Consider the following 110,988-nt stretch of genomic DNA (forward strand, 5'->3'; position numbering starts at 1 on the left):
GTAGCATATGTTCTCAAAAGTAGTAACAAGTAAAAATAAAGTTGGAACCTTAACAAATTCACACATGCCCAATGTTTCCTTTTAAAGGTTCTCAAATTTATATAGACATAAATATAAATTACAATTAAAATTTATATTATATAAATTATATTTTAAATTTATAATACATAATTTATGTTGTGATATAAAATTATTCTTATTTATTGATGATTTCTTTTTAAAGTATTAAAATTTAATTTAAAAATAAAAATAAAATAACTAATTAAAAGATATAAGAAATTAAATTAAATTTAACACTTTCGTTAAAAAAATAGTTTAAAATATTTTTATTGAAAAATAGACTTAAAAAAATTAATTTAAAATAATTCATTAATTTATATTATACAGAAAATGAAGGATGTATATTAGGGATGAACAAGACTCAACTAATTCACGTATTTAATTTAGTCTATGGTTGATGAGCGGTTAAAGTTTTAAAATAAAATTTGATTTAACTTATAGCATGGATTCAAATTATGTTTGACTCGCCTTAATTTGTACAATATTATTTTTAAAAATATATGTTTTTGAAATTATATCACAATTTTTTATATAATATATTCAATTTTAAAACGAAAGCATCTTTTATATGATATTGTTTATCAGGGTTCAAAATTTAAAAGTTAAACTATATTAAATTAAAATTATATTTAAATAAATATAATATTTGAAAAAAATAAAAATTAAAAACAATATTTGATATTAAAAAAAATCACGTGACTTAATGAAAAAGATGTTAGTTTTTAAAAAAATCTCTAATGCAAAAGTAAAGAGCCAAAATTATAATAAAAAGGTTGGAGGAGTAGATTGATAAATAATTTAGTCTTTTAATATATAATCATGTGAATGAATTTTTTTTAAAAGATATACAATCTATCCTGGTCACATTTTAAAAACAAATTAAATTTTTAATTGCTGGTTGGAAAATAACACCTTCTGTGTTGGTTGTGAAATACTTTAGCACAAAAGAATTACACCATGTGTGTGTGAGATATAACTTCATTGTAATTTTCGTTAAAAAAAATTTACATATGAATACTTTAAAAGTGTGTCTAGAACTAGAAGTTGAAATTAAGAAATATTTGTTTCAAAAAATGATATTATATATGTTCTCAAGAATTATATTTCATTATTTCTACATTTCTTGTGGTGGCGCAGTCAAACATATATTATGACAGTTGATAGGTCATTTTGTTCAGACCTGCACGAAATGTACATAATTACGTCATTCTGAAGTTTCCTTTATTTTTTATTTTTTATTTTTTATTTCTCTTTGATTGAAAAGTTTAGTTAATTATAAACTAATAGTAGTAATTAGGTTTTAGTTCATATAATTGGATATGAAGGTATGGATGGGGCCAAATTTTTAACTGCAACAAGGAAAACTTGTGAATCTCATAAAAATAGTTTTAATGTTAAGCATGGGACAGAAGTTGAGTAATAAATGATTTTAGTATTTAATTATTTGATTATATATAATGCACGAGACTGACTCGTGGTCAATCCTTGAAACAAACTTCTTTGGGCCAATATAGTACTCTTCTTAACTTTCTAATCTTATCTCATCACTATGTCAATAGTTTACAATTTTTTTTTCTTCTTTTAAACGATTGATTCAAATTCATCTATCTATATTTTTTTATGATGTGAAATTTATATACATAGAACATAATTATTAGATAAAATAAATTTATAAAAATTTATTTTTATAGTAAATAGATTTCTCTTCATATATATATATATATATAATGTATCTAATAAAAATATAATTTATTATGAGAGATAAGAAGATTAAATAATAGTCATTTAACTATTTTTATTTATAATTTAACAATTATTATTTAATCTTTTTATTTCTCAAAATAAAACATGTTCTAACATAATCTTTTGATACTAAATGTCAAAGTTAAAGAAATTATACATTTGATGAAAATTTTTGTAAAATAGAAAGTTGAATGATCAAATTTTTAAATCATGTAATATTATACTTATTATTTTTTTATATAATACTCATGATTATGTGTATCAAAATTTTCACAAATTTATACTTATATATATATATATAACACTTTTGATTTCTCTTTAATTTTTACTCTATAATTTTAGTTTTTTATTTTTAATTATACAATTTTAATTTCTCAATTTCTAAAACATCCACAATATTGATTCAACTTGCAAATTTACTTACATTAAATGTTTAAATTCAAAGAGGTTGCTTACTAGAAAGTGAGAACTAAGTGAGATATGCATGACATAACAATTATTATAAAAAAATATATATATACTAATGAATTTCATGTGTGTAATTTTGATGGTTGAATAAAAAATATAATTTTTTTTAAAATTGGATGACTAAAATTTCATTATTAAAGTTAGGAGGCAAAATTATATATTAAAAATTAAATAAGATTGCAATTTAACGAATAAAATAATTTACAATTTCGTCCGCTATGAACGTGACATTTCTAAGCAATCGAAGCCATAATATTTGGTTTCTTAATTAATTGATTACCATTTACCAGACAGAAATTGACCCAAATTAGGTTGTAAAGTACAATGTATAAAGTTATAGTTGATCCTCACCTTAACGCACGAAAAATCTGGCATGCTTTTAGGTCTTAATTACAGTTTCTGCTATATTACAGCAAATATTCAACTTATTCCTCCTAAGGCAGTGCCAAATTCTCTAATGGATATTCATTTGATCATGCCTGCATGCCTACCTCCGTGACTTTTTCATGAGATTATACATTTAAGACAAATCACTTTTTCACTTTCATGCTTTAACAAAATTTCATTTGCAACATATCCTAATTCTTTTCATAAATCTTATACAAATTAATTTCTTTTAATTTATATAATAATATAACATTATGTGTCTTTTCCATTAAAATAAATTAGTGTAATTTCATTAATCTTACATGTCTGAGGGTAAAGAATGCTAAACCTCAAACATGTTAATATATGGGATACATGTCACTCGTTTGACTGTAGTAGAATGATAAAATAAAAAAATAAGTGAAATGTGAGTTGGTATGTCCATATATGATATATAGTATAGTAGCTAGAGTTCCACTTTTTTTTTACTTTTGGGATAGGGTTTAACTCTTAGTGGGTAATTAAGAAACATTATCCCGTGAATATTGCCTCTTCCCTTTAAAACAAGTACACAAAAGTAACATCAATTGCATATTGTGATTAATATAATAGACTCAAACGAGTAAAGCAAAGTATTTGACTGAAATTTCATACACAATATGTACTAAGTGAAGGATCAAACAAGTAATAAAAAGCCAGTGCTTCTTTCTTTGCTTCTATTAAGCAACATTGTAACAATACTAAACGTTGCACCAAATTCAAAAATGTGTAAATGTAATTCATATAGATGTGTTTGTACATGGAAAACATACAGGTAACTGTTCATATAGGTAAAAACATTCAAGCACTCTCAGAAAGATAAATATATAAATATTAGACAAAATAGAAAACAACATAAATCGATGAAATAAAAATGAAAAATACAGGCACTGCAGGATCTGTGCAAAACCGCCTCAGATAGCAATCAAATTGTAAAAGTTAATTGAAGCACCACTAAGAATGAAACGGCCCCAGTTTGTTTCATACTGTTGGAGAACTTCTCAAGACCAACAGGGTTGTGACCAGTAAGTAAAGGTTTAGGAGCTATACTTTTATAGACTTTCTCGACAATCTCTTCAATCGAGTTTATTTCATACCTGTTGGAGCACAACATATTATTTATGTAATATCATTATCAGGATTCATTTCATTATAGTAACAAGCACTGCAATAGTCACTAGTGATACAAAAACAAACTATCACGCAGGATGAATACACTGAAATTTCACTCAGAAAAGGAATTAATTGTTGGTACATACTACGTACCCTGTGCTAATATGGTGGCCAGGGAAGTTCCTGGCTTCAAACAATGTTGTCCTCCAAGACTGCACTTTCTTGGAGTCTTTGCCAAACTTAACTTGGTGCGCAATCATGGCTTCACCATAACTATTTTGCTGGTGTCGTATATCTGAGGGTTCTACATGGTATAAAATTGGAAAAAGAAGTTGTTTCTTGTCCTTGATCTTGGTACATTCTAGGATCTTAACGAGTTCATCAAGGCACCATGTGGAAGATGCATAGCTCTCAGAAAACACTACCATGAAAATCTTTGATTCTTCAATGGCCTTGGACAGGGCAGGTGAAATACTTTCCCCTATTCTTAGATTCTTGTCATCAAGAAAAGTGTTTATCCCCTTCCGGCACAACTCTTTGAGGAGATATCCTACGAACATCGTAGGTGAAACAAAGGGTACACTCTTCCTCGTGTTTTGCCATGGGAAAAACAACTGCATGGTCATGGAGAAATGTTTACCAAACAAAAGTGAAGTACAAGAAGAGAAGGGATAAGAAATTACTACGTCCAATGTAGTGTGTTGTGCATAAATAATAAATACAAACAAGTTTCTTGGAAGGTCCTCCGGGATTTATCATTTACTGCTTATCATAGACCAATATAATTATTTATATTTACTACATTGTTTATATTTAATATATAAGAATGGAGCAATTATATCATTGGATTCTATTGAATTGGTGAAAATCAATTGTTTATGTGAATGGATTACTCTCGCATAAGTGAATTAAGAACACATAAGATGGATCTTGGAAACATGGTTCTAAGACCAACTCAGATGTCATTATGACACTCTTTTTGCTTACACATGCTTGTTCATATGAAGAACAAGAAATATTGAGATTTTCAAAGACAAGATCCAAACACTTTGGTTAACTCTTAGTCAAATATGATTTGATTGACTCATGATGATGCTCTATGCTTTGCTTAATCAACAAGTAGTGCATCTTCTCGTAGATAAATCGCATGAATTCCTCTAAATGATGGTTTTGTTAAAATCAACGTTGACAGAAAATTATTTGAGTATCCCAGACATCTTTGATTTTAGAGACCTCATTCGTGACTCAAATGGTAATTGGTTATTGAAATTTTCTAATAAATTTGGATTCACTGCAATTATAAATGCTAAACTTCTGACTGTTTTGTATGACTTGCAAGTGACTTAGAATGTTATTGGTTATAAAAAATTAGTCTGTGAGACCAACTCTTTAATGACTTACAAATTAATTCTTGATGGTCTTTTTTTTTTTTTTTTTTTTGTGTTCTCATGCATCTATTATCATCAAGATAAGATAAAGGATTTTGCAGACAAACATTGGTTCCTATATAATTTATTAAGTCATTTCAGAACAGGGTAAACACAATACATGAGCAAAAAGCATGACCATTAGTAAAACCCAAATCAAACACAACTGAACATGAAAGGACAGAAGGTACAAATTCAACACATTCCATCAGTTTGAGCATATTCCTTGAAACACAACTGAACATGAAAGGACAGAAGGAACAAATTCAACACATTCCATCAGGTTGAACATATTCCTTGAAGCACATTTATTCTTCACTGAAATTATTCAAAGTTGATACTAGTAGCAGTTTCTCTGAAGTTCAAGTCATTCAGTAACTAGATTGGAGCTCTGTACGACTGGAGAACCTTCTTCCATGATGGTCTATTGCTTATGTCATCCCACCAAGCACTCACATTCTTCCTCTCCTTTACTAAATACCCTTTCCCCATATTGTTCACAATATAATCAAGAAATGGAATGTGGCTAATGTCAGCAAGGCTGAAGAAATCCCCAGCCAAATACTTACTCTTTGAGAGCCTCTCCTCATAGATGTTCAACACCTGCACCAGCTTTGCCTCACTCTCCTCAATCACCTTTGGATCTGAAGTCACACCAAACATTGGACCAAACAAAACATGAATACACAAGTCGTAGGCTGGTGGGTGGAAGTTGTGTGCTTCAACTTCTAGCCACTGTTCCACAAGACCCCTCTCTTCTATTGTATTCCCCAGCAACTCAACTCCTTGAGACCTGTATTTTTCTGCATAATACCTCATTATAGCACGAGATTCTGCAAAAACAGGTGAAAACACTAAGATTAGCAGATACCAGTAAGAGAAGAAAAAAAAACTATGGAAAACATGTTAATTGAATAGTGATAAGGTCTTAATAGAATAATAGAGTATATAAATGTGAAATAATCTTATAATGCAGGTTTAGACTTAACTCAATTCAAAAAAAATCAACATACAATAAGATTGTTCTACTTATATATTCTATTATGACCTGTTTAGCTAACTTCTTCATAAACACTCCAATAATTCATAATGTCTTAATTAATACTCCCTCCGTTTTTTTTTCATAGTCGTTTTGTCAAAGTTTGTTGTTTTTTTTTTTCATTGTCATATTACTAAAATCAATGAGTTATTAATTTTTTTCTTCTATTTTTACCCTTGATAATTAATACATGTTTCTTGAACAATGTGTGTATTTATTTTTAATGTCTACCTAATTTTTCTCCAACTACTCATATAAAGTTAAAGTGCTTTTATAAGAGCAATATGTTCCCAACAAAATATTATAAAAAAAATTAAAAAAGGGACAACTATTTAATAGAGTAGTTCAACAGTCTAAAAAATGCAAAAAAAAAATAAAGGGTAAAATAGGAAAGTAAGTAATAAATATTTTTTAAAACTAAAATATCAATGATTTCCTTAAGTCCCGTGCAAAATCTTAAACGACTATGAAAAAAAAAACGGAGGGAGTAAAATATAAGCTTGAAATAAAATATAGATTTAGATCCAACTCAGTTCTACATAATTAGTTTGTATATATAGTGACCATTATTCTACACTTTCATACTATATTAAGGCTTATTTGGATAAATTTTCCTATAAGAAGAAAAAAAATATTAAAAAAAAATCCTTTTCATAAACTAAAATTAGTAGTTTGTGGAAGCTCTCTCATATTAAATTCTCCAAAATTTTATTCTTAACTTATTTATCATAAATTAGTTTTAATATATGGAGTAGAAGTTCATACAAATCCGAAGACTTTATGACTAGTCAATTTGAAATCTATAACAAAATATTAATCTCATTAATGATGAAGCAAGAAAATGAGTTGAAAGTGTTACCATATAAGGTATAGTCTCCATCTTTAATGACAGGAACAACTCCAAAGGGCTGCAAATATTATGAATAAAAATGGCATGCATCAGGAGAAAAAGAATAAAAAAATCTTGAAGACTCTAATCTAATCATATTCAACAAAAATGAAAGGAAAATAGAAGAGGTGGACCTGTAACTTGAGGTACTCAGGATCCTTGTGTTCCCCTTTGCTTACATCAACAGGGACAACCTCAAACTCGATTTCCTTCTCAACCAGACAAACCAGCACCCGTTTAGTGGAAGCACAGTGAGGACCGTATACCTTCACTACCATGATTTGTTTCTCTTGAGAACTCCTTAAACAAGAGTGAGTGGAAGAGCAAATTATTATTCAGATTTGATCTGCACATTACTACTGCTTAGTTGCAGTTTTTATAGTGCCTCTCCATGTGAAGTACTCATTCAAAGCCCCAGCAAACAAACAAAACTGAGGTTGATCGGTTGGATATGGGAAAGGTTTAATAAATTTTATTAAATAAAAAATATCAAATTTTGTAATTTTTAATAAATTTTAACTAATAAAAAAAGAGTGCATGAAAAAAATGTGTTATAGAAAAGTGTGGATAGTGTTGCTCTTAATATTTAATATTTATTTACAGGCTGGGAAATTTTTTTTCATTTCATATAAAAAAGGACGCACTAAGTCTAAGTGGTGAAAGAAACTCCTAGGATGCTACGGTGGAGACTCCATTGGTCATTACCTTTTTTGGGTCATTAGATTAGGTGGCACAGTACATCGTAAACATAATTCTTTTCATGGGTCAATTTCTCAAGTGCCTTTGTTTTTTTTCAAAATGTTTGTATTTGTCCATTTCATTGGGGGAAGAATTCCTGCGTTTAAGTCTTTGCTAACTAAGATGTGATTGAAAATACGTTACTATATTTTTCACTCCGAAGTTTCCCTGCGTGTTAGTTTTTGCTTGCTTACCTGTATATGTCGTACCAAATAAAAATGGTAGTATTCCATACAATATGCATTCCAAATACGCAACTATTTTTAAAACCACCGAAAAGTGAAACGTCTCAAAAGAAAATAAAAATAAAAAACGAACAGAAATTCAGTTTGATAGTAACTTTTCATTTTCCCTTTTAATTCTTATTCATCTTATTTTAGGGTAGTAAATGTTTTGAAGTTATAATCTCCGACCATAGCATTATCTCTTACAGTTATATAACTACAGTTATCTATACTGTATATAAAGTGCCTGTACTCCCAAAATCAATTTTAATTATATTAAAATAATGTTTCTCGGTGAAAATTATTTTTTCGAGCAAATATTAGTTAGTTTTAGAATAATGTATAGGTCACATCTATTAACTAAAAAATAATAAAATGTTAACTAGAGAGAAATTTAAAAAATGGGAGAAAAAATATATATTATTACGATCTTTAATAAGAGTAAATAAAAAAATTAATATTCTCTAAAATTATAATATGTCCTATAAAAAGAATGAAGAATTTCTTTTAAATCATATCTTGCAATAATGAGATTATAAAATATTATATATACAATGAGTAAAGAGATTATAAAACACATTATCATCCATCATTAAAAATGATGTTAATGTCATCCTTACTACCGTATATATACAAGATAAAGTTTATTTTATTATATATATTAGATCTTACAATGTACAAGGCAAATGTAGTTGTAAATAATATATATATATATATATATATATATATATATATATATATATATTCTTTCTCTTCTTCTTTTTTGCCGTTTTGCAAACTGAGATTTAGTTCTTTTCAAAGTATTTTTTATAAATTGCATCATTCTTTTTCATTGCAGTGTCATATTTCCTTTCTGTGTATTATAATTTCTTTCGTGTCAATATGTAAAAATGATAATTTCATGGATTCCATTGTTGACTATACTTGTAGGTAATATTCATTATGAAATATCTCTCGATTTATTTGTTGTCTATGACAATTCTAACAAATATCCTCTTTGTTTAGCTTATAAGAAATGATTTTCTGAATTATTTCTTTTTTCTAAAGCATTGAAATATGATAAAATTGACTATATTCGTTAAAAACAACATATATTCTTCATTTCTTTTTTTATTTTGACACCTATATCGTTCATTTCTTAGAAAATGGAGTTCCGACAACTCACTTGAGAGTTTTGTTTACTTTACAAGGTTAATGTATATTATATTTGGTTTTTCAGTTATATTCTTTTTAATGAGACATACTTTAAAAGGTTATTGTAATTTCAAATTGGCTGATATAATTAAGTTTTTTAATCATTGAAATTAATAAATTTTTATTTATAAAGAAATTTCTTTATTTATACATACATTTATCCTGTACATCGTACGAGTCATCCCACGTAGAAATTATCCAACTGATAATGTCGCAAACGAAAATTTTGCGTTTATAAAGATAATTCATTTTATTTGAGTCACAATAGTTCAGCATGTTGAATTAACTCTTTTAACGGAATAGTATATATATAAATCATGACACCAGAAACTAATAATTTAACGAAAAGAAATGTTAAAAAAAACAAAAAAAAAAATGGAAATCAGAAAACACTCGGACCAATAAAAAAAGTTTGCTCAAGACTATTGACAAAATTATGAACTGAAATCATTCTCATATCTCAAAAACAGAACCAAAACTTTGATTAAAGAAAACCGGATGACTCTTGAATAAAATGTTAATATATAAATAAGGATATAGTAAAAATGATTATATCTTTTATATTTGAATTTTAGTTTAAAAAAAAAAAAAAAAAACTTGCAATTCAGTCTAATATTAGGAAAGGACTCTTGGACGACAATGATTTGTGAAAGAAATCTTGTCATTGTAAATGTACTAGGAAATAATGATGATCTTCTCTTTATGAAAATGAGAAACAATAAAAGGACCGCTCAGAGACTTGTCATTCAGTACTTATCCAAACCATTCAGTTCTGTCACTTTCCTCCTGTGAATGAAAGACGTCCTTACTGCTTACGCAGGGATGAAACTATACTATTGCCGACAACACCTTGATACTTCTATGGTACCGCAAAATTTGTATAATCAACTGCTGATACGAACCAATCGGCATACTCAATGATGTTTATTCGTACTTAGTTTCCAGAATTTTGAATTACCTCCTATATAAGACAGACTACAATGGGATAGGATGGACATATACAGACATCAAAATGACACCACAGACAGTGAATGAGTTTCAGACTAGCTGAGATACTGTAGTATCACTTTCTTCAATCTCATCAAATGTCACTGATTTTCCACAAACAAGCTTCCTGTAAATCAAATAACAAATTCGACGGACATTAATATAAACATTCATACATTAAGAATCAACTAGTTGGAAATAAAATAAAATAAAAAGCAGCCATTTCAAGAAGAAAAAAAATTCCTCAACAAAATGAAACAAATAATTGATGAAACACAGTGGACTGGTGACAACTAGACATGCCGAACAACTCGTTGTTGTTCAACAATTAGGAATAATGTTTTACCCATCAAATGTACTAAACTCGAGGGAAATTTCTACGGTCAACAAAAGTGAACCATTACTAACATTGTAATGTTTAAGGAAAGCATGACATACACCAACTAAAATAGTCACTTTAGTCATGGTTATCAGAATTTTTACAGCTAAAATAGCCAGTTTGATCATTTTTCACAGGTGAACAGATTACAATCAACTGTTAACTAGCGATACCTCTGAGATATAAAATTCTCCTCAGACAGTGCCTTATCCAGCCTCACTTCAAACGGAGTCGCGTGCCATTTTACTTTCTGGTCCTGGGAACAATGAGCACAAATCAGATGCAGTATATTAATTTAAAAACCTTGTAACGTAGCAAATAATGATTGCAAGGCATACCTCCTTGTACTTATTTGTTGAATTTGGGATGCCGTTGTCGCCCAACCACTTGAGAGAAATAGGGGAATGCTCTGCAATGACTGATTCAGGACTTAATCTAGACGACAAATTTGATTTCACCACAGCTTCATTTTCATTTGAAATTTTCTTTGACCCTTTTTCTGGAGCAGGAGTTCCATTTAGAGCATGCTCAGCCAAATCACTCAGGTCACTTGAATTTTCTTCAGGGTTAAAATCTTTCTCCTCAAGTATTTTGTACCGGAAGACATTCTCGCCTGGATTGCAAGTTGGATAGACAAACTGCGACCGAACTTGAGCCTTACCATTACGTAACTCTTCTATTGATGCAGGATACACAGTTCCTGGTGTTTGCATCTCATCAAATAACTTCAACGGGGTAGGATAAGGAGATTGTTTACATGCACTTTGGTTATTTGGTGACAAGCTTCTCTTCATATGCCAATCATCTGATGAGTTTCCATAGGATGCCAAGTCAGTATCACTTTCAAAACGAACAGACTTGTTCTTTCTCTGAGTATTTGTCTCTAGCAAAGGTGAAACTGAAGCTGCATTCCTTTCAGTCCTATCTGCGGTATGCAGGTTCCCTGCCCAACTATTTTCCATATAGTCAACAGAGTCATCTTGAGTGTCTTGTGCTGTGGAGATACAGCTGCAACAGAAATGAAATTAACATCTGATCAGGTTCTAGTCCTCCCTCCAATGTAATTTTCAATGGACAATGCTAAGTTCCAATCAACATTCCTACAATTATGTAATTATCTAAAATCCACATAGAAAAAGAAATGATGCAGAAACCATTTGAAGGGGCATCTTTTATAAAAGCAGAACAAGTTGTCTGATTCTTTATTCTTTATTATTTCAAAAAGCAGTTTCTCTTTTTCGGGAGTGAGAATGCACCTAAAGCTGACTATAAAAATTGAGAGTAAAAATGGAAGATTCACCTACCATGCAAATTGACTAAAATGTCACGTTCAAATTCATTATCATTCATTAAGCAAAAAAATCAATTCAAAGTCGTGAATAACCTGCTTGGTGTGTGCTCAAAAGAATCCATGTTATTTCCCCATTCTTGGCAAAGTTTTATGGGAGTTGGTGGATCAAATGGTTGGACATCCAGCTGCAATTTCTCCACAGACGTGTTAGGAAGCCAAGAGTGAAATCTTGAAGGGTCAGAATCTTTATCAGAAGAGGGTGATGCTTTCAATTTCTCAGATGCTTTGCGAATTTCACCAGGTGTTCCTGGTAAGGTCCCACAAGCTTTAAGAAACTTAGCCTGTAGAAAGATTTTATATGATGATGAGATAATGAAAATCCAATTGACAATAATAAACTGAACATAACCCATCTAAAACGTGATGGATGACTTTTAACAAGCCAAAATTGACAAAACAGAAAACTGAGGGTCCAAACTGTGGTCATTATTCGATCAATTTCAGCATCTCCTACCGAAAAGGTTTATAAATTCACTTTGTTGATCTCTATATATTGTTTTTATAGTACGTACTACATTCATGAAGGTTCGTAAAATTTACACTTCACAACTGTCCAAGAAGTCAAGAACAACTAAAAGCTATTTCAACTCAAAATCGATAAATATGTCAGTTTACAGATTCCGCATGTTTGCGATAAAGTTACTTGAACTCAAAATCGATTATATACCCAAAGTCAATCTCAATGTGGAATCAAATATGTGAATATTTACCTAAAATTCAATTAACTAATATTTCAAAATGATTTTGGATCATCCAATTGTGCCATCCATCTTAACATGAATTCACAAGATGAAAATTGAACGTTATTTTACTCAATGCCCTAACTAGTTAAAACAAAAACTACAAAAGGTAAAACACCTAAGAAAAATCATTAAAAAAACCATTTCTGCTGCAGTAATAGTGTTCCTAAACCCTAAACTCTAATAATACCAATTACTAATAGCACTATGAAAATACCTCGTCCTTAAGTCCCTCCAAATCTCCCTGAGACCACACGCCATCATTCCGCGCAGAATCATCTCTCTCTTCTGAAAGGTCAGAACACAAAATTAGCGCAAATAAATAAATAAAATGTAAAAGCAAAAATAAAGAAAAAGGAGTAACAAAGGAAAATACCTTGAAATAATAAAGAAGGCGATCGATTCCGAGATATGAGAACATCCTTGTTTACAGAAAGCGAAATTATAATTATAATCATTACAAGCAAAAAAGTAATTGGTGAGAAGAAGAAAGAGAAATGCGAGAAGTGAAATGTTACGGTGGAACGAGTGGAGGCGGAAATGGAGTGCGATGTGTGGATGCGGCGATTGTCTCTGATCCTTAAACAGGCGAAGAAGCAGCCCATGGCTTTGGTGAAGGATCGGAAGAAGAAGCGAAGCAAGAACCCTAACACGCGCCTCAGCATATCATGGAAGGGATTTTATTCTTCTTCTTTCGGTTTTTCTTTTCTTTGTTTTGTCCCTTCGAATTCAATTGAGAATCACCGTGAACTCTGTTTGCGCAGTGAGGGGTTGCCTCTCTGTCCCTGATGCGTCCAATTTGAATTTTGAAGTCGAGGGAAATTCAAATATTAAATTACTAATTAATTAATTAGATAAAATTTGCTAACTGCTAATGATGCAGTAACGTCTGATTACGCTAATATAACTTTTTTTACCGTGTCATAAAATTTAAATTACTGATAGATGGAAAGGTCTTGAATTTTTGGAGCTTAGGCAGAAAATTTTACAGTTATATTCTAATATATTTCGTAATTGTATTTTTATGCTCCCGTCAGTAGCGAGGACAGAATTTATGACTATGTGGATGAGTTTATGTCGTTTATTTTGCTGATGGATAAGGGTTAGGGTGTGTTTATATAAACGTTGGTCTAAAAATGCCTTGGCTCTGGCTCTGCTTTACTACTACCCTTTTGCCGGTGAAATGGTGACCAATTCCATGGGGGAGCCCGAGGTGTTTTGCAGTAACCGTGGTTTAGATTTTGCTGAAGCTATAGCTAACGTGGAGCTAGAGTGCCTCAACATGTACAACCCAGATGAGACCATTCAACATTCAAGGGAAGCTTGTGCCCAAAAAGCACCACGGCGTTCTCGCTATTCAGGTAACTAACCTCAAATGCGGGGGTTTAGTAGTGGCCTGCACTTGCACTTTCGACCATCGCATACCAGACTCCTACTCTGATACATAATAAATATTTAGCATGTGACTGATATACCAATAACTTCTAATCTTTTTTTCTAATTAACTATCTATTTCTTATTTTATTTTATTTTTGAAAATTAAGAGAGCTACCTCTTTTTCCTACGAGTAACATCTTCAATGTTATGTTTTATTATACTATTTTCAACACGAAATTTGCTAACTAATTTTGTAGATAATTTTAGAAAAAATGTTATATAAATTATATTTTTGGACTTTTTTTTTTTGTTAATTCACAATTTCAGTCTTTCTATTTTAAAATAAAGATATTTAGTCTTTTTTTTAACACAAAAAAATTATATCGTCAATTTAATATTAGTTAATTATTAACTTTTAATATTGTATGTGATTTGTCACTATTTAAGTGACATGATATATTTTTTTTTGATTAATTAATAACGGGGCTTAAAAGCCCAAAATACAAAAATTAATATCCAGGAGGGAAAAGAACTGCAGACTTATCAGCAAGTAAAAGAAAATGTGTTCAACTAGGGGGAGAACTAAAACTATGCACTCCTTCAGGGAGGGAGAATCCTAGCTTGGCAAACCCATCAGCAACTTGATTAGCCTCTCGAAAGACATGAGAACAATCAATCTTGTAGAAGTCACCTGACATTCTGACAATGTGATTTAGCAAGGAGTAGCACGAATGTGACCGAGGACACCCTTCATTTAAAAAGGAGACTGTTGTAGATGAATCAGATTCTATGATTATAGGAGAAGAGATGAATCTATCCTTAATAAGTCTTAAGCCATGATATATGGCCCAAAGTTCTGCATGCGCAACAGAACATCTACCAATTGATCCTGCATAAGCTAATATAAATGATCCATAGCTATCTCTCAAAATCCCTCCACACACGTCAGTCTGTTATTCATTACTGCCCCATCACAGTTGAGTTTTAGAGTACCCGGAAGGGGAGGATTCCAACGTAACATAAGTGGAGGTGAAGAGAGAGGACAAGGATTCAGGGAGCGACCAAAAGACATGTTCTGCACCTCGTTCAGGCGGCCTTTGATTTCACAAACAATCTGAATTGGGTTGATTTGTTTCTGATTGAATATAAAATTATTTCTCGCTTTCCAAATGTAATCCAAAGTTAAACCAAAAGTTTGAACCCATGTGACCTTTGTATATGAGACAAATTCAAACACATCCATTCTGTCAATGGACAGATAAAAAAAATTATGAATTGTGATAAGTGACATGATATTTAATAACATGATATATAAAGATAAAAATTAAAAAAATAACATATAAAAAAATTATTTTTATCTATTTTTATCAATGATTAATATTTATTTTATTAATAAAAAATTTATTTGCATATTTTTTAGTTTTTTTATTTCTAAATGTTGTATTACTAAATATCACATCTCCTAGGTATGACTAAATGTTAAAACTTAATGATTAGTAGATATATATTTTATGAGAAAATAAAATTTCCATATTTTTTCAATTAGAGGACTAAATGTCTCTAATTTAAAATAAAAAAATTAAAATTATAAATTAATAAAAATATATGGAATAAAAGTACAATTTAGCTAAACTATTATTAGGTTTTGTAATGCTTAAAATTTCAATGAATTTGAAATGCTTAAGATTTGTTTTTTTTTATAAAAAAAAAAATCATCATCTATGTATAAAAAAATCCATCGTTTTTTTTAAACATTTTGTTCGGAAAAAAGTAATTTCAATTTCTTAAATTTTAGATAATTAATTTAGATAGAGAGCAGTTTCGTCATTTGCAAAAAAACTTTCAGTTGTATGTTTAAAATTTTGATGTTTCTTATTAAACTTATCAAAATAAAATTCAGCATTAAATTTTGTACCATGGTGTTGATGAGAGTATCTTCTGATTTCTCTTAAGACCTTGGTTGTATTAAGGCTATTGTCTTTTTTTTATCAAATCAAAAATTGAATTTTAGAAAGAAAAATTATAAATTATTTATAACGTTATTGTTTTTTAAGTGACAAATCATATATATATATATATATATATCAAAATAAAATATTTAATATGATAACTAAATTTGTATTAAAAAAATAATTAAAATAATAAGATAAAAATTGGTGTTAAATATATTAAGTAACAAAATTTAAAAATGTTAAAAGTTGAACCAAACTAAATCTTATTGGTTTGTTTTGATTCATATTTCATAATTTATTCAGATCAAACCAAATTGAACCGTACTTAATGTCCTTATTTAGTTTAAATGATTTTTAAGATAAAGATCGAACCATATAACAAATATCTCTAAATATAAATACCCTACTAAATAGACCGTTATTATTTTTACTAAAATAATTATATAAGAATTAATGTTAAATATATTACATGACAAGAATACTTTAGAATTTGTACGTATATTTTTAGTCTTAGTTTTTACATAAGCAAATAATATAATATTATATATTTTTTATTAATTTTTAAATAATAAATTTTAAAGATCGCAAAAATTGAACTAAATCAAGCTATGAAAGATTGGTTTGATTTGATTTGAATTTCACAATTTATTTAAACCAAATCAAATTAAACCATATTTAATTTTTTTTTATTTAGTTGGGTGACTCTTATGATAAGGATCAAATTAAATCACATGACAAACATCTATAAACATAGATACCCTACTAAATACACCATTCCTACAACATGTGAGTATAAGGTAATCACAACGTCAAATTATCAGTTGATTTTGATTTTTTAATTGATTATCCAATATTTTTTTTAAAATGATCATTTAATATTCAAAATTTTTCATATCAATAAACTAAAATTTAAATACTTTTAAATTTATATTCATTTTATAATTTATATTTATTTGCAAATACTTATAAATATGTACAGTTGTATATTGTTAAGCACATTTTATTCATTTCGGCACTAAAAAAAATTAAAATAACAAATTAAATATGAGACTTATCAACTAATGACCATCCAATTTATTGATTAATTGTTAGTTACATTTAATTAAATTAAAGAATAGCAATTAATAGTCTTAATTGCGTAAAATTAAGTCACAATATTAATTTTAACTCGGGAAATTTACTGCAGACTACCTTTCTCTAATTTTTAACATATTTTAAATGAGTATTAAATAAAAAAGTATTAAAAATGTTTGCAAGAGTCCTAAATTTGAAATTGTTGTTGTGATTGTAATTTTTATAAATAAATAATAAATAATTTATTATTAGAGATCAATCAAAATGGTCAATTATATATTTTAATTGATTATTTGATAAAATATTTTTTATTTTATAGATTGTTTAATTAATATTCAAAATTTTATAATTTATTATCTATTATAATTGTAATAACCTTAAATTTGATATCTCAACAATTCCACTTTGTGACACGATGATGCACCATATACTTTTTTGTTGGTCAAAACTTTTCATTTATTAGAACTCTTCGTGAATGGTCCTCTTTGAGATGGATCAACGAATGATCACACAAATCATTACAAAACTTTTTCAAAGTGTTTCGTCTTCACTCACATTTTTTAAGAAACTTTTTAAAATATCTTTCATCCCAAAATTACTCAAAGCTAAACACGTTTAATTGTGAGATTCTTATATGATGAATTATCAAAAAGAATATGGATCTAGTTGTTATAGACAATATAAATTAATATTTAAAGTTATCATCAACTTTACGATATCATACTTATACAGATCTTATCCATTTCATTTTGATGTATTCAAGTTGTTATAATATTAATTATTTTTCGCCTAATTTTTATAGGGTTTATTTATTGGTATATTTAATTATATTGATAATGAAGATAATTATAAAAAATATATATTTAAATTTAGTTAATCTATTGTATCATTCAAGCAATATACACTATGGATGAGTACTTAAAAATGACATTTTTTATATGTGAGAATGGAAACTATCATTTTCAATCGTCAGATTAAAATAAAAAGCTATCATTAAAACACTTATTAAAATATATCTCGTAATATATCACATGTTAGATTAATTTTTCAAATTTTTCTTATTCACTCACTCTTCCATGCCATCATTGTCACTATTGACAACATTAGTGTTGTCATTGCCACTATCACCACCGCCATCCCTGCAAAACTTGAATTTTTACATTAATAAATATTAAATATACTATTATGTACACACTAATATATACTAAATAATTAATCCATAATTAAAACTATTTTTTTGGAATTTTGTAAATTAAATATTTTGAATGGAAATATCTCTTGTATGTTAATTTTAATTTTAATTTTAATAAACTAAAATTTTTAATTTTAAACTTTTTTTTATTTTTCATATTTTGAATGATGTAAAAATATATATTTTTATTAATATACTACTTCTTTTGTTCCTTTATATAAGAAATAAATGGTAAAAAATATATTTGTCCTAATTATAAAAAAAATATCTACTTTAAGATGTATTAATTATTATTTTTCTTTTATACTTTTATGTAAGTAGATGCGTTTATTGATGCATCAATGATACAAGTTACACTCATTGGTAAAAAAAAAAAAAAAAGGTTATCCTTTCAATTAGGTGTAGTGTTTAAGTTATATTACCACTATTTAAACCAACCATTTTAAAGATTATTTTTTGAAATGAGATTTAATTTTATGATATTATTAATGAAAAGTTACCATCTTAACTTTTTTTTTTTTTTTGGGTAAATAAGTTATTTAATAATATTTTAACTTATGTAGTGCACAAACATATTTATTATATAATTAAAATGTATAATGAATCACATATAAAAATAAAATATTATGGTTGAATATATAAATTATATTTAAAATTTGTATAAATAGATATTTTTAAGCATGTAAATTATTATTTTTTATATTTATGATAAATAATATATATTTTAGTATTTTTTATTTATTGATAATTTATTTTAAAATATTTATATTTAATTTATAAATAATTATGATAAATAAAAATTGAATCAAATAAGTAGTTAAAAAAGTCTCTATAAATCTTCTCGTTAAGAAAAAACCTTTAAAAATACTATTTGCAAGATAATATTCATGTTTAATATATAAAAATTGATTTCATATATAAAGGACCGAAAGAAGTATCTCCTTTCATAATTATAAAATATTCTTTTAATTAAATTACACATTTTAAGAAAATCGGTTAATTTACATTAAAACATTACATTTGCCAATAATTTAAATTACTTTTTTTAAATTATCCTTCTCTCTTTCTACTTTATCATTTATCACCTAATTAATTAGTGTTTGAATGAGAAAAATATTTGTGACAATTCTTTTTTCTCCAACCCTAAATAAAAAAGATATTTTTTTATCTGATTAATTCAAAGTATTTATTATATTTTATTTAAAAAAATTGTTAATTAAATAAAATTATTTTAGAAAAAGATATAATTAACGTAATTGATAATTAAAAGAATGTTTTGTAAAAAAATAAACCAAAAAGTGAAAACAAATTTATATATATAGAAGGATTGAAGGAGGTATTCAACACAAATTAATTTATTATTCAACACAATTTATTCATTTGTGTATTTTGAAAAATTGATTAGCAAATTAGATATGAAAGTTACAAATCAGTCACCATTCAATTACTCATAATGTGTCAATTAATTATACTTAATTATTTTAATTGTGTAAAAGTTAAATCATCACATCATACTCAATTTGGTCAATTTATTACACTACCTCTCTCGTTTTTTTTTTTTTTTAAACCAAACCTTTCTCTTATTTTTAATATTTTTCAGTTACATATTTACATCATAGAAGCAACAATAAACTAAAGATCATCATCTTATTTCTTTTTTTTTTTTTATAGAAAAAAGACAAAGACTTATTAGTACCAAATTGATGACAGATATATCACAAACAATAAGCTTCATCCAAACAACAAATACATCGGTTCATGATTACAGTAAACCGATATATAAAATTTAAATTTGGTATTAGAGAGCAAACAATACTATGGAATCTTGCATACATAACATAGGTTGAAGTTACTAATGGTAAAACATAAGATTTGTTTCTTTAATTTTAGAATTGATCCAGCTCCATATGTTGTAAAATTTGCATTCTCTACAATCTTTTATGCACAAGCTGCTTTATTATTCCTTTGCAGCCACACTGAATAAATAATAGTACACCATATAGTCATGTTCCATTTATGCAATTTTCTACCTTTCATGATTCCTACATATTGGAAGAAGTGGGAAGCACAAATAGTAGGTAAAGGTAGTTGCACACCTAAACAACATTAGCAATTTTGCCAAACATGATAAATGAAATAACACTCAAATAAAAGATAATGCTCAATAGAAAACATGATTTATGTGAAAAAAGCGAGACAAATTTAGCAATTTTGCCAAACATGATAAATGAAATAACACTCAAATAAAAGATAATGCTCAATTGATTCCACATGATTTATGTGAAAAAGGCGAGACAAATTTTCATTGAGTTGAATAATTTTCCTTTTAGCCAAGTGAACTTGCGTCTGAATCCGATTTAATATTACATTCCATACAAACACTAATACATGAAAATTATATAATATTTATATCTCCACAAAATGAAATATTATTTATTTTATCATTTGGAAATAAAGTATACTTAACTTAAAATGATATATTAATTATTAATTGAATATTCAGTCGAACATTTTTAATTATTCTAATCAATAATCAATTTTCTTAATTAACATTAAATATAGAAAAAGATTTCCACATCATAATCAATTGTTTAATCAATTATAATTACTTTTTACAACTTTAATACAAAAGTAAAAGTTTGTCTAAAGACTATGATGTTATAGGATTTAATAGAATAATTATTTATCCTATCACATTATTTTATTATTTTTCCGTCCCTTTTATTTTTACTTATTTATTATTTTTAATTTTCAAGACAACATTAATTACTATATTATCAATTATATCTTTATATCTTATCATTTTTCATTGTATTAACAAATCCCACAACTAATATATACTATTCACAATAAAAATCACTATCTAATATTGATCTTATTCCTTCGGATCCATGGTTGGCTATGGCTCTGGTTTAGTATTACCCTCTTGCATGGGTGAGTCTTGAGCGTGTGAGCTAATTTGCAATAAGCATGGTACGATGGTGTAGATTTTGTTCAAGTTGAAGCTAAGATGTGTGCCTTCTCACCCCACCACAACCACCTTCCATGCATTCACTCCGCCCATCTACCTCCACCGTCCCATCCTCATAATGTCATACATTCAATCATGTTCAATTATATATTTTCTATTTTAAAATGAAATATTATGATTTTTTTATATAATTAAAACTTTTTCTTTAAGTTGAAAAATTGGACTTTTAATTATTTAAAAAAAGTATTTTTTTTTATTTATAAAAAGGTGAGATAAAAATATTTATAAAAAAATAATATTTCTTTAGATTTTTTTTAAATAGACACCTAACATGAAAAATTAATATTTTCAACCTAAGATTTTCAGAAAACTTAAAACTTATCCCCTATTAAACAACTCCTAAATTCAAACATAAAAGCAAATTTTAAAAATATGGAAAAAAGAAGAATTAAAGAAAAATTTATTCTAATATATCTAAAATAATTCATAAAAGAATTTATTCAATATTATTTTTTCTATTTTTTTATCATATCATTTATGATACATGCTAAATAATTCATGCAACAATTTGTACGGTTCATACTCTTGTGTTGCATACAAAATATAACAAGAATACATGCACAACAATTCATATAAACTTTATATAACATTATTTTTATGTTTATTTTTCTTTATCATATCATTTATTATATTTTAAAGATTAAAATATTTTTTTAGTCCTTATATTTTTACTTACTTTATCTTTTAGTCTTTATAATTTAAAATAGATATTTTTAATCTTTATATTTATTCTTATTAATCCTTTCTGTTCCTATTGTTCAAGATATATCTTTTTAGTTTTTATATTTATTCTTTTAATCATTTTAGTTTCTAACATTAATTATTTTGTAACGTTATTTCTTCTGTGTTAACGTGATAAAAGTTTTCAATTTTTTTGAAAGTAAAAAACAAAAAAATGTCTAAATAATAAACATTATAAATGAGAGTAAAAAAGAGATATGAAGTGTTAAAAGACTTAATTTAGAGTAATTCCAATATAATAAGATCAATATTAGAAATATAAAGTCAAATATCTTTCATGTCAAGTTGTCAACACAAATGATACAATATAACGTTATAATTTAAAAAAAATTGTAAATATAAAGATTAAAAATATCTATATTAAAATATAGGAACTAAATAAAATAAAAAGAAAATATATCAACTAAAAATTTATTTTAAATTATAATATTAAAAAATAAAGTAGTAAAAAAAATTATTTTAACCCATCTTAAATTTTTGTGCTCTGAAATTTGTCTTCTATCTGGCCCACTCTCTTGATAGCATAGGCATATGACCCATGAGGTCCTACTCACAACAACTCAATCCACTTCTGTTCATCCTCTTTTGTCACTAATACATCTTTAATTGGGCCCAAAGGTCCAATTTGAGTCAAGCCTACAACTTTAATTTTAGGCCTATTTTTCACTGAATCATCTGGTTGGGCGAGTCACATGTTATGCGGGTCACGGTGATTCTGGTGGGTTCAAACGGCTTGTGTCATTCTTTTGATCTCAATAAGTTTGATTTATTTATTATTTTTTATCACTAATTAATCATTTTTTATTTTTCCAAATTTGGGGCTATATATTTTATCTGGCCTCCCAAATTTAAATATATTTTTTATTTTTTAAAATATCAAATTTTATTCTTTTAATATCTCAAATTCAAAATTTATCTCTTTAGTACCTATAACTTCAAAAAAAAAATTATTTATCACTAATAATATCATAATTGATAGTGATAAATTTAAAATATTTAAATAATAATATTTTTTTTAATATTTTAAAGACTAAAAATATAAGTTTTAAAATTGAGAGATTAAAATAATATTTTTTAAATTATAAGAATTAAAAATACAAATTTTAAATTTAAACAATAGTTTTAAATTTTAGGACGTGTCTACCATTTCTTTCTATGTTTTCTTTAAAAGTTGAAAATATATACCATATCTTTCTATGTTTTGTATCATATTTTTAATTCATGTATTAATTATTGGTTAAAAGTGAAGATAGAAAGAAATGTTAGAAGTAAAATATTAATTCAATTAATCCGAATATGTTCCTTGTATCATGCGCTAAACAAGCTTGTTTTCACTTTTCATCCCATTCAAATACTCCCTATCCCTGTGCTATCTTCCCCGTTGGATCTAAATGGGTTCCATCTGAACCATTCAGCATTTATTTATTTATTCTAATTTCACTGTTCTGAAACTTAAAAGTAACTGAGTACAATCGTTGTGGATAGACTAAGGAGTTGTTGAGTAGGTATTCGGATGACAATCATGATATAATTAAACTAAATGAATGCCTGCCAATTAATTTGATATCATAAATTCGTAATTAGCTATGAGAAATTGACACATATTATAATTAATAACGACATAGAAAGCGACTACGTACAACGTATTCTTAAATTTGAGTACAGACCAATTAGTTGCACAAGTAGCAATATCAACAAAATTAACAACCAAGTGCACGAACAACCATATTTCAAGACTGATTAGTTGATGCATGATGCATGATGCATGAAAGGTTATTACTATCTCATAACTCAGAAGAAAGATTCAAATGCACCGACACAGTTTTTTTTTCATAATTACCTCATGATCATCACGTTGACTTGCTAATCCATACACGTGGAGGTATTAAAATATCTGACGTAAATTTTCTCGTCTTTGTTAATTACTTGATCGAAATGAACTTGATTTAATGTTATTTTAAGGTAGGTGGAAGGACTATTAATTTGCTTTATGATTTATCTACTGCATGCCAGAGTCTTTATTTGCAGATGACACATGTACGATGCAATAATGATATCAAACTTGGTAACAACTTTCGGGAGCAATTGTTCAATGACATATATAGGGGAACTGTGCTATGCCCAATTGACAATTGCTGCAATTGTTTATAAAATGCATGGAAGTCTACGTCTAAGGTTGGTGAGCCACTAAATTTTAGTTATCAAAAATATTGTTGGACACCCTTAATGTACACGTAGTCAAAAAAAATATAGTAGGTGATATGATGTAATAGAAAAAAAATAGAAAATGTTGATGAGATATTTAAAAATAAAAAATATATAAAAAGATTATATGAATCTTGATTTGTGTACACCTTACGTTTTTTGCCCCTCTCCAATAACGAAAAAAGAAAAAAGAATCACGACGTTCTAACAATCAAACTCAAATGGAAACAAAAATCAAAAGGATTAATTAATAGCCAATAGTAAAAATAAACTAGTTTACTACTGAAATTAAAAATAATCATAGTGTATAACAAATATAATAACAAAGATATTATAGAGGACTTCGTGTCGTAATTGATCGGTCCACTATAAGATTATTTATTATGATCGGGTTTTGAAGCAAGCCTTGTTGTGTAGTCTTTTGTAGCATATTATTGACATTTGGAATTCTTCTATACCAGTGTGTTTCTTTTTGTCAACAATTCAGAGGTTTTTATGCCTGTTTGCTTGACGTTGTGTAAGTGCATTTACATGAAAAGAATCTCGTCAAAAGAACAAAATACGGAGAAACAACAAGTGCTAGCTGTCATAGGATGTGGATCCTACTAGACGCAATGAAATTATGAAATCAAATATCAAATATATACAAACATCAACGTGGTTAAAAGCTGTTAATTAACTTGCTGTTAGTCTTAAATTTATGATTTTTATGTTTTGGTAATGTATCAGATAGTATAGATATTTTTTTTTAGAAATTTTTATACACGATAAATTTATTAAATTTCACAATAATTACTTTAAAAGTTATATTTATCACAATTTTTATTGATTGAAAATTTACTTTTTTTTAGACTAATAATATGGGAAAATTATTAAACCCTTATTATATTTCATTTTATTAATTGATCCAAATTAATGAGTTTTAATTTACAATTAGAAATGAAGAAGAAATGCCCTACTCAACTACCCAATACTATAATATATATGATATAATTTATTGACGAATGCATGATGTAATATATATTACAGAATCACCTTTCTGCTTTCTTTCGTGGATATAAAATTACTTAATGTCTTAATGGTGAAACGCTGATCAATACTGAAACACTCTGGATTACCAATTTATTATATTATTATTCTTATGAGAAAAAAAAAACAATTACACATTTAAAAACATTTCGTTTGTTTTAATTTGGAAAGGAAAAAGTTAAAAGTAAAATATGAAGAAAATTACAGCATGAGTTCAATAACTATATATATATATATTTTAACAAATTTTTTATAAAACTTAACAAACTTAATTACCATTTTCAATACTTTATGATTGATGACAAAAATATAAAAACACGACACATACATATCGATCGTATTTTGCGGTTGAAGATATATAGGAAGAATATACTTTGAAACTATATATTTTAGAAAATGTGATTTGATAATGAAAATGATGTAAATTTTATTCAATATTGAGTCTCAACTAACATTGACATCGACTACAAATGATAAAATACCCCCACTAGGGACTAACAAGCCCTAGTCCGCGTACGATCATGCATGCATATCTCTCTAGGCCACTTCCTTTAAATTCATCATAAGACCACCCTTATACCTTGTGTGCCTCAATAAGCCAAACAAAACCCTTCATATTTTATTTCCAAAAAATGGTTTCGGGAGAAGGATTCATTGTGAGTGTGAGCAAGGTGGAGGTGGTGGCACCAGAGCTTCCAATGCAAGAGCACTGGCTCCCACTATCTAACCTTGATCTTCTCATTCCCCCACTCGACGTTAGTGTCTTCTTTTGCTACAAAAAACCTTCGTCAATGTCCTTTGCTTCCATGGTAGGGTCCCTCAAAAATGCCTTGGCTCAGGCTCTAGTTTACTACTACCCTCTTGCGGGTGAAGTGGTGACCAACTCCACGGGTGAGCCTGAACTGTTTTGCAGTAACCGCGGTGTAGATTTTGTCGAAGCTGTGGCTGACGTGGAACTACACCGTCTCAACATGTACAACCCAGATGACACCATTGAAGGGAAGCTTGTGCCCAAAAAGAAGCATGGTGTCCTCGCTGTTCAGGTGCTACAAATTAAGTAAATTAACATGCACGTACAAGTTACAACACAAGTTTTATTATATTAAATAATTAAAAATTCTTGTAACATAAAGGATGACACATTAATCACATATTTATATATTTGGAATTTTGCAGGCAACTGGTCTCAAGTGTGGGAGTTTAGTAGTGGCATGTGCTCTGGACCATCGCATAGGTGACGCCTATTCTGCGAACATGTTCCTCGTATCATGGGCCGAGATAGCCCAGCCCAACAAGCCCATAATCTCGGCCCATCCTTGTTTTCGACGGTCCCTTCTCTTCCCACGACGCCCACCTTCCATTGACCACCCTTCACTTCATGACATGTACGCTCCCATGGCTGCACTACCTCCTCCTAAGTTCGGAGTTCAATCTGAACCACTCATTAGTCGCATATACTACGTCACAAGCGACCACCTGAACCGCATGCAGGCGCTCGCTAGCTCAAACGGTGTGAAGCGCACAAGGCTCCAGTCTTTCTCCGCCTTCTTGTGGAAGACGGTTGCTGAAGCTGCTGATGCTGCTGCTGGTGTTGATGGTAAGAGAAAGGTTGTTGCAAAGATGGGTGTTGTGGTTGATGGAAGGAAGAGACTGAGCAATGGCGACAAGAACATGGGTTCGTATTTCGGTAACGTGCTTTCAATCCCCTACGGTGGGAAACAGGTGGAGGAGCTTGTGGAAAAGCCGTTGAGTTGGGTGGCGGAGAAAGTTCACGAGTTTTTGGAGATGGGTGTGACAGAGGAGCATTTTTTGGGACTTGTTGATTGGGTGGAGGCACACCGACCTGTCCCTGGGGTTGCTAGGATCTATTGTGGCCATGAAAATGAAGAGGGACCTCGTTTTGTGGTTTCTTCTGGACAAAGGTTCCCTGTGTCAAAGGTTGATTTTGGGTGGGGGAAGCCTTTGTTTGCATCGTACCATTTTCCATGGGGTGGAGATGCTGGTTACGTCATGCCAATGCCTTCTCCTATTGGGAATGGTGATTGGTTAGTTTATATGCACCTTTTTAAGGGTCTTTTGAGTTTCATGGAGTCTAAGGCTCCTCAGATTTTTAAACCATTCTCTTGGGATTACGTCCTTAGTCGTCATTGACTTCACGTACTTGTTTATATCTCATTCTTGCTTGGTTAATTATAATTATGCAACTTGTTGATTTGTTAAAGGGTGTGAATTCTATATACCCATGCTAAATGATGTGAGATGTTAATTAGCTTTTGTTTATTGTTCCTTGTATTCTTGCCCTTTTTCATGTATCTGTCAAACTTTTATCTCATGTGATGATTGATTGCAAATTTATGTGTGCTACTTTCATGCCAAACTACGTATCAAGTTTAGTAACATGAGTTGACTTACATAAGTTTAGTAAATAGTAACATACTTGTATTCTTAAGCAATAGTTAGTAATTTGTACTCATGAAAATGGGCATGTAAACTTGTTATAGTAAATTTTTTAATGTACCAAATTACATGAACATCTATTCAATATTAAGTGAATTATTCTCATAAGTACTTTTTAAAAGATAAATTAAACACACTTAATTTCATTTACATAGAGGTATTAAAACATGTGAAAGATTTTATTGTATTTATGTGTTACGGGATAAAAATTACCTTATTAATATGATCTTATGTTTAAGTAGGTGAGAGCTACAATATTGGTTGACTTTTTCTTATTATATTATTATTGTTTGATAGTAATAAGAGGCATTAAATGTTTCTGAATGGTCTTTCCTTGTTCACCTCTAACAACTTAGTTGAGGATATACATTAACCATAGAAATGGAGAGAAAATGACAAGTCTTTTAAGGATTAATGGTTCTGAATGGTCTTTCCTTGTTCACCTCTAGCAACTTAGTTGGCAATATGCATTAACCATAGAAATGGAGAGAAAATGACAAGTCTTTTCACGATTAATGATTCTAAATGTGACATTACAGTTCAAAATCTTATTTTCGCTAAATTGAAGAAAAGGTATGAAAGCATCTCCAGGATTAGTGTAAGGGCTCGACGACACCTAAATATACTTGAAGTGTGTTGACATGAGATTTGATTTCTTAATTAACAACATAAATTAAAATATGTGCTTAATTTTAATATCGTGATATCATTATTAATACTAATATAATTAATTATAAATATTTTATTAGTAAAAATATATGACTAATTCATGAAATTGGTGAGGATTTGAAGCAATCGATCGATGTGGATTCGAAATTATCTTTTATCTACTTACATTTTATAAAAACAAACTATATAATTATTAATGTTTATATTATTTAATGTATGAAATGACATTGATTTGTAAATAATTTATAATTTTATTTTTAACAAAAATATGAAATTGTTAATAATATAATTAATTTAATAAAATTCGTGCAGTGCTTTACACTAAGCAATGTAATTAATACAATTTTTATGAACTAAATATAATTATTAAATATGATTATAATTTTTTGCAGTAAGTAATGTAACTATTAAAATATACATATAATTAGGATAGTTTTAAATGTTTTTATTTTTAATTTATTGGTAATTAAAAGTAATTATTAAATATTGATAAAAACATGGTTACTTTAATTATATTAACTAAATTAATTACTATTCAACATTATAGTAACTTGTGTTTCTTTACTAGGTTGTTTAGAATTTAAATCTTAATCTTATAAATAGAATAAATTATGTTGAGAGGAAATTCATCTAATGTAATTTTATAGTCATCAACAAAGATTAATCATTATTTACAATATTGAATATTTCAGATCAATACTGTGGTCACCTAAAAAATTAACTTATATTTTTCCTAAGTAATAATTAATGATTTTAATATGTAGTTATTAAATATAAAATAATTAAAGTAATTATTGTATATACTGAACATATATAATTGAGATAGTTTTAAGTAATTTATATATATATATATATACTTTTTTAGGAACCAGATATAATTATTAAATATGATTATCAAAAGTTAAAGTAATTATATATATATATATATATATATATATATATAATTTAATATTTTTATTATTCATGAAAATTACAATAATGATAATAAAATTCAAATTTAAGACCCTTTGTATAATTAATCCTTACATATTAAATAAAAATATTTATCTTGTACAATAATATTTTTAGAAGTCCTTCTTCAATGAAATAATTTGTAGGAATCTTTTTAACTTCGTATCTAATTTGATTTATTATAATTATTTATTAATTAAATATTAATATTTTAAATTAAATTATCAATAAATAAAAATAATTTTTGTTCATAATAAAAAATTATTTATGATAAATCTAAAATATTATTTACACGTTTAAAAATATTTATGTATACTATATTTAAATATAACTTATATATTCTAATATTGTATTTATCTATTTATATATATGTATTATAATTTTTAATTATATATAATAAATATTTATAAAATACTAGTATATTACCTTGAATTGCTATATCATTAAATCAATTTTAATGATTTTTATATTATTAAATATGAATATATTATAACTTTTAAAGGAATTAAGGTAATAAGTATATATATATATATATATATATATATATATATATATATAACTTCAAGTGTTATTTATTTATTTTTATTTCTATAAAAAAGTTTTTTATTTATAATTTATACGTAATTAAATGTAATTATTAAATATTGATAAAAAATACTATTTTTCATAGTAAAATTATATAATTATATTAACTAAACGAATTACAATTAAACTTGATACATTCAATTAACTTATATTTTTTAATTTATGAAAAAATATATTTATAATTAATATTATTATATAATAATAACTTTAATTTTTATTGTAAAAATTGAAAAAATTGGCAATATATTTTTTGCACGTGATCACTACAACAAAATTCATTTTTACCGACAATTATTTACCGACAATAATTTAATTGCCTTTGTTTTATTATTTAATAAAAGTATTAGTGACTAATATATAATGGTCACTAAAAATATATTTATATCACACCAAAATTTACTATTAGCGACAATTATTTATTAAGAAAAACTTTAGTCCCACATCGACTAGAAATAAAATAATTAAAGAGTATATAAATGAATAATAACTCTCACCTTACAAGTTTGTTATGTAGGATTGAGTTAAACTTTATTATTCTAAATTAGTATGAGATTACTCACTATTATCAAACTCAATAATCCTTAAACTTAAGAGGGTCGACTATTGATAAGAAAATAATTATATATATATATATATATATATATATAATTAGAAGATAACATTCATCTTAAAGTCTCACATCAACTAGAAATAAGATAATTAAAAAGAATATATAAGTAGAAAGACAACTTTCATCTTACAAGTCCCACATCAACTAGAGATAAAGTAATTATTTATTTGTACTCATCTTACAAGTCTCACATCAACTAGAAAGTATCTTACAAGTCCCACATCGACTAGAAAGTAAAAAATGTCACAAAAAGATATACACTTTTTTCGACCATTATAAGGGTTTTTACCTGCATTTTGAATAATTGCCACTAAATGCTTTAGCGACACTGCATATAATGACTAATGTAAAAATGCCGGTAAAAGATCTTGTAACAATTTTTATTACCGCTAAAAATTATATTAAATGCCACTAAAAGTATATTTTGTTGTAGTGTGAAAAAAATATTTCTTTCACGATTCATGCACATCAATACTCTAACATATCTAAAAGGAAGGATAAAACTAATAATTAATAAGCATTAAATGATTTATTAATTGCTGAAAACAATAATTTTTTTTAATAATAATTGCCATCATTTATGTTAAATATTTTTACAAACTATTATCTTTAATTGATTAACAATGCCGACAATTCTTGATCATTAAAATTCAGTACTTGACTAGTCATCTTTTACATACACATACTAACCTTTAATTGGTTGTTTAAGCTATGTCCATTAATTAAAAAAATCAAATTATATTTTTTCTTTCTATTTTGTTAATATACAATTTTAATTCCTATATTTTAAAATAAGAATATTTAGTCCTTTAATTTTCAAAATACAGAATTTTAATTCTTCCATCAAATTAACATTTATTAATTGTTAAGTTTTAATATTTATTAATACATAAGAGATATGACATTAAGTTATATGACATTTGAAGATTAAAAATACTAAAGGAACATGCAAAGATTCATTAATAAAATTAATACTAATCATTCATTAAAATAGATATAAACAAAAAAAAATTTTTGTATGTTATCTTTTTATTTTTATTTTTATATATCATGTTATTAAATACCATGTCATTTAAGTAGTGACATATCACTAAACAATATCAAAATTTAATGATTAACAAAAATCAAATTGACAGGAGAACTAAAATTTTATATTTTTAAAAATTGGAGATTATATATCTGTATTTTAAAGTAGATAAAACAAAATTACGAATTAACAAAAATAAAAAGACATAAAGTATAATTTAGCAAAAAAAAAATTCTAACTTATTATCCTTACCCTTCTAATCCTTATTATAAGGTACAATTTAGAAAAAAATAATAGTCCTGTTTACAAGATATTTAACAATTCTTCTATATATATATATATATATATAAAGACATTTAACCATTTCTATATAAAGAATTAATTTTATTTTCATCTTTTGTTTTTATTAAATATTATGCGAATGTGTTTCTTATTATTGAATGATGAGAAAATAAATTAAAGAATAAATATTCTTTCTCACCTCTTGAACTCTTTGATTATCATTTATTAATTTTATTGATATTGATGCATAAGTTATGATATGAAACAACATTTTCACCTTTTATAACAATTTAATGACAAGTAAAATGATAAAATTTATACATCATAATTTTATTTTATAAAATAAAAAATTAAAATAACTACTTATATTAATATGCATATTTTTGTTATAAGTACCTTATAATAAGAATATGAGAGATTATAATTTTTAAAATTTAGTTAACTAAAAATATCATAGTGAATTAATGATTTTTTATTCTATGGACATAGTTTAAAAAGTGTTTCAACTAATGACTAATACCGCAACTAAATGATATTTCCTTTGGACCTATGAATAAATTTTTTTTATATACAAATTAAAGAAGATAATTAAATGTATTTAATTATTACAATTTTATATAAAATATATATTATATTTATTAAAATATCTTTAATCATAGTATCCCTATTATTATCTTTTGGATATTTTTAGATTAAAAATATTAAATAAAGTTAATTAGTTAAAATTTACTTATGTTTAAATTATTATTTTTTTACTTATACAAGTAGATATAAGGAATAATCGATGGCATTTAAAATATGTCTCAAAGTGTAAATTGAATACATATCTAGCAGTATCAACCTCTTATTACAGTATTAATCTGTATAAAAAGAATAACATTAAACTTTTTTAAAAAAATAGATCATCAAATTGGACATTTTAAGAATGGAATCATTAAATTGAGTAATTTAAATAAAAAGATATCAGAAAGTAATTTAACCAAGTTAAAAAGGATAAGTAAAACTTCTTAATGTATTATTGCAATGTTTTTCTTTTCTTTTCCTTTCTTGAAAACAATATATAGCAAGTAAAATCGAGTCTATCTACCAAGACATCATTTTTATGAATAAAAATTTCAATAGTACAATAAAATTGTGGATGCTACCCCAACTGACAAGGCATCATTTAAATGGAAGATGAAGAAATTTAATTTATATCATGATTCTGAATCTGGACATACATATGTACGTAACCTATGCAATTAATGCTTACAAAACAATTTGAAAGACATTAAAGCCACCCATCTCTCTACAATTGCGCAAGCAAAACAAAATATAGGATCACATAAATACACATACAAAGCTAGCCTTTTCTGGGCCACTATCAAAGAAAAGGAATGAAAATTTTGTCTGGATAAATGCCAAGAATATGCTCTCTTACACACATTTTTTTTTTCTTTCTATCGATTAAAATTTATTGAAATTCTCAAAATTTTGTTAATTTCACATCCTATTTAATATATCTTTTTCCTAGTTTTACAATTTTGAATAAATTTTTACGAATAAAACATAACAGTTAAGAGGATAAGTGTATTACAAAAAAATGTTACTAGCTGTGAAAATATATTGACTGAAATAGAAGAAAATCTTGCATTAAAAACAAAGAAGTGATCAAGTTCAGGATTACAAGGCAACTGTCCATATACATTGTCCACTTTCACTTGTGGCTCTGCACTCTGCAGTGGAAGAAATTGCCTTTTACTTAAGATGTCTGGTGGTCTAGTTTGGGCGAGTTGTGGACCCAAAGAGATCGCCAACTCCTTGGTGGGTTTAACATGCAACAAGAGAAATAGTAGTGGAAGATCCCAAAAGAGGTTTTCTGGAATCAGCTTTGAAAAAGGGGCTTCTTCTTTTTCCAGTGCAGTGGTGGCTGAGCCTCCAAGATCCTCAGAGGAGAGGGTCTATGAAGTGGTGCTGAAGCAAGCAGCTTTAATAAAAGAGAGAAAAAGGGTTACAAAGATATATCAGGATTTGGTCAAAGACGTTGATTACACCAATATTGGAGACCTATTGAATGCGGCTTATGATCGCTGTGGTGAAGTTTGTGCTGAGTATGCCAAGACATTTTACTTAGGTATCACTTTTGTTTTCATCAATAATGGATTTGAAATTTCAATTGTTAATAGCATATTTCGTTGCTGATTTGACTCATCTTCAAAACTGTATATTCTAGGCACAAAGTTGATGACTCCAGAGCGCAGGAAAGCCATTTGGGCCATTTATGGTATGAGTGATTAGATTACTACACTCAATGTTATTACTTGAGCTTCTCAAGTGAGTTGTTTGGAATTTGACAATTCTCTGTGCATTGCAGTGTGGTGCAGAAGAACTGATGAACTAGTGGATGGCCCAAATGCTTCACACATCACACCTACTGCCTTGGACAGGTGGGAGGAACGATTAACTGATGTTTTTGCAGGTCACCCCTATGATATGTATGATGCTGCCCTCTCACATACCGTCTCAAAGTACCCTATTGATATTCAGGTATTAATTGTTTTAGGATTGAGCATTACATTATTTTAGGACAACATTTACACAAAGTTCTTTAATTGTTTTTATGTGTGTTTTCGAATCAAAATTATAGTTTTACTTTAACAATTTATGTTAAGTTTCATGTAGACTATTAAAATAAAATTTTAATTCTAATTAGAAAATAGTGTCAAAAGAACTTATACAAATTGCCTCTAAATTAGATTTTATCCTTTAGATATAACATGTTCAAATTAGTGAGCAATATTAAATTGGTGATCTTATATGAAATAGAGGAGTAATTCTAACTAAACAAAAATATGAAACTAGATTGAATCTTCTTTTTACGTGTAAAAACTGACCCTATTGACATTGGATTGTCTCTTTGAAACAGCCCTTCAAGGACATGATAGAAGGGATGAGGATGGATCTGAGAAAGTCAAGATACAATAACTTTGATGAGCTCTATCTTTACTGCTACTATGTTGCTGGAACAGTAGGCCTTATGAGTGTTCCAGTAATGGGGATAGCACCAAAATCGAAGGCACCAATAGAGAGCATTTATAGTGGCGCATTGGCACTAGGCATTGCAAATCAACTTACTAACATACTTAGAGATGTTGGAGAAGAGTATGTTCTTTCACACAAATGACATTTAACACCTTTGACTCAAGGGTGTCTCACACCACAACATTCCAAGAAATGAATAAAACAACAACATTATTACATTAACAACAAAAACACATAAAAAAGAAACTTGATTTAAACAGACAATTAGTTCATTCCCTTAATATTTAATTAGAATGTATTTCTTTACACGGTCATATCTAATAACATATTTTATAGTTGTGCATGATAAATTATTTACTTTTATAATAATTATCTTAAAAGATAAATTTACAATGATTTGTGATTAGTTTAAAGTTATGATGCTTGAAAATTAGAGTCTTGATTTTAACTATGCAAGTCATTCAAATTATGTTTGTCTAATTTGGTCTAGTTGTTCTTGATGATTATAGTGCTGCAAGAGGAAGAGTGTATCTCCCACAAGATGAATTGGCACAAGCTGGGCTTTCAGATGAAGACATTTTCCGTGGGAAAGTTACAGATAAATGGAAGAAATTCATGAAGGGACAAATAAAGAGGGCAAGGAAGTTTTTTGATGAGGCAGAAAAGGGGGTTTCAGAGCTCAACTCTGCTAGCAGGTGGCCTGTGTCGGCATCATCATTGTTATATAGGCAAATATTGGATGCTATTGAAGCCAATGATTATGACAACTTCACAAAAAGGGCATATGTTGGAAAGGTAAAGAAGCTCTTGTTACTACCTGCTGCATATGGTGGTACACTTCTAGGCCCTCAGAAGTTGACCAATATGGTTAGAATATAACTGCAATGATTTTTACTTTTTAATTACAATATTATACATCTCAAATGAATAGAGCTTGGGTTGAAGAACAATCCCATTCGCGAATGTTACATCTCTTTGTGATAATTAATTTCAGTGATCATTCTTGAAAGTGAAGTAACATATTTCTTTTAGAGATTATTTTTTTTATAGTTTTTATTTTAAATTTTGTTAAAAAATTTATCAAATATTGTCGCATAAAATCTATCTATTAATATTTCAGATGGGAAAAATATCACATTAAACTTAATTGATATTGTATAACTATCTAAATATGTTACTTTCAAATATGTTATTGATGATTTGAAAGATTAAAAAAAGATTTTAAAAATTATAGAACTAAAAATAATAATTTTAAATTTTTAAAAAAATAAAGTTATCCTAAATTTTATAGGCTAAAAACATATGTAAATCTTTTCTTTAGAACTCATGAAAATAATACATGGTGCTAAAAGTAATTATTTTGATTAGAATTGAACTCGATATGCTTAAATAATGTTTCATATTTGAGTTTTGTGAATGAAAAAGATGTGATTGAGAAAAAATACTCACTAGAAGTGATAGGCAGTTCCTATGATGAAAATTAATTTTTTGTACCAATAATATGAGTAGCAAAAAAAAATCAATACATTAAATTTTAATTCTCTAATTTTAAAAATTTTATGGCACTAATAATATGAACCAATGATGTAGTGTTGATGTGACAAGAAAATATAAGATTTATTTTAAAACTTACCTTATGAAGAAAATAACTCATGACCTTAATTAATTAATTGTAATTTTTACTATACATAACATTTAAGTCTTTATGATTTTACTTTTTAGTTATCTTGACCAATAGAGAATATGTATAAGTCTATAATAATGAGATATTTTTCGTTTTAGATCAAAGTTCTCACGTTTTTTCTTTTGGTCATCTCTTAAAAGATTTCTCTACTAATGAAGTATGTATATGTTTATAAATTGATATTTTTCTTCTTGTTTCAATGATGTAGGACCTTTTTTTTATATCTTAACAATTATATGAAACATTATTTGTATCTCAACAATTGTATGAAAAGTGAAAACTTATTTATATCCCAACAAGTAAGTCACTTATTAACTACTTTGATCATAGATTGAATATTATATTATATATAACATTATTGCTTAAGTTAATTACTTTTAAAAATTGTTATAAATTTAACATAATAAATAATGATTTCATTTAATAAAAATAATAAAAAAGTTGTAAAAAAATAAAAATTTAGTAAATTAGTAATATAATTTATTATTCAATATATTTTTTTCCAACAAATATAAACATACAATATAAAATAAATAGTATAATATAGTAAATATTAATTAATATATTAATTTATTTTGTTTTGTATATTTATATTTATAGAATAATAAGCAACATATTGAATAATAAAATTCATATTTATAAGATGAAAAAATATAGTAAAAACATAAAATAAATAATATAATATTAGTAAATCTTATATAATAGATGATTTAAATTTTATAATATTAAAATGAATAATATAACATTATTAGTGGATTAAAAAGAGAAAAATAGTTAATAGTGAAATAAAAGACAACAAAAAATACATTTATTTTATAAAAATATATTAAATAATAAATTATATAAATAATTAAATTAAAAAATTTATAAAAAAGAGAGCGTATTATTAGGAATAAAAATAGGTGAAATAATCTGTGAATACTCAAGACAAGAGTCAGGAATCCTGATTATTTTTATTTATCATGTTTTGCAAAGGAAAGACAAATAATCCCAAAAACTGACCAAAGTAAAGATGGAAATGGACACAAATGGCTTCGTCTTTCTTTAATACCATTTTTATTAATACCAATATAAAACTACAAAGATTTTTAAAATTACGGAAGATAACACGATTATAATATAATTAATATACAAATTTCGTCTAAAATTACAAAATTTATCGTCAATAATAATTTTATTTTTAAAAAATTATTTTCTTTATCTTTTTTGGTAAAGATAGGAAAGATTATAAAGATAGTCGCGCTGAAAATTGAACTTAAATTCTCATGCTTCTAACCATCCCAACCCCTCCTCACCCAACTACTAGGCTAACCTAGTAGATTAAATTATTTTCTTTATAAAAAGATTGTAGTCTATAGTCTATATAAAATATGTTTTTATTTAATAAAGAACTATAACTTTTTCACATCAAATCAGTTGTTATAAAAATAAAATAATAAGATTAATATTGAATAAAAAGTATACTCATTAAATATAAAGAATATGTATTTAAAATTTGAAAAATGAATATAAATTATTGTAGATACTAACAGATGCATTTCGTGTCTGTAAAATAAAAAAAAAATATTATTAACCAGATGAGTATTTATATTTTAATTTATTTATTTCCTATTTCATCATTAAGAAATACACTAGTAAAGCAAAAATTAAAGTATAACACAATGATATAAATGTTTTTAAAAAAATAGACACAAAAATACTGTATTTTCTTTTTAAGTTGTCATACATAATGAAAATATACATTTTATCTAATAATTATAGTATTCCAACGAATGATTATGGGTATAAAATCAATCTATGTCTCTTTTTGAATGTATAGAAAATAGAACGAACATTTCTCTTGAAAAAAAGTATTTCAGGGTTTATTTTCCAGTGAAAGTGTTTTTAATTACTTATCTTTAATGATGTTATTTTTAGAATTTTTTTCTTAATCTCTTCTCTATTTTAATTTATTATGTTTGTTATTTATATATTAAATTTAATATATTTTCTTTTAAATTTCAATAGTCAAAATAATTTTATATTATAATATAAATTAATCATCATAAAACTAAAATATAATTATACGATAAAAAAATTTAGTGGTGAAAAGGATAAGAGTTAGAATATAAGCAAGAATACTTAATTTTGATCATTATCATACCTCTGTAATTTTTTCTATGAATAAAAAAATATTTATTTATTATAAATTTTAATTATAATATAACTTATATATTTAAAGTATTTTTTTAATATAGTTTTAGTTGTATAAAATAAAAATATATTCAGCCCATTACACTATATTATTATAAAAATAAAAGTAAAAATTATAAAAATATAATTAAATTACTGAAATGACGAATGTAAATATGTATTTGAGATACGATATTCCCACATACGAAATGAAAAATAATCGTAGTTTTTTTTGTTTTTTTTACACCAATCATATTCGTAGATCTTAGGCTAAGGCTTTTAGTTAAAAACAAGCCATCGATATTTTTTAGTCTTATGTGGAAGCTCCTTTACCTAAACAATAATTGGGCTTTTTTTCAGGCTTTCTACCACTTGATCTTAATTGGGCTTGGTGTATTCATCTCGGGCAATTGTTATATATACCCATTTGTTTTTTCAATGCACCTCTATGCAATCTCATTCACACATTGAAATGATGTGAATTTATATATATTTTTAATATAATTTTTTATTTCTTATCTTACATATATATATATATATATATATATAATGTAAATTTATTAATCTAAATGTTTTGAGTAATGTTGGGTATTTGTGATGAGTTATCCGTAAATATAATATTGAATAAGGGTGGTTAGAAGTGTGATAGGATTAAAATAAGACGAACTAGAAGCCACCATGAGTTGTGGTGGCAGCCATGATTAAAAGATGATATCACGTGTTCTTCATGAAAAGGAAAAGCAAAATATAATTTCACCTTTTAAGATGGTTGTTTGATGTAATGTAACATCACAATCATCGTTTCATTATAACTAATGCTTTTAAAACTAAAAGTTAATCACTTATATATTGTTAGTGTAAAGATTTTTACACTGATAATTAATCATATATGTTAATATGTCTTTTTTATTTTAATTTAATCAAATAAGCAAATAATATGATATTATTAACAGATCTGATTAGTTGTCAGTGTAAATTTTTTTTACACTTACAATGTATAGATGATTAACTCTAAAATTAATTTATCTAATCGAGATCCTAATTGACACCATTTTATAAATTATTTATCGGAATAAGTTTTTATTTAATTATTTATTAAAATGCTGCGGTCAATGTTCGAATTATGTCCGTCACCATATTCATTTTTAATTCCTTATATCATTCTTTTATAAAATCATCAATTAGAAAAATACAAATAAATTTACGATTCTAAAAATTATTATATAAATATATTTAAATTTATTGAATATAGAAATTAAACTCTATCTAATATATTACTCAATTACCTTTAAGTCCGTGTTTAAAAAACCGGACCGAACCGGCCGGTCGGACCGGTTGGACCGGGAACCGGTGGTCCAGCCGGTCCGAACCTTAAGTTGGATCGGTTATGCAGTCGATCCGTTTCAAACCGGATTGAACCGGTCAATTTTCCGGTTCAACCAGTGAACCGGTGGGTCAAACCGGTTCAACCACTTTTTTTTATTTTTTTATTATTTTTATTTTTTTTTATTTTTTAAGGGACCATAAACCACAAAAATAATAATGAAAATTGAATCTTTTAATAGAAGAACAAAGATTCTTATTAAATATAACAATAACTACTTGTTCTAATGTATTTGTTTATAAAATATACAACTTAAATAATTTTTATAGTAAATTATTAATTTTATATTATATATTTAATAATATAATATATATGTAAATATTACATATATTATTTTGTAATATCAATTGCAAGCATATTATATATGTACATATTATTTATATTTTTAATTTGTATTAATATACAGTTTAATATGTAATTTTTTTTATATATTTTTTACAAAATAAAAATAAAAATAATTTTAAATAAGATAGAAAAATTGAAATTTAAAATAAGATATAAATTTATTAAAATTTATAAGTATAAAATATATTTAATATGAATATTTTTTTAATAAAAATAAATAAAAACCGAGTCATGCGGTTCAACTAGTGACCCACCGGTTCAACCTTTGACCCACTGACCCAGTACCTTAACCGGTTCGATGACCGGTCCGGTTTTTAAAACTATGCTTTAAGTTATTACTTATTATAGTTACTTGTGTTAAGTCAAATGAGAGGTTCATATTTTGTTGAGTTATAATTATTGATGTTAATCAATTAATAATTTGGTATATTTTAAATAAATTATCAACTATTTTTTATTTGATTAAATGATAAATTTATTTTGTGAAGTGGTAAAATAACTTGAAATGAAAAATTCTTCTGTGAGTATTAATAAAATTTGTGAGTAGTTATTTATTGAATAGTCGCATGTGCATGAGACTAGGGATGGTAAATATACTCGTACTCGCAGGTAATACCTGAACCCATCCCGACTTTGACGGAGAATACCCGGTTTGACCGGGTACGAGTACGGGTACGGGTAAAACCCGATATATTAAATCGGGTACGGGTACGAGTACAGATATGTACTTACCCGCCCCGTACTCGCCCCCGTCCCCGTTCCTATTTCTAATTTAATACTCACTTTTAATTTAATTATATTAAAGAATTTTAGTATTTTTTTATATGTGATTATTTATTATAATATAAGATAGAAAAATAACCTAATTATAATTATAATATAATTAAAAAAGTAATTTAAAAATAATATTTTTAAAAAAAAATTGAGGGTACGGGTACGGATACAAGTATATCCGATACTCGACGAGGATGAGGATGAGAATGAAAATTACATATCCAACGGGTACGGGTACTGGAACGGAGATGAGTTTGACTCGTAAAAACGAGAACGGGTATCATGAAACCCGTACCCACCCCATTGCCATCCCTACATGAGACAAATGTTTTTCCATCCGGCCAGGGGAAGAGAGGCTATTTTACCCACTCTCTCTCATTGCCAATTTTTAGTTGATTGTCCTATTATGATAAATAATTTAAAAACAACCCAATTTTGATAAATTATTTGTAAAATGATCTCAGTTTCATCAATTATACGTAAATGGAATAATCATTCCATTATAATTATAATTATAGTAATATATCAAATTTAAATGATATTTAAAAATAATTATTTTCTGTATAAAAAAAAAAAAGCAAAACCAACTTCTTCATTTTAACTAAGGTACTTCATGCTCACCAACCAAGCCCAATGTTAAATTTGATGAATTCAGTATTTAATAATAGACCAAACTTTTTAATTTAATAGATAAGATTTTTATATAATATAATATTATATTTAAAATAATATTTTATTATAAAATATATATTAACTTCAGTTTTATAATATTTTATTTTATTCTAACTACATATTATGTTTAAATTGATATATCATGTAAGAAAAGTTTGGTTAATCTAGTTTTTTTTTTCTTATATATATATATATTATTTTTTTTGAGTTTTAATCTAGTTAAATTCGAGTTTAAATAAATGGCTCGTTTAAAATTGTGTTGGATAAAGATAAAGATAAAGATAAATCTGTGATCTTCTTAATAATATTTAACTTTCCAACTTTGCATTCATTGCTCTGGTTCATTTAAAAATAGAAAGAAATATTATGAAAGTAATGATTAATAATTAGATTTTACAGGGATATAGATAATTTTGAAAGTAATCATCACACAAGTCAATAATTTGCAATTCCATCACAACCTATACACTAGGACTTCCTTTCAGTCTCATGTGTTTCTTATGGTCCAACAACTAAAAGCAATTAAATAAAGCTAGTAAAATCCTCCGTCATGATTAAAAGTTAAAAGAAAAACGTAAGGTATGATATTATTGGGAAAATATGGTATTATGGCAGAGCTTGTAGTTGCACTGTAGAAGAAGATGCACTTGACCTTTTCCTGACTCTGTGGTTAAGAGCTTCCCTACGAGTAGAGGATGATGAGGAAGAGAGTGAAGATGAAAAAGCGGAATGATTATTTTTAGCCATGTCCTGGTGAAAGGCTTTCTGCACATCATCTTTAAGTTCCATGAAGCGTGCTTTCTTGATTCTCTGCTCTTCTTCAGACCCCTTCTCTAGGAAGAAAACATCTGGCATATCGTCTTCTAGAAACTTATCAAGCACCTCAGAGCAAAGGGGAAAGAAGCGCCTCCCATTCTCAACTGCACACAATTCAAAGGCCACACTCACTTTTAGTAACAACATCAAACCACCATCATTCTCTTCCTCCACAATTGCATCTTGCATTAAATTCATTCACTTTATTCATACCCAAGTCAAGAATCATAATTCTTGATAATGACTCAAATTCATTTAGTTACTCATAAACATTCTTGAAAATATTAGTATAAGTTTTTTGAGAAATTAAAAACTCTCACGTTTGATTATAATATTACTTTTTTAGTTATATAAATATTTTTTTTTACAAAAATATCCTTTACAAAAAATTGAGTTTCTTCCTCCTTGCAAATTGTAATGGTGTTATAATCTAACATAAAAAATATCATATTTAGCTTAAAAAAATAAATTAACAATTTACATATGATTAAATTATCCATAAAATCGCAGTAAATGAAAGTGTAAAATATATTTTTCATGATTTATTATAATAAGATAAAAAAAATTAAATTAATGATCAAAATTAAAATTAAAATATAAATAAATTATAAAACAATAAAATAAGCATATATAACATTATTTTGCTTAAATAATTTGTTAAATTTAGAAGTTAAAAATCATAATAAAAAATTAGCAATGCAGTTTTATAATCATATAATTATTTAATTTTACTATTAGATTAAAGAGAAAAGTGATAGAAAAAACAAAAAGTAATATTTTTACCTAATAACAATAAAATATTTTGCAATAAAAATAAAATAAAATAATTTGTTAAAAATTTATACATGAAATGTTGCACTGACTTTCTATTTTTCTTAAAAAACAATATAATTACAAGTATTGTAAATGCAAATTATTAAAATAAAACTTTGATTTTGATTGGAGAAGTACCTAAGTTTTGTTTATCTATTATAACATTATTGTTAGGCTTATTAGACCACATGCACAAGACCATTATCAGACCGTTCATTCCAACTAACTTGATCCTCGAATACTATAGTAGTATTATAGGGTAAATGGAGAATATCATTAATAGAACAAGTCATGTCCATATTCCACAATGATGCATAACCACCGATACTATAAAGGAAGCTATTTCAGAATTTTCTTGGATATACCTGTTTTCATAAGGGCATGCAATCTTAACTGAAGTTTTCTGGTTCGAGCGGAGGGAGATTCATTTAGATCCACTTCTTTTAGAGTTCCATTAAAGCCTTTATTCACAGGTGATGAGCTTGCGTACAGAGGTGAGGAATCTGCCTCAGCATTCTCAATGGCTACCCTAGCCTCAGCAGGAAACAACAGCCTAGCAAATGTAACTGCAACATATGGAGCATGTTAATTTCATTTCCATACATGCTTCCAAATCTAGAAGCATCATGCAAATATTTTGTTATGATTCTGATGCATGCACACACCTAGATTTATTGGCCTGAGTGCATATTTCTAATCAATTAGTTACCATAATTAGAAGGATTTCATTTGATTGTGTACCAATCTATGTATCTTTTGAACAACAGAAAATACTTTGTGATTTTTACCCTTTCAACCTTCCAACTCAACTAAAAGGTCCAAATTCCAAAGCCAACATTCATTGAAACAAAGTGACCTCAAGCCTGTTTAGATACAAATTTAAAAGGGTTTTTAAGTATTTGTTAACTGAAAATAAAGAGTTTTTTCAATAGAGAATATCTCAAATGCACTTCTAGCTGATATCCAAATAGGTTACTAGACAAGTGAAAGCCCTACCTCTATCTTCAAGGTAATCCAGTCTCATGTGCAAATCATCAGCTGTTAACTGTGATGAAACAGACAAATTCACAACCCTTGAACTTCTTCTCATCTCCCTCTCCAGCACATCAACACAAAGCCTGTCCTTGTTAGATTCCTTACCCTTCTCTGTTTTCTGATGATAATCTTTGCGCCTTGTCAGCCTCTGACAAATTGCAAGAGCAGTTTGTCCATCTGGAGTGGTATCTGATGCACAAGCCCCTCTTTTAAGTAGTGCTACCAAGATGGACGGATCCTTTCGCCTCGCAGCCACATGAAGAACTGTGTATCCTCTGGAGTTTCTAAGGAGAATATCAGCCAAGCCTAGACCAAGAACTTCTTGAACAACCTTAGAATCACTATAGGCACATGCATAGTGCAGGGCAAAGGCATCATCTAGAGTGACACTAGACTCACTTAGAAGAAGCTTCAATAGTTCAACATCATCAGAGTCCAATGCCTTGTGGATTCTTTTGACACTCTTATCACTCAAAGGCACCACTTCCATTGCATCAGGTGTGGATTCTGGCTGAGATTGAGGTCTGAGTGATTTGATTTCAGTCACAACTTCATGAGGGAGCTCTTTCTCCAAAGATGTATTGTCAAAGTCAGACCTTGCAACTCTCTGAATGCAACGAGAGAGAAGCTGGTCCAGTTGGCAGTTGAAGGCAGCCATAAGAATAGGAATGACATCTTCCACAAGAGCCTTCTCAACAAAATTTAGGAGATGCCGCTGCATCAGTAGAGAAATATTTTGTTAAGCAAAAGCTGTAAGTGTCTTTTCCTTGGTAACAAAAGAATAAAATATAACTAATAGAGATGACCAAGTATTCTCCTTAAGATATATACCGGAGATTAAAAGTTGTAGCGGAAAAATAGAATAAAATGAAACCTAGGAAACATGATATTATTGATACATTACTAAAATCAGAAAAGCCGTGCGTACATCTATTTCAAATTTGTTCACTAGGAACAAAGATAAAGTGTTGAACACATTCCAAAAAAACACACGTGGATTTGGAAACTATTTCCAAAACTTGCAAAAAGTACTATAATGTTTATCTGCTTTTAATCTTGGTAAACTTTGGGAACACTAAATCGGGTAGTATTTTACTTACACGGATGGAGATGCCTAAAATGAAGGAAAATAACATATCAACAAGGCGCGCTTTATGTTATTACATTTCCCTACTTTTAGGAAAAACTTAGCAATAAAATAAAAAGAGAAAAGAACCAGAAATGACACCACAAAAAACACAATATACCTGAAAAAGTAAAACCAGTTCTTTCATCTGAAAAGTGGCAGAAGCGTACATGAGCTCCAAAGCATAATTGATAGCAGGGCGACATGCATCATGGATACATGTTTCATCAACACATGTTGTGACTTCTGTTGGTGAAGCCTTTAGCCTTCCAGTGTACAAATAGTACAAGAATACTTGGAAAGCTTCATGTCCAACTCTGCCATAGGGCACCAAATCTGACATGAGATACCTTGGCTTCCCTTCCTTCCCTGATTCATCAGTTCCTTTCTTAAAAAGCTCATGAAAAAATGGACTACGTGAAGCCAATATACCGCGATGAATACCCACAGAGATGTCTTCAACAAGAATCTCGGCATCACTATAATCATACTCAGCATCAATCAATAGCTTCTCAAGACTTCCACTGAGCTTACTCAGACTCAAAATCTCAATATTTGCCCCATGTTCATTGCTGGTGGAGGAGGACACGTTGTGATTACTAGAACCATTTGAAAGGTGAGATGATACAAAACTCAAGGATGATGATGAGTCATTTGAGTTATCCATGACCCCAAATACACAAGATTCCAATTGAGTCAAAGGACTGCTTGACTTGGTTTAGAAGCAAAATAAAAAATTGAACCCCATTAAGTACCCATCTCAATTAAAAAGCTAAACAAACAAACCAACATAATCTATTAAATTAAGCTCAAACAAGCAAAATTGAATAAGGGCACTGTTTCCCCCAACCACAACACCAAAGTCACTTGCAAGTCAAGCAACGAATCTCAGATTCCCAGAAGCAATAATTGAGAAGAATTTTCATCTGGGGATGACCCATCAAGTATATTGAGGCGCGAGGACAAAAGGTTTGTACTTTTATGAGTTAATTAACAGGGGAAAGATATCAAGAGGAAAAGAAGAATAAATATTACATACAGGGTCACCCTCTGAGTCAAGAGTGAAGATGAACTCAACAGCAGCTTGAGAGAATGAACCAGAAGCAAATCTTGAGTAACAGACTCTGGGAAGAGGCTTCAAGACAAAGCAGAAAAAAGAAACTGAAGAAGATGGATAGTTGGACAACAAGACTTCTAAGGGGCTCAAAGTCCTCTGAACCAAAGAAGGGAAGACTTAGAAGAGAGAAAAATGAACAAAGGTTGACCAACAAATGGGAAGAAGATAGAGGAAAAAACACACAGGGAGAGAGAAAGGTAGCACGTTCTGCTTTGCTCGGTAACCGAGACTCCTTGTGTAATTGTGTTCATTGAAAGTGAAAGAATACGAGAATTTCACGTTGATTTTTCTGTCTTTATTTTTTCTCCCACAATTTTCTCTTGGGTTAAAGTTTAATATATAATATTGTGAACATCTGTCTTCATGTTTATCGGCACAATTTTAAATGCTAGACAAAACATGTGATTGGAAAATGAGAAAGTGGTTAGGGAATTTAAGCATAAAAAGTTGTCATGTCGGGGAACTATACTTAGCTCTCTTATTATCAATCTCTCACACACAGCGTTGTTTGTTTCATCAATAATGTTTGATATTTTTCTACCATTTCCTTATTATACAGTGCAGTTGAAACGCGTGCAAAACGCAAAGTATAAGTACAATAAGCGCATCTAAATGGTGCCATACTCCGAGTTGTGAGGGAGTGGAACTGTAGAAAGAAACAAAGTTGGAAAACAAAGTTGGAACGGTGGTGGAATATTGAAGTATTGCATTCGCCAAAATTATAAATAATTTTAAATAGACAGAAGAAAAAAAATAATGCTAGAGAGAGATACCCCGTGTTGAAGTTTTCAGTGGCAGAATAGGCATCCACTTTCTTAAAGCGAGTGGGTCCGATGTAAATTTGCTTCTTTTATGACCGATGATTAGGATTTCAATGTTCTACTCACCTCATCTATGTCCAGAATTCAAGATCTTCTGATAAACGTGCAAAAAACAATTCTTGTGATAAAGGAATGTTGATTATTGAAAGGAAGAATTTCCACATGTACACGGTTGATTATGTTCATAAATGTGACTAATTTATCTCACAAATGGTTAACTGTAATGAATAACTATTATTACTGATCAACATTTCAATAATTTCATCTCATTTATAATCATATATGTATAATTCTATACATTTAGAATTATATTTATTTACTTTTAATTATTTGTGAAATAAAATAAATTATATTACATCCATAGTTAATTATGTGCGTTGAAAAAAAATAATACATAATAACTACTCCCACTTATCTATAATGGTTGATGTTTAAAGTTTTTCATACTTTTCGAGAAATACTTAACATTAATATTTAATTTTAAAATATTTTTATTGAATTACTATTTTTAATAGTTAATAAGGGATATATGTAAAAAAATTTAAAATATTACTTAACATATTAAAACATAAAAAAATTCAAAATAAAAGAAAAATTAAAAACAGGAGAGAGTAGTTGTAAGAAGTTAACAATTATAGTATCACATATTTTAATAATTTCAGGATATTTTTAATGAGACGCTAATAAATATATAGAATATATTTATTTATTTTTAACCAGTTATACATATTAGTATTAAGATGATGCAAAAACTCGTATGTTCCATGCATAATCAATATTCTTATTGACAGTTAGAGATTGTGCAACACGAAAGGAACACATCTAATTCCGTAACTTTGGTGGATCTGATTCTACGGTCTACTTTCATACTTTCAGTTTTCACATGAGCTTTTAACCGATAATAAGTAGAGAAATTCTATGGTACCCATGTTATTTGAGAGGGTACCGGTACAGTTATAATTATAATTTTATTTTATATTTTATATTTTTAATAATTTATTTAAATGATATTTTATTCTTTTAATTTTTAAATTATTTAGTTATTTTATTTTTATTTTATATATTCTAATTTTATTTATAATAATATTATTATATATTTAAATAGTTTAATTTTAATAATTTTTTAAGTATATTTTTGTCTTTTCACTTAAAATTTTTAAATTTATATATTTTAATTTTAATAATTTTTTAAGTATATTTTTGTCTTTTTATCTTAAATTTTTGAATTTTTATATTGTAATTTTAATAATTTTTTATTTTTACTATTTATTAATTCTTTTCTTTTTTAGTGTTTTATAACATTATTGAAATCTTATAATTTTAACTTCTATAATTTTATCTTACTTTTCATTTTATAAATATAATTTGAATTATTCATTTTACAATTAAATTAATTTTTTTAGATATTTTATGAATTTACATAAAAAAAATATATTGAAATCTCTCGATCTCTGAGAGTACGTAGCAACTCTCTAATAAGTATTGATCGTACAAAATCTAAACATATGTCAAACATATATCCTTTAACTAAATTCGAATCTTGGTTCTTAACATTGACATAATTTTTAAATTTACATTTTATTTCTAGTTTTTTTATTTTATAGTTTTCCTATGTTTATAAACATTTATATGTAGTACATAAAGAGCATTTATTTTACAGAAATCTTCTTTCGCTACTGTCACATTTTTTTTTTCTTCTAACAGAAGGATAGAGGAAAACACCCTACACGATTGGCTTCACGATCAATCTTAGTGATTTTGACTCTCCAATTTTGCTGATCATAATTAATCAAACTATCGTAAGGATAAAAGAACGAAATGGCATATCATCCCGAAGCTTTCTTAATATTTTAATAACTTTAAATTTCAATAATTTATTCCTAGAATAATTAAGAATCATTTAAAAGACTCAATTAATTAGATGATACAGAACTATTTAACCTATTTTCATATTTAAACTTAGTATGCAATTTTTTTTATAATTAATTTTTTTTTTGTAAAAATAAGAAAGATTATAAAGATTGTCGCAATGAGAATTGAACCTTGGTCCTCATGTTTCTAACAAAATTTAAGTCTCAATCTTGAATATGAAATAAATTATATTAGAAAAAAAATATTAATATTATGTATATTCATGATTTCTAACAAAAATTAATAACTACTCTCAATAGTAGATAATCATAATTTATACTAATAACATAATTGTGAAAAAAAAATCACAAATAAATAATGGTTAATTAATTATTATTTTTACTTAACTTTTGTTATATTATTAGTCAACGTGAAATTATTAACACATTTTCATATCGAAAACTAAACATTAACAAGTGATCCAATAACAATTTAGTAGTATGACTTAATAAACTCAATAACAACTACTAAAATAAACTTGGATATCATCTTAAAATTTGATTATGAACCTAATTGAACATTATAAAATCAAGTAATTAATATCTATATATATATATATATATATATATATATATATATATATATATATAAATTGATTTTCAAACAAGTCTCATTCATGACTGCTAAATAATTAATTTAAACTACACTAAAAAAATTGCTTAGAACCATATTGAATGAATAATCAAATTTTTATTTGGAGTATTACTTTTTTAAAAATAATAAAACTATATAAATTATTTTTAATTTATATAGCAAAATCTTTTAAATTGGCCCTATAATATTAATAAAATATATCAATTTAAAGATTAAATTGATAAATATTTAATACTTTAAAGCCCACTTATACAATTTTATTATTTTAATTATTATTTATAAAAAATAAAAAAATAAAAAAGTGATATTTGAGTGGTCAAAATAACGGTGTACTAAAAGGTCCCGAAGGAAAATGTGAACAGATAGTATCGTGAAATATGATGCTAATCATAATTTCGTCCCCAGCCACACAAATACGGGGCCTAGCATATACTGACATGGAAGTCAGAAGAAAAAAGATAAGTTTAATTATAAAGTTTTTACGAACTTTAATTTTTAAGTTATATAGTTAAAAACATTTTAGTTTAATTTACAAAAGAGGAATTCATTTGGATTAGATTTTATATCAAATTTTAATGATTTAATTAGTAAATTTAAAATTTTTAATCAATAAATTAAGTCAGTAAATTTTTAAAAATTTTAAACATTATTTAATATTTTATTTTATTAATTTAAATTAATATATAAAATATTTTATGATTATCTATCAACTTAAATTAATAAAATAAAATATAAAATAATTTTTAAACTTGTTAAAAATTTAAATACTTAATTTTTTTCTTAAGAATTTTAAATCTAATAGATAAATTGTTGAAATTTGATGTAGAACATAAATTATTAAATAAAATAAATTATTAAATAAAATAAATTTAAATTAGAGTACACAAATCATTCCTCTAATTATATACTATTTTTAAAATTTCTTTCACTTTATTTTTATTTCTATAATTTTACAAACTTTATTTTATAGTTTGTTTGCTATAAGAATAAAAGTTCATTATATATTCTTATATTTGAAATTATAAGAAGAAAAAATGTGAAATTTACAAAGACTAGGAAAAATGAAGAGGATATTACCATAGTGACAATATATACACAGCTGCCCGTTTAAGATTTGACCTATAAAACTCATGTTTTATGAGTTTTATACGGACAGGATAAATTCCTTCGGAAATAAACGAATCTGATCTAAATAATAATATAAAACTGTATCTTTAAAAAATAAAAATATATAAAATTAAAAGAAAAAAATATTTTTTATTTATAAACTAAATTTCATCATATTAAAATTTATTAATAATTAAAATACTAAATATTAAAATAAAAATACAAACTAATTAAATATAATTTTAATATTATAATAATTTAAAAAATTAAATATATAATTTAATATTAAAATATTAATATTTAAAAATATTAATTAATAAAGTTTGTAGATTAAATTCGTGAAGTTCAAGCTCAAATTAAAAAATTAAGCATAATCATACAAATTTAAAAAAAAAAAAAAAATCTATTATCCACAGACTTACGTATCTAAGTCCATCAATCCACCCTGAGTGGCATGAATAGTAAGGATGAAAGGCACGTGGCTAAACCTCAGCGTGAGCGTAGATGAAGTCCAATGCAGCGGAACATATCTCCTCCAAAGGCACTTTAGCGGTTGTATCCACCACCAGCTTGGGCACGTCGCCCACGTCGTACTCCGTGCATCCCGCGTACCCTTCCACAAGCTTCTCCAGCTCCTCCCACGAGGCCGGCTTGTGTCCGCCTCCGCCGCCGCCGCGCTCCTCCAGCCTCCGGCGCCACTCGGCGCGGTCGGCGGGCCTGCACTCGATGAGGAGGAGGCGGGCGGCGGCGGAGTCTGCGAGGCGGCGGAGGTGGTCGAGGTGGGCGCGGCGGGAGAGGGGGGAGTCGAGGATGACGCTGAGGCGGAGGCGGAGCTGGGTGGAGGCGACCTGCCAGATGGCGTGGTAGGAGAGGTCGTTGAGGATGGAGCCCGGTGAGGTTAGGGTTAGGTGAGGCTGCAAGGAGACGGTGCAGTCTTTTATATCGTCTTTGTCTAATAAAGCGATTTTAAGAGATGAGGCTATGCACTTTGCTAACGTGCTTTTCCCACTTCCTGGGTGTCCCTTCATCGCTATTATCACTGGCGTCTCTATTTTTCTCACTTTCCTTGATTCTCCTTCTCCACTCATCTTTTACAACCATCACCCTATTTCGATTTCAAGATAAGGTTTAAGACCCATGCTTATGCTCACCGCGGATCCATTTCATCATTTTTTACTGTTTCCAGAACTAGCCAAAACACATCTATTATATTGAATCCTCAATTTGTTATGTAAAAACAGAAAACCTAATTCATTATAAATCATGAGGGGCTAATTTTATTAAATTATTATTATTTTATATGTGTAAATCACCCAAAATTCTCTTTTAATATTGAGATGTGTGTTTGGAAGAAGAAAAAATTCCTTCTTGATCAAAATTAAAAATTACAAAAATTCATGGGTGGACGCTTCCAAATAACCCCGACCATGCACACAAGGTTAACATTTGACAACATGACAGTCACCTCACGTGGGGAGTACCCCGCCGCACGACTGTCGGAAAAGGTTAAACTAGAAGCCCCTGACCAGATATTGCCAAATACCCTACTATTTGTACCTCCTTCTTATTAATGCTTCTTCTGTGTCTCATGGCCACACCACTTACGACACACATATATCATATGACTTAAATTCAGTCTTTCATCTCTCACTTCCTCATGCTACTATAATATTACATTATAGTGGAAATTATTCATTTCTTCAAACTTCAAACAAATATACTTTCGCTAATATATTTGTCATACAAATTACAACAATGTTTTACCTACTGCATGCGAATGTAAGAGGAGGGGACCAATAACTCTAGTATATTTTCATCAAATCAAATTTCACAGAATTTAATTTCGTTATCATTTCATTAAGCATCTTCGCTTTTTTAATTATCATGTTATGTTGGTTTACTTTATCACATGGTTGCTGTTACTAAATTGAAACTACACCTACTCTGTTCTCCTTGTTATGACTTATGGCTAACGAAGATTCACAGAATAAGTAATGACATTAAATAAGATGAACCCACTTTCTAATCAACTTTCAATTCAAGCATTCTCTAGACATGATCTTGGGTCCTTGCCATGCTAGTGCTAAATTGCAAAGATGAATTTGAAGGCCGAAGAAGTGCTGCTTGTAGTGGCACAGATTTGAAACATTGATTTACAACATATTTATATAGAATGGTGACTTCACAATCAAACGTGAAATCAACTTTATTGATGAAAAGTTAGTGTACACACAATAAAAAGCATGAGATGAGGTAGCGGTTATTTGTTAATTGTTATGGTGTGAGCAATATTCCTTGGTTCACGTGATAAGGAAATTGTCATGATAGGGTAATTGATTTATAATTATAGCACATAGTACTTTGCTTAAGCACCACGTTTTGTGACCTTGGAAGCATGAAAATCCTGTCACTGCACAACCCTCGTTTTCTTCTAACAACAGATTCCCCCATTTTCTGTGCCTTTTATGAGTTTTCTATACTCAAACACTCAACCCCCGTTCCATGTGTTTCCCTTCCAAATCGTAGTTCCATGCAGCAAAACTCTCTCATTCAGTCACGCATATCTCACCTTAAACAACGGTTTGTGTAATAAATACATCCTCATTAATGTCTTATAAGACTATTGGTTAAAAAGTAATTTGTATATTTTATTAAATATTCTCAATTATTTAAGTAAATATTAAATATTTTTATAAAAATATTATACTTAACCAATGTTTTACCCGTGCAAGTTGTTAGTTCATGAATCATGATACAAATTATACAACGTCATATAAACAACGTTTTATGTATAAAAAAAATGTATAGAAAAAATACAAACAACGTTTTATTAAGTGCAAAAAACAAAAATGTGCATTGAATGAAGTTGCATTGAATATGAGTAGTTAGGGTTATTAAATTTGAAAGAATTTCATAAATGACTCTTGTACGTTAGAAGTTGAAACAGAGTATCTGGCCGTTTATTCGATTAATCAAAGCATCGTTATTCAATTATAATAAATAACCTAAACTAATATAATTGCGAAGTGAATTCTTAATTTAAGTTGATACTTAACTCGATAGATCTTTAAACCGAAGCGAATCCGTCATATTTAGTTTTTATTTATTTATTTTAAACTAAATATCAACACAAGAATTCAGAATCAACCCTATTATAAATAACTAAATAAGATTGTCGACTTAACGTTGCATCTAATATCTTATATATTAAGAAATATCAACAATTTTTTAACTCACTTTTACCGTCGAGTGAAATTTATTAAAAATAATTTTTTTATAAGTTTATTTCTCATTTAACAAGTTTCTTTTCTAATTTCATAATTTAAATTTTAACTAATAATTAATCATGTGTTAAGAAGAGTGTAGCGGTGAATAATATTAACACTCTTCCTTATTAATTATCCTAATATTTCATTAAAAGTTAAATAAATAATATGTAAAATAAGTTTTTTTTAATAAACACTACTCATATCTTTTATAGTATTTTTATACACGATATATAGAAATATAATTATTCTGAAACAATTTTATTTCAAATGTACTAAAAGTGTAGTTATACTATCAACTAATTATATATTACTTTTAATAGTATGATAAATAAACTATTTATCATAAAAGGATGATTTAAAACTGAATGAGAATGTAAAAGTTACTTTATATTTTTATCATTGATTTTTCTAAATTTAATACTTAATTTTTTTCCCGTAAATAATGATGATACTGAAATGAAAATATATGATCTCATATAAGCGGACCAGTCTAATAATGATTGAGAGGTTTTAATTTAATGAAAGCTAGAAGCAGGAAATGCAAAGGCAACAGAATAAATGTGATTTAATTTAAGTGGGGAAGAAGAAGAAGCATTGACACGTAAGAGTTGAAATGATTGAGGAAAAGGATTGAATAGTGGGTTGGTGTTACTAGTGAGAAGAAATATATTTGTTTTTATTTTGTTTAAAATAAGGATTTTAAGAATGAGTATAAAAGAGGCGGGTGCCAACCATAATTTTATTTCTTCCTATCTTGTGCCATCTTCCTCCTGAGCCTTACCGCTCCCAATCCCAATCCTCCAACCATGTTAGGGTTTTCACTCTTCCTTTCCATTTCCCCAATCACCACTGCACACGCACCGTGATTCCACCACCTTCGCCGCTTTCTTCTCCCAATTTCATTCCCACACCCGATCGCCTTTCTTCATTTTCTTCCCTTCTTCTCCAAATTCACGCATATTCACCCTTCTTTGGTATTTTACTTTCTTTCTTCCTATCTTCACTGCTCCCAAAGCTTACATCATTCGGCTATTATTTATTTTTATTTGTACGTGAAGATATTTTACTCTCAACTTTCATGTAATTTAATTCCTTTTGTTTCTTTCTGTCGATGAACTTACGCCGATGAGTGTTCTGTGTGGGAAACTACGATAACTTGGTTCTTGGAGAATCTTGCTACGATTCGTATATTGCTTGATCAAGTGGTTACATTACATGAACCGTTGGGTGGTGGTTTGGTTTGCAAATTAGAACCCTATCTTAATTGATTGCATTATGGTGGACTTTAATTTTTATATGATTTTCATTTCCCCCCCCCCCCCCCCCCCCCCCCAATTTTTTTTTATTTGTGAAATTGTGAGTGTCTTCTGTCAGCTTCACATTAATTTTAGTGGTTACGGATATTTAGAGTAGTAACTTATTTGATTTTCTGGTGAGTGATATTTAGAGTGGTAACTGGTTAGGCTTGATATTAATGCATGAAACCGTTTATTTCTATTATTTGCCTCTGAAGCGTACTTTTATATCATTTTTCTCCTACCCTCTCAGGATGGATAATTTATATCCTGCGAACATTAATAATTCCATTTCACCTATGTTGGTTTGGTTGGTGGATCTGCAATGAGGTTGTTAGTTGTTATTTACACTGCTGGACAGCAACATTCGCAAATTAGAACGGGCCTTTTGGAGTTTTGGGTGAATCTTGGGTATGTACACAGGACATGAAGCATTTTTTGCCTTGCCTTGAGTGTTGGGGTAATGTATTTTGTATGCTAACATACTTTGTGGTGTCTTTGTTTGATTTGAACGTGTTGATTTTACCCGGGGTGTTCTTACCTTTTTAGAGTTGATTTGGCATAAGATTGCTTTCAGTGAAAGATATTAGCACACTTTTGTTTAATTTTGGATGTGGATTATACTTTTCTTCCTCCTCGTATTTCTTCCAAAACAAATTTTTAATTGATTATATGATGTCCTTCTCTCTTTGACACACAATAGACATATACTTAATATATTAAGGCATTTGCCCTCAGTTGATTTAACTTCTGTGATAGTTTAACTCCAGAGTCATTTTCATAGACAAACCAAAATAGGATTCATCTTTGACTTAGTTTTTTAACAATCTTGTCTTCAAACTTGTATTTAATCATAAACAGAAGACAAGTGTAAAGGCAGAAAGCTCGTTAAATCTTCAAAAGATTTCTCATTCAAGGAGTGGTGTTACAATGTCGGCTTCTAAAGAAATGATGAAATTCAAATCTTACCAGAACCGGGCTAATGTGTTCGTGAAGGAATATTTGTTAGCAGATCCTCTGATTCCATATACTTCTATTGTTGGTGGTATTTTTGCTTGCAAGATGGTATGTTGTATTAAATTATAGTCTTTTTCTTTTCTAAAGTATTTCACCTGACTTAAGTGCTTTTAAGGCTTTTGTCATAGTGTCGTTTATTATTTTTATTTTAAATTTGTCTCTAAATATTCTCAGTTTTCCAGGTCTATGATCTTACTCAGCTTTTTAGCGCTGTTCACTTTAAGAGTTATTCCAGCCTCACTAGAATCCAACGTGTTGAGTGGAATAATCGGTGAGTGGATGTTTTCATTTAGTGGAATGTATCTTATTTTGTTTCTGACAAGATATGTTTATGATTTTTTTTTTAATAATTTGTGCAGTGCTATGTCAACAATTCATGCTCTTTTCATAACAACTATGTCGTTGTATTTGGTGTTTTGCTCAAATCTATTTTCTGACAACCAGTCATCTGAACTTATTACATTTCAAAGCTCTTCATTGTCTACATTTGCTCTGGGGGTAAGAATGATGCGGACTCTTGTCAATTTATTTGTCTTTTCTTTTACTCTTTATGATTTATCTTAGTGGAGGACAAATTAATAAATCTAGTTCACCTAACCAATAGAATGAAGGACTGGTGTTCATTTGTATATGACTCTATGCCTAGTGGGGTTAGATATTATTAGCAACTTAGCATCATCTTGATCACTGATATCTTTCCATTGATATTTTCTGATATCAACATGAATGGCAGAATGCAGTGGAGTTGCAAAAAGTATGGGTTAATGTACATAAGATGTATTTTTGTGGGATTTTCACGTCTTGAAGTTTTTATTTGGAGATATTGTAAATTGAGTGTGAATCACTAGACATACTGGAAGTTAAATTGTGTAGACACCCATGCCTTGTTATGAAAGCAAGACAGACTAGAGGAAAACATAGGCTGCCTGGGTAAAAGAAAGATAATATTTTAAGAAAATCATTGATGAGTACGTATATCTGATGAGCAAGTAGATGATGTTAATTTGTATGCATTAAATGATTGTCTTTTGTAGTGCATGGAGTGATAATGGAATCTGCCATTGAGATTTAAGTTATTAAGAATGCTTCTAAGAAGAAGGCACTACTAGGCAGTTTTTTTATATAATGATGAAGTATCCAAATACCCAAGACTTAATCAGTACATTACTAGTGATGAAATTCTAATTGCCTTCAGCTGCATGTAACCTGCTTCTTGATTTTCATAATTTCTTTTTCTGCTGAAATAATTGCTGAAGCAAGATAATCCCATATGTTCTACATTATCTATTTTTTTTAAACTTTAAAGCGTGTTGAAATGGTTCTTCAGACCTGTATACTCCCTAGAGTAATGTGATATGTTTGATGATTAAATCATGAATGACAATTTTCTATTAGTGTTAAGTGTGAACCATATGTTGATCCAGAATGTGTGGTTAATGCCATTGGCACAATGGTTGGATCCCAGATTTAATAAGTTAGACTAAAAGATTATCACCATTTCTTTATGTGTGTTATGTGATCTGCTGCTCATTCTTTTATCTGGCCATGAAATTTGTATTATGTTTTAATTTTAATGTGACAGGTTTCTGTTGGTTACTTCATTGCTGACCTTGGGATGATAATTTGGTTTTTTCCTTCTCTTGGTGGATATGAGTATGTAAGGATCATATCTTTTGACTTGCATAGTTTATTTGAACCCTCATTCAATTTTAAGATATTCCACTTGATTGGAACCCATATGAAGATGATTATAGCAAGAGTTTGGTTTCCTTCCTTTTTCACCCTCTTGGATGTGGGTCTGGATTTAACATGACTTCATATTAACATTATTTCAGGTGATTCATCATTTGCTTTCTTTAGTAGCAGTGGCCTTTTCAATGTTGAGTGGGGAGGGTCAGCTATATACATACATGGTCCTGATCTCTGAGACAACAACTCCTGGGATCAATTTGAGATGGTAATCTTGCACCTAAATATGCACTATATATGTCATGTAATTTATTTATTAATGTGCATTTTGTGCTTGTGAAGGTATCTTGATGCAGCTGGAATGAAAAAGACGAAAGCTTATCTCATCAACGGGGTTGTAATATTCATTGCTTGGCTGGTGGGTTAAATCATTGCTGTTTTAAATATATTTGTAACTTATTTATTATTTTATTTGTGGAATCATTGTGAATTTCATATAATATTGAGTATATAGAAATCTCATCCTTGCCATCTTTGACATGCTCAATGAAATGGTCTTTCTGCAGGTTGCCAGAGTACTTTTGTTCGTTTACATGTTTTATCATGTCTACTTGCACTATGACCAGGTAATTACTACTGTCTACTGACTCGCTGAATTTAAGAATTTTCTGATATGTGGTGTTTTGCAGCAAGCAAATCTTAATGTTGAATTTTTGGCTTTTAAGATGGCTAACAATGGTGTTAAATTGTTCCATTAAATTTACAATTTGACTCCTTAGGGGATAGGGAATGGTTCATTGTGAGATGAGAGGAGTGAATCATGACATGACTGTTGCATTTTACATGTATAGTAGTCAAGACGAATGTGTAGTCATTTCATTTTTGTAATAAATGCTGTAGTCTTGCTTGGGAATCTGAAAACTGGTTTATTTCTTTCTAATTTATGGTCAAGCAAAGTCTACTCCACTTTATAGAGTGTAGGATCTCACGTCATTGTTCTTTAATTATGCAACAGGTTGAGCAGATGCACACCTTTGGGCAAGTGTTAGTTATTGTTGTGCCGCTGGTGCTATCAATTATGAACTTGGTTTGGTTTTCAAAAATTATTAAAGGGTTGAGGAAGACGTTGGCGAAGAGGCAGTGAGAATTTCGCTTTGTGATATTTAGGAAAATGAAATACAGGTACATGATGTAACAGAACAGAAACAATTGAACGTGTTTGGATCCCCTGTGGATCCGAACTTGTATAAAATATGTCCATTCTGCCTTTTTTTTTTTCTTCCCCCTATTCATGTACATTTATTAGTTTAATTTTGATATGTTGTTAAATGCAATGTATTTCGGTCCATCTGTTTGACAAGAGAAATTATTGTATAGTCCGAGAACACCATATATTCTGAGTTCTGAACTTCTGGTTCTGGCTAATGTCTAAATGATGCATTGAGTTCTATTGATATTTTTTTTGTTTGTAAACTGAAAACTCAAATTGAAATTACTCTTTTTCTTTTATGGGCATGATTTATGTTATTTCAAAGATGAAAACAACAAATTTAATTTGTATTCATAATTGTGACTTTTGTTGATTAAATATTATTTTATTATTAAAAAAATGATTTTGGATGGATCACCGATCACGTCAATCTCAGATATTTTAGGGTAAATTTTATAATCATTGGACTAAGAGACTTGAGATGATTTTAAACCATAAAATAATTTTTTGCTTGGAAAATATGCACTATTAGTTTTGGTAGTAAAGTTCACTTATATAATTAGGATTTAGGAGAAGTGAGACGTTTTTTCTCGCATTTTACTTTGGATCAATAAAATGATTTTATTTTTGGTAAAATGAACTTTTCACCTTAATAAGAAATAAATTTTGATAAATAAATTTTAATTTTAAGAAATGGCTTTTGGAATTTATGCACCTGATTCAAACAATTACTTTCAGTCATGAATTACATATTTAATTTTACTTAAAATCCCGTCTGGATCAGGGTTTTTCATTTTCATGAAAATTAAATTGCTTATATTTTGAAAAGAAAAAAAAATCTATATAGTTTTAGTATGTTTGTTTCAATTTTTTTAGTTATAATTATTTTTTAAATTAAGTTAATGCAAACTTGAATGCAATTATCGGGCGAGTTTTGTTTCATTTTGGTGAGATTCAGTTTGACCTTAAGATATGTATGTTTATATTTGTTTATGTTATTTAGAACTTAATTAGGAATTGAGATAAAAATCTCATCTGATTGGTATTTTTTTAAACTTAACGTGCCATATCATGTTTCTTTCTCCTGTTGTAAGTTCTCAATCGATGAAATAATAATGTTACACTTCAGTTATCTTTTACCCAAAAAATAATTAGCCTGTGTTTGAACCAAATAAAAAATGAGGATTGAAACTCTCTTTCCACATCCAAAAGTAATAAAGACTAGTTTTTTTTTATAAAAAAAAATTCTAACTTGAATTATGAATTTTAGATGTATATTTAATCACTGATGAATCTAGAAATTGTAAATAGTGAAAATAATATTTATATAAATTTAGTATTAAATTTTTATTTAGATATAAAATCACAATCGAATTTATCAATTTATTTTTATAAAATTGATTTGATAGAAAATAGTTATATCTCTTTATTAAGCTAAAAAAATATTTAGATAATTTTTTTTCATTTCTAACACAATAAAAAATCGCCCTCTACATATTTTATTTAAATAAAAAGTAAAATATAAGAAAAAAAAGAAAATTAAAATAAGAAAGATGATGAGTTATACACATTGCAGCTCTTACAATAAAAAAAAAGTGTACTCCATCTAAATTTTTGTGTTTACATGTTGATATTTTTATTTAAAGAGAAAAGTGTACAAATAACAAATAAGAATAAACATAAAAATATTTAAACTAATATAGATAAATAAATTAAAGAATAAATATATATTAAGATAAGTGAAAATCAAAAGGTGGTAACTTTTTAATGTATAATATAAATTAGTAGATACTATTATAATAGAATTTAATAATTGAACTTTTTTATAATATTTAAATATTTATTATTAGGAGTGAAAATAATATTATATATTTATATATATTCCGTTAAGAAATAATTGAAAACTTACACCTATGCTTGTAGATCCGTCCTGTATTTAAAGTATTTGATCTCGAGCTATTTTGGGCTTGACCATGTGACCCAAGACCTACAGTAACTACTCTACCCCTCTCTTTTTTTTCTTTTTTTTTGTCATTTATCACTTCTCTTCTTCTACATATTTAACTCTCCCTTTACACACTTCCAACCTATTAACTTGACCTCGATAATGTTTGTCCATGATTGCTGGTTTTTCTCTTATTGAAAAGCTTTTCCTGCTCTCTATAACTGTTTATGCCTAAAATTACACAAAAAAATAACCCCCCCAAACAGTAGCAAATTAAATTATATCTTGAACAACATGTGAGATTGAGTGAGCCAAAAATACAAAATCCCACAATCTACTTAAATGAACTTAATTAACTCGAAGGGGAGTTTATCTTGATGCTGTTGGCTTATAAAAATTGTTGAACAAGAATACAATGCTCCACTTTATCTACTAGCTAAAAGGAGTTCTAGCAATACACTCCTCTAAATGCACTAATTTTTATTTGCTATAATTTATTGAAAATTATAAAATTAAAAAAAAAATATTATTAAATAGAAAGTTAATCCACTAAAATTTGTATTCTCTGATAAATTTCAACAAATGAAAGAGAATATACTTAAAAGAATATAATAAAGAATGTATTACTAGCATTTTTCTATCAGAAACAAAAAAGTTCATTTATTTATCATTGGTTATTTTTTTTGTTAAGCATGGATGATAAATATTAATTTTTAATAATTCCAGCATATATGGTTATGTACCAAATAAAATTAATAAGCTTGGTTAAAATTCATGTACCATATCACTATACAAAAAAAAAAAAAAAAAGAGAAAGAGAACTTTTATTAAGGCTAACATGCCTAACATTGTAATAAAGAATACAACAATTAACTAATTAACTATTGCAAGTCTTTGCCTAAAAGGTTAACAGTAACTAGGTCTAAGTTTATATATAATTGTTTCCAAAAGAATATTAATGCAAGATTAATATCAGATTGTTAGGTCTAAGTTTATATAAGTGTTTCCAAAAGAAGTTGATTGAAGGGAATGATTAGGAGGTTCAGTTGATGAGGAAAAACGCATTATCTGTTGTTGTCTATGCATCATCGAAATTAGAGGCGTGAATGGGAGACCAGGAAATTTAATTAGCCTACAATCTTCTTCTTCATTTGACACATCATCACTAACCAACCATGCACTTGACCGGGGTTCCTGCAAGATTAATTCCAGTATATATATTAATATATGGAATAATCATGACACCATGTAATCAACTCTCTTGTACTGTCTTTTGTTCCTTTTGTTTTAATAAAATATTAATTTTAAGAGAAATTCTATACTGCCACTATAGAGGACAGTCATATTGTCATAATAATCACCTATTTTTAGAAACACGAGTTTTCACAATAATTTATTAAAAACACATAAGAAGTAAATTCAAGGTGATTATTATTAACAACTTATTTTTGATAAAGTATTTAATTTTAATAAGTTAATAATTAAATTATTTTATAAGAATTAACTTTAATAATAATTAAATTTGTATACACACTATATATTTGCAGACATTTCAACTTGAAAAACCCATATATATTGGATTACTTGATTGACAAGACAAGAACATAGGTTTTCGAAATATTGATTGATGCTTTAAATATATAGTACCTGGTTTAGGTCATAATCAGTTTCTTCACTGGTTTGTAAAAGCTCACTTTTGTTCCTGCTTTCACATTTTGATACTCATAAGTTGCTTCTAATTTCCTATCGTTTTGATGGGTATAAAATAGTAAAGTGAATGATATGAGTTGGACATGGTTACCTTTGGGTTTTGAAATCGTTTGCATATCCTTCCAGCAACTGATTCTCTGATGCAATAATGGCATGCCCCTTCATGTTTCTGTACATCTAACAAAAACCCAGAATTTCTCTTGAATGAAAAAGGAAAACTTGATAGTAATTAAAATTAGTCAATAGAAGAATGGAAATAAATAATATACACGTTAATGTCTTGTATTTGATATAAGATTTGTGTTTAAAAAATTATTATTAAAAAGGATTTTTGCTATACCGAAGATCTAATCTCACACTTGTCAAATAATAACAAGATACTGTGTAGAAATAAAAATTTATTTGAGGGATCAAAATTCTAACTTAACTTCACTATATTTATTTCTTCAACTAGGTATACATGATTAGGGATGGCAACAGGACGGGGCGGGTACGGGTTTCATGATACCCGTCCCCGTTCCCGCAAGTTAAACTTATCTTCATCCCCGTCCCCATACCCGTCGGGTATAGATTTTCATCCCCATCCCCGTCCCCGTCGGGTATCGGGTATACCCGTACTCGTACCCGTACCTGTCAATTTTTTTATTTTTTATTTTTTGTAAAAAAAATAATATTTTTAAATTATTTTTTTATTATATTATAATTATAATTAGGTTATTTCTTTATCTCATATTATAATAAATAATCATACATAAAAAAATATTAATTTTTTTTAATATAATTAAATTGAAAGTGAATATTAAATTAAAAATAAGAACGTGGACGGGTACGGGTACGCGACGGGTAAGTACATACCCGTACCTGTACCTGTACCCGTACCCGATTTAATATATCGGGTTTTACTTGTACCCGTACCCATATCCGGTCAAACCGGATATTCTCCGTCAAAGTCGGGACGAGTTCGGGTATTACTCGCGGGTACGAGTATATTTGTCATTCCTGTACATGATTAGGTTGAAGTCATAATGTTGATCTGGCGGTTTAGGAGAGAGATTAAAGGTAGAGTGATAAAGAGGATGTAAGTTTGAATCTTCTACTAGCATAACAATTAACATTTGTTGATAAAAAAAAATGACTCAAGTTATCTTTGATTATATGATTAAAATTTGTAACTTTAGTTAGTTGGCCCATGTTTGACAATTTTTTTTCTCATTCTGTTAAGTGTGATATACAAACAAATCTCAATTGAATCAAAAGTTATTCAACTCAACTTTCATATTATATTCCAAACAAGCACTTAAATATTGGAATCCAGGTTGTGATTTGTTGGCAAGAGGATAGAGAATTGAATTCTAGTTCCATATTTTGCTGCGATGCTCTGCTTGTTACACATGCTAATTCAGAAGAAACGGGGATATGAGAGACTGTAGAGAAATTAATTCCTTTTGTTCAAATCTTCCTTTTCAGCGTATGCATTCGTACCTAATTAACCTATACATTGTATATGAACCTTTTGTATTACAATATACATATACATATAAATTTACCTTGCACATGCATGATATAAAACACGTTTTAAAATTACACAGAAGAAGTAATCGTTTTCTTAAAGGTAGATAATCATTTAGCAGTAATGTACATAAAGGAACGACGAGATATTAAAGAGAGAGTTGAACTTTGATTAAATTCTACGTGAATTGCATCATTTTGGTTTGCCTAATTAACGGTGAATTGGTGATCAATGCAAGCATTTATAAACAGACTAATACTATATAGTATATACGGCTATATAGTGCGGTGACTGATTTATTTATCATGTTTTCCATCAATTATTATCTTTTTAAAGGAAGACTCTACCTGCTTTATTGTTTTGTTTTTCAGCAATTAATAATTGAAGTATAACTTCCAATATATTAGGTCTAGGCTATTTATTGTCCCCCATGAAAGAAGGGAGATATTACCTTATTAGGACTAATTAAAAAAATAATAATCTATGATCATTACTACTTCTGTAGGACAATATATCATATAAGTGAAGAAAAGAAATTGGTGCTAAATTCGCTACTATATATACATACATATATATATTAATTTTGAACCTTCCATCAGATCATGTTGAGATTCAATCTAAAAATAAATAAAAATGGACCACATGTAGGGTAAGCGATATATATATATATATACCTGAAGATGGCTTTTGATGTGAGCGATCCTGAGTCCTTTCACACGCATCTGCTGCAAAATTCGCTTCGGAGTTGCCTCTGCAAACACCATTTTACTGCAGTTTAATTAAGCATCGAACAATCCTTTCCCACTTTAATTTGGTTTTATATACACGAGACTTAAGAGAGAGAAAAAAGAAAGAGATTAAAGGAACGTAAATTTCATGTATTATGTTGTACAAATGATTTTCTGCTATAAATGTATGTGCTTTGATAAATTATATTTGCAAATATAAATTATGGTGGTAAATTGTTTACCCCTATCTTCTCCTGGCAACAAGAAAAGCAAGCAAAATCAATAAAGAAATTAAACTTAGACATGCAAGAACAAATTATGTACAAGTGAAGGAGAATTCTAAGGCTGGATCAGAAGAAATCAAATAGAAACAATTTGATCGAAATCGTCAACAATATTACTTGTTTACTCCAGTCCAATAATGACTTTTCTATCCGATCACATAGATAGTTGAAAAAATCTATATCGTTTATAAATAAGATTCCAATAATATATATATATATATATATAAGTGATGAAGATTAACAATCCTTGTCAGAGTTTTATTAAATTGAGTTAGACTTCAATTTATTCTCTAAGATATATGCTTATTTTCGATAACTAATTTTGGGATGCTTAGTAGCATATTCATATCATTTGCTATAACCCTAGCTAGCTTGCTAGACTTGGATTGTTATATCTTATAATAAATTTATATGTATTAAGGAAATTAATTAAACTTACTGTGTTTTCCACCAAGACTTTGAATAGCTTCAACAAAGTGTTGATGGAGTTGGGGAGTCCATCGCAGGCGTGGAAGTTGGGATTTTTTGTATTGCCTGGCACTGCTACTTCTCTCAGAACTTTTCATTTTTCTGTGCTTCAATTCACACACTTTCACTTTGTGTCAGCAATCCTCAACGCATATAATAAAACTGGTCTCATAACATTCGTTACCTACAATATGAATGCAGCACCAAAAAAGTCTAAGGCCAATGACTTTTTCAAGAAATTGAAGTGGATTGCTTTTGTCCACTGCACTTACATTCTCTTGCCCATTTTTTCAAACAAGAACATCGCTTTTATTTGTTGTCCAATTGATCATTCCATTTAAAATTGATAGTATATATAAGAACACTGAAATGTGGTTTTAAAAGATGATATTTGTTAGATTCGATTAACCACAGTTCCTATTTAATACAGGAGAGTACGTACCGAGAGTATTCTCAAATCAATGATTAAAATACTAAGTGAACTTTTAATGAAAATATATGTATGAATTTAAATAGAATATGCTGACAAGTTATAAATTAGTGAGTGGTACTGGTCTATGATGGGCCTAGTCCAGCCAAATTAAATGACCAACCAATATTTTCTGGTCTGTTATTAATATAGATCAACAAAGAAAGATATAAAAACCATAAATAATATCATATGACAAGAAAGAGAAATAAAAAATAATAAAAATATCAATTTGGTATACGTACTATGCAGATATTCACATATCATTACTCATGTAATGTAAAGGCACTTCGGTTATGTTCGTAAAAAAAAAAAAAAACAGACCACTTAAATAGTACTTAATATAGTGAGTATTGTGAATTTTAAAATATTGCATGAAACACATTCTTAAGAAAAAAAATATTGTGAGTGTTTGATTTGTTAAATACACCTCCCGCCCCTAACCAAAAGAAGAAAAAAAAACATTTAAATTGTGTATTGCGTGATAATGCAATATACACAATGTAATTAATTAAATATACAATTTTTAAAAGAAATAGTCAAAAGAGAAGTTATAGTTGTTAAAAGAAGGGGAAAAAAATGTGTAAATTAAATTGTCCGTGGCCAATCAAACGTCAAAAATAGACGGTGCCTACTTTTCTGATGGCGTGTTCAACAAACACAACCCTAAACCCTCAAAATTCAAACATCATGCGAAGAACTATGTAATTTCTTAAAAAGGTTTATGAATTATGACATATGGGACCACGTTCCTCTGAATCTCCCTCCATGGCATTATATGGACTGTCATGGATCACCATCCACGTGGGCCTAGCTAGATCCATAATGCCATGCACGTAAATCGTAGAAATAGTGCATGCGACGTCTTGCTTTGGTTCACACCACTTGTGTTTTAGGAATTATACCAATATTTATGGGTTTCTTAAGTTCGTGTCCAAAACAAAAACAGCTAACAGCTAATAGCTAATGAATTAACCCTTTCTTTTTTGGTTGCCAATGTAACAAAGATGCGATCAATTTATGTATAATAAACTACAATGTTGATATATGTGCTGCCACGGCCTTTCCTTCGTTATTTATTTTACTAAACCCTACATGAAAAAATATATAAAAAACATAAGAGAAATCAGATTTTATCTCAAGTTCTTATTTGTTAAGGAGTAAGAATAAAAGAATTTAATTAGCTATGTCACAGTTATGAACAAACTTAAAAGAATTTAAGTTCTTATTTTTTTTTTGGACAGTTATATTAATAGATGTTCCATTTTCTGACACAACAAAAATGTTTAATAAAATTGGCAGATAAATATATTTCATGCACACAATAAATAAATAAATAAATATATATATATATATATATATATATAGGTCCCCACGACCTTGAGCTAGCAATAAAGTAACCATTTTTCAACTTCTTCATCCAACTACTTCCATGAATATTTAATTAATTTGTACTATCATGAATAATTATTCAATGAGAAACTTTATGAAATATATATATATATATATAGAATTATTATTTAACTTATTTTAAAATCTATACATTTAACATAAAAAGTATTACATTATGGATCTTATTATAAAGTGAACAATTCACTTTATAAAGTAGAGTAATTTAGTTATGATGAAAAAAAATAATGGTTAATGTTAGGTGCTCATACAAAATAAATTGTGTGTGTCAACAAATAATTTATTATTATTATTATTATTTTATAGGAGTCGAGTTCATATGTGATTGAAAACCTTTTAATTTTTAATTAATATTACTATATATTTTAACAACATATATAAAACTTAATTTGTATAATCAATTACAAATAAATTTAAATTTATAATCATAAATTTCAATCTCAGTTTACTGTTTTCATATATATTTTAATGGGACAAATAAATTTATAGAATTTAACAAATATGCATTTTTAGACAGGACAAATAACATTCTCCCATACAATTTACCTAGAAAGTGTAAATTAGTATTTTGGTATGTGTATTATATGTGACAAATATTTTTTTATATGATTAAAATTTATAAAATAAATAATTTTAATTATTTTAATTATATTTTTTTTATTTATAATGAACTGCTTAAATTCTCATATAAAGTTATTTATATTGACAAATTCTATTAAAAAATATATTAAGATATTTAATTTAAAGATAGTGATAAAAGATGATAAATTGAATGTGATGGACTGTTAAAAACCAAGTATTTAAATAAAGATAAAAAAATAATAATAATTTAAGATGGCCGAAAGAAATTGTTTGACTTCTCTCGTGTAGTGTGGATATTTTTATTTTGTTGGCCAGCTTTTCTTCAATTAAAAAGACTAGTCTCTTAAATGTACGGATATTCATCTAAAAATTAAGAGTTGATCTCTTCTAATAGATGATCTTTTATATATGAAAACCCAAAGATGAAATATTCAACTACAGTACAGCATGTTGGTCATAGCGTGGAAAGTAGGTAACATGTGGTTTGAGATCCAACACCAATGGGTCATAGTTAATTAATGTTTTCACATTATGCACAGCACCATTGCATAGATTTCTACCATACCATCGCTTTCAATCCACCAAGCTAGGGTTAACTTTTAATTCAAGGTTCTTAGTTTAGGAAATGTGAAGGCTGAAGAAGGAAAACCAGATTAGAACAGTTTTCCAAAACAATGTTAAGTATTCATTGCCATAAATTTGTCATGTGTAGTACTACTAAATGTGATGGTTGAAATTGTACTTTTCACCAAAAATTGTTGGCATAAGTAGATCGTCACTTACGTTTTGTAATCGAAGTTTATTCTTTGACATGGATATAGAATCAGTGGAAATACCACTTTTTTATAAAAGTATTTTGTTATTGTGAAAAATGAAAATAATATATTTAAACCACATAATTATACATGATTAGTGATTATATATATTTCTACCTAAAAGGCCCAAATTCCTTTTCTTCAAATTTTGACCATTCAATTAGAATAGTTTTTTATTTATTTATTATTTATGAGAGAGGATAGTTAAATTAAAAGAAAACAAGGACTAAAAATAGAAGGTAACTGAATAACAAAGTCCAAATTATAATTTCCTTGCAAACTTGACACAATCAATTCAATTACCCGAATATCCATTGCAACGAATATGAACAGATCAAAGCCTACCGGCTACTGCACATAATTTCATTCCTCTTCTGATTTTATGATATATGGTTTCATTAATTATTCTACTTTCTAAAGTTAAACGTTCACACTTGAATCTAACAAGTGTTGAGTTTAGTTAGTATTTACAAAGATTTGACTGTAGTTACACAAGCGAATATAGTGTGAACCAACCATGCTTAAATCGAACCAATGAAATTTAAATCTTAAATGATCCCTCAATTGTGTCAAGCGTCCATCATCTCATTGCATGTACACCTGAAGGTTGTGGCACAAATGCATCTGCAGACCAAGATTCTTCATTACATATGACACTTCATCATCGCATACCATTGTTAGCACAAAGAAGGCAATCTTCTGACTGAAATTTTCACTGTCAAGATTTGTCCTCTATATAAGCTGAACTCTCAAGTTTAATTTTCACTGTTAGGACGTGTATTCTATCTACTACTAATCTAATATATAAGCTTCTATAATACTGAACAGACAAATCAACTTCCCTTTGAAACATTATCAACTTGAGTTTCCTATGATCTAGAAGAAGGGCCAGAGAACTGGCGCACATCATAGTTTATAAGCTCTGCAGGGGCTCCTTTTGGTCTCTTACCCAACCGCTTTTGCCCTGTAGCTGGCTTGCCTAAAGTTGTTGCATTTACCATAGTGGTCAAACTGTCGACACCTTCTAACATCGTGGGCATGCCATTGCATCCATCACAAGACAGAATATTAGCGATGGCTTCCACGGAGGCTGCCATGATTGGAGGAAGAGCATTTCTTGGATGTGTCACCTAAAAATGTAAAACAATGTGTCAAGAATATCATAACTGGGATAAATGACTTGGATAAATCACAAAGGTGAAAACCACAAGTATAATCTGGTTATTTACTTTGTATAAAATTGCTGCTGATAATCGCTCTCTCAAGCAGTATAGCTGAGCAACATCAATTGCTGTTGACCGATAATAAAGCCAACGGTCCATGATTACTTTAACCATATTATCGGGAGAAGACATCAACTTATCCTCACTGGTCTTGGTATCAAACTCCATCCCATCTTCACTTCCAGCTTCATCTTCACTCCCTCCTGCATCATCATCATCTCTGTCATCATTTTCACCTGGAGCAACAGCAATCTCTGTTGAAAGCAGCAAAAGTGGAAGTGGTCCAACAACTGTGCAGTTCCTTATGTTCACACCCCCATCTCCGCGAGTAATTTCATCATACACAATTAAAGTGTGATCTAAATTTTTCTTGAATGACAACTTAAAATTTGTGGAATGATTGTGCAAGCGAACTTTATCACCACTTGATGTTTCAACTATAACCCTTTTTCCACTTTTATTTGGTAAAAATCTCCCAACCATTGGATACAAACCTGCTACCAAAACCGCATGCAGCACACCAGGGTTACGTGCATTCGCACTGTAACTTGAAACATCATCAGGAATGAACCCATTTCGAATGAGTTCTGCTTGGAGTTGTTTACGCATGCCAGATAACATATGCATGGCGCTTGAAGACACAAAATACTGAGAACAAAACCGTGATTCTAGACCCATTTTCTTTGCATTATTCCAGCATTCAAATGCATTTAATATAGCAAACTGATCACCACAACCCCCATATAAACAAGCAAGTTCAGATTTGGCAACTGTAGCTCTCTTCCTTTCTTCAGGTAACATTGGAAGCGTAAATGGATCTCTATAATCAGAAGCACACGCAAGAGTTAAAGCTGGATCAAGGCAATTCATCAATATAGCAAAAAAGAGCATCCTGCAGATTAATGGGTGAACAGGAAGAGAACCAAGTTTCTCCCCTAGTTGAGTGAGTTTTTCGTCATTTGACAATGCCCCAATATCTTGAAGAACTAGAATAGCATTGCGTATGGACTCAAAAACTGGAGGATCTAATGTCTTGCCTAGAAACTCTTCTACTTTGCAACTTGGATCAAGCAACTTTACCTGTCACAAGAGAGAGTTAGAGTAAGAACCAAATCTAACATGAGGGGAAAGTTATTGTTTTGTTTCATATAAAATCAATCCATCGATGTTCTGCTTGTACCCAAACGTCAAAAAAATCATTGAAAGCCTGCCGATTTTTAAAGGTGTTCAAACACACCCTGAGAAACAGAAATAAGAGAATGGCATTTCAGGATAAAAACAAAACTGTTTAAAGAAATAAAAAAAAATAAAAAAAAATAGTGAAAGGAAAATAGTATGCGAAGTTTCCCAATCTCTTTATTTTCTACAAAGAGATCTTTGAACAAACCCTTTCATGAGAACAAAATTACCTAATCATATATATGATGTAGAGAATTGTTCTTAAAACTTGAGATATATCTTTCTCACCATAGAACCAATTTCATCAAACAAAGCAATCAGGCCCTTCCGTATTTGCTCTTCATAAATATATGACAAGAAAGTTGTTCCTTTTTGCACAAACCAATAATCAACCATAATTTACACAAATTTGCAAAGTATTTCATAACAAAAATTACAAGTTTGAATACAGCATTACAAGGTTACTAACTTATCACATCTACACTACAAGGGGATATTTGATTGAGTATATAATAAGCACCAAGATTCTGATCACCAATCAAGGAAAATGAAATACCTGCAGGCAAAGCTCCTCAATAGGTATTCTCCTGATTTCTGGAATCTGAAAATCTGGCAAGGAAGCTGCTCGAATCCTGGAATATAGATGATAGCATATTCCAGGTTGACAGCGTCCAGCACGACCCTCTCGCTGTTTAGCACTTGCTTTTGAAATCCAAGATGACTGAAGAGTTGACACATTGTTATAAGGATCATAACTTTTTTCTTTCATTCGTCCAGTGTTTATGACATACACTATATCATCAATGGTGATAGCTGTTTCAGCAATGTTAGTTGATAGTATAATTTTGCGACAACCATGAGGTGGGCGCTTAAAAACCTTCTTTTGTTCCATGCTTGGAACCATTGAATGCAGAGATATGAGCATAAACTTTGAGGAATTCTTGAAAAATGATGATGCAAGCAATCTCTCGCGTGTTCTATTTATATCATCCCAGCCTGGAAGAAAAACAAGGATCCCTCCATCTGTTGAATCAATGCATATTTTTCTTATCAGCTGCTCAATCAAAAATACATCAACAAGTTCTGGGTTGACTGTTGCCAGGTATTTATCAAGTAACTTCTTCTCTTCCATGGAGTTGGAAAAATCATTATCCATGTGCTTCTTCATAATTTCAGCTGCTTCTGGTTGGTTTTCCCTTTCAGCAATCTCCAGAGCAGTCATTCCATCTTTGGCCTTTAAATAGCAATCTGCCCCGGAAGATAAGAGCATGCACATTTCACCCACTCTACCTTTTCCAGCAAACAACATTAATGGAGTAAGGCCAGTTAAAGAATGTTGGTAATTAAATAGTTCTGGGGTCCCTTCAGAAGAAACCAATTCTAACAGCAGGTCCCACTCATCATTAGACCAAGCAATATTAATAGCTTCATCCATGGAAAGCTTCTCTTCTTCACTTAGCTCACTAGAGTTTATTGGAATACTACATGTGGAACTATCAAGATGATTGTCTTTGCTAGATTTTACAATAGAAAGTACATCCTCCAAATAAAAACTTTTGACCTGATGAAAGAACAGGTAGACATTGTAGTAACATGTGACAAAGTATTAGCTAATTTACAATCTGCTAATGTATAGGTACCGGATAAGTGAAACCCGGAACATTGATGATTGGGCAGCTCCCAAAATATTGAGAAAATCTCGCAGCATCAAAGGTAGCACTCATTAATATCTGTAATAGTAGAGCACCAGAAGGTTAAAAATACTGGTTAAAGATGGGAAATAACATAATTATAACTTAAGCACTTGACAGGATAACAGAGAAATAGAGACAATAAGATATAAATGTAACAAGTTTGAACTGACCAGACGTAGGTGAGGATATGAAGGGAGCATGTCTCTGCATATAAGTTACCAAAAATCAGTGTTATCAGTCCAAAAACCAGACAAACCTCTTCTGTGAGTAATCTTGTATATGATCTTTCCTCTTTGGGAGGGAGGATTAAATATAACAGGAAAATTATTGCCACATATATCTGGTTAAAAAAAGAAAAGGCACTCAGGCTCATCAAGGACCAACTAAACTCTACCCAAAAGCTTATGCTATAAGGTGCAACATATCTCGAACAAGCTCAATCTACAGCCCTATTTTCTCCTCACTTATACAACAGGCATTTATTCACTTGCATTTAACCATATCACACTAGAGAGTAAAGGCCAATAGTTTCTCCACAATGGTATACCTGATGATTGCCAACATGAAGTCTGAGTATCGATCCCTTTCATGAATTTCATCCTGAACAAAAAATGAATGTCACCTGAGTTTGCAATGCATACTTTCCATGGGAAAGGATACACAGGGATATGCTTCACATATGTCAAGAAAAGTATGTGCAGGATATGCCAAAATTCAGGAAGAGAGAATATATGAAGACATCTAAATTCACTTCTCATTCCTCGCTTCGTGTTTAAGAGAATAATATAAAAGTTTTAAAGTACATTTTCCCTCAAAGCATTACAGTTATCACATCTTTTTTGTGGATACCCATTGCTGAAGACTGAAGAGACCATCTGAAAACCAATTATTAAGTCTGAAAAGTGCTTCTGGTACGTATAGTTATAGACACTATTTAGTAACTGCTTTATAATTTTTCACACAACATGTCCAGCACCAAGCAGTCACTAAACCAGTGCTAACTTTTCTAGCGTTAGAATTAATTAAATAATATAAAGTTTTACTACTTTCACCCAGTGTTATAAAAACTGGCTGGTCAAACTGATCCGACCAGGAATTGGTGATATAACCAGAGTACCAGACCAAATTAGTTATTGGATCAGAAATGTTTTAGAATTGGTGTGACCCAGCCAATCCAAGCAGTCCAGATGAACCAGTGACCCTGCTGTTTCTAAGTGAATGGGTGGTTATAACTTTTTATTTGGCATTTTCTCAGGAACGATATGAATTTTTTTACAATTTTTTGATGTAAGAAATTTATATAGGTGATAAATGCTTTGGAATTTTTTAAATATATATTGTTCATGTGGTTCTACCACTGACTTAATGACCGAGTGTCATAACCAAGTCGATAACCAGTTCGAGTTAATAAAATTACTTTCTCCAATTACTGCCAGAGCCATATAATGACAATCATGGTGAGTGGTGACATCGATATTGATGAGCTGTGAGATAGTCACTTCACTCAAACAAAAGGAAATTTGTTCACAGTTCAAGCCAATTTGCTATAAAATGACGAGGCAGCTTTGCAAATCAAGAAACTGTTGGTTTGAAAAAGTATTTTTGTTTTTACTTTTAATCACAAAAATGCTGCCTTACTTTGTTTTTACTTTGTTTCCTGATTTCAAAAGTTTGTATAGGTAACAGTGAAAACATTTTTTTTTATTATTTTCAGTTTTCAGAGTTTCTTATACAAACTTTTGAAAACAGGAAACAAAGTAAAAACAATGTGGCATTTTTTGTAATTAAAAGTGAAACTAGAAAATGAAAGCGAAAAAACATTTTCTCTGACCAAAAGCTCCTAATTTTACAATTTCAAAATTAATGTCTGTTAGATATAGTTTTATCTTATGGGCCTAGGACCACTACTTTGTATATAAACACATCTTTTACTTTGCAATACACAAGGAATATGTTCTCTCCATTCACCATTACTCTCAACAATGTCCAAGATTCTAACAGATTTTCCTAGTCAGTTCAAATTTTCAATTAACCAATTTATCTGAGAAAGTACCAGTCATAGCCATACCTAATAACCAATTTTTCAACCATCTAAATAAATCAAAAAATGATAATTTACAAGTACCATAATTATATGAGTGATTCCAGAAATGTCATCCTTCACATGCCCTATTTTTGACAAATGAGAACCTCTTGAAACCAACAACCTTAATAGCACTCCAGTAGTACATAGCACAATTGATGATTGCCTTCCACCTCTGCTTTCCAACCGTATCTGGAATTTTTTTTTAAAGTGTAAGGCACAGTATTGTATGTTTATGAGATGTAAATCACTATAGAAGCTAGTAATGTTCTAGTACGAGGCAAGGCAACCAGTAATTCAAATGGGACTGGCATAACAACATAGGATATGAAATGTTTAAGGGAAAAAAGTCAGAATTACATGTAACAAAGTTATTGGGGAAAATAAAAAAGATATTTGTAGATTGAAGCAATGATAGGAAAAAATCATACTTCAATACTAATGACATCTAGTAGATTTCCTCCCCAGTATCAACAAAAATGTGTTGTGACTTGTGAGAGTGTAACACATGAATGCAAGAAACTGGTATGATTATGATAACAATGCTCAATGTTTGAATACATATTTCTATACAAAATAAATCCAAATAAAGGATCATGGTACCGCTACTACATCAAAGATACCTTAACAAAATTACCTTATATCCCACATTTTCTCCAATAGTCTCTCCTTTCTCACTGGCGATTCTCTCAGAAACTATGCATAGAAACGGAAAAAGGAAACAAATTTCAATTAAGACTATAAAATGAACATTGAAAATCAAGTCCAAAAGAGTTGCAAACCTGAAGTTGCAGAGATACGCCGAGGTTGAGTGCAAACTATTTTACATACCTCTCCCTTACCCCACATATGATCCAAAATAAATTGCGGGACCTGAATCATATTTAATATAAAGTTTAACAGGACAACAAAAAAAGAGAAAGATAAATGTTTTGAATAGAATAGAAAGATTATTAAAAAACCTTGGTCCATATACAATGATGGAAGTACAGATTGGTGAAACCCAAAATAACAGATTCACAAAGCATCAAGAAATTATCAGTTTGTCCACAATTATCAAAGCTTGAGCCACTTATTTTAAATTGAGGATAAAAAGAGCAAGTGAATTAATACAAAAATTAAAAGATATCACAAGCATACATACTAAATGGATCAATTATAAAAACATCAACACAATGACCAGAAAAGTTATCATCTTGAAACAGTCACAAACAAATTATATGTAAATGTAGCTGTACCATAATAAAGACAAAGCAAAGAATTGGTAACCTGCGTAGTCTTTCCGCAACCAGTCTCACCAGATATGAGAACTACCTGCTTTGAAACAAATGAAAGAAATATTAAGACCAAAACACGTACAAAAATCTAATCTGCAAATTCAATTTAATTGTATGTTGAAATGCACTACAACTAAAATCTTATTCAACTATGTTATTAGATATATTTAACATGTCAATGTGAATGATATAAGCTTAGTGCACTCAGCACCCAAGGTACCGAGTATATGCATATCCAAAGGCAATTTTACAAAGCAAAATTTTAAATTAACCTGGTGAGATTCAACAGTTGATGTAATTGCATCCTTGAAAGATGCAATTGGAAGCTTAGATCTATCTTCAATGATCTGCAAGAATGGAAATCAGACAAATGATTCAATAACAAGACTATTCTTTTGCAAATGCAATACATAAGGCAGAAGAGGAATTATAAAAAAATATCATTATATTGTGCAGCACATTAACAAATGTTTTGTTTTCATTCTTTGAGCAGACAAATGATTTGCTATACATACGTTCAGGAAAGGCCTACTGTTCATAAAAGAGGGAAAGTTGTCCATGGAGGCGATGTGCACAGATGCAGATTATGTACAATTGACTATTGATAAAAGATCCACCTCAAGGTATTGTAAGTTCTTGGATGGTTTGTGAGCTATTATGGATGAAAATAGTACTTGATGAACTCAATAAAATATGGAACTCCTATGAAGCCATTTTGTCACAATAAATCAGCCATTAACAAGGGACACAACCTAATTATGCATGATATGACAAAGCACATAGAGAAGGACCAACAATTTATCAAGAACCTCGATGGTGGTCTTATAGCTATAGCATATATTCTTTTAGGGTTTCTATTGGTTGATCTATTAACCAATAGACTTCCCACAGAGCAACTTGAAGATCTTATTAGCAAATTGGAATGATAGGTATCTATTCACCAGCTTGAGAGGAAGTGTTTTGTAACAAGATGAACACATGATTGCTCTAATTAAGACAGATTTAATTTGTTTGTCTATATATATAACCACTGCTAGCCATTGCACCATTTTATTACTAGTGTCTAGCGTAACAATATTTAGTTCCCTCATATCCAAGTCAACTCTAACCAACAAAATTCATAAATATATATAGGTTTCTGAATATTAAAGGAGAGGGAAAGAAAGTGGACCTGTTTCAAGTTAGGAACATTGTTCATTCTAGAAGCAAGAGCTTCCAATTTCCTAGAAATGTCAGCCTTAGACATAGAGGGCCTGCTAAAAATATCATCTTGCCTTTGTCTTGTTTTGCCAGTAGTATCACTATGTTCTCCAACCATCTCCCACAAGTTTCCATCACCAGGTGGATAATGAGCAAATAAATCGCCCAGAACCCACTTTGCCTCTCCAGAAAATGCAAAATGAGGAAGACTTCGAAACCCATTATTAGTGTCAACCTTCTTTTTGATTTTTTGCACACATACCCTCCTCTCCTTCCCAAGCCTACACAAAACACAGGCCCAATATCAATAACACAACATGTAATCACCGAATCAAAACCACTCCATCACCAACTATTCCACTTAAGAAGTGTGAGCATAATTCTCACAGATTCAATTCAAAGTGCACTGCCCTTAACACTCACCCATAACTTTTAGATCTAAACCCCATTTTGAGGGCCATTTGATGCACCAAAGCGCGCTCTTGGTTGGACAAACTAGCATCAAACTTGTACACTGCAGAAAAACAAAACAAAACCCAAATTTCATGAATGGATGTAAGTATGTAATCATCATTGTTCCAAGACAGATTTTAAGTGGGTCACGAACTAGCGACAGAAAGTCTCAAACTTCATAACAAAAAATTGGAAATATCCAATCGAAACGAACGAAACGCCCAATAATTGAACAACGAGAGGGGTGGTTTTTCTGCATCAAACAAACGGTGAAAAGGGGCATTGAAAAATGATGTAAGAGGGTGACCTTCATCATTGGAAGCTCTGAACTGTTCTAGAATCTGGGAAATGCGAATCCTGGTGACTTCATCAACTTTGGGGTTTTGATGGAGAAGTGCCTCTCCTCCTTTCTTCTCTCGTTTGTGGGTCATGGTTTGAAATCCAATCCAAGTGGTGGCTGAGTACTAAGGTGGTGTCTTGTTGGAAGCAGGTATTGTGTTTGTGATATTGCTTTTGTTAATGTCCAACGTTTTGCAGTCCAATTTTTCTTTTTCCCACACAAAATATGATACCCTACTTCGATACTAATGCTTCCCGCATCACCTTTCTTTCTCCGCTGTTCCATTTATCTGGTTTTGCGTCCTGTTTTAGGTAAACGTCTTTTTAAATTTTTATCTCTTTTTTTTTAACTAAATTTATTTTTTATCTTCTACATTTTTTATTCTTTTATGTCTAAATTAAAATGATTATCTTAAATCAAAGTATTTTTAAAAGTCAACTAGTATTTTAGGCTAAATATTTTATATATATATATATAACATAAAAATTATAAATACAATATAACACACAAGAATTTCACTTTTTAAGTAAATATTATTTTTACTAAATAATTGGACTGATTTTTATAAATGTATTTTATGTATATAAAATATGTGACTTTTATTAAATGTGTTTTATTTAATAATTGAGGGAAGGAAAAGGGAATCATAGTTAAATTGTTTTTATGAACTTTAATTGTGAATTAATGTTTTAAGAAGGGAGTTAAAGACAACTTTTTCTTTTTACACTTTTTTTCTCTTTTCTTTTCACACTTACTCTTCGAACAATCAGAAAAGGTACCAAAGATCGTTGGAGATCATCCAAAAATTCACACCCTTCAATTAGTGTTTACTAAAGTAATGGGAGTGAGTAATCTCGTTTTAAACATAAGATAATTGTTGAGTTGTGAGATTAACTCCAATCTCTTTTCTATTATATGCATCATATGAAGAGAAATTATCAAATTGTGACTTATGTTGTGTTTCTATCTTCTATATGATTATTCAATGCTTTATTCAATGTCTTAAATGTAAAAATATGGTTAATTTTGAGTATCAACCTAATCTTGTGAACCTTGGATTGCCCATGGTTTCCTATGGGAACCTTAATGGAATGCAATTTAGGTTATTGAAAAAGAAGATGATATGAATATGTAATTATGTGTAATTTGTGCTTATTAGAACTATGTCTTGACCTTTTATCAATTAGGTTTGTAAATTGACATCTTGTACATGTGTGGTGGAATTTGTGTTTCTGCAAAATTGTTGGTTTATGATACAACATCGAGCATCACCTTGGGCTCATCGAGCGCCATTGTAGCCAAGAGCAAAGTTCACTCTTTGTGTCACTAACGTTGAGCATGGGAACTCCTTGTAGTGACCTCATCGGGCATGAGGTGGATCACGTCAAGTGTAGGTCGTTTAGAGATCTACGAGTGCTCTCTAGGCATGTCATGTTAGGCACATAATGGTTATCATTGGACACCATTTTACACTTGATACTCTTCTTGTTGTACACTAATGGTGATTGACTTAAATGATTCTCGTGCCAATGAACTCGATATGAAGATTAAAGTGTGAAATTGTGATGTTGTAATTGATGAATGTGACAAATGAATTAATGTAGGAAAATCGTTGTGAATATGCATTATGATAACATGATATTACATCGAGTCTCATGTGCACACACACACACACATACACACACACACACACACATATATATATATATATATATATATATATATATATATATATATGAGGGGGGTTATAATAACACCGGTGTAACTTTTACTAAGGGGGGTGTATTGGATTAGGATTTTAAAGGACTTTTTTAGTGAAAAAAAATCCTGCGGATTTTAAAAGACTTTGCAGGATTTTCACGACTTTTAAGATTTTGCAGGATTCTACAAGATTTAAAATTAGGATTTTAATGGATTCTACAAGACTTTTAAATCAGGATTTTAATGGATTCTGTGGGATTTTGTGGAGTTTTGACATTTGATAAGATTTAAAAAAAATTCATACATTCAAATTTAAAAAGAGTCAAAGATAAAAATAATTAAAAAAGCAATAATGTCTAGATAAATAATAATAATAATTCTCCATAATATTCTATCATCTTTTTATAGTATCCACTATCAATTGTAACAATTCATTGGAATCCTCCTTGGTCCAAGCTTCATAGTTTTCTTTCTCTTTTCCTTTTTCTTTATTATTTCCATGTAAAATAATATATGTTGAAAACCAGTTATATAAATAATTATAGATAAGAGACAAAATCAATAAAATTATATTATTATTTTTAGAAGCACACCAATTATACAAGATCGAATATATCTTGGCTATCCAAATGGATCAAATATCTCAATCATTATAACAAAAATGTAAAAAAGAAAATATAGAAACAAAAGATAATTTTTTATATAAAAAAAATTAGTATATTCGATACTGAGAAAATATTTAGATATAGAGAATATATATATATATATATATATATATATATATATTAGTTATATATCATATGATAATTTTTAATGATATTTATAAATGTAAATTATTCTAACAAATATTTTAAAAATATTTTATTTTTTTAAAAATAAGCTAATAAAGGCATAAATTCTAAACCCTAAAAAATTAGATACTACAATGTCTTATGTTAATTTTCTTTTTTAAAAATATAAAAAAATCTTAATTTCACAATATAAAAATAAAAAAAAAATCATAGTAAAAAAAATAAAATAATTGTTGAGTCATAAAAGGAGGGATAAGAGTAACAAATTCAAAGGAATGAGAGAGTTCATAGTTTTTATGCTGAGAGGGTTCTTCCCCCAACTAAGATCCATTTTCATCTCATTCTACTCACAGAAACCCTAACAAATTCATCTTATATATATATATATAGATTATGATATCAATTTCATCTTTCACCTTTTTCTTTCCTTGATGTGTGTTATAAAAAAATTACCACTTAAAAGTTAAAATTTCAAGCATTTTTTTTTTGTTATATAAAGGAACAAATTCAACTACATAAAATAAAATAAAGCAAGTCAATTAAAGAGAACAAACAGAAAAATAGAGCAACTCAATGACACTATCATTTACATATCAGAGTTTCACAAAATAGGAGAATGGGATGAGAGCGGTACTGCAATATTATATATGAGCAATGAATAATAGTATAATATTATTAGTAGAGAAAAAATAGAGAAGACAGGAGCATAGAAAAAAAAAAGATGAAAAACTCACTTGAAAATTATTGAAACACTTGAAAAATCACTTCAAACAATCCTTCAAAATCCGTTGGGTTTGGATGGGATTGTTTTATGATTCTGGTATTTATAGATAACACTAGAAAGTCCTTCAAAATCCCTCTCACACAACAATCCTTTAAAATCCTTATATTTTTGAATACCAATGGATTATTTTTAAGTTGTAAAAAATCTCAAACGAATACCAGTGGATTTTAATGGACTCTTTAAAAAATCTTGAAAATCCAGATTGAATACCACTGGATTGTTTTTAAGTGACATAAAATCCTGATTGAATACCAATGGACTTTTTTACTCAAAAAAAGTCTTTTAAAATCCTATGAAATCCTAAACCAATACACCCCCCTAAGTGTTACACCGCTCAATAACTTTATATTAAATGCGAATTTTGTAAATCCAACTGTTAGATTGAAAGTTCATATCACTTAGATCATATATACAGAATTTTATATTAATCCAAGATGATTTGATATTTCATTTTTATAAAATAAAATTGTCGTAATATATTAATTTCAAAATATATTAAAATATGAACACTTTGATCACCTTCAAATTGTTATTCAATTTTAACAAAATTTGATATACACATATAAAGTGATATGAACTTTCAATCTAACGGTTGGATTTACAAAATTCACATTTAATATAAAGTTATTGAGTGGTGTAACACTTGGTAAAAGTTACACCGGTATAATTATAACCCATGTATATATATATATATATATATATATATATATATATATATATATATATATATATGAGGAGGGTTCAAACGACACCGGTGTAACTTTTATTAAGTGTTACACCGCTTAATAACTTTATATTAAATGTGAATTTTGAAAATTCAACCGTTAGATTGAAAGTTCATATCTCTTAGATCATATATGTCAAATTTTGTTAAAATTGAACAACAACTTGAAGGTAATCAAATTGTTCATATATTTAGTATATTTTGAAATGTATATATTACGTCAATTTTATTTTATGAGAATGAAGTATCAAATCATCTTAGATTAATATAAAATTTGACATATATGATCTAAGAGATATAAACTTTCAATCTAACGGTTAGATTTTCAAAATTCACATTTAATATAAAGTTATTGAGCGGTGTAACACTTAATAAAAGTTACACCGGTGTCGTTTGAACCCTCCTATATATATATATATTGTTGAATCATGTTTGATTACATGGTATCTTGCCTATAAGATTTTAATTATATATGTATATGATGATGAGATATTGTTGTTGTTTATTTGATTATCTGACCTTATTTTACATCGTGAGTCAAAGTTCTCACTCTCCATTTTCAAGGGTAGAGGAAGAGGGGATCTTGAGGGACCATGGTCCTCTTCTCCCCCCTCCACCCCCAACCCATTTTTTTAAATGTACCAAAATATTTTTTTAAAATGGCTCCCTAAAATTTATAAGAAAAAATAATAAATTGATAGATGAAAATCATCATGTTAGTTTACTCTTAAATAAAAGAAAAATAAAGAAATATATGTAGGACTAATATATAATGTGATAGAAAGAGAAATAAAAAAATATAAAAGATAATGAATTATTTATGATGTTAGAATATTTATATATAAGTGCTAAAGAAAAATTTGGCCCCTTCAAGCCAAATTTTTGGCTCCACCCGTCCTATTGTTTTGTGCTGCTTTTGTATGTATATTATTAAAGGTGAGAATGATTATGATGTTGGTAAGTGGTAACGAGACCTAGATCTTAGGTGAGAGTGTTTTCATAAGATGTGTCATCGAGACATAATTATGATTTATTATTTATGATGTTTAGTCGTATCTTAAGACATAGTATTAAATTTATTTCATAATGTTTTTTATTTGGAGACATTTATTTGAGGAGTGACATATTTAGTTATAATGTAAGATCCTTTTCAATTTAATATTGTTTAATTGATTATTTATGTATGAATTCAATTTTTTATTTAAGTTATTTCTTATTATACTTATTGATATATGCAAAGTAGAGGATATCACACACAATATTATTTTTAATTACTGATAATTTATTTCAAAAATATTAAAATTCAATTTATAAATAGTACATGATAAATAAAAGTTAAAATAGATAAGAAATTAAAAAAAAATCCTTCAAAACTTTTAATCGAATAAAATTGTGTAAGAAAACCTTTCATTAAATAAAAGTCTTCTATAATACTCTCATGCAATATGATTATTTATATTTAATATATAGAGTTAATTTTTAAAGAAAATATTTATAAAAAAAATTATTATAATATTTTTATGAACTTTTCTTAGAAAAAAAATCATACACATTTAAAATAAATTTTTTGACTTATAATTATGGTATTTTTTTTTTCATAAAATTTATTTCGATCATTTTATTCTAAATAATATTTTTGTATTTTGTTTATCTTTCTCAATGAGTATTTATTTTGTTGTTAAATCATCATATGTTAAATTGAGTGACACACCAATATATCACATTTTGTCCACGTAGGCATGTTTAGAAGATTAAAATGTCAAATAATTTATGGAAATTAAAAATAAAATAAAATACCACATTATAAGGACTAAAATCACAAAAATATTTTTATAAAATTAAAACATAAAATATCTTATTACAAATACTAAAATACATTTAAGTTAAATTAAAGTAAAAAAAGATAAAAATTCTAATTTATTATTAGGAAAAAACTTATATATAATTTGTTAAGCGTAGTTAATGCTCTTTAATCCGAATTAGAGTTGTAACTTAGTATTATACAATTGTATTTAATAAAAATTTCATTAATATACATTTGTGCATACTATTAAAATAAAATTTTAATTTTAATTAAAAAATAATATTAACTATCTCTAAAAATTTGTATCTAAGTTTAGTATTTATCATTGTTGTTACGAATCTTTCATATTTCTCCTTCATCATTCGTCTCTTGTTTTTACCGTCCTATTCATAGAAACCATCACATTAAGCTAATCAACGAAAAAAGAAAAAACTTGATTTAAAAATAAAAATGAAAATTATAGATGAAATGGTATTAGTTGCTTATAAGAAAAAAAATTATACACACATGATAAAAGCTATTTTACATTGTAATCTAATTACAAATTATTATATATAGCAATAATAAAGTAAATAACTTCACTTGGCGTCAACTTTTTCCTTTGTTATTTTACTTTAATAACTATGAGTATACTCACGTAACTGCACAAATTATCATAAAGAAAAACTTGTTATTCTCTATCATATTTTTAATTGGTTGATAATATACAATCTTTTGCATCGATTCATTTACTTTAACATTTGGAATTGATAAAAAGAAGAGATCTTAACTTTGATACATGTTAAAGTGATTTTTTTTTCTTCATTTTTTCATAATTTTTCTCTAATTTTCTTTGACTAATATTTTAACATGTGCTATCCGCAAAATAAATAATTATTTTATATAACTAAAATTTATAATAAATAAATATTTTAAAATGCACAAATTATATTTAAAATTTATAATGGATAATTATTTTAAATATATAAATTATATGATTTATTATAAACATTCTATATTGTTATTATGTTACTTTTCCCAATGATCAAATAAAAATAATAGTTTATATTGTAATATAAGATTTTTTTTTACTATTAATGATATTTTTAGAAAATTTTAATCCTAATTCATAAATAAAGGTAAAAAAAATAAATTAAAAATAAAATATTAAGAAAAAATCATAAATATAACAAGGAAAACTAATAATCTGTTGTCATTGTTATAAACCAAGCAGTCTCAAACCTATGAAGGTTGCCTTATAAGTAAGAAGTATAGATAATTTACATTAGTTTTTAGATTTAAATTTCTTCACCATCATTGTTAAAAAAAATAGAAGAAAAAAAATTCAAATAGCTGGTATTTATTGGAATTATTTTGTTTTAAAGATTTCAAATGCAGGTTTGAGGAAGTTTCATGTGAACTCAAATCTAATCCCGACCTCTATTCTACTAATTGAGGAAAATGTGAACTCAAATATAACTAAAAGGGTTTTTTTCCCATTAAAATTGAGCTTTGTTAAACAGACTATCTTACAGAAATTCATCGTTAAAGTCACGCGCCTTCCCTTCCCAAGAACTGAACACTAAACCTGAGCAATTGTTATTTTTTTCAACAAAACATTGCAACTTTTGCAATCAAGATTTAAAGCGTGTTTTCACATTTCTTCTTTGAGACCTAGGCCTTCCCTCCCTATCACCAAAATAGTGTGTTCCCACACGTTCCAAGGAAATGCAAGATTGACGACAGAAGGCATTCCGAGTGAAAAAGCTAGCCTGAAAATAGTTTTACAATAAAATACATGAAATGTATAACTTACATTTCTAAAATACGTTAGTTATGAATGATACACTTCGTACTCCAACTGTTTCTTCAGTTCACGATTGGTCACTGGCAAGAACTGTATGTGTAATAAGTAAATTAAGTTCACCACGTCCGAAAAGAAGATTGGTCACTGGCAAGAACTGTATGTGTAATAAGTAAATTAAGTTCACCACGTCCGAAAAGAAGAAAACGAAAAGAATAACACCTATGTTAGGCTGGAAAAGCAAATGTAGTATAACTAAACAAAGAAAAAGCGTCATGATTCACGAATCTAATTCAATTGGAATATTTGTTTGAAAGTTCCCAGTAGACATAGTTCAGTACCCCCTAATAAATCATCCCCTCTTTTTTCTCCCCTCCTCCTTGGACTCCCTTGGCAGTTGACAGAGATATCCCCTTCTCCACGGGTGAAAATTGGAAAAAAAGATCAAACGCATTAATGGAATACGAATTTATTATGAGATTTATGAAAAGACACGTGCATGTTTGACATGAATGGTCCACTTGTGGTGATAGTAATGGTATTTACACAATTGCAATAATAACAAAAAAGAGAAATCAATTGGAATGAGTTTTCATCTAAGTTCTCCCATTGCAGTAATGGATACCACCACCATTGCTGTGCACATTTTGGTACTTGTTGTGCAGACAATTCAGGCCCCATATCCGAATTGTCCGGTCATCACTGGCCGAGGCTAACATGTGGGGGTTAGCTGGATTCCAGCTCACACAATTAACAGCTCCAGAATGACCAGGCAATGCCTCTATTAGCTCTCCCGAGCTTCTATGCCATATGTGAACCTACAAACATAGACCCCGACCGAACTCCAGTTTATTAGTTGCCCAAAATTATCCAATACAATTGATTATCATGAGAAGTTGGGTAAATAGTACGAATAACATTGTAGTTTTGCACGCTGTATAGCATTGTTTCACATCCAAAAGAAAGAGGCTTAGCGACTGCTAAATTTCTATCAATCTAATTATTCTAATATACATATCTTGTATCTCCTCATAGACAAACTGATGGCCAACGAAAAATGGAACACCAACTGATTTAACTAAGGAGCATATCAAGCATAATTGTAAAATTATCAATCAAGACGATCCTAGTTTTATCAATATAAACTAGAATAATATTACAGAAACTCGTGAGACCCGGACATAATAATAATTGTACTTGAATTCAATTAATATTATAAACAATCAGACCACAAAGCACCATTTCATGGGTCTTTTATGCCAATATTTTAATGATCCTCTATAGCCTGCATTAAGTGCATGTTGAACTCATTTTGAAGAAGTAACCACTTATTTCAACAAATTGAGAGCATTTGAAGAATATGCATTATTTTCAGGAATTTAAGCTATCCTAAACATACACCAATTCCTATAATCAAACAATAAGATTTAAAATTTAAAAACATTTTTTCTTTTGATGGTATAAACAGAAACGAAGAAGCATCAAAGGCTTTCAATTTGCAAATTATAAACAAATTATACTTCTCAAATTTTTTTATTTTTTATTTTTTATTTTGATCCATGATTAAATTCATTACCTGTGAATCCTCACTTCCACTAGCAATAAAAGCTTGCTTGAGGCCACCAAAGCAGGACCTGATAATAAACCGGGCACGTTTATGACCTTTGTACTTGCCAACAAGCTTAGGATCACCTTCAATGTTCCATAGATGTATTTCTTGGTCCAAAAGATTAACCAACAAGAATTTGTTATCCTTTGATAAAGAAAAAGAGGTTATTGTTTGATACTCTTCAATAAATCTCTCTTGCTTTGTTTCTCTATTGAACAATAGTATTGTGTTGGCTTTGCAAATACTTAGAATCTCTTCCCCGTTATCTGTTATTTCCAAATCAGATATTTTCAGGGTTTTTTGTCCTTTCCATGAGTCCACCTCTTTTCCATCTAATTCCCACATGCAAATGCTCTTGTCACTTAAGCCACAAAGTATATATTTCCCACATGGAAACCATGTACAGGAGACTAGGGCAGCACTGGATTTTTCATAAATTTGGAGGCATTTGCCAGTAGAGACATCCCAACGCCTAATAGCTTCTTCCACTCCACATGTGAGGAGCTCTTGGTCATTAGGACTCCAAGAAACAGAAGAAATAGGTTTCTGGTGACCAGATAATTTATGCTTTACAGACAATCCACCATTGATGCCAACCTATTTAAAAATAAAAAATTAGAAGTGAAACCTAATGTCATAGCACTAGACCATATTTTTATTTGTGTTAGAATGAATGCAATTTTTGTGTCTTGATCAATTAAGAGGAGGAGGAGGGGGGGGGGGGGGGAGGTGACATCTGAAGGAAAACATGACAACTGGACTTGCAGTATGATGACAAAATCAAAACACAAGCAATGAAAACACATTTATCAACAAATAAAAAAAAATTGAAGTAAGAAAAAGAAAAGACAAAATGTATATTCTCAGATCAATATCTAATATTACCTCCCAAATTATTGCAGTTCGATCATTTGATGCTGAAGCTAAATATTTTCCATTGTGTGAAAATTGTACAAACCAAACTTCATCATCATGTGCTTCTAATATCTGTTGCAATATTGGTAAGAAAAGAAAATAACATTAGAATATAGATACCACTAACACTATAAGAAGTAAAGACAGGATGTTCATTGAAAATATATAGCAAAAGGATGGAACCAGATGACAAATTCTATACCTTTTCTTGTTTCTCTTCCCTGGCTTTTGGGGATGGTTTTTGAAACAAATCAGATTATAAATATTAAACCTATGTACAAAATTTACCCTTGAATTCAATTAATGATACATGAATCTCACTTGCAAGAAAGAAAGTGCATTTTACATCTTTGGTAGAAATGGCAGCTGTAAATAGTGTAATTGTATATAGCTTTATATAGTGAAAATGCATGACACCATTAGAAATTGTAGCTTGATCAGATATTTCAGGTATGCTAAATGAGTTCCTACAAACTTCGTGCATTAGTATTTAATTGCCAGGATAGTAAAATTTAGATCTTCAAATATATTATAGAAACACCAACCATGGACTTTTATATGAAGATAAAGGGCATGTAAATGAGGACGAGTTCACAATTTACATCAAAAAGACATTCTACTTTCAAGGTTAATGTCTTCTAATTGGAGGAAACTCGGTACTCGCAAAGTTTAAGAAGCAGAATTTTTGCTAGGTCAAGTGCAAAAGCAAATTATCAAGCCATGGCATTAGCAACATGTGACCTTGTTTTGACTGAAAAGTTGCTTCAAGAATTGAGATATGGAAAAGCAAAACAGATGCAAATGACTTGTGCCATTACAAAGTAATATTTCACAAGACACCAAAACATGTGCATGGACTACCATTTCATCCAAAATGATTTTGTCTGGTTATGTCCTACTAATTTTGTCTCAGATGACAAACTAGCATGTGTTTACCAAGTCTTTGCAAACCCTACAATAATTTAATTGAATATCACCAACGTGTAGTTAATTGGTTTCATCAAATCTTTCTAATCATTAACATTTCTTATACACAAAAAAATGGGAAAAAAAAAAAAGGATAATTCACAGGACCTCAATTCACCAATAATCACATCCATTTCCAAGATGCCGCAATGTCTAGTATGTCCAAGCATAACTTTATAATTAAGAAAAAGTTAAGGCTGAAGAAAAGCTAACAAACAGTGTTCTAGTTTGCAATAGGCAATCAGAAACAGGAAGCTGCTTCTACTAGTAATTAACAAGTTAGCAATATGTATTAGAGATATCATCTTCTAACCTGTAATGTTCTGGAAGGTATCTGATCTTTTCCACAATGATGATCTGAATATAATGACATCTCCTTATCCATTGAATTATGAAACGGGCATGCCTCTTGTTGCAAGATAAGGGCTTGTTCAACTAGATGCTCCAACCTCTTTTCAGGTATCATCACTGTTGGTGGAAGCAGTTTCTGCAATTCCTCCAGAAGGTTTGACCGAGACCTTACCCTTACAGTATCTCGCTTAGGAGATGATGAAACTATGAAGGAAGAGAGTTCTCGAATTCTACTACTATTAATGCAAAGTGGAGCAATCTCCATCCTCAAGGTCTTCAACGCTTCCATGACCTTTTCACCATTTAGAAGCTCAAAGAATTTCTGCTCCAGTATTAAAAATGAGGCTGACCTGACCACACCTTCATCTGCCAGACCAATTTTATGCAATGTGGCTATACTGTCATCCCAATTTCCATCAAGTATTTGCTGTGTAAACCGATTCACCCCAGGTGACTGTAAGGGTATTCCAGATTCCTCCTCTAGATGTGCTCCAGTCTTTCTATAACCAAGAGAATATAATGCTTTTGCAATTATCCGGACAAATTCCTCTCTCTTTATAACCCCTTTGGAACCAACAACTTGTTCCTCCCCTTTGGAAGGTAGGGGCCGAGCCATCAAGTCACTGGACAAGCCTCCAACAGGCTCTTTAGAAGAAGAACCGTTAGATAAGCCAACTAGTCCTTTAGAGGATAATTTCATTCGTTTCAAGGCTGGTTCTTCATCTTCCACACCTCCCATGAAAAGTGCCCCTCAGCCCATATATAATTTCAACAGTGAGATAACAACACAAACAACCAAACGGCTAAGGAAAAAAGCCTCTGAAAACCCGCAAGGGAAAAAAATGTCTGCACAGAAAACTGAAAAGGCAACAGTAAGTAAAGTACAACAAAATTGAGTCCCAAACAGAAGCTAAAAAAACAAACAAATTCCTCAAACTGAAGCAACAAATGACCACAATCCAAAAAATAATAAGAAAATTGCAAAAATCCAAACTGTGTTACTTGAAAGCACATTGTACACAATCCCTCAAACTGAAACAACAAATGAACACAATTCAATAATAATATGACTTAATCCAAGCTGTATTACTTGCACATAGAAAACAAAACAAGCAACAGTAAGTACAGCAAAATAAAGACCTGAAACAGAAGCTAAATTCTAAAACAGCAAAAATATTCTTCAAATTGAAACAACGAATTAACATAATCCAAAATTAAAACTACTAATTAATACTAAGAATAATAAAAATGAAAGAATCCGAGGTGTGATACTCGAAAGTACAATGTTTCTACCAATATTATTTTCAGCTACCGACACAACAGAGATTGCGTGATACCTAGAAGAGGCTTAACACATGCTATATCCGAAACAATCATAATCATCATCTCAAAAGCGAAGCCGAACTAAAAAATTGCAAAATAAATAAATAAATAACAAATAAATTATATATATGCATTTTCCGAGGAAAGAAACAGCGACAAAGCGATAAAACGGTACGAATAACAGAAAGAGGATAAGATAAAACAATCGGCGTGAGAAGTCGCAGATCCAATAACTTGAGAAGAAGATAACGACGGTGATGATCCACCGACTTACAGAACAAGCAAAGGAACGATCGGAACCGAAGTTCGAGGTGCGATCGTGAGTTGAACAGCGCCGATTCCTTCTTCTTCTTCTTCTTCTTCTCCTTCTCCTGCTTCACACACTATTCAGTTACCAAAACCACGCGCTGAAAATCCCAAACCTTCGTCTTTTTGCCTTATGCCTGGAAACAACCATATATATATATATATATATATATATATATATATACGTATAATATAATATGTTTTAACTCTTAATTATAATTAGTATTTATTTTACTGTAATTGAGAAATTATTTATTATTCTACTGGATTTAATTTTTCTCTTTTTCTCTTTTGGCTTTGGACTCTTCCTTGGGTATCGTGAAATGACGATCACCACCCTTGGCTACACTTTTGGTTTGGTATATGCCTTCCTTGTTTTTCAAACCACCACGCGTTTGCCTTCTTACTTCTCTATTCATACGAAACCTCATTCCTTTTCTCTAATTATTATTTATAATCTTCCTGCGTCTAAACAATGCCAAACGTAACTCTGATAATTAAGGCACGTTTAGTCCTACATGTATCACTGTTGCATTCACTCAAGAGATCGTGGACATCTTAAATTCAGCATCTTCCAGTCAGATATTTCCGTATTCACTTATATCTTTTAATAAATGATAACTTCATTTTTTAGTACATCTGAAAAATTACTCTTTCTATAAAATACTTCAAATATAATAATTGAGACAATTTCAACAAACTAAAAGTTATAATGTATGTATCTTCTTCGGTATTTCATCACTTATATCTTTTTTTATGGGTGGTCAAAGAATATTGATATAAGATTTCACATTCTCACCTGTTGCTACAGAAGTGTCAATAAAATATTCATTCAATTATAGAGTGTGTATCAATATTTTTTATAAAGTCGTATAAGTTTGAGTTATTTTACAAGTTGAAGAGTGTTTAAAATGATCCGATTTAAGAAAAACACTCTTTTACTGCATTGTCCTTCAAAAAATGATACAAGCACCAATTGTCCTTCACCCTTCAAAAAATTCATTAGATGGGACCAAAAGATTTCCTTCGGAACTTGCAAAAGAGTAAAAATTTTGCACTACCCCAACTTTTAGTGCAATACCACTTTACATTTTTTTTTTTATCTATTAGTAAGTTTAATTTTTATTGTAAATCTTTGTCTATAGAAAGGTTTTTCCAGCTGTATCACATCAAATATCAATTACTGAATTGAAATTGAGTGCAAAAACCTCTTCTCTCTTTTTTTCTCTTTTTTTTTCTTCTCATGTTTATGTTATAATGTTCATATAAATAAATAAAGTGAAAGAGAGAAGGAGAAAGTAGGAAGAGAGAAGATTGATTCTCTCACCAACCAAATAGTAGTCCCATCTCTTATACACTTTTTTTTTCTTTTCTATTTTTGTCATATCATATTAGTCATTTCTCTCTTTTCTTTTCCTATTTCTCATTGTGCCTGCCGATCTTTTTTCATGTATATTTGTAAGTGGAAACATTTGAAATGGTTTTACCAATTGTAATTGATATGCAAAGTGTTAACCTCGTTTGTGCCAAGGGTACCAACTTTGGAACTAGACGTAGTTCGATGATCAAATGACAACTTTGTAGGAAAAAGTTCTAACAATCAGATGACAATTTTCTTTCCAACATTCAACTTACCTGTACCTTCTCTTGGTTTTCAATTAAAAATTATAAATTGCTGTGTTGACCGATACAGTTCAAGGTTAGCCAATTTCGTACCAACCCAGAACTGCCTCCATCTTAAAAGACTCAACTGTTCTTCAAGCTTCTACTTCTTCTTTTTTGGTCTCTTTCTGTTAACCAAGTTTCAAGAACAACTTTATACACTACTTCACTTGAGATAATTTTCTTCAATAAAAGTTAAGCCATCTTATGAACATACACACTCCTTGAGCCCTCTATCAAGCATAATGCCCATAAATGGCTTGTAGCAGCTTAGTGAAGGCAACTTAAAAAGCTTAACCAGAGAAAGAAAAGGAGATGCGTGGCTGTCTTTACAAAGCCAGGAATATTAAGTATTCAGATACTTAATCCAACCATGTCCCTTAAATTATGAAACTCGTGCACAAAAGGGTGGTTAGAATACTCAAAACACAGATAGCACTGAAGTTGATTTACACATAGCACATATAACCTGCTATTGAAGTTTTTAAGCAACACTGAAAGAACTTGCAGTGCTCTCCACAAATCTTCTTGCTCCCTTAAACCACCTCTTGTCTCCAGCTTGAGCCTTGCAAATGAAAAGTTTTCCATCTTTTACAGTTGCTCTAATTAGTTGGTGCTTGCCACCTTCATCTCCATCAGCAGTCCTTGTCAACACAGACAAAACATAGTACTGTTTTCCATCAATCACTGGTGTTGCAGTCTCCAAGATGTTGGCTGTGGCCACCGCATTTGCATCAAAACCACCCTGAGCAATCAAAGTTCAGACTCAGTTATGACATGTAATGATATTGGTGCATTCGTGTTTGATCATCAATCACTTACCTCGGCTTGAGTTTCGCCAAAGAAGGCCTGTTTTCCTAGCAAGTAATCCACCTGCAATGAGGAAAAACCAAATATCTTGAATTTCAGAGAGCAATAGAGAACGTAGAAACAGATGTCATTGTGTTCAAAAATTCTTTAATGTATACTCAAAAGTAAAAAATTAATAATGTAACACAATTTATATTAAAAAAAAAAAAAAACTATCACTAAAATCTAGTAACCTCAGAATCAGCAAGAGGAAAGCAATTTTCCATCACTAAATTTTGTCAGAGATTCATTTTTGTCGGAACTTGAAACATAAAACTGTACATTAATGAGGCAATAAGTGATCCTTATTAATAAGAAGCCAAGCAGAAATATTATTTTAAAACAGGTTTACCTTAGAGAGGAACTCTTCGGGTGAACCGTAGTCAGTAATGGACTTCTTATCAGTTGGATTCACTGTTACAACGACATTGCTGGTTGAATCAAAGTTATCCTCAAATCTAAGAACCTGACCTGCGTACTCAACCTCTTTGCTTGGGTTCCACTTTGAGGGAATCGATAGTTTGAACCCATCTCCATTGTATGGTAGGAAGTCTGTGTTAGTCTTCGGCTTTCCAAACACATTGGCTGCAAGAAAAATATTCAAATTGCTCAAATAAACCATGTCATCATCATTTATTAGAGGGATCAAATCCATTTCTTCCCCCCACCCCCCACCACCCACCACCACCTAACGAATTCAACTTTTGAGATAAGGTGATCCTTCATCCTTGACATGGTAATAGAGACTTTATGAGTATGACCAAATGGTAATTCAATTAAGAGCTTAATCTTAGCCAACTCCATTTTTTCAATTATAATTTCTGCACAAGGTTTGAGCAAGCTTATACTTTGATGAGGGCCTAAATAAATTTCTACCCTTGGATTATATCCTATGATCACTCATCACTCAATTTTGTTTCATTTTGGTGAATCCCTAATGGAGAAGTAGAGAGAGACTAATGCCTGGAGATAGTAAGATCCATTCAAAAGTAGATTATAGCAACAATTGAAAGCAAAGCAATTGCAGCCATTTGGCATGTGTTTCCTAAAGCATGATGTTCTGAAAGCATGCAAATGAGTATTTGACATTGAAAGGCAAAGAAAGGTTAGTACCAGCCTCCCCATAAGCAGCATCTGCAGGTGAGACTTTGGAGGCAACAGCAGCAGCACCAATGAGCACAGTTAGAGCCAAGCGGCGAGAGATTGGGCCGAGATCATCCTCTTGGGCCGTTGACTGCTTGTGGGCCTTGCAGACAAGGTGGTTAGGCTTGGTGTTGACCATGATGCGTGGTGAAGGGGATCTGGCAGGGGTGGTACTGGTAAGGGCATGGTGGTGCAAGAAGCATTGAGTAGAAGCCATTCTGTTGTCTCACTAATCTCTGGGAGTAAAATGAGAGTTAGAGTTTAGTTATGTGTCACTGAGGATGTGGGTTTGGATTTGGAAGAGGATGATTGGGAAAACTGGATTAGATTCTCGATGTGGGATAAGGTACTAGAGGCTCTCATTGGTGCCACGTCATATCACGTATTCTCACTTCCCATGTCATGTCTCTCAGGTCACGACACTCCTTGTACAAATATTCTTTTACTACTTACTTATAAACTACAAACTCTAATACCATCACATAATATTTATTTTTATATCATCAATTTAAGTATTTATTTTTAAATGATAATGCTTATAAAAATCATTCTCTTTTACTAAAAATTAAGGTTTTAATCACCAAACATTATCAATCTAAAATAGTTTTACATAATCAATTAATAAGAAATCACTAATAGTATAACTTTTAAAAATGTTATTATAAAATGTTATCACCAACCACCAACCCACACGATCCATTTTGAGTCATGGTGGGACCACCTGTTGGCCCAATTTCATTTTTCTTTATTAATTCAAACTCATCAATCAAAAGTTTCAGCACAAACTTCTTTTTTTTTTTATTTATTATTTTTTAATATCTACGACTACACCTAACTAATTTCATTTACATCTACACCTCTCATCTCCATTAATTAATTAAGTAATTAACGTATAATACGTGCCTGTAAATTATTTTTAACTAAAATTTTATTTTTATTTAAGTGGCTTGACTTTTCAACCCATCGGGTAGAAATATAATATATTGTGATCTCCCACCAATCCCTCAAGGTAGAAGAGTTCAGTTCAAAGTAAATTTTCTCTTATCAACCCCACATTGTGAAGTCTCACAGTATGATGATGACAACTAATAATGTATTGAAGATTAACCCCTTATCTCAACTTACCTTAGTCAAATAGAGACGATTTGGAAATGATATCTAAATAGAAAGGATCAATTTCACTATTGTTTAAAACTGTTTCCTAATCTTACCATTAATTTCTTCGTTATAAAAGCGGATAAACATGCTTAAAAGAGCAATATGATAATTACAAACAATGGTAAGGGTCAATGACATCAATAGGATAACCTCTCAATATATATATATAAATATCAAAGGTTCAATGTGTGTTAATATATATCGAAGGTGAACTATTGACTCAATGTATAGATCCTATTTTCACAAGTATATCAGCACAACTATTTCTTTCGTGTAATATGTGGTGAATTGAGCAACTCCAATTCTTCCATTCCTTATGTGAAAGACCTCATTTACATACAAATGATGTTTCTTCACTCCTTCATTAACCATATTGACCGCGACAAAAGAATATGAGAAATAAACCACTTCCCTATAGCCAACATTCTAGCAAAGTTTCAAGCCCTTTAGAGCATCAAGGATTTTTGCACCAAGTATGGTAACCCGCCCAACTTGGCCATATATAGAAACCAAGGGGGAACCAACCCAAATGGTCTTTGCATATTCCACCAAACCCAACCACTCCAAATTCAACGAGACTCCCATCAACATTAAGAGCTATGTAATCTTCTGGGGGAGCTTTCCATGACACCTCTCGTAGAACTCGTGAACTACCAAAAGGTTAGGAGAAAGTTATTGCAATTTGTTGTGATTGAGCAACTATACTCAGGAGTGTTCATGGATCGATTTTTTTGAAAAATAAAAATCGAACTGAACCGAACCGATCCATTTTTTATAAAGTAGATCGGTTTGATTTTTTTTAAAATATAGATCGTTTTTTTTAAATTGGATCAGTTCGGTGCGGTGCGGTTATCCATTTTTTACTCATATATGGATCATTTTTTTTAAACCAAACTGAACCGATCCACTTTGTAAAAATGGATCAGATAATTAAATCAGTTTTATAAAGTGGATTGATTCGGATTTTTTTCCAAAATGAATCATATCGATTATGGATCGATTCAGATTTTTTGCACACCTCTAACTATACTTATAGTCAAACTTGACACAGATGTCACTTTCTAACGAAAGACCATAGCATTTCTACCACACCAAATAAGCCATCTTGTTGTGGGGAAGAGAACCTCATTAGATAAGGTTTTCTCGCGAATTCAAGAGACAAGTTCACTATCATTAAATGGAGCATTGAAGTTAGGAAAACCACAAAACACTCGTATTGCTTTAGAGAAAACACAATTGAGAAGACAATGGTTGATAGATTCATTCGAAGTTAAACATTGTGGACAAATTTTATTTTGAATGATGTTTCTTTCAAACAAAAGTTGTCTCACTATAGCTAGTATAGTCATCTGATACACTTGCTAAAGAAAAAAAAATTAAGAGTTAGCTAAAAATCATATGCCTTTTCAAGAAATCTCAATCCATGCAATCATATGCCTTTTCAAGGTCAAGTTTAAAAATGATGTCTCCTTTCTTCTCCTTAGACTTGTGTATACGATGAACAACATCTTATAAAATAATGACATTATCTTTAGTGTTCTAACTAGGTATAAAACTATTTTGCAAGGACTAATAATCTATGTGGTGTACGATCTTAGCCTCTTAACCAACTTATTGGACATAATTTGTAGATAATATTATTACATAGACTAATCGGTGAAAACTCTTTAATAGAGGTAAGAAGATCCTCCTTAAAAATAAGAATTAGAAATGTATGTGAATGACATAGTTCTAAAGTATCATTTCTCTCTCTCTTTTTTGTTTTGAAAAATATATATCTCTCATTATTAATAATTTGCTTTCCCATGTTAAGAAACTAAACAAATACATTGACTGTACTTTCTTTTCTCATTATATTTCTTTTTATAAATACTTAGAAAGAGATTCACTTAAAAGTAATATTTTATTATACATTCAAATTAATAAATAATATATTTTTTTATAAACATATTAATTTAAATTAATATAAAAAATATTAAATAAATTTAAAATTTTATAAATATTTTATAGTGAAAAAAAAACTTGAAACGATTATATGTCAAAATCCCATCATTTATTTTGTTAAATTGAACGTTTATTAAAAAAATATATTGGAAAAAATGACATGTGATGGTAATGTCAGCTTTCGTCCTATGTTAATTGCATAGTTGTTTACGCCGTGGCTCGAACTCCGAACATCCGAAGTGGGAAAATGACGTGGAGCTTCACGTGTTTTTTGTTTTCGTTTTCAGACTCCTTCTTCAATTATGACTACTTATTTATTCAATTATATATCATTACTTAATGAAATAAAAAATAATATTCATTAACTACTGCATGGTAAAACATTAATATTTATTTAAAGTTATTATCTTTAATCTGTACGGGACACTGACTGTGTTATTATTATCTAATACTTTTAAATATTTTCAAATACTTTCTATCTAGTAACTTTTTCATTCATTCGCTATAACTTATAAGAATCTCTCTCTCTCTCTCTCTCTCTCTGCTTTTCCACTGCTTCGCTTCTACTCTCTGGTTTGTGCACGGAACCATTCCTTTTCTTTCTGGTTGCTGCAATTTATGAATTCTTGCTTATGTTTCTTTGTTTATCTTGTTGAATTCGCTGAACAATTCTGCTGTTAGGGCTTTGCAGGTGTGATTAATCTGTGAATTTATTTGCTTATGGATGATTTATGTCATTATATGTCAAATGTGCTTCCTTTATGCTTCCCAATATGGTGGTAGGGGTAGGTGAAAAAACTTGCGCCACCCCTTTTTTATTTTCTGCTTTATTCTTTTAAAAAGATTTTCTTTTGCTGTCAAAAAAAAAAAAAAGAGAAGAATTTTCTTTTTCTTTCGTCTTTTCATTTTTATTTTTTCCCCACCTGACTCGAAGTATTTTGTATCCATGATTGTCAAAGTTTTAGCTATGTTTGGAGGAGAGGAGATAAATAAATTAACAAATACGCACGAAAACGATGTGTTTTCGTGTTTGGTCAAGAGAGAAAGTGAAAGGAAATAAGAGATTTTTCTGGAAAAAAAAAAACAAAAAGAAATCAAAGCTGTGTTTCTTTCTATTTTTCATTTAAAAACTCAAACAATTCTCTTCTCTGTCGCCGTCCAACCAAACATAGCATTGTAATAAATGGAGGTGTTAGCCTGCGTTTTGTGTCACAATCCTTCAGAGTCTCATTCGAAGAACACGTTTATATTGTGCATCGATTCACTGTTCTCTCCATTTCCCTTTCCCTTTTCCATATAATCCTTTTAGTTTCAACAAATACAATGTCAATAACAAAATGAACCCTGTGTAGTGTGTTCAGGCATAACAATGACTTTAATTTGTAACACTAATGAAAGAAGGCATAAAAATATAGTTAAAATGATCCAGAAAGCTAATGTAACACTATGAAGATTAAGGCCCATTTGCAGCAATAAGAACCCAACACAACACACAGTAGAAAGACTTAATGCCGTTGAAGTATTAAACTTGATGAAGTTTAAATACAGACAGGCTAAGTTAATTAATTGGCGGAGATGTTTCTTATATGACCTTAGACCAATAAGACTTATTTCAATTTAGATGGGATAACTTGTTGTCTTTGTGAATGTGTGACTTGATGTTGGTATGTTCTTCTCTTTGTTAATGGTTTAGGAAAAGGAAAATTGTATCTTGTGTTGGTTTCTTGTAAATGGAGACTGATGTTGCAGTGGTGTTAGGCATAATAGCTGTTTAGTACAACGTTTAATGTTCTTTTTTGTTCTTATATAAGTGCAGGAACAATGTCTGAGAAAATCACAGCTGAAAACCTTCTTAACACCCTCGTGGAAACAATTGCTGAGAAGCAAAAATCTGTATCATTCTTTGAAGAAGAGAAGTCAAACTCAGTGAGCTCCCAATTCAATAGACTGTTTGGACGCCAGAAACCTGTGCACCATCTTTTAGGTGGTGGAAAATGTATGGTAGTTCTAATGTTCTAGTAATTTTTCTGTAAAACCTATCATATTAGCCCTGACTTTTAAAAGTTTTTTGGGGGGTTTTCCTTTGAATGATGTAGCTGCCGATGTCTTGTTATGGAGGAACAAGAAGATCTCTGCTAGTGTTTTATCTGCGGCAACAGCTATATGGGTGCTTTTTGAATGGCTTAATTATAATTTCCTAACTCTTTTATTCTTTGTTCTGGCTCTTGGCATGCTTGGACAGTTTCTTTGGACAAATGCTTCTGGTTTGTTTAGCAGGTTATCCAAGCATCTCTTCTTCTCTTGTTATGATGGGTGACTTTATTGAAATATATTATACCACTTTACAGCTTAAACATGATTTGTTCTCTGGGGTGACAGGAAGCAGGCTAAAGTTCCCCGTTTTGTCCTCCCAGATGATTTCTTCGTGAATATTGCAACCGCAGTTGGTGCCGAGGTTAACCATGGCTTGAGGTTTCTCCAAGATGTTGCATGTGGTGGAAACCTAAAACAATTTCTTCTTGTAAGTTCACCCTTATGTTCGCTTGCTTTGGAATTGTTATTTATAATCCAGATTCATGCTTAGAACATAGTTTCCAGGTTAAACCAGTTTTCTGTTTCTGACACCTGTATGTGTTGTAGTTCTAGTGCTTGTTTCTAATCAATTCCATTTAGTTTTGTTTGCTACATTTTTCGTTTGTTACATGTTATTGATATTTATCATGGAAATTGTCAATTGCTTTTCTTTTCTTCTTTGAATTTCTAGTAATATGTGGGTTATATATTAAACCATACTGTGCAAAAAGAAATAAGTTTCTTGAGTTTGTGGGAACTTGTCAAGTCAACTAAACCTTATGTGACAGTATCTTCTGAGTCATTTGGTGTTAAGCTGTCTGTTATGGCAATAATCAATACTTGTGCGGTAATCCCTGATTTTATCACTTTGTTGTTGCTAAAGATGTAACATTACTGAGCAAAAGAGCATAAGGAGTTGGCACCCGGGGAGGGTGTGTGTAGGTGGGATGGGGGATTGACTTGCAGCCGGAGGTATGATATAATTGAATTGGGGAACAAGGATTTTAAGTTGTAAGCTCCATGGGTCAATATGGATTCTTTTACTTGATTTGGACTCTTGGAGTAGTATTTTATGACAAATAATCAATGCCAGCGGCTGTATTTTGTATCCTAAATGCACAACCATGATGATTCTCTTTCTTCTTTGCCATTAGTTTTATTACTTGTTTTTAACTCTTTATATAGTTAAATTATATTTGTTTCTATATTTTGTAGAATTGGAAAAATTATGCTCTTTTTGTGTGGAATTTGTGATAATGGTTACAACATCCCCAGGTTGTAGGTAGCTTATGGGCTGGTGCTGTTATTGGGAGCTGGTGCAATTTTTTGACTGTCATGTACATTGGTGAGAGACCTGCTTTCCTTTCATCTGTTGGTATAGATTATAATATGCTGATCAAGATTCAGAGTATATGCTTGAATTATTAATTTGGATAAAGTTTGAAAAATATAATTCAAAATTTCAACTAATTTTACAAATATCTGCTCTAAAAAAACGTGAATTATTGAAATTATAGAAATTGTATTATATTATTACCATTTGTTGGATTGTAAAGCCAACCTTATGTTTTGTTTGTATGAAAACAACATACTAACTTCTAAAACAATGTAATTTGCTGTGCCATAACTCTGTAGTGGAAACGATTTGAAACATGTTAAATTCCTGGTATGCTGGAGTCAGGAGTTTGGATGGTGTAACTCAATCGACTCGCTTAAATGTATGTTATGTCCTCAGGTTTTGTTGCTGCACATACACTTCCAGTTCTCTATGAAAGGTATGAGTATCAAGTTGACACCTTTGTGTACAAGGTCTTTGATCAGATGCAAAATAACTATCAGAAGCTGGATTCTGGCTTGCTTAGCAAAATCCCCAAGGGAAAGCTGAAAGGAAAGAAGTATGAATAGATTCTTCCTTATGTAAATTGTTTGGTTTTCAATATCCGTTTAGTGAGACTTGTGATGAAATTGGCAAAGCCTGAAGGATATAACCAGGGAACAATTCTGTGTTGGGGTCTTTAAAATTTGTTGTATACTTGTATCTCATTATTTGACCGGGAATGAAATTTTCGTTTATGACTGTGGCAACTTGCAAGCTTGTGAAGGCACTTACAAGGTGTTTGATACGGATCCGGATCCTCTGACTTTGAGATATCAAAGTTATGGTAACTTAACACATCTCAATCGTTGGATTTGTAATAATAGATCAGATTGTGACACGTGTACAAAATATATTTTAACTTAAATGTACACGTGTCACAATCTGATCTACTATTATAAATCCAATGGTTTAAATATGTAAAGTTATCCTAACTTTCCCCCTCCAAAGTCAGGGGATCTATTTCCGTTTGATACTACCCAGTTTAAAACCAAATACATAAAAATAATGCACAATCAAAGGAAGAATAGGAGGGAAAATAAATGAAGAGGGTATTTTTATTTATTTATTTATTATTATTTTTTATGTACAGACGGCGAGTATTCTTTACCGGAGATAACTTTGCAAGTATAAGGATAATGTGTTTAATGGTTATGTATTATTAGTGTAAAAAGTTTTATATAATTAATTAAAAATTACAATTTGTATGATTTTTAGGATAATTATTATAAAAGTTAATATACTTAAATTTATAGTGGATTATAATTGGATAATTATATAAAAACTATTTTATACTACTAATGTATCACAATAATTATAGTTGAAAAACTTTTATTAAATATTTACTTCTCTATTTAACACAATTATATTGGACTCAAATTGATGTAAATAATTAGGTTGAATCAATATATAGTTAGTTTATTTACATACTTTGGAAGGGAAAAATGGTTGAAATTATAATTGTTTAAAACTTGATACATGAAAAAGACTTTGATCTCAAAGTGGAGATATTATTAGATGATCTTGGGCTAATATGATTCTCATTAAAAAATTTATATATGAAGTAGTTAGGTATTATTAATTTATTTTTGTAAATTGTGAAATTTAAATGTGTTGTGCAGATATTAGTTGGGACCACAAATAGGTGGTAGTTATAAACTCCTAAAAGAAAATTCAAAAGAGGGAAGAATTTTAATAGAGATAAAAAGCATTTTATGAATCATATAAACATATTTATTGTTATTTCTTTAAAATATAAAGTTATTAAGTTGAGGATAACTTCTCCAATCAAGCACTACCTAAAAAAAGCAGGTGCCTTTTTTTATATATATTTCTTATTAAAAATTTTAAAAAGATGTATTATTTTCTGACTTCAAGAAGGAAATAGTGAAACTAGTTATTTTTATCATTTTTTAACTAATAAATTAGTGACTGATTGAGCAATGTGAATTACTTTTAAAAATGAATTTGGGCTTCTTTGAAACATTACTAAAGTTGGGCTTTGCCCAAAAGAAAATAAAAAATTCTCTGTCTCCTTTTAAGTATGCACCATGAGCAACTCTTATATATCACAAAGTAGTAGACTTCGGCTTTTTTTAATACACAACTACTACCAGGAAACGAGCCTGATCAGCATGACTATGGTATATGTCCATTTTAACCCAATAGAATTCTTCATAAGCAATTACAATCACACTAGAAATTGAATAGAATGTTTTACGTAATGTATAATGAAATTTTCATTCTAACTTTTTAAATTAGTTTTATTTTTTCACACTATAATTTATTTACCTATCTTATGCTTTTCTTTATCTCTCTCCTTAGAGATGAGAATAGGAGAAATTTTAACCAAACTTATAATTTGATTTAATCTAATTTAACTTATTTAACAAAAAAGTTAAACTTAGATTTTTTTAAAAAGCTTATTTACTTAATTAAAACTGGGTTTAAACTTTTAAAAAGTTTGTTAAGTCTAATAAGACAGTCTAATTATTTATATGATATAATAAAATACAATATATATTTTATTATTAACAAAATAATTGAATAAATAAATTTGAAATACAAAAAAATCAAATTATCAATATTTTTTTTTATATTTCTACTACACTTAAACAATTTATATTACATCTCTTATTCATACAATATCAAGAACTCAAAAATTAAAACTCTAGTAGCTGCATTCACTTGTTCTTTTCCTTTTTCTTTATAGTTGATTATTTAGAATACTTCAAATGAGTTATAAGAAATATTTAAAAAAAAATTCTTAATAAAATTATCTTATTTTATCTCAACTTATATGTGAGTGTATACATTAAACACTTATTTATTTATTCATTGTAAACTCTAAATTTTAATAATAATAGAGAACTATTTTTTATATTGAAAATTAAAAAAAAAAGCTCACACATGTATTTAAAAATATAACTATTAATTTATTTAAAATTAAATTTATTATCCTATTTAACATTATTAATGTAATATAAATTTTTAAATAAACTAACAAGTCAAACTAGACTTTAGAAAAATCAAGTCAGACCTATAAAAATAACTAATGATAGATAATATATCAAATTTTAAGTTTAAATTTTATAAAACAAGTTCAATTTGTATATTTAAAGTCTATCTTAATTCGACATATTTTCATCTCTATCCTTAATTTTTACCTTTTTTTTATATTAAAAATATATAGTAAAATTATTTTTGGACAATCATGAGATAATAAAAAAAATAAGAAATATGATAAGATGGATTATATATTAGAATAGAAAAAAAATTATAATTTGTTTTTTTATATAAAAAAACTATTATTGGAATTATATTTCTCTATAGCTATATACACTATGAGAGGTATCAAAAATATTTTTCTTGTTTCATATTATAAATTTGTACTATACTTTTAGAATGAGCTAATCATTGGAATCCATTAATACACAATGAGAGGATATATATATATATATATATATATATATATATCACTATAATAAAAAAGAATATATGCACCCAACCCAACACAAGCCTTGCTAAGCCACACATGTAGTTGAAAAGTCACGAGGCACAAATGCAATGATCAAGATTCAAGCACACAGATTTGGCCGAAACTTATCTTGTAAAGGTTTTTTAACCCTTTGTCATTTTTACAATATTCACGTAGAAATGCTAATGACGTTATCTCTAAATATATATTTTTTTTCTTCTAACACTCTTTACTAAAATTTATTTATTGAAAATACAAAATTTATGGTCCCAAGTTCATATCACAAATCTCTTAACTCTTTCTCTATTCACCTTTTCGTGAACTGTTTTTGGCATATCCATGTCATCCAAATGCATGTGACGATGAAGCTCAAGCGTGTGTGCAACTCTTAACTCCACATGTTGAATGCACTCTGCAACAAGAAGCCATGAGTTTGCCTCAAGTTTTGTCCACCATGGACCATTGTATGGTCAGAAGATTCACCAACTCAGCCATTGTCTCCTTTGCACTCATACACAACGTTGCATTCTAACAAGAAAACAAAATCAAAAGTGCCTCGTTGCTAGCTAGTAGAGAATGAGAAAAGAAAGCAACTTATCTTTCAGAAAATCTTCAAGAGAAATCCTACCCCTCTCCCATTTTTTAGGGCAATTCTTACCATTTAATTAAAAGAATAAGAAAAATTATAAATTAAAGCATAAATGATGATTAGTATACACCTAAATGACACCTAAGAGAAAGAAGAGAAATTATTAGAAAGTAACAAACTATTAAGTATTTATAGTCCTACCAATTTTTATGTAACGCATTTTTTTGTAATGTGAAAAAAGTATCTATCAAAGAAGTATAATTTAGTTGAACAGATAAAATGAGTAAATGGTTATAAATCCTTTGGTAATAATTCAATTTTGATAAATGAAAAAAGTGAAAAATAATTGTCTATTGATCATTAATGAAAGTAAAATCAATGAATGATATTATATATAAAAAAAACAATAAAAAATGTTGCAAGATTGTGTTTGAAGTGTAACATTATCCAAATGGAATATATTAAAAGCCATTCCATCAGCGACGTTCAGCATGACAGGAGGGAGTTCCGACTCTCCCAAACTTTTCTAATTTTATATATATATATATATATAAATATTATATTTATATATTATCATATTATTAATTATAATAAAATTAAAAAGATTGAATAAAAAAAGAGAAATTCTATTATTTTTAATTAATAAAAAATTTAATTTATAATTTTATATATATAAAAAAATAATTTGGTACCTTCAAATTTTTTGTCTAAGTTCTGCCACCAATATTGGTTATTTTAATATTCAACTTTCTTGTGTATATATATAAATGAGAAGACTCATGAGCTCATTCAGTCAAACCAGTCTTCTTTGCATCACTTTATAGTATAATAATTCTGTCATATCTGTGTTATAATGGTGGTCTTTATTTCCAAGCAACATGGTCTCCCCATGTTTGGCTTGGCCAACGACCTGGCTGCAACTGAATCTCACAACTTTTGCACCTCAAATGACGACGGTGATGACGACGATGACGATGGCGTCGATGTGGCACCGGCGGCGTAGAATCTGTCACCATATATGAGTAGATTAGTAGGAGGTGCTGATGCTGCATTTGTAGAATCTGTCACCATGTATCAGTGTATGCTTCTGTCTGTAGTTTTGCTTAGCTACATTTGTGTTTTCTGAAATTTATATTGGAAGGTTGTAGTACTGAGTTTGTTGCAGTCACTATTTGTGTGACATAATATATGTTTTATTTAATAATTAAGCTTTGAACCCTCTCTCTCTCTCTCTCGATCTATGACTCATTATATCTAACTTTTTCTTGTCTTTGACTATTATCTGATCACTGAGTGAGTAAACCTGTATCATATATCATATATGCTTTTATTTTATTTTATTTTAATTAAACCTATATATAATTAGTTTATTGTTTTCTTGCTTACTCCTTGCACCAGAATAAAGTTTGAGTTTGAAAAGGTCCAAATGAGATAAGAAGTCACAGAGACATTGTGGAATTCTTTGGCGTTATTTAAAACTTTCGGTTCAGAAAAAGATATAAACAATTTTATATATATATATATATAGGTCTAACACAAGCATGTCACTTTAGTATGCACTCAGAAATTCCACCCTTAACAAGTGTGTATGAAAAAATATTTTTCTTAAGAGAGATCAATCTGAAATAAGCCTCAAAACTTCAAGAATTAATCCTTAACTTTTGGACTAGAGAATATCGTAGTTCGAAAAAAAAGAAAAAAACAGAAGCAAAGTGGTCCTGCCTCCACCAAGACAACAAATTAAGTAACCAAGTTGCAGTGTAAGTGTACACTAAAACTATGAGAAAAAAAGAGAAAGAAATTCAAAGCAATACCTAATAGTTTTGTTATTTTTGTATATTTCATCGTTTTTATTTGTTCATCCTTAAAAAACTTGAGCACAACTTGAATCTGTTTTAAGTTCATTTATGTATATATATATATATATGATTAGACAGAATTAATCCCCAACTTCCCTCATAAAGGCTTTCTGCATTTCTTCAATCTTTTCACTTTGGAATTGAACCCACAAATTCTTCTTCATCAGCTATATATATATATATATATATCAATAAGTTCGATAGTAATTATATGTTCGTCTTTCTTGTTTTATGAGCTTCTTTGTTATAGCTTCATCACCAAATTTGTCCATAAAACCCTTTTCAGGAACATCATATTTCCATTGGGTTATCTTCAAGCAGTGTCTAGGGTCGCTCATTCTGGATGGAAAGAAAATTCTAAAGATACATATTCGAGTTTGTTTGAGTAAAACTTTTAGATATATGTAGAATAATCTCTTATAAATTTTTCAAAAATTTATTTTTAATTCAAATGAATAATTGGTTTTAAATTATGGAGTAACTTACTTCGATTTAACTTTTTTTTTTCCCTTCTCATAAGTGTTTCTTTATCAGGTCCTTAATATATTTTTCACCTTTTATTAAAATGTGGTATAACTGGATGAATAAAATTGAAAAGAAAGCTGGGTTTAATTACTTGTTTAGAAACCATAAAATATATGGAAGGGAAAAGTGATAAAATGATACACGAGTACATGGAGAATGTTGTAGTTTTCTTTATTATTTTCACTTCATAAGTCCATATTATTTGGGAAGAATTTTCTCATAATGTTCTTTTTAAATATGTCTATTCATTAATCTTGTCTCAAATCATACAGTAAGAATCTACCCATCTTTAAAAAAAATTTAAAAAAAAACACCTTCTAAATCAGCTCAATGGTTCTGCCCAATTCATAGTTTGGGCCAAAGTGTCTATTTGGTCCAACATCCAAGTGGCTACTTCAGTTTCAAATTACCAATTTAATAAAAACTAAAATGTTTGAAATTTGACAGAAACTGAAATGATTATGTAGAGAAGAGGGAACCCTCGTGGGATTATAGTGGCTTGTTGGTTGATTTAGGTGACAAATGTTACCCAAGCATGCAAAATGAAGGACGAGGAACGTAATAAATCAACGAGAATTGAAATTTGTTTAACAACAAATTATTACGTAGAATAGCATAAAGCAAAATCAATATTTGATGCTTATATGAATTTTAATATTGAATGATTCCTTAAGGGTCTTTATTGATTTTTTTTTTTTGTATGTGACAATTTTCTCTATGAGTAATTTTACATGTATTATAAAAATTCTATAACAATTTGTACAATATTAATTTTGTATTTATTTTTCTTCATAATAAATGAAGGAGTAATGTTTACTTACAATAACTTGTATAATATTATTTTTGTGTCTATTTTTTCCGTATGGACTAATGAAGAAAAATAGACACAAAAATGGTATTGTGCAAGTTGTTGTAATTTTTTATTATAAATATATAAATGAAAAAATATAGAAATATAAAAAAAAAAAAGTGATGTTATGCAAATTATTGTACAATTTTTGTTATATGTATAGTAATAATTTTTTTTAATTCTTTCCCATTTCTTTATCTCTTCTTAATTTCTTTTTTCTCTTTTTTAAAACATACTTTTAACATTTCTTTGAAAAAATAAAATAAAATAAAAAGTCAACTAATATATTATTCTATATTAGTGTAAACCCAATTCTTTATACTGATATTTTAATTTTCATTAAACAAAAGTTATGCCAATAGAATCTAATAATACATACTAAATTGTTAGTATATGCTTTTTTTTTATTTTATGTAATGTTCATCTCAATAGTTGTCACCATGAAAGTAAATTACTAGTCAAGGCGAATGCTAATTTTCTAAAATTTATGAAGTTCAAAATTTGAAAATATTTAATCTAATCACAACCTAAAAAATAAAAATAAAAAAGTCAGTTTCATTTGGCGTATATATCAATGAAATAATGAATATCATTCCTACTTAGTTTTTTTTTTTGTTTGAAAGCATTCCTACTTCTTAGTTGTTACCTCAACATTTCCATTTTCCACGTTACACTAGTGTTCAAATATGTTTCACGAAGTTGTCGTCCTTCCGTTGAATTTGAATTTGAATTTGAGTTTTACTTTAGTTGCAACCATACTGCATTAATTGTCATGCATTTTCTACCCATTGGCCTTTATTAATACGCGTACACACTTTGTCCTGTGCTAGCTGAGTTTTTATTTATTTATAAACATCTTTAGTATGGTCGAAGTTCGTAGCCACTGGAATTTAACACAAATTTAGATCGTTCAATTCTTTAAATACATCGTCATAAAATCGATTTTTAAAGAGGTAAATATTTTATTCAATGATTTTATATCTAAAAAACTTAATCTTGAGTTACGAGTCAAAAAAAAAAAAATTCTTAAAACAAATGATATAACTTTTTTTTATTTATCATATCATATCATATCACTTATAATATCTATATTTTAATAGTTAATTTTTTTTGGGCTTAGATCATATTTGTGTATTTAATTTAATTTACTTGTTTTATTAATTTAAAATAAAAATAAAAATAAATACTAGCAACACACTTTTATTATTAATACACCCATTTTTATTGACTAAAATTTATTTAAAA

At 29.2% G+C, this 110,988-nt stretch overlaps 13 protein-coding genes across 21 annotated transcripts; 4 read left to right on the forward strand and 9 right to left on the reverse strand.

Moving 5' to 3' along the window:
* Nucleotides 1-2,852: 2,852 nt before the first annotated feature.
* Nucleotides 2,853-5,128, reverse strand: LOC145951856 (disease resistance protein RUN1-like). Its single transcript, XM_083063998.1, has 2 exons — nt 3,943-5,128; nt 2,853-3,773 (listed from the first exon to the last, which is right to left on the reverse strand). The coding sequence occupies exons 1-2, from the start codon at nt 4,413-4,415 to the stop codon at nt 3,602-3,604; spliced, it is 645 nt and encodes a 214-aa protein (XP_082920124.1). The 5' UTR covers nt 4,416-5,128; the 3' UTR covers nt 2,853-3,601.
* A 142-nt stretch (nt 5,129-5,270) lies between these two features.
* On the reverse strand, nt 5,271-7,574 carry LOC109791726 (glutathione S-transferase F9). The gene is made up of 3 exons (XM_020351060.2): nt 7,279-7,574; nt 7,115-7,163; nt 5,271-6,049 (listed from the first exon to the last, which is right to left on the reverse strand). The coding sequence occupies exons 1-3, from the start codon at nt 7,420-7,422 to the stop codon at nt 5,595-5,597; spliced, it is 648 nt and encodes a 215-aa protein (XP_020206649.1). The 5' UTR covers nt 7,423-7,574; the 3' UTR covers nt 5,271-5,594.
* Nucleotides 7,575-9,943: 2,369 nt separating this feature from the next.
* On the reverse strand, nt 9,944-14,088 carry JASON (aspartyl/glutamyl-tRNA(Asn/Gln) amidotransferase subunit). The gene is made up of 7 exons (XM_020351064.3): nt 13,276-14,088; nt 13,134-13,179; nt 12,975-13,045; nt 12,051-12,298; nt 11,005-11,674; nt 10,840-10,922; nt 9,944-10,414 (listed from the first exon to the last, which is right to left on the reverse strand). The coding sequence occupies exons 1-7, from the start codon at nt 13,420-13,422 to the stop codon at nt 10,339-10,341; spliced, it is 1,341 nt and encodes a 446-aa protein (XP_020206653.1). The 5' UTR covers nt 13,423-14,088; the 3' UTR covers nt 9,944-10,338.
* An 11,867-nt stretch (nt 14,089-25,955) lies between these two features.
* On the forward strand, nt 25,956-28,568 carry LOC109791725 (coniferyl alcohol acyltransferase). Its single transcript, XM_020351059.3, has 2 exons — nt 25,956-26,401; nt 26,535-28,568. The coding sequence occupies exons 1-2, from the start codon at nt 25,991-25,993 to the stop codon at nt 27,507-27,509; spliced, it is 1,386 nt and encodes a 461-aa protein (XP_020206648.2). The 5' UTR covers nt 25,956-25,990; the 3' UTR covers nt 27,510-28,568.
* Nucleotides 28,569-33,482: 4,914 nt separating this feature from the next.
* LOC109791729 (phytoene synthase 2, chloroplastic) lies at nt 33,483-36,003 on the forward strand. Its single transcript, XM_020351065.3, has 5 exons — nt 33,483-34,052; nt 34,152-34,202; nt 34,293-34,465; nt 34,845-35,080; nt 35,470-36,003. Exons 1-5 carry the CDS (start codon nt 33,686-33,688, stop codon nt 35,837-35,839), a joined length of 1,197 nt encoding a protein of 398 aa, XP_020206654.1. The 5' UTR covers nt 33,483-33,685; the 3' UTR covers nt 35,840-36,003.
* A 6,352-nt stretch (nt 36,004-42,355) lies between these two features.
* On the reverse strand, nt 42,356-47,140 carry LOC109816563 (BTB/POZ domain and ankyrin repeat-containing protein NPR1). Its single transcript, XM_020381626.3, has 4 exons — nt 45,903-47,140; nt 44,617-45,370; nt 43,986-44,186; nt 42,356-42,911 (listed from the first exon to the last, which is right to left on the reverse strand). The coding sequence occupies exons 1-4, from the start codon at nt 46,446-46,448 to the stop codon at nt 42,598-42,600; spliced, it is 1,815 nt and encodes a 604-aa protein (XP_020237215.2). The 5' UTR covers nt 46,449-47,140; the 3' UTR covers nt 42,356-42,597.
* On the reverse strand, nt 46,916-52,572 carry LOC109795218 (uncharacterized). The gene is made up of 2 exons (XM_020354658.3): nt 51,754-52,572; nt 46,916-47,813 (listed from the first exon to the last, which is right to left on the reverse strand). Exon 1 carries the CDS (start codon nt 52,417-52,419, stop codon nt 51,814-51,816), a length of 606 nt encoding a protein of 201 aa, XP_020210247.1. The 5' UTR covers nt 52,420-52,572; the 3' UTR covers nt 46,916-47,813; nt 51,754-51,813.
* Nucleotides 52,573-55,330: 2,758 nt separating this feature from the next.
* On the forward strand, nt 55,331-60,055 carry LOC109789512 (uncharacterized). Of its 5 annotated transcripts, none has more exons than XM_029275234.2 (10): nt 55,414-55,574; nt 56,149-56,355; nt 56,757-56,960; nt 57,095-57,183; nt 57,272-57,410; nt 58,495-58,569; nt 58,748-58,869; nt 58,944-59,019; nt 59,168-59,227; nt 59,617-60,055. In XM_029275234.2, the coding sequence occupies exons 3-10, from the start codon at nt 56,826-56,828 to the stop codon at nt 59,743-59,745; spliced, it is 825 nt and encodes a 274-aa protein (XP_029131067.1). In that variant the 5' UTR covers nt 55,414-55,574; nt 56,149-56,355; nt 56,757-56,825; the 3' UTR covers nt 59,746-60,055. The 5 variants fall into 5 exon arrangements, with proteins under 5 accessions (XP_020204105.1, XP_029131067.1, XP_020204097.1 ...); XM_020348508.3 differs by having other exon boundaries at nt 56,149-56,306; XM_020348491.3 differs by having other exon boundaries at nt 55,512-55,648; nt 56,149-56,306.
* Nucleotides 60,056-61,629: 1,574 nt separating this feature from the next.
* On the reverse strand, nt 61,630-67,624 carry LOC109810586 (putative transcription factor KAN2). Its single transcript, XM_020374087.3, has 5 exons — nt 66,428-67,624; nt 65,651-65,727; nt 63,558-63,643; nt 63,404-63,458; nt 61,630-62,950 (listed from the first exon to the last, which is right to left on the reverse strand). The coding sequence occupies exons 1-5, from the start codon at nt 66,552-66,554 to the stop codon at nt 62,729-62,731; spliced, it is 567 nt and encodes a 188-aa protein (XP_020229676.1). The 5' UTR covers nt 66,555-67,624; the 3' UTR covers nt 61,630-62,728.
* A 2,352-nt stretch (nt 67,625-69,976) lies between these two features.
* On the reverse strand, nt 69,977-79,462 carry LOC109814086 (DExH-box ATP-dependent RNA helicase DExH6). Its single transcript, XM_020378433.3, has 14 exons — nt 79,149-79,462; nt 78,812-78,902; nt 78,360-78,669; nt 77,461-77,535; nt 77,181-77,225; nt 76,694-76,784; nt 76,549-76,607; nt 75,954-76,103; nt 74,376-74,428; nt 73,999-74,032; nt 73,775-73,864; nt 72,691-73,695; nt 70,962-72,035; nt 69,977-70,862 (listed from the first exon to the last, which is right to left on the reverse strand). The coding sequence occupies exons 1-14, from the start codon at nt 79,270-79,272 to the stop codon at nt 70,602-70,604; spliced, it is 3,462 nt and encodes a 1,153-aa protein (XP_020234022.1). The 5' UTR covers nt 79,273-79,462; the 3' UTR covers nt 69,977-70,601.
* Nucleotides 79,463-87,221: 7,759 nt separating this feature from the next.
* LOC109808738 (WD repeat-containing protein 26 homolog) lies at nt 87,222-92,391 on the reverse strand. 3 transcript variants are annotated; one of them, XM_020371867.3, is made up of 5 exons: nt 92,207-92,391; nt 90,572-91,455; nt 89,263-89,364; nt 88,345-88,974; nt 87,222-87,586 (listed from the first exon to the last, which is right to left on the reverse strand). In XM_020371867.3, the coding sequence occupies exons 2-5, from the start codon at nt 91,346-91,348 to the stop codon at nt 87,365-87,367; spliced, it is 1,731 nt and encodes a 576-aa protein (XP_020227456.1). In that variant the 5' UTR covers nt 91,349-91,455; nt 92,207-92,391; the 3' UTR covers nt 87,222-87,364. The 3 variants fall into 3 exon arrangements, with proteins under 3 accessions (XP_020227456.1, XP_020227448.1, XP_082920034.1); XM_020371859.3 differs by having other exon boundaries at nt 90,572-91,467; XM_083063908.1 differs by lacking the exon at nt 92,207-92,391 and adding an exon at nt 92,167-92,184 and having other exon boundaries at nt 90,572-91,467.
* A 1,679-nt stretch (nt 92,392-94,070) lies between these two features.
* LOC109795162 (oxygen-evolving enhancer protein 2, chloroplastic) lies at nt 94,071-96,173 on the reverse strand. The gene is made up of 4 exons (XM_020354588.2): nt 95,863-96,173; nt 95,102-95,334; nt 94,723-94,773; nt 94,071-94,645 (listed from the first exon to the last, which is right to left on the reverse strand). Exons 1-4 carry the CDS (start codon nt 96,107-96,109, stop codon nt 94,385-94,387), a joined length of 792 nt encoding a protein of 263 aa, XP_020210177.1. The 5' UTR covers nt 96,110-96,173; the 3' UTR covers nt 94,071-94,384.
* Nucleotides 96,174-99,427: 3,254 nt separating this feature from the next.
* Nucleotides 99,428-103,152, forward strand: LOC109805065 (Reticulon family protein). Of its 3 annotated transcripts, none has more exons than XM_020367018.3 (6): nt 99,428-99,567; nt 100,811-100,990; nt 101,091-101,271; nt 101,374-101,515; nt 102,343-102,412; nt 102,803-103,152. In XM_020367018.3, exons 2-6 carry the CDS (start codon nt 100,816-100,818, stop codon nt 102,970-102,972), a joined length of 738 nt encoding a protein of 245 aa, XP_020222607.1. In that variant the 5' UTR covers nt 99,428-99,567; nt 100,811-100,815; the 3' UTR covers nt 102,973-103,152. The 3 variants fall into 3 exon arrangements, with proteins under 3 accessions (XP_020222607.1, XP_020222614.1, XP_082919854.1); XM_020367025.3 differs by having other exon boundaries at nt 99,450-99,567; nt 100,806-100,990; XM_083063728.1 differs by lacking the exon at nt 99,428-99,567 and adding an exon at nt 99,728-99,779.
* The last annotated feature ends 7,836 nt before the right edge of the window (nt 103,153-110,988 follow it).

Source organism: Cajanus cajan, chromosome 9, assembly GCF_000230855.2.
Source record: "Cajanus cajan strain Asha chromosome 9, NIPB_CcT2T_4, whole genome shotgun sequence".
Taxonomy (NCBI): domain Eukaryota; kingdom Viridiplantae; phylum Streptophyta; class Magnoliopsida; order Fabales; family Fabaceae; genus Cajanus; species Cajanus cajan.

What these genes read in the sequence shown, in the direction of transcription:
- LOC109795162 (XM_020354588.2), bottom strand. Translation starts at nt 96,109, where the DNA reads ATGGCTTCTACTCAATGCTTCTTGCACCACCATGCCCTTACCAGTACC. An exon ending in TGCTGCTTATGGGGAGGCTG is followed by an intron (nt 95,335 to 95,862) that starts GTACTAACCTTT and finishes TTTTTCTTGCAG; the next exon opens with CCAATGTGTTTGGAAAGCCG. An exon ending in CCGAAGAGTTCCTCTCTAAG is followed by an intron (nt 94,774 to 95,101) that starts GTAAACCTGTTT and finishes TCCTCATTGCAG; the next exon opens with GTGGATTACTTGCTAGGAAA.
- LOC109791726 (XM_020351060.2), bottom strand. Translation starts at nt 7,422, where the DNA reads ATGGTAGTGAAGGTATACGGTCCTCACTGTGCTTCCACTAAACGGGTG. An exon ending in CTGAGTACCTCAAGTTACAG is followed by an intron (nt 7,164 to 7,278) that starts GTCCACCTCTTC and finishes TAATATTTGCAG; the next exon opens with CCCTTTGGAGTTGTTCCTGT. An exon ending in TGGAGACTATACCTTATATG is followed by an intron (nt 6,050 to 7,114) that starts GTAACACTTTCA and finishes CTGTTTTTGCAG; the next exon opens with AATCTCGTGCTATAATGAGG.
- LOC109814086 (XM_020378433.3), bottom strand. Translation starts at nt 79,272, where the DNA reads ATGACCCACAAACGAGAGAAGAAAGGAGGAGAGGCACTTCTCCATCAA. An exon ending in CATATCCTCACCTACGTCTG is followed by an intron (nt 73,865 to 73,998) that starts GTCAGTTCAAAC and finishes CTACTATTACAG; the next exon opens with ATATTAATGAGTGCTACCTT. An exon ending in TTGAGGAGCTTTGCCTGCAG is followed by an intron (nt 72,036 to 72,690) that starts GTATTTCATTTT and finishes CTCTTGTGACAG; the next exon opens with GTAAAGTTGCTTGATCCAAG.
- LOC109791729 (XM_020351065.3), top strand. Translation starts at nt 33,686, where the DNA reads ATGTCTGGTGGTCTAGTTTGGGCGAGTTGTGGACCCAAAGAGATCGCC. An exon ending in AGTACCCTATTGATATTCAG is followed by an intron (nt 34,466 to 34,844) that starts GTATTAATTGTT and finishes TCTTTGAAACAG; the next exon opens with CCCTTCAAGGACATGATAGA. An exon ending in CTTAGAGATGTTGGAGAAGA is followed by an intron (nt 35,081 to 35,469) that starts GTATGTTCTTTC and finishes TGATGATTATAG; the next exon opens with TGCTGCAAGAGGAAGAGTGT.
- LOC145951856 (XM_083063998.1), bottom strand. Translation starts at nt 4,415, where the DNA reads ATGACCATGCAGTTGTTTTTCCCATGGCAAAACACGAGGAAGAGTGTA. An exon ending in GGCCACCATATTAGCACAGG is followed by an intron (nt 3,774 to 3,942) that starts GTACGTAGTATG and finishes GTGCTCCAACAG; the next exon opens with GTATGAAATAAACTCGATTG.
- LOC109805065 (XM_083063728.1), top strand. Translation starts at nt 99,743, where the DNA reads ATGTGCTTCCTTTATGCTTCCCAATATGGTGGTAGGG. An exon ending in GCTTCTGGTTTGTTTAGCAG is followed by an intron (nt 101,272 to 101,373) that starts GTTATCCAAGCA and finishes CTGGGGTGACAG; the next exon opens with GAAGCAGGCTAAAGTTCCCC. An exon ending in ACCTAAAACAATTTCTTCTT is followed by an intron (nt 101,516 to 102,342) that starts GTAAGTTCACCC and finishes CAACATCCCCAG; the next exon opens with GTTGTAGGTAGCTTATGGGC.
- LOC109795218 (XM_020354658.3), bottom strand. Translation starts at nt 52,419, where the DNA reads ATGAGTGGAGAAGGAGAATCAAGGAAAGTGAGAAAAATAGAGACGCCA.
- LOC109816563 (XM_020381626.3), bottom strand. Translation starts at nt 46,448, where the DNA reads ATGGATAACTCAAATGACTCATCATCATCCTTGAGTTTTGTATCATCT. An exon ending in GGATTACCTTGAAGATAGAG is followed by an intron (nt 44,187 to 44,616) that starts GTAGGGCTTTCA and finishes CATATGTTGCAG; the next exon opens with TTACATTTGCTAGGCTGTTG. An exon ending in GCATGCCCTTATGAAAACAG is followed by an intron (nt 42,912 to 43,985) that starts GTATATCCAAGA and finishes AATTGTGTGCAG; the next exon opens with TTGAGAATGGGAGGCGCTTC.
- LOC109808738 (XM_020371867.3), bottom strand. Translation starts at nt 91,348, where the DNA reads ATGGGAGGTGTGGAAGATGAAGAACCAGCCTTGAAACGAATGAAATTA. An exon ending in TACCTTCCAGAACATTACAG is followed by an intron (nt 89,365 to 90,571) that starts GTTAGAAGATGA and finishes ATATTGCAACAG; the next exon opens with ATATTAGAAGCACATGATGA. An exon ending in GTGGAAGTGAGGATTCACAG is followed by an intron (nt 87,587 to 88,344) that starts GTAATGAATTTA and finishes CTATGTTTGTAG; the next exon opens with GTTCACATATGGCATAGAAG.
- LOC109791725 (XM_020351059.3), top strand. Translation starts at nt 25,991, where the DNA reads ATGGTTTCGGGAGAAGGATTCATTGTGAGTGTGAGCAAGGTGGAGGTG. An exon ending in ATGGTGTCCTCGCTGTTCAG is followed by an intron (nt 26,402 to 26,534) that starts GTGCTACAAATT and finishes GGAATTTTGCAG; the next exon opens with GCAACTGGTCTCAAGTGTGG.
- JASON (XM_020351064.3), bottom strand. Translation starts at nt 13,422, where the DNA reads ATGCTGAGGCGCGTGTTAGGGTTCTTGCTTCGCTTCTTCTTCCGATCC. An exon ending in CCGCCTCCACTCGTTCCACC is followed by an intron (nt 13,180 to 13,275) that starts GTAACATTTCAC and finishes TCTGTAAACAAG; the next exon opens with GATGTTCTCATATCTCGGAA. An exon ending in CAACAAATAAGTACAAGGAG is followed by an intron (nt 10,923 to 11,004) that starts GTATGCCTTGCA and finishes CATTGTTCCCAG; the next exon opens with GACCAGAAAGTAAAATGGCA.
- LOC109810586 (XM_020374087.3), bottom strand. Translation starts at nt 66,554, where the DNA reads ATGAAAAGTTCTGAGAGAAGTAGCAGTGCCAGGCAATACAAAAAATCC. An exon ending in ACATCAAAAGCCATCTTCAG is followed by an intron (nt 63,644 to 65,650) that starts GTATATATATAT and finishes GGTTTTTGTTAG; the next exon opens with ATGTACAGAAACATGAAGGG. An exon ending in AACGATTTCAAAACCCAAAG is followed by an intron (nt 63,459 to 63,557) that starts GTAACCATGTCC and finishes ATGTGAAAGCAG; the next exon opens with GAACAAAAGTGAGCTTTTAC.
- LOC109789512 (XM_020348516.3), top strand. Translation starts at nt 56,826, where the DNA reads ATGTCGGCTTCTAAAGAAATGATGAAATTCAAATCTTACCAGAACCGG. An exon ending in CGTGTTGAGTGGAATAATCG is followed by an intron (nt 57,184 to 57,271) that starts GTGAGTGGATGT and finishes TAATTTGTGCAG; the next exon opens with TGCTATGTCAACAATTCATG. An exon ending in TCTACTTGCACTATGACCAG is followed by an intron (nt 59,228 to 59,616) that starts GTAATTACTACT and finishes ATTATGCAACAG; the next exon opens with GTTGAGCAGATGCACACCTT.